The 122,912-nt window shown below is 47.1% G+C and overlaps 2 protein-coding genes, 1 long non-coding RNA gene and 1 pseudogene across 3 annotated transcripts; 1 reads left to right on the forward strand and 3 right to left on the reverse strand.

Moving 5' to 3' along the window:
• Positions 1 to 17,056: 17,056 nt before the first annotated feature.
• On the reverse strand, positions 17,057 to 25,405 carry LOC149348296 (uncharacterized). Its single transcript, XR_016292242.1, has 3 exons — positions 25,326 to 25,405; positions 18,672 to 18,770; positions 17,057 to 17,190 (listed from the first exon to the last, which is right to left on the reverse strand). It is a non-coding gene; the product is annotated as an uncharacterized LOC149348296 (long non-coding RNA).
• Positions 25,406 to 27,912: 2,507 nt separating this feature from the next.
• Positions 27,913 to 46,324, reverse strand: LOC149348297 (uncharacterized). Its single transcript, XM_089585791.1, has 6 exons — positions 46,203 to 46,324; positions 34,398 to 34,491; positions 33,569 to 33,742; positions 30,325 to 30,350; positions 28,861 to 29,010; positions 27,913 to 28,088 (listed from the first exon to the last, which is right to left on the reverse strand). The coding sequence occupies exons 2-6, from the start codon at positions 34,468 to 34,470 to the stop codon at positions 28,053 to 28,055; spliced, it is 459 nt and encodes a 152-aa protein (XP_089441917.1). The 5' UTR covers positions 34,471 to 34,491; positions 46,203 to 46,324; the 3' UTR covers positions 27,913 to 28,052.
• A 19,994-nt stretch (positions 46,325 to 66,318) lies between these two features.
• LOC149348298 (uncharacterized) lies at positions 66,319 to 67,462 on the forward strand (annotated as a pseudogene).
• A 480-nt stretch (positions 67,463 to 67,942) lies between these two features.
• LOC149348299 (uncharacterized) lies at positions 67,943 to 87,310 on the reverse strand. Its single transcript, XM_089541720.1, has 4 exons — positions 87,198 to 87,310; positions 72,363 to 72,439; positions 69,953 to 70,051; positions 67,943 to 68,076 (listed from the first exon to the last, which is right to left on the reverse strand). Exons 1-4 carry the CDS (start codon positions 87,200 to 87,202, stop codon positions 67,943 to 67,945), a joined length of 315 nt encoding a protein of 104 aa, XP_089397846.1. The 5' UTR covers positions 87,203 to 87,310.
• Positions 87,311 to 122,912: the final 35,602 nt, after the last annotated feature.

The following is a 122,912-nucleotide window of genomic DNA, read 5'->3' on the forward strand; positions in this document are numbered from 1 at the left end:
TTCACAGATCATATTGTCACCGAGAGGCGGTAGAGCGCAAGCAGAAAGGGCAGAAGGGCAAACCAGGACTAGCACAGCAGGAACACTCAGCCAACGCACGCTGGAGCAGGGAAAACGAGAAAGACAAGCATCTGCTACTTGAGTGCGTTTGTATTCGCTATGCACACTGGCCAGTCATCCGCCGTGGGTATGTGCCATTAAGCCTGAGGACATCATCATCATCATCGCACCGCACGGTGGTTCCAGTAGATAGCCTACCGTCTGCTCACGTCGCGCGCAATGACGCTCCCCCCTTCGGGTGGTTATGGCGGAAAATGCGAAGCGAGCGTTGGATGATTTGATTGGCTGCTGTAGCACTGTGAAAGAATTTATGACGTTAACTTAGGCGTGCTGCGTTAAGACGAATGATTAGTGCATCGGTAACTGTAATCGTGATTTTAGTCCCGAGATGCACGTTTGATAAGGGTAGTCAGATGAGATAAACCTGACAGACCGGTTGTGGACTCAGTAAATGGTATTAATGCAGTTTGCTGAAAAAAAAAACAGTATACCGCCATCCTTCTGAAAAAAAAAATTAAAAAATCTCTATGGAGAGGAAGGTACCATAAAGGTAATTCGACACCATATGAATGCACTCCACAGAGCAAAGTACATTACAGCTACTGCTAAAACAGGCAGACAAATATGAATACAAAGACACTGTACCACTATTGCACTAAAATTATTTCTCCTCGCTGACTTACCTATCGTGGAAGAAAGAGACCCGGTTTCACAATGCCAACATATGAGGACAAAGCTACATGGCGCGGCCTGCTCTAGGTTTGTAGCAGCCTTATATACCGGCTGTATTCAATTGTCAGACCGTGCAGACATGGCTCATAATAACTACGTAGCATTTTCCTTGATAACTATACGAAATTTATTTAACGCGAAGGCAGACAGACGTCTTTTTCAACGGAACCTGAAAAAAATCCCAACAGTCTCGCCTTTTTGACAGGCATAGATCATATCTCACGAAAACTTTATTCTGTTTCCCATAACCATCAAAAAGCATACACTGCCGCACACAATAGATACTTCAGTCGCCGAGGGACGTAGGGCTGCAAGCGGGGACGACACGTTCGCAGCTGCGGGCCGCAGTAATCTGTTTTCGCTTCGGCGATCGCGGTTTCGTCCGCTTATCTGTTTTTTCAGCAACGTCCGCTCCGGCGGACGCAGTTGTTGCTGCGACGCGCGTCTTTTCTTTCCTTTTTTTCTTTCCTCTCACCTTTTACTGTCCTCTATCTGCACGTGGCAGAGGTGGTGGCTCGGCTGGAGCCAGTCTGCAGGCCCGTGCAATTTCATTTTCATCCTTCTCTCAGTCGCAACAACAACAACAACACACACAGCGGCAGTAACCGGTCCCGGTGTGAGGCTCAAACGAGTGTTCGCAGGTTGACACCTCACTACACTGGCGCCGTTCGATGGAAAGTTGTAGTGCTTAGCCATCCTGGTACGCTCCTCAGATTGCGCACAAAAGCTTGATCCTTCACTTGAAAGTCAGCATGATCGGAGCCCATTCATCCCGCTTCCCGGAACGAGCTTGCGCATAAAAATAAGTTACACGGCTGGCTTCATTTCGTAAAAGAGCGTGCGATACAGGCGGTGAAGACAAGATCATTCAAGAGCCATCGCGTGCGCAGTCTTTTCTATAAGGCATAAAAAATTTAGGGGGAACTTTGTCCAAGGTGCGTAGAGGTGAAAGTGCTTTCTGCACCACTTTGATTGCCTCTGTGGCACTCGTGACGTCACCGCTGTATCACATCACACATATTTAATGACCATTTACTAATTAATGACAAATTGCAAATTACGGCTATTTACTGATTAATAACTAAATACTAATTAACTGCTAATTAATGACTCTTAAGCTCCGCCTTTAGATCTGGAACGCGACAGCGTGTTGTAGCGCTGCCAGGGAGTTCATGGAGCGCAACCACCCGTTGGGCGCAGTGCCTTGCCCTTTGAACGCAACGCTTTTTGAGGAAAATAAATGGCGCAGTAATTCTCTGTCATCTCGGTGGACACCTGAACCGCATCGTACAGGAAGGGAGGAAGTGGGAGTGAAAGAAGAAAATGAAAATTTTATTTGAGGAAAGGAAATTACGTCGGAAATATCTCGACGGACACCCGTCATCCGTTTGCAGAAGAAGGGAGGAAGTGGGAGTGAAAGAAGAAAGAGGGTTTATGGTTTATGGTTTATGGGGTTTAACGTCCCAAAGCGACTAAGGCTATGAGAGACGCCGTAGTGGAGGGCTCCGGAAATTTCGACCACCTGGGGTTCTTTAACGTGCACTGACATCGCACAGTACACGAGCCTCTAGAATTTCTCCTCCAAAGAAATTCCAGCCACCGCGGCCGGGATCGAACCCGCGGTCGTAATCAAGAAAATGAAAATTATATTACCTTGAATTGCAGTGGCTGCAATTGCTCTAATTAGCCTTTGTTGATCTCTTCGATAAACTTTCTGCTAAGAACGTGCGTTTCATAACGGCAATAAAAGTCCACTTATATTACGGCGTTTCTTGCGCATCATAATCGCGACATGATTTCATTTAGATTGCTGCAAATTTGTTCTAATATAATAAAGCATCCCTACTGCTGTTTCCAGCACAATTAGTAACCAACGAGCCGTAATCAGTTGAACGTTAATGTGTACCATTATATTCTTTTCAACTTTTCCTGAACCAAATCTTGCCCGGAAAATAAGCACACAAAGATTTAGTTGCTTTCATTGCATTTGAAGTTTCTCCCGCTTCATCATACCCTTAAGAGTGCATTTTTCTAATTGGCAATCCATTATTGGAATCGGCTGCTTCAAAAAATTGTCGTGTGCCAATCCAAACAGACGTTCCAGGCTAGATTGTCAGATTCACAAACGTTTACAGCTCTCCTCTTAAAGGTGCACTGAAGAGGATTCTGAACTTGTCTTTTTGCCGCGGGAACTCGATCTACACGTTCCTAGCATTCTTAGAAACAGTGACTTATTGCCCTGTGTGGCCAATTTTCCCAATTAAATCGAATTAACATCCGGCTCCCGCCTTTATTTTTGAATTCTGCCTCGTACGGTGGGCGGAGTCGACCAACGCGTGGAGCGCCTTTCACCCAGTCCCATGGAGGCTTTGTTTTCGCTTTATTTTGTTTTTTAGGTTTCCATGAATAAATAGTTTCATTCGCAGATAATATAGCCGCAAAATAAGCCCGAAGAAATAAAAATACGCGCGGACTATTTGATACTGCGGATTACTACGTATTACTTGGCCGATGGCAGAGCGGCAAGCCGCCACGGGACTGGGTGAAAAGCACTCCACGCGTTGGTCGACTCCGCCCACCGTACGAGGCAGAATTCAAAAATAAAGGCGGGAGCCGGACATTAATTCGATTTAACTGGGGAAATCGGCCACACAGGGCAATAAGTCACTGTTTCTAAGAATGCTCGGAACGTGTAGATCGAGTTCCCGCGGCAAAAAGACAAGTTCAGATTCCTCTTCAGTGCACCTTTAAGCGCTCGCTATGTCACGCCCGATAATATTTTCTGTTGTTTTTTTTGTTCTTCTCTTTTGTTATTTTACTGCCCTATTGGTTTGTTTGTGTATCAACCCCGTTACACCCCCAAAAATCGGCAAAAAATTACCGAAGTCACTTTGGAAATTCTAAAGTGTGCTGGGCGAAGGCTTCGTCCGTTCTGCCTCCCTTGCTTTCGCATCTGGTGACGTGTTCAGTCGGCGCATGCGCATTCGCCCCTTGTTTTTCTGGCGTTTGGTGTTGGGGGAATCCGGCGTCCGATGCCACTTCCCCGAACCACTTCCCGAATTTCGTTGAAGGCGAAATTCTGGAGGCCAGTGTACTGTGCGATGTCAGCGCACGTTAAAGAACCCCAGGTGGTTGAAATTTCCGGAGCCCTTCACTACGGCGTCCCTCATAGCTTGAGTCCTTTTGTGACGTCAAATCCCATAAACCAACCAAGCCAAACCATAAGATTTAGCCACAAAAAGTCGGCCGCTCTAGTGGTTTCACTGTGAGGTGGTAGTGCACTATAGAAACTCGTGAGATGCAGCACAATTTTTCATCACTACTCAAGCGCCGCATTTCGAAGTAATGTACTGGCAAACCCAATGGTAGAATGTTTGAGAAAGAATTGAAAGTGATATTTCCCCACCCGTACAATGCTCTCACATCGGTAAATCAGTCTGCCGCCAGGAATTTGCAGCACGCCGTTCTAGTGTACGCATTTTCTCTTTCAATTACCCTGCCCGTGTTTCCTTTGTGTCCGTTTGTATGCTCGTACGTTTTATTTGGGTTACATCGGAACCATTTACCGTGCGCCAAAGCTAAGGCTCTCATATCAGACTCATCGTAAGAGAAGGTGCATTCAGACATTGCGCTGACGTAGACAGCTGCACGCATGTCGGTCAGACACAAATGTTAAGGAGGAAAATGTCTCACGATCTGGTCACGAATGAACAAACGAATGCAGATCTTTTCATCCGCTTCACGTTTTGTAGAGGAGGGCGTTGATTCATGTTTGACATTTTGGTTGTGACGAAGTACTCTATCCCGGAACGATTGTACTCTGCGTCGTCTAGACGTCGCACCTATGCATCGTCTCGTATTGTGGTCTTTACGTGACAGCCTGTGCTAAAGGGCAGTTCCCTTCGAATGAGGCGTTTATTCGTTGATTTTCTTCATACGTCTAAGAGGTCTGCATAAAAAAAAGCACATTATAATCGCTTAGCGGCAAGAAGCCCATAAGATCAACAAAGCCACAACAGAGCCTTATTTTCGCAGGTATTTTAAAACCGCCTTTTAAACTGGCGCCATTTTCACTCTGGAATGGGGACCATTCTTGCATAAACGTGCAACAGTATGAGAGTGCACCGCCTTCAGTTAATCGAAAAATATTTCTTTTCTCTCTCATTACATTACTGTTGTGTGAATGCACTGAAGCTGTTTGACTCCACCTAATAAAAATTACTCTGATATTCGAATCTATTTAGAATGATTTAGAATTTAGAATGATTAGAACGGATTTAGAATGATTTAGAATGAGAGAAATGCCTACTACGACAGCTACGTCTCAATCCACCCATTCTCACCCCAACAATCCTACACCTCACATGATTTCTCTGCGCACGCAGTATAACATATTTGTGAAGCCCCTACCGCGCAATACGAGCGCTAGCCTCCACCAGGGTAGGCGGCAGGCACGAGCGAGCTATTACCCCAAAACATACAGCAACCACTCGGGTATCATTTATGCCGAAACGGCGGGAAATTCTAAAGCAGGATATTAAAGGGCAGTCGCAGCCTATGCAGACGGCACAGTGGGGACCGTCGCCCCTATCCGAACTAATTAGCCTGCAGAGGCGAAAGGAGCCGTCATCGCACTTGCGCTGGCCCACTTCACCATCGACGAAAACATAACCGAAATTTGCACATATTCCCAGGCCGCGTACCGCCACTACCTAAAGGGCGTGGCGACGCCGGCAACACACCGTATTCTTGCCACAGCCACCTCTCTTGACCGAACGGTTACTCTGTCGTGGATCCCTGGGCATGCCTCGATCCCTGGCAATGAGCGCGTTCATGCGCTGGCCCGAGAACTCTCCTCCCGGACCACGGATGATCAGGCACCCAACTCTGCTCAAGAGGCCCCATCGGTCCTCTCTGCATATCATGAAATCACCGCATTCTACGAACTCAGCCGCATGACACTGCCACCACTCCCCAGTACCTTGTCGCCCTTATCCAGCGCCACATGACGACAATTGCAGACAGGCTGTTTTATTTCCCCCCACCGTCTCTGATGCTTTCACCCCACTTTTGCTCCTGATTGTAAAACCTGTGGCATCCCCAGATGCAGACTTTTCCACTACATTTGGGAATGTCCTTCCACAAAGGCAGTACCCCCCGTCCCCAATCCCACTCATTCTTCCTGGAAGGCTGCTTTACGAACCACTCAGCCCGCCGGCCAGAAATGGCTGTTTGATCGAGCTTTACATGATGCAGATGTGCATGGACTCCTGGACCAGTAGGGGACCACACTGGAAGATTTTTTTTGTGTAATAAAGTTGTTTCCATCCATCCATCCATCCATCCATCCATCCATCCATCCATCCATCCATCCATCCATCCATCCATCCATCCATCCATCCATCCATCCATCCATCCATCCATCCATCCATCCATCCATCCATCCATCCATCCATCCATCCATCCATCCATCCATCCATCCATCCATCCATCCATCCATCCATCCATCCATCCATCCATCCATCCATCCATCCATCCATCCATCCATCCATCCATCCATCCATCCATCCATCCATCCATCCATCCATCCATCCATCCATCCATCCATCCATCCATCCATCCATCCATCCATCCATCCATCCATCCATCCATCCATCCATCCATCCATCCATCCATCCATCCATCCATCCATCCATCCATCCATCCATCCATCCATCCATCCATCCATCCATCCATCCATCCATCCATCCATCCATCCATCCATCCATCCATCCATCCATCCATCCATCCATCCATCCATCCATCCATCCATCCATCCATCCATCCATCCATCCATCCATCCATCCATCCATCCATCCATCCATCCATCCATCCATCCATCCATCCATCCATCCATCCATCCATCCATCCATCCATCCATCCATCCATCCATCCATCCATCCATCCATCCATCCATCCATCCATCCATCCATCCATCCATCCATCCATCCATCCATCCATCCATCCATCCATCCATCCATCCATCCATCCATCCATCCATCCATCCATCCATCCATCCATCCATCCATCCATCCATCCATCCATCCATCCATCCATCCATCCATCCATCCATCCATCCATCCATCCATCCATCCATCCATCCATCCATCCATCCATCCATCCATCCATCCATCCATCCATCCATCCATCCATCCATCCATCCATCCATCCATCCATCCATCCATCCATCCATCCATCCATCCATCCATCCATCCATCCATCCATCCATCCATCCATCCATCCATCCATCCATCCATCCATCCATCCATCCATCCATCCATCCATCCATCCATCCATCCATCCATCCATCCATCCATCCATCCATCCATCCATCCATCCATCCATCCATCCATCCATCCATCCATCCATCCATCCATCCATCCATCCATCCATCCATCCATCCATCCATCCATCCATCCATCCATCCATCCATCCATCCATCCATCCATCCATCCATCCATCCATCCATCCATCCATCCATCCATCCATCCATCCATCCATCCATCCATCCATCCATCCATCCATCCATCCATCCATCCATCCATCCATCCATCCATCCATCCATCCATCCATCCATCCATCCATCCATCCATCCATCCATCCATCCATCCATCCATCCATCCATCCATCCATCCATCCATCCATCCATCCATCCATCCATCCATCCATCCATCCATCCATCCATCCATCCATCCATCCATCCATCCATCCATCCATCCATCCATCCATCCATCCATCCATCCATCCATCCATCCATCCATCCATCCATCCATCCATCCATCCATCCATCCATCCATCCATCCATCCATCCATCCATCCATCCATCCATCCATCCATCCATCCATCCATCCATCCATCCATCCATCCATCCATCCATCCATCCATCCATCCATCCATCCATCCATCCATCCATCCATCCATCCATCCATCCATCCATCCATCCATCCATCCATCCATCCATCCATCCATCCATCCATCCATCCATCCATCCATCCATCCATCCATCCATCCATCCATCCATCCATCCATCCATCCATCCATCCATCCATCCATCCATCCATCCATCCATCCATCCATCCATCCATCCATCCATCCATCCATCCATCCATCCATCCATCCATCCATCCATCCATCCATCCATCCATCCATCCATCCATCCATCCATCCATCCATCCATCCATCCATCCATCCATCCATCCATCCATCCATCCATCCATCCATCCATCCATCCATCCATCCATCCATCCATCCATCCATCCATCCATCCATCCATCCATCCATCCATCCCGAAGTCAAACTTTCGCCTCAAAAAATTTTGACGTTTCTTCAAGGCGGACGCTGATGGCGATCGGCGAAGCGGACCTGCGTCGCGATGCAAAGGTGTAGCGCTGAGCCAGCTTGATCTACTCGTCACAATGCGCACAAAAGCAATTTCATCCACTTCAAACAAAGCATGAAGAGTGCATCGCCACTCCATTTGCTCTGACTGGCTTACGCCTAATCGTACGCGATACAGCAATTTTCACTTCGGCCAAGCATGTACGGTAGGTTTCAAAATTAACACGCAGAAAACCAACGTAGGGCCCAGCAGTCCAGCAAGGGGACAGGAGTTCATAATGGGTAGCGAGGTGTGTTTGGTTTGGTTTGGTTTGGTTTACGGGGTTTTACGTCCGACAGTGACTCAGGCTATGAGAGACACCGTAATGAAGGGCTCCGGAAATTTCGACCTCTGGGGTTCTTTAACGTGCACTGATTTCGCACAGTACACGGGCCTCTAGAATTTCGCCTCCGTCGAAATTCAGCCAGCGCGACCGGGATTGAACCCGCGTCTCTTAGGTCAGCAGTCTAGCGCCATAACCACTGAGCCAAAACAACGGCCTGTAGCGAGGTGCGTGAAGTTCTAAAGGACGTCTACTTAGCGCAGGTAGTGACCGCTGATCTCGATCATGAGACGGAAATAACTAGAAGAACAAGAATGGGATAGAGCGCATATGGCAGGCTCTCTCCGATCGTGAATGGCAATTTATAATTATCCCTCAAGAGAAAAGTATACAACAGCTGTATCTTACCGGCACTCACCTACGAGGCAGAAACGTGGAGGCTAACAAAGAGGGTTCAGCTTAAGTTAAGGACAACGCAACGAGGTATGGAAAAAAAATGATAGGTGTAACGTTAAAAGAATATAAGCGAGCACACTTAATGAGGGAACAAGCGGGGAATAATTACATCCTAGTCGAAATCAAGAGGACAAAAAGGGCTTCTGCAGGGCATGTAATGCGAAGGCAAGGTAACTGCTGTTCTTTAAGGGTAACGGCGTGGGTTCCAAGAGAAGGCAAGCGTTGCAGGGGGTGGCAGAAAGTTAGGTGGTCGGATGAGATTAAGAAGTTTGCGGGGATAGAGTGGGCGCAACTGGCAATGGATAGGTTTAATTGGAGAGACATGAGGGAGGCCTTTGCCCTTCACTGGGAGCAGTCAGGCTGATGATGATGTTCTCGGGAAATGTAAATTATTGCTTTGCCTGGCTAGGCAGATGAGTGGTATAGTGCGGATAGAGCACTCACGTCCCCTCATACCGCGTCATTTTTAAGGCGAATGAATGGCGGGACTACGATGAAATATCCTTTTTTGTTTGCAGCGAAAGCTCTACTCGACGGGATACAACTTCCGATTTTGATGTGGATGAGACAATGACCTTCAATATCTCACAAGATTAAACCGAACTTACCTGCGCGGTGGTACGGCCCAAGGTATAGTAGTATGACAATGCGATCATATGACTACGTCTATTGGGTACATGCGGTTTACCTTTCACCTTGACGTTGACCTTAACATTTTATTTGAGACAGTGGAGACCACGCTTAACAGAGCTTTCGCTCGCATAAGCTTCAAGCCACGTCGAACCGCAGCCATTTTTATCTACACTCGCGTCCAATGAAATTTAGATTAAGATAATACGATGCAGACGACGAAGAAAATGATAATACGGTGCTTCGAGTCTCACTGCGGGTGAAGTGCTTCCTAAACAGCAATAAAAAAAAATATTTTTACGTCTCTTCGAGACCATCGGAAAATATGAAGTCCTTCTGAAGTCCTTCACCAAGGTCTTTGCTGTTTTACCAATAAACTTATGTAAAAGCTTCCTGGACGGCATGTTCTTTCATACATTCCTTGAGTTCGGATGATGTGAAAAGGGCCCCGTTATCATAACAGTCTCCAGCAAATCGCATCGAGTGAACAGCTGTCGCAGAATCGCTATAGTTGCTTCTGCCGGCGCCCGCTTCATGACATTCGTATCTAGACTTATTGAATGCTCGTGTGCACCCAGCTGGCCAGCTCTGGGCAACTCTGGCCACGGGTGGTGCTGGTGGTGAAAAACTTTAATCAAAGAGAGCTTGAGGGTTAAAAAAAAATAACCCTGCTGCATGGTCGGTATCCTTAGTCCGGGACACCGCATGACGAGGCCCCGTCTCGCGCCCGCTTGACCAGAGCCCTTTGGGACTCCAGTTTGGAGCAGTTGAGGAGGGCAGTCTCCCATGCCTCTCGGGTGGGGGTGGGGGAGGGGGGAAGGTGAGGATTCTGAGTACATGCCCACACCATGTGAAAGATATGGCAGATCACTCCACAGTGCGGGCAGCGCCCATCTGTGTTCGGATCGAAGTGTTTTGCTATTGCAGGACAGAGAAGGGTTCCTGTCTGCAGGCGCCGCAGAGTTCGCTCCTCCGCCTTACTCAGCCCCTTGGCAGGTGCCGGGTAGAGACGGTGGCTGTCGCAATAATAAATTAGGATTTCGCAGAACCGCAGAAGCGGTTTATGAGCTTCTGAGCCATGAGAGCTAGGATGAGGAGCCCGGTGTGTGAGCGCTCGGGCGGCCGCATCAGCGGCCTCATTGCCTCGTAGACCCTGGTGGCCAGGAGCCCAGATCATTTTTGTGCGAGTTGGATCGGCGAGAGCGCGTCTTATAATTTGCGAGGCCAGAGGAGATATTTCGCCTGCAAGATAATGTTCACAGGGCCGGCGAGAGTCTGTGATAACCGTTTTCGATTTTGGATCGGCGGCAGCAAGAGCTATTGCGACTTCCTCCGCTCGTGTTGAATTTGGGGCCCGAAAAGATAGCCCATCGACATTGATTCCCCGGTGGACTACGGCAGCCGTGAAGAATCCCGCGGGCGACGGCCCTGTGATGTCCACGTAATAGGCGCCCTCTTTATAGCCATATTGCCTCTCAAGCGTGCGAACCCGCGCTTGTCGTCTGCCTTCATGTGAAGCCATGTCCATGTTACGCGGGAGCGGAGCGACCAAGAGCATGTGGCGCCACAGCACCGGGATGTTCTCCGTCCCCTCTGGTATGCATGTGTGTTGGATGTGTAAGCGGTTTAGCAGGCGGCGCCCAGGCACCGTCTGCGATAGCCGCGTATATTGGTTCACGAGGTGGGCCTCCCGCAACTCCTGATAGGAGTTTACCACTCCCAACGCCTTCAGTTTGGCGTTGGAGGTAGCCACCGGGAGGTCCAGTGCTCGCTTTGTTGCCTTCCTGATGATGGCGTCAATGCGCTCGTCTTGTTGTTTGGTGGTGCGTAGGTACGGCACGGCGTAGAGGATCCGGCTGGTCACGAAGGCATAGGCGAGCCGTAGCGCGTCCCTGCCCCGCAGACCACCCCGCTTGTTGGAAACACGGCGGATCATGCGCCCTACCTGTTCACCTATGCTCTTGAGTTTCGCTATAGTAGAGTCCGGGCTAAGTTTGTTATTGATGAACAGACCCAGGATCCGGAGCTCCGCCACTTCTCTGATGGGACCGCCCGACAGACATATGTGTAGAGACGTGTTGTCCTTGTGGTTTGTCCTGACGTGTAGAAGCTCTGATTTGGCGGGAGCACATTGGAGACCACAGTCGGCAGCATATGCTTCGACTATGGAGGCGGCCTGCTGAAGGCGGTCCTCTATCTCCCCAAGGCTCCCCTCGGTGGTCCAGATTGTAATGTCGTCTGCGTAGAGTGCGTGTTTTATGCCATCCACCTGAGCCAGTCGGCCGGGAAGGTGCATCATGGCGATGTTGAAAAGGAGCGGTTGAAAAGGAGCATAGAGTACGGGCCGTATTCCTCGTCCTCGATCCGGAGGAGTGCCTGACGCGCAGAGAGGAAGTCTCTGACATAGGCGAAGACCTTCGCCCCGCAGTTAGTGGTGTTCAAGTTAGAGAGTATGGTGCCATGTTTAACATTGTCAAACGCCCCCTTAAGATCGAGGGCGAGAATGGCCTTCTCGTTTTGTTGCATGGCTGTGGGTCGTATTATGTCCCTGTGTAGTTGGAGTAGGACATCCTGTGCAGACATGTGCGGGCGGAACCCGAACATAGTGTCTGCAAAGAGGCCCTTACCCTCCATGTATGGAGAGAGGCGATCCCGAACCATCGTCTCCATGAGCTTTCTCACACACGAGGTTAATGAGATGGGTCTCAAGTTGTCCGTAGTCACGGCTTTACCTGCTTTGGGGATGAACGTTACAAGCGATGTTTTCCATTCGAGTGGGAGCGGACATCCATCCCAGATCTGATTTATGTATTGTAGCAAATGGAGATATGCACAGTCGGAGAGGTTCGCCAACAGTTTCATTGTTATGCGATCGCGACCCGGTGCCCCACCTCGGCGCATTTTAGCCAGGGCCGCCTTAAGGTCATGCAACTCAAAAGGGGCGTCTAAATCCTGATTTGGCTTGCCGGAGTAAGTGTACTCGGGCCCAACCCGGTCCTTTGTGCGGCAGAGATACCTGTCGCACAAAGTGTCCGCAAGTTGCGCCGTCGTACCTTGGTACCCGTGCAGAGCCCGCCGGAGCTGTTTTTGCGTCTCCCCTTTCGTTTGAGAAGGGTCGATGAGGCTGCGCAAGAGACGCCAAGACCCCTTCGAGCTCATCTGACGCGCTGCCGAGTTCCAGCGTTCTATCCAATTGGTGTCTGTGAGCTGGGCGGCATATGCCGCAGCCTGCTCCGTAAGTTGTGCAATACGAGCTCTAAGCTTGCGATTCGTCTTGTGTTTCTTCCATCGTTTTGTTAAGCTCCGGCGCGCCTCCCACAGATGCAGGAGGTGATTGTCCACTGCGGGGATCTCGTCGCTGGTGTGAAGTGTTTGCGTGTGTTGTTTCTGTATGTTGGTGACCTGTGTTGCCCACTCCGCATAGCCGTCGGAGAATAGTACCGGAGGGACGTCCTGAATTCGAAATTGGTGCCAATTGGCCACGGGGGGTCAGGGGTATGGGTCACGGGTGCATATACGTGCAGCGCAGACCACATTACGTCATTCCGCGCTTTCATTCGTCACATCTACCGGAAACATCACTTTCACTCGTCTCTAGCTTTCTAAGACAATCCACAATCTCATTCATCACATCTCCAGAACTGTTTAGCCTAAACCTCCTGACTTCATGCAGCTCTGGCACATATATCTCCTTCTGTCTTGCGTGTATAGACTGCGAAGGTGGCGAGCACGTTTGAATGCCAGGAGATTTCAGTCGATCAAAAATAGTTTAATAATGATTATGTTCGTGATAAGGAGCATGAGGAGCGTCTCTCGTCCTCCATCTGCTTTTGCAATTGTAGCACTTGCTTTCAATGCTGGCGCCCCGCAAGAGTGTCGGTCGAATGTGTTCGCGTTTCGGAAGGGTCATGGCGTGTGCTGTAATTTTCAATAAATATCATGGCACAGAAATGAGCACGTTGTAGTCCTGGGCGATTGTAGTCCACTCACCGAGAGCACCCGTCTTATCTTCGACCAGCCGCATGTTGATGATTTTTTTTCGGCATTCAAGAGCACGACGCGTTGCCAATATCCCTCAAGTGAAAAGTATACAACACTTGTTGGCTCCCGCATGTACTCCTATATCCGCTCATTCCTCTCTAACCGTGTGGCTCGCTTTCGAGTAGATACCCACTTGTCTAACACACACCACCTCACCCGTGGCACTCCTCAAGGTGCTGTTCTCTCTCCTACCCTTTTCAATATCGCTATGGTCCCTCTCGCCTCCCAGCTAGCTGAAATTCCCGACCTGCATCATATATTTTACGCCGATGACATCACACTCTGGTGTTCATCTGGCTCTCCCGGTAACGTACAGGACACCCTGCAACGTGGCCTAAATCTCATCGACTCCTTTCTCACCACCGCTGGCCTCTCTCCTGCTCCTGAGAAATCCGAGCTTCTCCTTCTCAACCATTCCTCCTACCAGCGCTCGCACAAACACTTCGTCTCTCTCCACCTTTCTGGCTCTCCCATTCCTGTCGTCACACAGTGCAAAGCTCTTGGCTTCCCTTTGCATGCGGCTAAGAATGTGCAAGCCCTCCACCGCGCTGTCACCACCTGCCACTCTGTAACTCACCTCCTGCGCGCGTGGTCACTCGACGCTCAGGTCTCCACGAGGCTCACGCGTTCCGAGTTGCCCACGCGCTGGCCCTCAACAAGGTCTTGTACTTTGCACCCTACGCTTCCTTCACTCAGACTCAACTTAACGCTCTCGAGACTGCCCTTGTGGGCCTCTACAACGCAGCTCTCAACCTCCCTATCACTACCTCTACCACTAAGCTCTTTGCCACAGACCTCTTCCATCCTCTTCGTTCTATTCTCAGTCTCCATCCTGACTCGCAGCTTGCCCGGCTTTCCCTTACCCGTCAGGGTCAGTGGTTATTGACTCAAGCGGGTATCTCGCCCATTCCAATCTCCCCGTTTACCTCTCCTATTCTCACCCCCGCTCCCAATCTTCGTATCCTTCCCCTCCCGACCAACATGTCCCCCGTCCTGCACGCCGGACGTCGTCATGCGGCCGCACAGCACCATTCCCCTCTCTTTGATACCCAGGGTGTAGCTTACACGGATGCCTCTTTCGTGGCTCCTCGAGGTTCCTGCGCTACGCCCTGTACCATCCACACCTCCCTGCTCCTGAAACCCACACCAGCGGGCCGTATCTACACCCTCCAGACGCATTGTCCCTGGAGGTTCTCGCCATTGCGCATGCCCTCCAGTCATTTGCCCTCCTTCCATCTCTCCAAGAGTACACAGTCTATTCAGACTCACAAGCCGCTATACACAACATACAGAAACGCACCCTGACCCCTTCTCTCCAACAGGAGGTCGAACGAGCGGTCTCCGCACTGCAGCCTTCCATCGTTTTCCTCCGCTGGGTCCCTGGGCATTCAGGGATTGACGGCAATGAGCTGGCCCATCAGCTCGCCCGCGACACACTTTTCCGGGCACCGTTGATCCCCTGGCCCAAGCCCTCGGAGGACGGTGGGAGACTCACCCTTCGCCGCACCATAAAAGAGGTCTACCTTGAGCGCCGCCTCGACAAACGCCTTTACCCTCCCCCTCATCCATCACTCACGGTGCCGGAGTCTCGCCTTCTTCGGCACATTCAGATGAATGCAGTTATCACCCCGTCCCGCCTCTTCCTCTATCACTATCGATCGGACCCTTCCTGTCCCAACTACCCCTGTATCTATGCGGACCTGGCCCATTGCCTCTTCTATTGCCCGGCTGCTCAGCAGTCGGGTTCCTTCCCCCCACCCTCTCTATCCATCACCACCTGGCTCGACTGGCTTGGCGCTGAAGGGGAAGAAGAACAGCGGCTTCTGGTCGCCCAGGCGGTCGAAATGCTCGGCCTATAAATTTTGGTCGAATAAAAGTCTTTTACTACTACTACTACTACTACTACTACTACTACTTCTACTACTACACTTGTATCTTACCGGTACTCACCTACGAGGCGGAAACGTCGAGGCTAATGAAAAGGGTTCAGCTTAAGTTAAGGACTAGGCAGTGAGATATGAAAAGAAAAATGATAGGTGTTACTTAAGAACCCAGACAAACGCAGGTTAATTACATCCTATAGTCGAAATGAAGAGAAAGAGATGGGCTTGCGCAGGGCATGTAATGCCAAGGCAAGATAGCCGCTGGTTCTTATGGGTAACGGAGTGAATTCCAAGAGTAGCAGGGAACAGATGAGATTAAGAAGTTTGCGGGAATACGCTGAACAAAGCTTGCAAAGGACAGGGTTAATTGGAGAGACATGGAAGATGCATTTGCCCTGCAGTGGGCGCAGTCAAGCTGATGATGATGACGTTGATGATATTCTGTCATATGCTGTAGAATGCCTTGTTGTGAGCCAGTCATGTGCTATACTTCCCTGAGATACTTCAGTCCAGCCTGTCTCGTGAATTCTCCCTGAGCTACAACCTAGGGACACGGTGTAGGAGTCCAACACGATCAGAATAGCGCACGAGAGCCCCTCCCGAAGAATTAAGTACGCCAGTTTTCCTGCAGTCAACTCTAGCTGCGAGACATTTATCACCGGTTTCTTCATTGCTATGGAATACATGAGGTGGACTGTGACAAAATTTTTGCTCATCATCTGTACGGCTCTTCCTTGATTGCTCCCAGATTGCAGAAGGCTCAAGAAAAGCTCCAACGATAGGAGAGGACACTAAAAATACCTCCATCTGGAAGTAATCCAAGTTCTCGGAGTTTCCTCATTAGTACCTTAAATGGTCGGGAGATTACCGCCGAGAAGTTACCTTCGAAACCTCCCTGTGGGCATGAAAAACTACGTCGACCCTTAGTTCTATTAGGATGTAATAAATATACCGATCGTGCCCTGCAAGAACCTCCCTGATTGGAAATAAAATATTTTCTCCTTTTTCACGGAGTAAAGCCGATTCGCCGCAGGAAATGCACTAGAGTTCAAGTAATTTATTCTCATCTGCCGCCGCGGTGGCTCAGTCGCTATGGTGCTCGGCTGCTGACCCAAAAGACGCGGGTTCGATCCCGGCCGCGGCGGCTAGAATTTCTTTGGAGGAGAAATTCTAGAGGCCCGTGTACTGTGCGATGTCAGTGCACGTTAAAGAACCCCAGGTGGTCGAAATTTCCGGAGCCCTTCACTACGGCGTCTCTCATAGCCTTAGTCGCTTTGGGACGTTAAACCCCACAAAACCAAACCAAACCTATTCTCATCTGGGAACATTTTTTCCCAAGAGTGCACCCGTTTCATGCGCTAGACGCCTCCCACGGAGTGGGTGCTCTGTTCCCCGCTTGTTCAGTAGTTGTTCTTTGCAGGACCGCCACTTCATTGAGGCTCAGAAAACCGTGGGTAGTCTATCTCGCAGTACACTCTCGCTTGAGAAGTTGACGGCAAATATTTCAGCTTTTTCACTGTTTTATTGCCATGCTGCTATACAAATGCCCTTCTTTTAGTTCCAACACTCGTTGCCCTTGCTCACAGTAATATTTGGCGTTTTGCAGAGCAGCTCGAACATGTATTCACACACCCAGTGGAGGGTGTCAATGCGGTTGAATGTAGTCCAGCAGGTACAACTTGACCTCTCTGTAAGGCAGAATGAAGCATAAGGGCGCAGAGTCATTTTCCCTATAGACCCCAACATTCCCAGCAATTGGAACCCTTGCCCTGCGTAAGTAAACCTAATCGCCTCTGCTCAAAACTGTGTTTGTATTGAAAGCATGAGGACAACTGGGGAGTATTCGAGTGGAATAGTTTTTCCCACAGTCTGGGGCACCGGCTGAATCGATTTTGGTGGTGCATTTTTCTGGTTACTCGAACCTCCTGGCCGTTACACGTGTTTGCGAGGACAACATCAGGTGACCATAGAAAACCATAGGTTTTCTCTATATATTTTGTGCTTTTAAAAAATTTTTTCAGTTGTTAGTGAGCACTTCTGTTGTCGTCACTCTGTCTGCGTCCCTATCCTTGAGGTGCCACAGCAGTATGAATCCTTTTGTTTCTACGATTGCTGGGAAGCTATCTCTGAGTGCAATCGCGCAGAGGAAAGGCCCAGTGGCCACTAAAGAAGGATACCAGGAGTGGCTTAGGACGATAGGAGAAATAAATTCCTCTTGTTTGTACGATTGCCGTGAGGCTATCTCTTAGTGCACTCGACAAGAGGAAAAGCGGAGTGCTTCTACGCAATCTGCTCGTTTGTCTGTCCACTCAATCCAACGTTTCTTGCTTCGAGCTCCTCACTGGTGTGGGCGCAGTAAAGTGTTTATGAAAGGTTTCGTCTTGCAAAAGTCCGTCACGGATCACTCGACGCCACAGTAAAAGGGGATTAGGGCTCACAAGCATCCCTGTGGCTGATCAGAAACGAGCCACTAAGCAGGGGAGAAGTTTGGATTCCACACACAGTTAGTTTTTCGCCGGAAAAAAAAGCAATATGTTGTTATTGTTAGCTACCACAACAATGGAACGCTATATTTCTTTTATCGTGTGCCGAAAACAAGATGACGTGAATTGCGCCACATTGCCGAAAAATGACTTTTCTCTGAAGGGGTTGCCTCCGAAGGAAAAATACCTCCATTTTGCCGCTGGCTGGTGCGGCTTCAACGAAAGATCTGGTTATATGCAACCCACAGTTCGCTATGACGCCGATTGTGTGGTGTGGTTCCTTTCCTTTCCGACACGCATCATACCTTTTCTTGCCTTTATTTCGTCCTTTCTGTGTGTTTCTTACCCTAAGCGTGATGAACCAAAAGAGACAAAACTCGCTACCTTTTTGTCTATTTGTTCATCTCGGGCTAGACTTGATGATGTCAAGGTACCATTTTGAATTTTGATCGTTAATTTTTCTACCTTGTGTTGCTTTTTCTTTTCTGCAGCCTTTAAGCTTTCTAGCTGTTCTAAAAAAGAGCGGATATTGCGCTTTAAAACGACAAGATTACACTGGCTGTCCTTACTGTAAGCTTATTGAACTTGGCTTGCAATGTCTTGCTGGACTGTCGACGACGATGATGTGCGTTTAAAATGTCTGAAAAATTTACGTTGAACGAAGCGTTAAGGAAGGATTAACTTACCATTTATCGCCGGGTATTCATCGCCGAGTATTATACAGTTGTGGGTGATGTGCAAGATGGTATACTTGTGTCGAAAATTTGGTGGCCGCTTTTTGCCAGCTGAAAAAAAAATCAGTGCCCAGTTAAATAAAAAAATAAAAAAGAAAAGAGCCGGTTTATTCTCGAAAAGATTGATGTCCGTTGTCGTGGTTCTATAATAGGAAGTGGCCGGAACTTACTGCCGAAAAAGTCGCCCTTCTTCGTTACCGCACTAAGTATGGCACTCATCTTAATTGTAGGCACAGTTCAGCCTTTTAAACATACCTTTTGACGCAAGCCTACGTTTTCATCATTTGCATTTTCCTCAAATGATCATAACCTATAGCGAAAATAAAAAAAAAATTACCGACGATTACGTTACTTCCTAATGCGAAATTTGAGCGCAGCAAATAAGCTGTTTCACCTTTTCGATAGATTGAGGCAAAGAAATCGAGCAACACATGTATGCGCTATCACAGAATTTTTTTTTTATTTTTCACACGTATTCCTTTAACAAAGACTCCACTAACAGTTCTTGACAGTCATGAAGGAAGCTTTGTGGTCGGAGAAATAGACTGATATATGTTCGACTTGGTACACCAATGCTTGATTCTCAAAGACGAGATCTATACAAGTGCCTCGCGAGGTTGTCACAACCGTGGGACGCGTTACGAGCGAGAGGAACGGGATGTTCTCCCGCATAAGTGTTAGGAAATTGCTGTTTGTCTTTATGTCAACATTAAAGTCCCCCACTACTAACATCGGTGTGGATCGATGGACGGTTAATGCGAGTTGCAGGAAGTGCACGACGTCTTTCGTGAGTGCGGTAGGGGCGAAGTAGGCAGCTACTACCAGCAAGCCGTTGGGCAACTTTGCGGCGCACAGTTCGCCAACTTCATGTGACGTGCCAAACATTTCGACTGGTATTGCAGAGAGACCTGTGCGCAAGTAGATAGCGACTCCCGCCGCTCTGTTGTGGTCTCTGCGAGCACCACAGCAGTATAGGAAATCTATGATTTCGAGAGGCTCTTCGGGATCCATCCAGGTTTCAGCAAAGCAAAGTACAGAGGAATGGCGCAGAATGTGATCGTGGTGTACGTCCTTGGCATGTGCGGCAAGGGAGCGTACGTTAAGAATGTGGTTGTGAATGATGAATCAAGTGCTGCCAGCGAATGACGCGTCCATTGGCTGTCTGCGTGTGTTACTGATGTTTGGTTAACATGTTAAGCTTCGCCTGTAAGAGTGGAACGCGACAGCGTCTGGCAACGCTGCCAGGGAGTCCACAGAACGCCATCGCCAATTCGGCTGTACGCCTTGCTTGACGGTAAATTTATTTTTTGAGGAAAGGAAATGTATCTCTCTCTCTCGCATATCTGGGTGACACCTTCACCTCGCCGTAAGGGAAAGGGGGAAGATGGGAGTGAACGAAGACGCCGTATTAGCTAGACGCGCCTTTGTTCATTCCAAACCATTCAGCTGGCATTACGGAGTGGCTAGCGTGCTCGTATCGCACTCCGGAGACCCTGGTTCGATTCCTCAACTCGACCAATTTTGTTCTCGGTTTTATTGATTTATGCGGTCTAACTAGAAAGGTTAATTAGGCTATTTCATATTTATAATATTGTATTTCTACCCATCGTGTTCTGTCATTAACCTGTCAATTGTCGGAACTGTCTAGGATGTTCGACACAACGTATATGAAACGAGCAACGTCTTACCGAGTGGGGAAGTGCGTGGTGGTGGAGGGAACGCGGCTTCGTACTTATGTCGCTGTATTGTTCATTTGCCTGTTCGAGGGACTGTGGTCCCTTTTATGTACTTGTGGGTCCAATAAATTTCTCTTTATCTGTTTTTTTTTCAGCAGCGTCTCCTTCCGCGGACGCTGTTGTCGCTGCGGCGCGCGTCTTTCTTTTCTACTGACCTCTTCATTCTCCTCTATATTAGTTAAGCTAATTGATTAATTAAGCAATTAACTAAACTCAGTCCAACTTAATTGCAGCATCACTATACGATCCCTTTGATTGGTTGCATGGTTCCTAGCCAAAGTACAATTGGCCCCATTTGAAATTCGCGCACTGTGACGTCACGAGCATTTCGACCAATTGAAAAGCGTGACATTGGGGGCGGAGCTGGTTACGAGGCCGACGCCGACGCCGACGCGAAACCCAGGAACGGACGCCAAAGAGCTGCGCTCTAAAACTGCCTTTGGCTTAGCTAAGGTTAAGCCTGATCTGGAAGCGAAAAGCTGCGGCGATGGTTGTGGTTTAGCTTGAGGTTATACTAAAGGTTATACCTAGGGTATAGCTTTCTGGCTTTCCCGAAACATACTGTCGTAGCTATGACAAGTTTGTACGGAGGCCGAGGAGGAGACGCGCGTGTAGTGCCTACAGTGCTGTCTTAGAAGGTTCCTTTAGAGACTTGTACTGTGGTGTTCTTCCTTTCGGGTGTACACCAAGATATGAGAGACAGGCATTTCCTTTCCTTAAACGCAATTTTCATTTCATTTTATTTAATTTAAGTCCCTTACGGAGCAGTTCGGATATCCACCGAGATATGAGAGAGACAGGCGTCGTTTCCTTAAAACCAATTTTCTTTTCATTTTCCTTCTGTTACGGCGCGGTTCGGGTGTCCACCAAGATATGTTTAAGCATGAAATGCTTTTTGGTGACGTCACGCCGAGACCGAGAGCCATCATCCGGGCACTGAATTCCACTCATCCGGGCTCTGAAATGAGTACATCCGGGCACCGTACGAGACTTAACGAGATTCAACGAGACTCTCTAAGCCTTCCTACGGGACCGGCATACAAGCGCCGGTTGCTCTCCAAACGAGTCACAAAAAATAACTGCTGCCAGTGTCTTCTCAATGTTTATCAAGATATCAGTCGAGCTGTGCATTTGATAATGCACGGAATTATAATTTCCGATTTCTAATAACGCGTGGAAAAAGCACATACATGCCACAATACACTTCGTTGTCATACGTGATCTGTTAGGGGCTTTGAGAGAAGGCCGCTTAGAGAAAGAGGGCGAGAAGGGCTTTCGGCGGAAAACTTTCGCTCCCTCGTCGTGTCCGCGTACGCTTCTGCATCGTCCTGGATTTCAATGCCGCCACCGTCACAGCTGCTTAAGCCGAGCAATGGAGCATGTGTTAGGCCCGTAAACATTTCATGCTTACTCTACTCTCGGTTACGGGAGAGGCGCAATTTTTTTTTTCCTGGCGCACTGTTTGTCTTTCACTTATTTTTTATGAGTGATATTTTATTCTTGTCATGTCTTTTATTATTTTTGTCACAAGCGGCGGCGGCGACCACCTGCGCCGTGCGTGACGTCACTCGGTTTCGCGCATGCGCAGAACTGGCAAATCTGGGCTCCGGCTCATGCAAAGCGCGGTGTTGACTAGCCTAGTGAAGGTTTTCGCTTCAAAAGCTTTCGCCTCCATGCACTTTAGACAGTCAGAGCGCTACCTGAATTTTAAGGCGAAAGCCGTCAATGTATGATACTGTCGTGACCAAGACGTGTTGGCAAATTTGTCCGCGTTTCAGATTGGGCGAAATGGTCGTGACGTCACTGCGCGCATTTTGACGGGTGTCCACCGAAACATGTGAGACATTTACTGCGGAATTTCCTTTCCTCAAATTCAACTTTCGACTGGTGTCCACCGAGATATGTGAGACAGTTACTGCGTAATTTCCTTTCCTCAATTACAATTTTCACTTTCTTCATTACAGCCCCTCTTACTTCTTTCACTCCTACTTCCTCCCTTCCTGTACGGTGCGGTTCAGGTGTCCACCGAGATGACAGAGAATTACAGCGCCATTTCCTTTCCTCAAAAAGCGTTGCGTTCAAAGTGCAACGCATCGCGCCGAACGGGTGGTGACGTTCCGTGGACACCCTGGCAGCGCTACCACACGTTGTCGCGTTCCACTCCTAAAGGCAAAGATTAAGCAGCATTAATTGGCAGTTAATTAATGCACCAACAGAATGTGAAGGGAACAATCGCGTAGCAGAATGCAGCACTCAGGCTTTCGCCTTTCACCACTTTAGCCGCTAAAGTTCCTCGCAATTCTTTTATTGCGAAAGCTATACTAGTTGCACTTTCAGCCCGTCGCTACAGTACACTGTACCGTCGCGTAGCGAGGCCGGTAGCTACCATATTAGCATATTGGATTGGATTGGATTGAATTGAATTGAATTGTATAACCGAAGCACCACCACCAGCTACACTACCAGCTGAACCACGGCGTAGCTACGGACATTGCTTTCGCAATTACCGGGTTTAACCAAGCTAAACCACGGCCATTCTTTTTAAACAGTCCCCACCTTGGTGCAAACATCAATCAACATGGTCATTGTTCGCGTGTTGGAACCGAAAGCACGCAGCACCGGTGCCTCAATCCCATATTGCAAAACACGCGTATAAGCACTTATTACACCTGCAACCCATGTCCTCTCAATTATTCCGTATTTTACTGACGCCCACATAAGCAATCTTCGCAATTCGTTCTTGATTGTGCCCAATGATATTATTCTTAATAGGATGGTGAAGTATAGAAAAAAAATTCAGGGGGGCGCTTTGTTGACCTAAAGTACGGTGAAGCGAAAGCCTTAAGCGCAGTGTTGCTGCTTGTGTCACTGATGTGTGGTTAAGACGTTGAGCTTCGCCTCTGAGTGTGGAACGCGACAGCGTCTCACAACGCTGCCAGGCAGTCCACAGAACGCCATCACCCGTTCGGCTCTATGCCTTGCTCGTCGGTAAATTGGTTTTTGACGAAAGGAAATGTACCTGTCTCGCATATCTCGGTGGACACCTGGACCTCGCCCTAAGGGAAGGGAGGAAGATGGGAGTGAACGAAGACGACGTATTCACTAGACGAGCCTTTGTTCATTCCAAACCATCCAGCTGGCATGGCGGCTTTATTTATTTATCTAGTCTGAATGGAAAGGTTAATTAGGCTAATTGGTTAATTAAGCAAGCAACTAAGCTCAGTCCCAGTTACTTGGAGCATCACTGTACGATCCATTTAATTGGTTGCATTATTACTAGCCAAAGTATAATTGGCCTCGTTTGAAATTCGTGCACTGTGGCGTACCGGCCATTTCGACCAATTGAAAAGCGTGACATTTCTGTCGACAACTCCTGCTTACAGTGATGAGGCATTAAAGGCATTAAATGTGAGTAATACGGATCAGTAAATAAATAAAGCGCAAGCACATGTCCAGCATGAAAGACCACATCAAAGCGATTTTTTTCAATTTTTTTCGGCAAACACGAAAATAGGCCAGGCCATAAGGACAAATATACACAATCCATTACATGTACAGATGAGACTATTTCAGGTACGAATTCCGAAAGTTTCTTAGTACTGGCCAGCGGAACCTTCCTTACCTATGAGTGTCTCACCTCAGCTACGTTCACAGTAGCCCCAGAAAATGTGCTTTCTTATGCGCACAAAAATTCACCCACTGGCGCGCACCATGCAGTTACTGCCTGCACTGTCTAAAGGCATCGGCAAATCGCTCAGCTGCTGAAGATTTTAAGGCGGAAGCCTTTAATGCCTCATCGCTGTAAGCAGGAATTGTCGACAGAAATGTCACGCTTTTCAATTGGTCGAAATGGTCGTTGACGTCACAGTGCGCGAATTTCAAACGGGGCCAATTGTACTTTGGCTAGTAACCATGCAGCCAATTAAAGGGATGGTACAGTGATGCTTCAAGTAAGTGCGACTGACATTAGTTAATTGCTTACTTAACCAATTAGCCTAATTAACTTTTCTAGTCAGGCCAGATAAATAAATAAATCCGAGTAGGAAATTGGTCGAGTTTGGGAATCGAACCAGGGTCTCTAGAGTGCGAGACGAGCACACTAACCCCTCCGCCATGCCAGCCGGCTGGTTTGGAATGAACAAAGGCGCGTCTAGTGAATAGGGTGTCTTCCTTCACTCCCATCTTCCTCCCTTCCCGTTACGACAAGGCTTAGGTGTCCACCGAGATATGAGAGAGAGAGAGAGAGAAAACTTTATTTACAAAGGAATTCGGGGCACGCCCCAGGGTCCCCGCACGACCCCACTGCACTCAAGTGTTTATGTTCCTGAGGTCCATAACACTGGCAGCACGGCCGGTGGCGATGGTCTGCACGGCCGGGTCCTCCGAATGCAGCAGGGTCTCCCAGTCCTCCCAGGTCTTCAGGTTCTCTAGGTCCCGCGGGGGAGGGTCCGCCGGGCAGAGGGAAAGGATGTGGAGGGAAGAAGCGAAGGGTTCTGGGCATAGGGCGCAAGCAGGAGTGGGGAAGGAGGGATGATAGTGGGTTAGGGTAAGTGGCGACGGGAGAGTATGTGTTTGTAATCTGCGCCAGAGTGTTGCGTGTCTGTTATCTAGGGATATGAGAGACAGATACATTTCCTTTCCTCAAAAACCAATTTACCCACAAGCACGGCGTAGAGTTGAACGGGCGATGGCGTTTTGTGGACTCCCTGGAAGCGTTGCAAGGCGCTCTCGCGTTCCACTCTTAGATGCGAAGCTTAACATCTTAGCCATACATTTTCAACCATTTCAAGCCATACATTTTTAGGCCAACTAAGTGCCGCTCTCAATTTTTCTTCGTTGCTTAACAGAAATAAAACAGCAAAGTACTTACATTCGCTCTTTACTGTAATGTATGCATCTTTTCTCGGCCCTTTCGAGTATTCCAAATTCAATTCTAGATTGTATTTTCTGCAAGGTAAATTTAGACGTACTGTTAGCCTCTCTGGCATATTCTTGGCAGTAAAATGCGTTACTTCATTGTCATTTTTTTCACGTCATCCCTTAGAAGCTGCATCGAAAATAGCAGCGACCAATGCGGCAGGATCAAATCAAAAGAAAAAGAAGTGAGTCGTAAATAAACACCCCTTGCCTTAATCCTTGTACTTATCCGTGCATTTTGCGGTAATTCCAGTTCGTACTCGCATTTCGAACCAGTTTTAAACTAGAAGCTCCAAACCACATTAGCACGTTAAAGCACCAAAATTAAGCAGATGTACGTCCGATATTCAAAGACAGTAATGACTCCGAGTAGTTCTAATAATAGTAATAGCGTAAACTGATAATAACAGCCATATTAATTATTGATTACTAGTAAATAACAACCGGAGTAAACGAGGTTGTCACCAAATTGGCAGAGGTCAGCCGACGTTTGGTGGAAAAGTAACGCAATACTGCGTCGACTCCTTTCGAAAAAAACGAGCAACCGTAGTTAGTAAGGCGTTGGTGGGAAGCAGAACGATACACAATGAAGAAAACAAGCGGCATCAGTAGCACTACTGATGAGGAATGTCCGAGTGACTGCGTAGCGGTTAGCACACATCGTGGGAGCTGCAACCCAAATATTTCCGGAGCTGTACTCAGGAAACGAACCGAGAAGGTCCAGCCTGACGCATTATCCGTAGGACGTCAGTAGACTGGAAATGGCTGGCTGGGCGATTGGTACAGCGTATCAGCGTGTAGCACAGCTCGCAAGCACTCACATAGCGACGTACAAGGAAAATGATACGTGCAACGCAAAGAGACCGTATCAGAGCAGAGCGGGTCAGGGAACGCTTAACGACATTCTGCCCGAAATCAAAAAGAGGGTATGGGCTTCGGGCAGGCATGTGATGCCACTGCGAAATAACCGATGTTCGTTATGGGTAACGAAACGGATTCTAAGAGAAGACAATGGCTGCAAGGAGCTGCAGGACTTTAGTTAAGCGGATGAGGTAAGTTTGCGGCTGTAAGGTGGGTGCTGTTGACACAGGGCAGGGTTGTTTGAAGAGATGGGAGGGTCTTTTGTCCTGCAGTGGACGTAGCAGACTGGTGACGATGATGATGATGATGTTGATGATGATGAGCGATCAAAGACCTTGCCAGCCCGTGAGGTCTTTCAGAGAGCACTACCCACGGAGCGCATAGTGATCGGTGGGAGCCGTTAAAGGACTGTAGACACCAAATTTTTGCTTGCATGTTTTCTTCTTTCAAACGATGCGTTAGACATTAGTATACGTTGAGCACACCGTTGTATTCGTCTGCGATCGAGAACTAATTTATAATTGCGCTACTTCTGGACTCTGTTTCGGTTTTGGTTTCAACTGCCGAACGATGGCTGGGACGTGTAGTGGATGTTTAGGTCACGCGAGGATTAAACAAACTGCTGTATAAATGCTGATAGGTCATTCTTTGTCATTCCAGGTCAAAAAGGCTGGCTTAAGTGTTGTAGTGAATTAAAACTACGTACCAGCGATTATATTAGCGTTTCAATAGTGCATCACATGATCTAAACAACTACACGTCACGGCCATCGCCGGGTTGACGAAACCGAAGACGAAACAGCACGAGGGAAGAAATTCAATTACAAATTATTATTTCGGCCGTAGGCGAATACAATGCGGTAATCCATGTATTGTAATGCCTAACGCATCATTTGAAAGAAAGGAATACGCAGTAGAGATAGGTGTCTATAGTCCTTTAAATGTCGGCCGCATATATAACACCGAAATAACGAAACGACCCGTACTAGAGCTAAGTACTCTCGTTTGTGATAGGGTAATTGCGCTCTGATCTAGAGAAGAAGTGAGAAAGAAAGGACATCGCCTATTTCATGAGCTCCCTAGTGTGATTAAATGATTGAAATTGCACTGAACGGCAATCTGAACTCGTCTTTCTGCCGTAGGGACTCGGTCTACACGTACCGAACATTCTTTGAAAACCTCGAACTATTGCCCTATGGGGCCAATTTTCCTAATTTAATCGGATTAACATCCGGCTCCAGCTTTTTTTTTTTAATTCCCCGCAGATGGTGGGAGGAGTCGGCCAACGCATGGAATGCCTTTCAGGCAGTCGTATTTTGGCTTTGCTTTCCCTTTTATATTGTTTTTTAGGTTTCCGTGAATAAATAGATCTAGTCAGAGACTACACAGCTGCAAATTAGGGTCACGGATATAAATATACTCATGGACTCTTTGCTTTTGCCGATCACTACGTATCACTCCGCCGATGGGAGAGCGGCAAGCCGCCACGGGACTGGCTGAAAGGTTGGTTGACTCCTTCCACCGCCAGCGGGGAATAAAAAGCAAAAAAAAAAGGCGGGAGCCGGACGGTTAACCGAATTTAATTTTTGGAAATCATCCGCACAGGGCAATAATTCGAAACGTCTAAGAACGCTCGAAGCGTGTAGATCGAGTTCCAGCGGTAGAAATACGAGTTCAGGTTCCCCTTCAGTGCACCTTTAAGGACTTCAATGGGATCGGCAACATTGGAGTGTGCCAAGACTGGCAAGGTAGTAAGTTTCGAGGTCATTGCGGCAAAGGCTCTTTGTTGACTGGGTCCAAAGAAAGAATATATGTCCACCTTATAAGGTTGCTCCGTACCTGGTTATCCAGTGGTTCTGAAAGGGAAATAAAATAAATCTTTTTATTTAGAAGCATATAACTTTCAAGCGTTAAGGCATAGTCGTTGGTTCAGGCAATATTTCAGGCAGTTTTAAGTGACTAATATGCATCTTTTTTTTGCTCACATCTGTGTCAAATAAGGGCGGACAAAAAACTGATAAAATATAAGCAGCCTAAAAATATTGCTGGCTTGCGTATAAAGTCTTGCATGGAACGTGAAGAAAAGGTGGCTGGTCTAAAGGAGTCATTCTTGAGCTTTTCTTTGAATTACTACGCATTCTCAGGCAATGAAGGACGAAACTGTGACCGTGAAAATAGGTCAGTGATATAAAAAAGGCACCATATGTGGTTCGCTACCGGTGCCATGCATCGAGGATGTTCTTTACTGATGTTGCAAAGAACACTGCAACCATGCTGCAGCACAAGTAGTCTCTGAGGTCCGACGCTGCTTGCGCTGGCAGTGAAATTAGAACTAAAACGGTGCAAAATGCTCTCAGTCAAATCGTTTCAAATGTTTGATTTGAAGCAGCGCAAGGCCAAAAGCCTTGCGCTGCTTCAAATCCTTGGCCTTGGCAAATCCTTGGCTTCAAAGCCTTGGCCTTGCGCTGCTTCAAATAAAACAATGAATTACCAACTCGCCCATCAGCTTGTGCTATCAAGTTTCAAATGTGTACTAAGTTCTCCAATTTCATGACAGTAGTCAAGCTTTTCGCATTTTTTATATATAGTACTCTACACACTGCGAGAAAAACCTGAGATGGTACCCACCTTATGTGACATTAAGAACTCCACATTGCGGTAGAAGGTATTAGTACCCTTTGCTCTTGTAAATTTAGATTTGAAGCATTTGTATGGGTACCACTTCTGCTGATAGCCCGACATATATTTTATGTAAAGGTCATCTGTGTTCTTCAACCACTGCAACGAAAGTGTCATTGATTTTATTTTTTCAGAAACCAAACACTGATTTTACGATACGAAGCATAAATTGATTTTGAAACGCAGCCCCTATTGCACTTCCCTGTTAATATGTAAGGTGCTTCGAGTACTTCATTACCGCCATTCATTCCCCTCTTTCCTTATTGAGAGCCTGGTTTGACCCAGCAATATCTGACATGGGAATAGCACACTGACTGTAAAGATATCAGTACGTTTCTTTGATATCCGCTGAAGAATGTTCAAACATCGCAGTATTAAGCAAAACTGACTTCCTGACATATTTATTTAGAAACAATGACAAGTGTGCGGTCTGGAAATTGGAGACTGTCTGCTTTAAGGTCTGTCAATAAGCAAAACCGAATCCCGCAACCACGCTGGAAAAGCAAACCTAATATTCCAAAAAGGTTTGCAGCGGCATTGATGGGTTATGGAGAGTTTTTCAAATTTTATCACTTCATTATGGTTCAGGCCTGAGCACATGTATGATGGGTTACTTTTTAAGACGCAAAGGAATTAGCTAAAATTGGGCTAGTTATATAATTTACGTAATAAGCTCCCTCGCGCAAAAAATCTTCATCTTGTTTACAGGGCTTGAGGTGGCAGTAGTGACGTAAGATTGGAAGTTGAGAACAGATATCCCACAATTTTATTGACTGGGTTTGCAGTGTTAACGAGATAATAATTTGCATAGTACCAAACTCCGGCGCTCTGATATAGATCACGCCCTGCAGCTCCTTTCAAAAATGAACTGCCATGAGTCCTCATGAAGCAAGCAATCCTGAAGAAGTAACGCATTCAAGGAAATTTTTCAAACCGCTTACTACTGTAATAACTGATGAAATTGAAGTAAGGTAAAGTGCATGAGACATTTCTGACAAAAAAAAAATGTAGCTGTTCTTACACAATCTTTTCGCATGTTCCCAGAACAAGCCAAATGATACTCGCCAGTATTTCACGACAAAACTGAGTGTTTGCGCAAAGCACATCAGGTAATTTCAAATCTAGCAACCACTCAGATAAGATTTGGAAAAATTTTCCCGCTGAGCTAACGAAAGATTACGAAGTATAAAGGGAAGCCTCAGTAATCGGATGATTACATGAACCCACACAAGCATTAGTGAATTTATGCATGCGCATCATAGAAACGTGAGTTTAAACAAATCTGAACATCTGAACCAGAAATTTTAAATAGAGAAAAAAGCTCCACAAACTTTCAAGGCATGAAATGAAAAAAAAAGTGAGATATTCGTCAGAGAACAACTTGAGCAGAAATGCACAGAATGAAATGCTCACGTGTTCAGGGCTCGCCGTGTTCGGATCTTTGATTTATATTTGGTGCCACCATAAGTTCGATTGCAAAAAAAAAAGAACGAAAAATGAATCAGCTCTCTGTGCACAGCGTTTTAATCGATTTAATGAGAAATTAATTATGTTTGCACGCAGTGTCATATCATGATATTGCCTTGCCAATAAAGGTATCTTCTTTTCACACGTGAAGGCCACAGACAAAAACATTACGAAATTTGCGTACTCCTCTGAAAACACCTTGGGGTATTTCAGCACACTGCTCCGCCTAGCAGGCTATCCGTTGGGCTACCGATCCCAAAGTGGCTGGTTTGAATACTGGTCACAGCGTCCGCATTTCGATAGAGGCGAAATTGTAATAACTCCTGCCCCACCGCGGTGGCTTAGTGGTTACGGCGCTCGGTTGCTGACCCAAAAGACGCGGGTTCGATCCCGGCCGCGGCGGCCTAATTTTGATGAAGGCGCATTTCTAGAGGCCCGCGTACTGTGCGGAGCGTTTCACTCCGGAGCCTTTCCGGAGCCTTTCACTACGGCGTCCCTCATACCCTGCGTTCCTTAGGGATATTAAACCCCAATAAACTAAACTAAACTGAAAAACTCCTCCTGTGGTGAGCAATCTTAATGCCCGGTAGATAATCTCAGGTGGTCGAATTTAATCTGTGTCCCTTCATTACTGCTTGCTTCATAGCCAAAGTATCGCTTCGCGATGTTAGCCTCATATACTATATCGTACCTACCATACCGTACCATAGCCCTCCATACCATTACCATGCCATTCCATAGAATGCCATGCCATGAGTGCTATACCGCACCATACAATACCATAATGTTCCATTTCAACGCACATTTATTCCATCTCACCCCAAGCCCTAAGTGCGATTTCTTTCCTTTGCTGCCACGTCTCCCATAGAAGCATATGGCCGCGACTGATTTCGAAAGATCGGAATATTGAGCGGTTACTTAAAGCATAGGATAAAATTTAGCTCGCATATATATTATCTATGCTGTCGATCAGGACATCCACGTTTTCAATTCTAACATGCCACGGTTGCTCAATAGCCATAGCTCTGGGATGCCCAAGACCAGGGCCGTACAATCAATTCTCTTCTACTGCACCCATATTTTGGTGGAGACGCTTTGCGCAGGGCCTTGAGTCACAATGCGATATTAGTGCGCTTTTACGTAAAAGCCCCAGCTTCTTGAAACCAACTAGGAGCCCTGCATTACAGTGTGGCTCGTAACCCAAGGGTAGCTTCGGCCCGTGAACTACACGTATAATAGCACTGCCCCATAAACACAAATGTTTTGTGTACCCGACCCCCTTACAACCTGCGCAGGCAGTTCTGTCGGTGTGACCGATGTCCCGGATTGCGTTAGTTAGTTAATTTATTTTTTAATACCTCAAATACCCCCCTTGGTTTATTACACGAGGGGTGGGTCTTTGCGGCATGTCGATGATTTTTTAAATGAACGCCTTAAGTGAGCTGTATCAGTGTGGTGAACTGCGTCGGCATGAATGCGGCAAGCTCAGCCAGGCCACAAACACATAGTAAGATAGGGGCGTGGCTATTTGATGCCAAGCTTTTTCTTGTGGCATGCTGAAGAATTGTTTCACGTTAAAGGTTCGCAGAGCAGCGTTTATGCAGCGCAGATGCGCTACATAGCAGCTGCACAGGACAGATACCGACATATGCAGAGGGTTCAACTTGAGAAAGATTGCAATAGAGACAGACATCTTAGAGCAAAAATGCAACAATGCAACAGGGAGGCAAGCAGAGGCACAAATTATTGACCGGGGAGTGTGAGAGTCGGTGAACCGGATGACGTGGAGGTGGCCGTATCGAAGTCTGGCGTGATATCTCCCGCTCCTTCTCTTAATGTAAGGCTGCGGTGGCGACGTGGGAGTTTCGCAATATCGTATATGCACTCTGCTACCCTCTCGCCAGGGCAAGCGCGCTTAATTATCAGTTCGTAAATGTTGGTAAATGGAAGTTCGTAAATGTTCGAGTCGATTCTGCTCCGACTGGGCGCCAGCCCTACAGAGCTAAGTGGACCGGGCGTCGCACAGCACGCGCAAAGTTACGCACTCTGCAAACGTAATCGGAGTCGTTTCGTTGAAGGCGAAAATCTAGACACCCTTGTACTCTGCGGCGTTAGTTCGAGGCGAAAATTATCCGGAGCCTTCCACTACGACGCCTCTGACTCTCCCCTTTCTTTGACTCCTTACTTTGTCTCTGCCCTTGATGCAGATGTGCCCAACGAGAATTAAGAAAGTTCCAGCACTATTATATTCCTCAAAAGCAATTCTCACTTTCGCCGGAGGGTGCGGACGCGCGTGTGGTCGCGTCCTGAAGGCTTTATTAATGTGCGCAAGACATTTCCCACAACCACAGAATGTGACTCCTTCACAACGCCCTGATCCTTTGAAGGTTCGCAGAATCATTTCCATTCCAAAGGTCACGGCATGGACCGATTACTCGATGCATATGACAAACGGCGACGATCACAGTCGTACAAACAATATTTCAGCCATGAGGGCCATTTCCTTCCCAACCAGCGCTTTCTTTCTGCGAGCGCACGCGCCGAGACCGGCCGTGATCGGGCTCACACTAGCCGTGACAACGTCATCACGGAATTGACAAATCATGGAGTTTTGTTGCAGAGAAGCAGTAAAATGCATTACAACAGCCTAAATGCTGTAGCAATAAAACAATGAAAATGTTTTTTGGAGAACAGAATGTGCAATAGCCGTCTCAATTTCTGCGGTCACATATTCACACCTAGCGGGAGCGGATCAGAAAGGACTGAAAGGAGCCATGATAAAGGAAACTGGAGCCATGGGGCAAGGCTTCGGAGTCTTAAACGTGCACGGATATCACTTATCCAATCGGACTTCCGTCGTTTGGTGCCAGATGACTCCTTGATAAATAAGCGGTAACATGATTATTACTGCAAGACATGATGCATGCATTAGTCATGTCATCCAGCGGCCATGTGAATTGCCATAGCGAACGCCGTTTTATGCGTACGACTGTCTCGAGGCCTCTGTCTATACCAGCTGACTGTGGCGAAAGGGTGTAGTACATGACATTTTCTAATCGGTGATATTCTTATCTAGCCCAGTTTTGAACTTTTGAGCTCCTCAGAGCACCTTATAACTTTTACACAGGTGCAAAATTAATGAAACGCTTGTGATGTCTAACGACTATGGCACAGGTGATTCCGTACTCACAGCATTCTCTCTGTGACTTAACGCACTGGTAGTCCGAACGCCGGAAGTACCCAGGCAGGCAGTGGCACTTGCAATGTCCGGGCTTACACCGTATAAAGGGCACTCCTTCACAAGTGTCTTCGTACAGCTGCCAGCCCATGCACTTTGCCTTTTCTTGATTAGGATTCCAGCACTCTGTACCGCGACGAAAAACAAGCACGAGCGGATGTCATCGTTACGAACGCGAAAGGCAAATTCATGAGGCAAATTCAATTCCCCAGGACATAAACGGACCAACCAGTGCAAGAGACATGGGGAGTTTAAGAGAAATGATTTGTTACGAAGGGAGTCCAATTACATGACAATTTCACAATAAGTTCGAAGCAAACGAGATGGCTCATTTCCACAAGACTTAGTGTTCAACACATTGACAAGAGATTTCAAACAAATGGCAAGCGATATATAAGGTATCAGGCTTTTGGCAAAGCCATCAATCGGAGGGATAGTAGTGCCATCTGTTTATCATATGCCGTTTGCCCATTCAGGGTGTTTCGGCACCGCCCGACAAGACCGAGTCTTACCTGAATTTCCACCATATTTTCGTCCACACTGTAGTACTCTCCTGGTAACTTGCACGCATACGCGGAAGTGTACAAGCGCGCAAATATTAGCTATATAGTTAAAGCTCAAGGTTGGTTATGGCTTAAGTGCCTGCTTAATTGCAACTAATGTAGCTCTCCCAATAACGCTTTTCTCTTGATCAGGTGATCTCTTTGTGGTCTGTAGAGCTGACTCGCCCGAGAAAAAAAAAGTGGATAGGCATCTGTGGAAGGTTTAATGGGAGACTGACCTTCACAGAAAAGTTTAGGTGCTCCAACCAAGGTCCCCAAGGTTGTGACAAGAGTGACCTGGAGAACGTTCATTTTTCTGGTTTCTTGACTGCCCTGCAGTATAAAAAGATTCGTCAAAGATGTTGCGTTCGCTAGAAGTGCTGAAGGATGTCATTTTAGGTAGAAATTGCGTGGTAACTGAGTTTATTACTGATTTCAAATTTGAATTCAGATTGTTTATTTGAAAAACAACGGAGGGGGCTGTAACAAAAAGTGGAGCAAGTTCATCCGATTGTTCAAGGCCCCTTTTCATGTGATACTGTGAAGACAGAATTCTACTCTAACAATGTGTGCGTTCACATTTTATAGAACAAAAAGAAAATATAGCTTATACGGAAAGAACGAATTAAAATAGGTCTTATAATGGCGTTTTCCGGATAGGAAATTGTAGGTACAATATGCAAGTAAAATATATTGTACCACAGACCAGATCAGGCAAAAACAAATAGTAGTGTTTGATATTGATGATAAATGTTATGACCTGTTCCTTGCGCACCGAGGAATAACTGGAGCTCGGAGATGTTAGCGCTTTTAATATTGCCACACTGATGAGTAGAGTGACTCTAGTGCTGCAACTCTGCCGGCGCCACCTTGTGACTGAACCTTATAGCTTCGAGCTTTTCAGAGCGCCTTCTTCGTCTCGAATGAGCGCGGGTGTTCGGCGATCCTAGTCCCAGTAAACGGCAGGGTTCTGCTCATTCTTGCTACATTTGCCATTTGGTGGAGGTGCCGGGTTCCATCCCATGTACGCTTACCAGGACGATATTCCCGACGTCCGTTCACAAACACAGCCGACGCCTGCGATGCCTGCAATTCGAGTTTGAGCCATTCGCATCGCCGATGCGGCCCGAGCACTCATTCACCGGGCGCTCTCATTGACTCCTGAGCACCTGAAACCTGAAGGTGGCTCTTTACACTCGTTCAAAGATATAACATCTTATTATAAGGATAGGCACCGCGTGTACCCAGCCCCTGCAAAGGGACTCGGGAAAGCAAACGAACGCGTTCTACTTAGACTATTCACTAATACAATGCTGTGCCCGGCAGTAATAAAACAATTCGATCCCGCGTTCACTGGCAGGTGCAAACACTGTGGCGAGGTGGCTGGCACCTACCACATGGTTTGGGCTTGCCAGCGCAACTCAGCTCTCTCCCCCCACCCCAACCCTACCAGAGAGGAATGGGAGGCGGCCCTGCTTGGCTCCTCGGACCTTCAGGCCCAAAAGACTTTGGTCAAAAGGGCTAAGCTGGCGGCTTCGACCAATGGTGTCGCGGAATAGGGACTGCACCCATTGCGGGGCTCTTTAAGTGAGCCTCACCTCTTTTATTAAATAAAGGCTTTTCATCATCATCATCATGCGGGCCATGACGTACACCAAGGGCAGCCAGAAATGTCAGTACTCCAGCACTGCCCGCCGTTCGTCCTTCTCGCGCCTTGGTCGCCGCCATCTTTCCACGGCTACAGGTTCGAGGATGTAGAACATCGGTTGGCCAGTTGTAACCATGTTGCCGCGTTCAATCAATTGAACGACAAGGGGATGCTGTTGAGCGTGTTTTTCGCGCTGCAAGATTCGGCGAAGACGTGGTTTGAGAACTTAAAGGCGTCCTTCTCCAACTGGGGAGCTTTCCGCCGTGAGTTCCTCGCCACATTCAGCCCGAGCGAGCGAAAGGAGAACTCTGAAATTGCCCTTCGCTCCAGGTCGCACACAATCCAATGGTGGTGGTGGTGAAAATATTTTAATGAATTTGTTAGGAGGTTGTAGCGCCGCTTGGAGCTCTCACTCCGGAACTCCAATGGCGTCGTGTGGTGTCCGGGCTCTTTGGATGAGTTTTTTTTTACTAATTTCGTCTGAGCTTATCAGAGCTGCCTCCAACCCCTCCTACATTCGCTGGTTATTGATAGTGACTGCGTGATTTCGTTGGCAGGTCCATACCTTACGGTACAGGTCAGCCTTCTCCCCACAGAATTTGCATTGTGAGTCACATGACTCCGGGTCTATTGCGTGTGGTCAACGCGGATTGTCGCAAGTGTTGGTCTGTAGCTTTCGGAGGTGTAGTTCCTACATCTTCGAAAAACGTAGCGCGAAAAACAAGACACAGGTAAGGTGAAGACAGGACACGAGCGCTTTCTCACGACTGAATTTTTTATTAGGAAGGATATCAGAATATATACCATAGATATGGAAGCGAAGAAGACAGAAGGAAAAAACAAAATAACAACTCAAAAAAAGGAACAAGACGAGGAGATAAAAGGCCGGCGATGGAAGAGTGTACATAGCATAGCAACATAAAAACACGTGCACTGTTACTTGACAACCGATTGGAGGTACACAATCTCACTTTTTGTTAAGGCGATGGATGCGTCACTAATACATTTTTCCCCCCCTTTCGCGATATAGAACGCTTCAATAATCTCCCTTGTACGTTGATGATATGCTCTGTCAAGTACTGCAGTCTTATCGAAAAGGGGGCGACATTTACAATCCCTGCAATGCTTCGGTAAATTTTCAAGACCTGCTGGCGTTAAAGAATTTCTGTGTTCGAACAGCCGGACAATTAGACAGCGCCCGGTTTGCCCTAAATAGTATTTTTCACACGAAAGAGGAATCTTGTAAATCACCTCTTTTTTACATGGCACAAACCTAGATTTGTGATTAACATGGCAACGATGATCACTTTTTAACCACTCTGTTTTCGCTCTGACCACCGCACACAATCCAGATAACTTCACGGGAGCTGAGATTACTGTGCCCACCTCGTATCGATTGGCAACATTTCGTAACCCATGTGAAAAACGATGTACATAGGGCAAAACGACAGGTTTCCTTTTCGCGTCGAATAACATAGCCCTCTTGGCACCCTTTCCCTTTAGCCACAACAGGAGTTTTTCACAAGTAGTGCTAATCAACGAAAGCGGATAACCGGACTTCGTCAGTCCGGTTACACACACGATTACACAGGCTGCATGGTGCTAGAGAGAAAGGTATTCCCGTGAGCAAATAATTGTCCACCCCACGTGACTATCACTACTGAAAAGCTTGGCGGACTTCTCAGCCTGCGAAAGCCGGACGTAGAAAAGGACGCTGTACACGAAGGTGGTGCTTGTGAACATCAAAATCTGGATTACAGGCAACATAATCCGGCTTAAAAGTAACTGACACAGTCAAGCCCACGACACAGTTTTCAGATGAATGATTGCTCCGAGCAGGAGAGTGTGTGTCTAGATTGACCAGAGACAAAAGCGGCACTCCTCCTTCCTGATGTGCTAAGCCTGGCCTGCATTCTAGTGCTTCTGTAGCCTATGTGCGCCCAGTTTTTAAACGGACTGACACTGCTTCCTACAGGCAGTTGTCATGGTTTTGTTGTTAAAATTTACGAATCTCTTTTGTCATCACGTGCCTTATTTTGAAGAAAATGTTGTACGGCTAAATTCCTGGACATTGCAAATGCTTCATCTACGTTTGAAATTATTCTACTGTTATAAACACTATGTTCATGAAACAAAAAATGCTCTGGAGATCACTTTGTAGAGAACCCTACCTGATATGGGGAGGTCTAGGAAAGCCTAAGATCCGAGGAAATGCCAAGCACTTGCTTCTTGCAGAGGAGTGAAAAAAGCATTGGCGGGTGAAGCACACCGCGCAACTCTTTTCTGAAAGGTGACAAGCTAAACTCACTAAGGAGTCGAACTTGGGTGCCCTCAAGGGAGGCATTTTTTTGTCTGACCATGCAGACAGCGACTGCAAGAAAGCTGGCATTTCAGCGGAGGCTCGGAATGTCATACAAAGGGCACTCAGTGCCTCAAACATGAAGGTGTGCCCTTTGGTTTTTCGAGGATGCGCAAATAAGAAAGCGCCAGAAGATTCGAAAATAAGAGAAGAAACCTCTGCGTTTGTTTCGCTTCTTGCTTGGAGGTGAAATAGATGTGACAGACGGTTGGCGCGTGATGAAAACAGTAGGCAGCCGTAGTCTGTATCGCCTTTAGTCGTGGCACCGGCATTTTTGTTAGCGTTGAAATTCTTATCCTGCTTCTTGACATGTATGTGCTTGTTTTGTAAACATAAGCCGTAATACAGTGCGGACATGGTAGCAAAACCTGCATCGGAGCCTTCCTGTGTAATGTGAGTTCTTTTACAATACAGATTGCCGCTGCGCTCAGAGAAAGTCGACGGAGAATTCCTTGAACTGTCGACGTCTGGCTTGCTCGCACTCAAATTTCGCAGAGAGGTGGTTTCTGGCTGAATTGTCTTTCAGTATACTTCGGTATATTTCAGTTATTCAGAAATACCCATAGTGTAGAGTGATGAAGAATCAAAAAAGAACTTTTTGCAGGCAGATAGACAGACCCTCTGCAGTAGAGGTGGCCCTACCCCTGGAGGACTCCGCATTCGGTTTTCCTGGCGAGGGGACATGCCTCTGAATGGACTAGAGGATGAGGGCCGATTGGGCGAAGAAAAGCGCCTCGGAAATGGTGATCGGGATTAGCGTCGATGCGAAGTAGGGGGCCCCACGTGAGCTGTTGGGTACTCCTCTATGTCCTGCGGTCTTTCACCATAGCGAGGTCAAGGGGAGTCATGTGGGAATCCTCGCAAACCAATCCTCCGTTACGGGAAATTCCGAAGAATATGGGCGCGGCACAGATAACACAGCGGCCGGTTGTTGTTCAAGCGCCACACGTGCGTCTTGCTTATAGCATGTCGCAGGTAATGGTGGGGTTGTCCGGCAACAGGGCAGAACGCTTGTGGAGCGGGGGCAGGTCGGTTTACGCAGAAGACAAGACGTAAGGCTCCGGTAGCGGTGCTGGCGGGGGCGTCTCCTGCAGACTCAACCCTTACCGACAAAGCATGCAAGCGGAGGGTTCGCAGATCTTCGTTGACAATGCTCCGCACAAGCTCAGGCAGCGCCTTGTCTCCGGGTGCTGGCACGGACACGCCGTAGTCAGTGGCCGCTAGATTTGTCGGACGGCAGTACTGTGAACTCCGTTCCTGCAGTGAGCGTTCCATGCTTGTGGCTTCCATGGCGAAGGCGGTGACGGGTCTTGGAGGTTTGGGATTCAGACCAGCAAAAAGCTGCTCTTTAACCCCATGCATGAACTGCCACACCTTCGTTGCCTCAGGGATGGAAGGGTCGGCCCGATTGAAGAGGCGTGCCATGTCCTTTATAAACAATGTCAGGCTCTCATTGGATTGCTGGAGGGCGCCTCAGCAGTTGAGAAGAGCGGACGTGTCTCACGTCGGCTCCGCAGAATTTATTATTCTCTCCCGAAGCATTTGCGGAGGCGCAGCAACACCATCTGGCTACACTTCCAATACAAAGAGATGGCCACCAACCCTTGTTCAGGTGGGACCGTTTTCCTAAATCCTACGAGAATTTGAAGTCTAAGCGGATCGAGCTCAGTTTCTAAGCCTAACAGTTAGGCCACGACTCAGCTGCCCGCTGCGGCTGCACGGGCAAACTCTGCCGCAAACCATGACGACCCTTATGGGATACGACCAGGAGGGGTTGCAGATCGTTACCATGCCACAGGCGAGAACGCCAGTTTTCGATAAGGTTACGGAGGTGATTATCCATCGCAAGATTGCAGAGTGGAAACGCGCATCAGCCCGTGACAACCGCCCGACACGGCAGAAAGGTCAAACGCCAGATGGCGCGTTACCGCGGCATGGGATAAGCCGCTGCAGCAGACGCCCCGCACGCAAATCAAGCGTTGAAAGCCTCCTCCGCAGCCCCATCTGGACAAGCAAGATGCAGTGATCATAATCAAACCTAAAGGAACGCTGGATCTCAACAAATTCAGTGGAGGCAACGCGGTCTGAAACGCCTTGCACATGGCAGCTGGCGTGGAACATGGCTCAACCGATCTTAGCGTTTGGCCCATATGGGAACAGATCATCGTCGTCTTCGGGGTGCGAAACGCCCAAATAATCAGGAAGATCCTGGCAATTCAAGAAATTCAGCTTGGGGACAAGGCACACGCAGTGTACTCTTACCTCCGGACCTCCGACGACACGTGCAAAGGTGTAATACAAGTGGACCCGAGGGACTCCGACGAAGACGTTACGAAAGCGCTTCGCTCCCCGGACGCACCAGTGGTGAGCGTTAGGAAATTAGGTTCCTCCAACGCAGCGGCCATCACGTTTGAAGGAATGCAAGCCCCGTTCCACGTTTTCTACTATGGTGAAGCGGTTCCCGTGCGCCTATACAAGAAAACGACGCCAGCCTGCGCACTGTGCGGAAAACTTGGACACCGGGCGGATGTTTGCCCTTGCCCTTCGAAGTCAAGATGTCCGCAGTGCGGCCAGCAAGATAATCCAGAATCCCACGACTGCCAACACAAATGCACCGTCTGCGAAGGTCCCCATCCTATGGGGTCGAATGAGCGCAAGTGCAAATACCGAACATCACAACCAACCAAGCCCAAGACAGGACGAGTCAACCACTAGTCCAAGTCCAGGCTTCGCAACCGGGCGAGCAACAGAGGCTCATCGAGCAGCGGGGACCGACTGACCCACCAGGCCCAGTCCTCCAGCAACCATTCAGCACCAGCCGGCTCACGCTCTTCAAGCAAAGGAACCGGGACTACCGATAAGGTGTCCCGTCGTACCACAACGGCAGCCGTCCAGCCGAGAAGACAACAGGACCCCATGACAGGAAGCAAGCAGGGCAGCGGCAGCAAGGTGAGCTGGGAAGAGATAGCTGCCCCCTCCCCCGCAGTTGTTTTACAAACAACTAAAATCAGAAAATAGCGCATTTAAATAGCAAGTAGGCATCGCAGTTAATCCAAACAATACATTACCTTCATCGACGCAACAGGTATGTCCGATGGAAGAAGATAACGCAGATCTACCCCCTGCGTTTTCACGCCAATTAGACTCTAGTACCCCCGAGAGGAAAGCAACTCCACCACACGCACCACATAAGGCACCAAGTCCGCAAACACCACCACCGCAGGCACCAAAGCCGCAATATGCAGAATGCCCCCAAACCCAGGAACGCATCTCTCGCTTGGAAAACACAATTCAAGACCTTATTACAAATTATGAATTAGACCTCATTACAGTACATAAATTACAAATTATGATCGAGACGACAGTCAAAAACATATTCGAATCAGTTATTAAACCCACGATTGAAAACATCGAGCCACTTGTAATCAGGATGCAAGCGCAGGAGATTAGAATTGACCGCAGACTTCAGGAATTATCAGATAAATTTCAAAACAAGCGCACATAGCTAAAGGGTAAAATGGGAACTCGTCGCAGCCTACTAAGCACTGAGCGATCAACAACCTGAGGGCGCACCACATGAAGAGACCCACGTTTCTAATTCTCAGCATGGCGCCACAACCTATACATAAATTTACCATCCTATGATGGAACTACAGGGGACTAGAACGGAAGAGGGAAACATTACAACAATACATAGACTCTGATGGCCAAACGCCGCACATAATAGCCCTGCAAGCAGTGAATATGGAGGCTAAGATCAGAGGATACTCAACACATAAAAAAAATGCTTCGACATGCATCTTGATCCATAAATCACGCACGGCAACCACTATAGACCTTAATCTAGACAACGATATTGAATATACCTTCATAAAGGTACTGCCACAGCACAGAAACAGCAAGGGCACCTATATACTCAGTATATATTGTCGCCCCAAACAGCACCGCGTAGCCTTCGATCTGATCTTTCTTAAAGCACTGAGAGAAGTCCAAAAAGCTCCGTTCGCTGTAGTTCGTTACTTAAATGCTTCTAGCCCCCTATGGGGATACCCGAGGGAAGACGCGAAAGGCATAAAACTAGCATCCGCCATCGCTGATATGGCCCTGACCCTACTCACGGACCCGCAGCACCCGACGCGAGTCGGCACCAGCATAACGCGGGATATTTCCCCCGACCTTACGCTTGCCCGCAATGCCCGTAACAATGAGTGGCTCAATACGGGAGAGACCCTAGGCAGCGATCACTGCGTCCTGCATGCCATCTTCGAAAGCAACAAGCACAGCAAACCATAAGGGCAAGCCGGAATTACAGACTGGGAGACATTCATGAAATAGACCAAACTAGCTACATCGGAACAAATAACCAGCTACGAAGATTGGGCGGCCTCCGTTCTCAACCTTAAAGAAAAGCTCACAAAATCACTCGCCACCGCAGAGGACAACCCAGCCGTTGACCACTATTTCCTACACCTTCCGGAAGCCAGACGTAGTCTGATAAAGCAGTGGAAAAAATAGACACAACCGGAAACTCATCAATCGAATAGTCAAGCTTACTATTCAAGCGTACCAATACGCATGGTACCTCTCTCACACCAACTGGCTAACTAAGTGCGAATCTCTCAAAGGCCGCCTAGAAACCAAGGCTACGTGGAACGTTCTGCGATGCCTAATTGACCCTCCGAAAGCGAAGAGTGAACAACACAGAAATTTGCATCGAGCCCTACACAGCTTTCAAGGCACGGATCACGAACTCGTGGATGAACTCACGCGTCGCGATATCTGCATCGCGAAAGACCCACCACCCTGCAATAAGAAGTACCGTAGGGGAACCGAACGAAGACCCAGATAATGAAGATAGCCCCGGGACTAGACAAAATTACGGAAGGACCTCTCGCCAACCTCGGAACGGAGGCTCTGCAGCAACTCGCGGATTGCATAAACGAATGCTGGCGCACCGGCACCATTCCACAAGCAGGGAAAACAGCCAATGTACACTTTATCCCGAAGCCCGGCAAGAGAATTAGCATAGAAAACCTGCGCTCCATATGTCACTCACGTCTTGCGTAGGGAAACTCATGTAAAAGGCAGTCCCCGCGCGCCTCTCCCGTTAACTTGAAGACCATGAGCTACTGACACACACGATGTTTGGATTCAGGGCCTATTTGTCCACCCATGATGTGCTTCTACAATTCAAACGCGAAGTCACTGATGCCGCACGTAGAAACAGTAACCGAGCGCTTTTAACCCTCGACGGTAAGGAAGCGGTTGACAACGTCAAGCACTCCGTGATCCTCAACAACCTACACAGCACGAACTGTGGCCAGCGAGTTTACTCCTACAGCTGCGATTTCTTTACGGACAGAACCGTCAACATCAGCACCGGCACAAAACAAACAACGCAAGTGAAGATGGGCACGATAGGCACTCCGCAAGGAGCAGTACTATCCTCACTTCTCTTCAACATTGCACTCCGAAATCTTTCACCCCTTCACAATGAGGCACAGGGCATACGCCACGCCCTGTACGCTGATGTTGGTTACAACATCAGCGTACAGGGCGTGGCGTATGCCCTGAATGGAATGATTGAAGAACAACTAAAAACAGCGGCAACAACAGTTCAAAATTATGCACGGGCGTGTGGACTCACCTACTCTCCCGAAAAATCTGAACTCATAGCCTTCCGTCAACGCAATAATCAGGACACCAACAACATCCGTGTTGACAACTCACTCTCCAAGAAAGTTCAGACCCTCAAGATACTGGGTCTGCACATGAATAAAAACAGCAGCAACCTCTTCACCCTCCAGAGGCTCCGGCTCGAGAGAGCAAGTCGACAGGATGATCGCCAGGATTACGACGGGGAAAAACGGGATGCGAGAAGAAGATACTCATTTACTGGTGCAGGCTTTCGTCGTAAGCCGCGTTGTCTACACAGCACCCTACATCCGCCTCAAGAAGCTTGACATCAAGACCTAGACGTCATAACCATAACAGCCTACAAGAAGGCCCTGGGCCTCCCTCTTGCGGCATCGACGGACCAGCTCTTACGACTGGGAGTGCATTACACGATAGACGAGCTGATAGAGGCACACCTCACGGCGCATGTGGTGTGGCTCTCCACTACTCGGACTGGCCCACAAGTACTCACTGATTTAAGCATCAATTGCCCCCGACAGCTAGACGCCAAAAACGACATTCCTGCCTCATGGATAGGGCAATTCAAGGCAGCTCCACTACCCAGGAATATGTACCCTGATTTTCACCAGTCAAGACGAGAAGCGCGAGTCGAAGCTATGAAAAGGCAATACGGCGGGCGCGAAGGCATGTTCTATTTCAATGCTGCGGATCCCGAGCAGGCAATGACGGGCGTCGTGGTAGTGCACCAAAATAGAACAATGGACGGACAAGGACTGGCTAGCCAGAACATAATGGAAGCGGAAGAAGTGGCGATTGCTTTAGCTGCAACACACACTAGATCGGAATACATTCTTAGATTCAAAGAGAGCGTATCGCAATTACCTCAGGCGCAGGATCGCGCCGCTAGCAGCTAAAATCCTGCAAGATAGCTACACTCGTGGCTACTAACCCAATCACAAACCTTTATTATTGCTACCAGGTCACGAGGGAATCTCAGGGAATGAGAGCGCACATGTCTGAGCTCAAGCATTTCTTTCCAGGGAACCCAGTACGGAGGCCGTAGAACCTCCTACCCCACTACTAACATACAACGACATATTTCAGCACTTGAGATTATCTCATCGGGTCTATCCTCCGCCGGCTAAGACACCTGGCAAAGTGTAGGAACTACACAAGTAAGCTAAACTGGGCTAGTCGGAGCAATTGTATCTTCGAAAAACGTAGCGCGAAAAACAAGACACAGGTAAGGTGAAGACAGGACACGAGCGCTTTCTCACGACTGAATTTTTTATTAGGAAGCATATCAGAATATATACCATAGATATGGAAGCGAAGAAGAAAGAAGGAAAAAACAAGATAACAACTCAAAAAAAGGAACAAGACGAGGAGATAAAAGGCCGGCGATGGAAGAGTGTACATAGCATAGCAACATAAAAACACGTGCACTGTTACTTGACAACCGATTGGAGGTACACAATCGCACTTTTTGTTAAGGCGATGGATGCGTCACTAATACATTTCCCTCCCCCCCTTTCGCGATATAGAACGCTTCAATAATCTCCCTTGTACGTTGATGATATGCTCTGTCAAGTACTACAGTCTTATCGAAAAGGGGGCGACATTTACAATCCCTGCAATGCTTCGGTAAATTTTCAAGACCTGCTGGCGTTAAAGAATTTCTGTGTTCGAACAGCCGGACATTTATACAGCTCCCGGTTTGCCCTACATAGTATTTTTCACACGAAAGAGGAATCTTGTAAATCACCTCTTTTTTACAAGGCACCAACCTAGATTTGTGATTAACATGGCAACGATGATCACTTTTTAACCCCTCTGCTTTCGCTCTGACCACCGCACACAATCCAGATAACTTCACGGGAGCTGAGATTACTGTGCCCACCTCGTATCGATCGGCAACATTTCGTAACCCATGTGAAAAACGATGTACATAGGGCAAAACGACAGGTTTCTTTTTCGCGTCGAATAACATAGCCCTCTTGGCATCCTTTCCCTTGAGCCACGACAGGAGTTTTTCACAAGTAGTGCTAATCAGAATGCAACGGTAATAATGGCGATGGATACCATCTGACAAGCTCTTGGCTAGGGGAAATTGATGAAAGAACGCTGCATTTGTGAGCACGTTAAAGCGGGGCCAGCGGCGCTGCTTAGTCCAGGAATACGTAAACAGCTATCACAGGGCTAAATAGATGAGCTCTGCTAACAAGCACACTTCGCTACTATTGCTAAAACAGAAAATGGAAAAATTCCGTCCAGCATATTCTAAACCTCACAAAAACACTCAAGAGATAATATAGGCATCGCCAAAAGAGATAAATTATTCTATATGCACAAGTGCTATACAGCAATCGAAGTGAAAAAAAATTCTCTGCACTGGTTTACCTTTCGGGGTAGAAAACCGGCCAGAACGACGCCTACCGCTACGAACAAAGGTTTTTGGCGCGGCTGCTGTAAGTACAGATCGTGCTCCGGCGGACCTTGTGTATTAGGCTGTACTAAGCCGCGAAACGAAGTTGACGCAGCTTGACACAAAATATCCTCAAACGTGCTGCTAGAGGAGTGTCCTCTTAACAGCAGCTGGAGCAAAGCCCGACAGCCTCACCTGTCTGACAGTTCAATAGTTGTTCTGCAACCAAAAGTTCATTGTTTGTTTCTTGCTGCCATTCTTAAAGCACACATCAGCCTACACAATACAGAATTGAACAGCTGACTTTCGCAAGGCCCCCCGCATTGAGGATCGCCTGCGCAGCTGCAAAGGGCACGCTGTATGCTGACGACCTATCCATCTGGGCCATACATGAATCGGTTCGAGACATTGAAGCCAACCTGTAAAAGCGCCGGAGATCGTGGACGCCTACGCCCGCCGCTGTGGCCTTCAATGCTCCCCGTCCAAGTCCGAATTTGTGCACATTCGCCCGTAGCCTAAGTGCACCACCAAAATTGAACTATCTCTGGCCAGTGGCCCGATATCCGAATACGATGAGATCAGAGCACTTGGTCTCTTTATCCACAAACATCGACGGGTTGATAAAACACTAGCCAAACTGCGCAAGGTGGGGGACCAGCCTGGCCGGATGGTCCGCCGGGTTTCCAACAAACGCGGGGGGGTTACGGTGCAAAGACGCCTTGCGGCTGGCGCATGCTTTCGTGACGAGTCGAGTACTCTACTCGACTCCTTACCTTTACCTGCGCAAGTTTGACGAGAACGCCCTCGAGGTGATTGTCAGAAAGGTGTACAAGCGTGCCCTCGATCTCCTAGGGAACACGTCCATCCAGCGCCTCATGTGCCTGGGGATGGTAAACACTTTCGCGGAGCTCCGGGTGGCATACTTGGCCTATCAATACACAAGACTTTCAAAGACGCCGCCGGGACGCCGCCTATTAGCCCGACTACGCATCCACCACCCAACACCTCCGGCAGAGCGCCATCGCGTCCCCGAAGTCTGGAGATACGCACGTGACGCCCTGCAAGTGCCTCCTCTTCCGACCAACATGACATGTGACGAAAACAGTGACAGGCGCCTTGCGCGGGCGGAGACACTGACCCGCCACTATGGAAACAAACGCGGAATCTTCTACGTCGACGCCTCCGGCCCTCACCATGGGGGGTGTTACACGGCCGCATTCGTCCACCAAAAAGTCGTGGTGAACGGCCTAACGTTCCGAGCTCAAGACATAACACATTTGGAGACGGTCGCCATTGCACTAGCCGCCGCAGACCGGGACTCGCGAGTCATCGTTACCGATTCGAGAGGGGCCTCCAGATTATTCAGCACTGATACATTCCTTTCTTTGCGTATCGCATCCTTCAAAATAGCGACTACCTCGGGGCCCCCGCGTCTCGAACTATCGTATGGGCTCCTGCCTACCTGGGCCTCAAAGGCAAGTGAAACAACAGGTGACGCCACCCGTGCGCTCACCTACGGGCAACGCCTTCAGACCCTTGCGAAACGGATCCTGAACCCAATCCGGCCCTCACTTTTCGATAAATTACTCAATTATTCCAATACGGCCTTGCAATTGATCCTAAGCCATGTAAATGGCCTTGATGATGGCCATGATATGGAATGATGGCCTTCCTCCGTCGTTACTCGAAAACACTGCTGTGCCCGGCAGTTTTAAACCACTTTGATACTGCATGTACATGAAAGTTTCCGTACTGTGCGGAGAAGTGCTCGGGCATCTTCCACATGGTATGGGCATATGAGTCAACCGTGTCCGGGAGAACTGGGAAGCAGCCCTGCTCGGCTGCTCCAACCTGGTGAGCCAGAACGCCCTGGTCGAGCGCGCCCGAGCCGCGGCTGTCGCCAAGGGAGCGGTGTTATCACCGATCCTATTCAACATAGCTATGATGCGCCTCTCAAGCCAACTGGCCCGGGTGGAAGGCATTCAACACGCGTTATATGCAGATGACATTTACAATCTGGACCACCGAGGGGAGCCTTGGGGAAATTAAAGACTGACTTCAGCAGGCCGCTTCCATAGTCGAAGCGTATGCTACTGACTATGGGCTCCAATGTGCTAATTAATTTATCGCAAAACTAAGAAGGGCCAAGAATACTATTTTGTGCAACGCATTTTATGTTCTGGCAATATTACGAAACAGAAATGGGATCTCGTTCATTTTAGATTGTGAGTCGAGCAGGCTACTCATCGGCCACCGATGAACGTTCTTTCCACTTGATTATATGGAGGCGCTGTGTGTCTTGGGATAAATAATGAAAAATAAAAAATCTAAACATCAAAGCAACATACCCCAAACAGAATAGAAAGTATAATAAAGAACAATGTCCGTGTCTGCCAAGTGACCATAAAAACAGGATCCCAGGCCGCTGAAGAGAGTCATTAACGCCATTCCGTGAAACCCTTCAGGCGGAGCTTAAGTGTCGCCTGAATACTAAGTAGAAAGCGTTAAAGGCCCCGTTGCACAAAAACGTCGGCGTCGGCGTTGTCGGCTTTGTTGGCGTTGCGAGCGAAAAATCACGAGCATGACTCTAGCAGGTGGTGCCAAGAGAGCAACCTAGGAGGCAGGGGAGAAAACAAGGTCACGTCACCTTGTGGCGTCACCACACCCTGCCTGCCGGATAGAGAGCAAACTGCTCACAGGGGCAGCTCGCAGTTAAGTTAATGATTGGTCGCTTGGGAAGAGCAGTCTGGGCCACCCAAGCCCCACTGGTGGCAGCGCCTTCCATCACAGGGCAGTGGCGCATTGCATAACCGCTGCACCACTGCGCCACTGCGGCACAAAGTCCACAAGGAGCCCCAGGTATCTATGACTGCAAAGTAGAGAATGGCTGTCTGCTTATATGGCAATTAACCCATTACGGTATGGCGTCATACCCTTAAGACGGAGCTGATGTGTCCCTTCCAATTTTTTTTTATTGCGATACGTCACAATTGAAAAACAAGCATCAACTGCCAGTAAGGGTCATAACCATGTCCTGGAAGTGCGTGCAATTGGTCTGAGGGTACCCTCTTTCCTAACGTGTAGTAACACGCTTATGGCGTGCGCACAGGCATCGCATGACTGCTGGGTCGTAGAGCGCCACTACTTCATCTGTGGCCTGTACTGCTTCGACAGATTAAAATGCGCCACAGCATCTTCTGCTGGTGGATCAACAGACATTCGTGTATGAAAGCATGTGGGAAGGTATGGCAAAATCGCCAGTCGGAAGTTACGGCAGTATTTAGTAAGGCCATAAAATGACCATAACTGAACAGCATCCGTAGGAGCTGGGAACTAAGGCAGCATGTGCTTCACTTTTGAGATGAATGCCCCACACGTCTTGTACCAAGTGAACCGTCACCAACTTCCCAAGCTTCCATTCTCGCATCTTTTATTGGTCGCAGCTTGTCGGTGACGTAGTCCTTGGCAGACACCACCAATCAGAGAGGAAGAAAATATAGGAGAACCAGGCAGAACTAAACGCTCTGTTTAGGCTCATTACTTTTTGACAGCTGCTGCTTCATACTCCCACGAGACTGTTAGAAGTGTTCATGGTGCGGAATAAAGCAGAAATGGCCTATTAGCTGTGTTGAAACCCTGCTGTGTTCTTACCGCTATTTTAGGCAGCCACTCAGTCAAAATAACAATAGCACAACACAACGGCTTGCGACAGATGAACACGCTTCAGAAAAGCACACAAAAAGTGGCACAATCACAAAAGAAATCCCATTTTATTGCAACACAAGAAAAAACCTCAAGTCTACATCTTCGTCGAGAGCAGACGATACAATGAAAAGTTTTACAGAAAAGGCCGGTATAGGCTTGCCCCATTGTAGGACGGCTCATTCAGTGCGGTAGTCGCGCCGTTTTAGGTTGCATCCCCGAGTCTTGATTAATTCATGTAAAGGTATTCTATGCAGGAAGGAACAACGATCGCCAAGGGGGGAAAATTTCTTCACCTTCGGTCGCATCATTCGTCAACGTGGACAGCGCACATCGCCTTCCTAGCCGTTTGCAGCTTTGATTTCTTACCTTGACATACAGCCTTTGTCAAAAGATTAGAGGCCATGTGAGTTTGCCTTAAAGTCGTTTACTTAGGCTATTGTAAAGCCTTGGAAACCCCAGATTTCCGAGGGATGAGGATGAGACCGCCTCTCAGTTTTAAGAGGTGCGGAATGTTGGCAGTGCTTAACGAACAGCTTGGCTTTGAAGTAGACCCCTTTGGATTCTTTTAGGGGTGGGCGAATATTCTAAATTTTCGAATATAATTTGAATATTATATTTTTAGTATTTGTATCCGATTCGAAATCCAAGTATTCGTGTTGTTTCGAATATTCGACACGCCGCGAATATTCTTATCTAGCCGAATATTTTATTGCGAGCACCGGCGTTCATTTCAGTCCGCAAGTCCTATCGACAGAGACATAACAACATGGCGGCGCCCAGAGCAATGCGTAACGTTGGGCCATGCAGTAGCTGACTACGCTGGTGAGCTTCTTTGTGGCCATACCTGCGAAGCTGGTATAGTCAGAGCTGTGCACAAAATACCTCGGAATAGGTGCCAGTTCAGTGCCAATTGAGAGGGCATTTTCTGTGGCTGGAGAAGTCATTTCAGCTAGAAGGGAACTACTTCTGCCTGACCATGTGGAGCAGCCGGTTTTCCTTCACGACAACCTTTTATGTTCATCCCAGCAACGCGCTTTTGTGCTTATGGCAAGCTTGCCTTGATCAGTGCTCTGTACTAGCCATCTTCTCAGTTTTACACTCTTCTAAAAACAATGTTCGAGACTTTGATGCTTTTTGTGCAGTCACACACACCTTTTGTGCTCATTTCATCACTGATAGTTGAACTGTGATGTTCTTGGGTGCTCAGATAAATGTTTTGTAGTGGTTAAATGCGTCTGTCCTTGATTATTCGATATTCGATTCGATATTCGGAACCAAGTATTCGTATTCGATTCGTATTCGAAAAAGTTGATATTCGCACACCCCTAGATTCTTTGAAAAAATCTGTGCACACCATACACCTCCTCCCCCCCCCCCCCCCCTGGTGGAGACGATTTAAGTGTCGGACATACGTTACCGACAGGTAGTCATACGACCACTTCTGTCCGAGGCACTGTGCTATGTCGAGTGAAGAGGATAGGCGGAGATCTTGCGCTGCTCGAACGCCCGGAAATGTCATATAGTTGATGGTCGTGAAAAACAAAATCCTTGGAGCTTGAACAAGGACAAACTAATAATAATAATAATAATAATAATAATAATAATAATAATAATAATAATAATAATAATAATAATAATAATAATAATAATAATAATAATAATAATGTTTATTTGATCACCACGTTGTACATGATGATGCAGGGGACCGAAGTAAAAGCTATCTTTCAACAGCTTGACCGAGCTGAACCTGAACTTTCCATCCGATACAGCTTTTCAGTCACTGACAAGGTACCTAGGCATGATATGAACGGCGGTCAAATACGGCTCTTACCATTGAAACAAAAAAGCAGAAAAACCTATTCAACGAGAAGTGCTCCATCAATTCAAGCCGCTTGTCATAAGGAAAATTTCGTGAAGGTGATGGATAGAGCAGAGCAGAAAGAGGCCTATGGATGCAATCTCGAAGCAAGGCTATGGTCTGGTGCAAAGTTCATCGGGGTCTGTTCGTTACAAGACGGCGTGGCAAATTCTCAGAAATGGGAACGAAAAATTTTCCTTTCTTTAATCACGAAGGCGTTTTTTTTTCTAAACTAACCATACAACTTGGTACCTCGCTTGAAAAATGCTGCGAGATGAAAACAGCTGAAACTGTGGCGAGCCAGGAAGAGAGCTTTTCTTCAACAACGTGTCGCCTCATTAATCTTACTGTTCGCTGATTTTTGGCAGCTGTCCGGCTCGTAGTCTCCGGCAGCCCAATGCGACAAACACATCGTCATTTTTTTCTGCTCCTGCAAGGTTGTTTTTGAAGACGAAAATTGCGCCATCTAGATACCAAGACGTTGTGCCTGTTCCTTTGTCTCATCTGCAATAGTTTTGAAAAAAAAAATAAAGATTGAGCCAAAGTAATATTCTTACAGGAGGTTGCGATATCCGCTTTTAGCTTCTTGGTGTTGCAGAAGACCGTGACATATTTGAAAGGCAACGCATTTTCAGCGGTCGAAAAATATAAATAAAACGAAGGTCAAGGAGCAGTTCAGCGACGCGCAAATACCAGTGAACTTCATGTTTGCCCTCAAAACCGCTAGAAAATCGAGTAGAAGTCTGCTAAGGCGACCACCTTGAATTGCAGTGGCTGAAATTGCTCGAAGTCGCCTTTTTTTATCTCTTCGGTATACCTTCTGCTAAGACCCTGCTTTTCATAAGGGCAATGAAAATCCACTTATATTTCGGCGTTTCTTGCGCATCATAATCGCGACAAGATTTCATTTCGATTGCTGCAAATTTGTTCTATTATATTAAAGCATCCCTGCTGCTGTTTCCAGCACAATTAGTAACCAACGAGCTGTAATCAGTTGAACATTTATGTGTACCATTCTATTCTTTTCAACTTTTTCTGAACCATATCTTGCCCCGGAAAATAAACAGACAAATATTTAATTGCTTTCACTGCATTTGAAGTTTCTCAAGCTTGATCACGAATAAAAAATCGGGCAAATTAAATGCAGATCTAAAACTTAATAGAGTGCATTTTTCTCAATTGTAATCCATTGTTGGAATCCGCTGCTTCAAAAAATTGGTGAGTGCCAACCCGAACAGACGTTCCAGGCTAGATTATCAGATTCACAAATGTGTACAGCTCTCCTTTTAAGTGCTTGCTATGTGACGCCGGATAATATTTTCAGTTGTTTTTCTTTTGTTATTTTGTTTCGTTATTTTGCTGCAATATTGCTTTCTTTGTGTATCAACCCCTTTCCACCCCCAAAAATTGGCAAAAAATTACCGAAGACACTTTGGAAATTTTAAAGCGTGCTTGACGAAAGATTCGTCCGTTCTGCCGCATTTGCTTTCGCATCTCGTGACATGTTCAGTCGGCCCATTCGCATTCGCTCCGTGTTCTTCTGGCGTTTGGTGTTGGGGGAATGCGGCGTCCGATGCCGCTTCCCCGAAGCACTTGGCGCGGAATTACTGGGCCGCTTCGGCGCCATGCGTCTCACTGACTCGACTGAAACGAGACGTCTGGCAAAGGAGCGGCGGTGCAGCTGCCACCGCCGACGCGCGCCCTCGTTTTACCGCTACTTTGTGACGTCACGGTTGCTATGCACAACTGCGCCCCCCACCGGCGCGCCGGTTGCAAGGAGGGGAGGAGCAAGCGCGCTGCGCGGAGGAAGCGTACAGTTGGCCCGATTCCAGCGCACGGACGGTCCCCGCGAGTATGAGCCATAAGGGGCTTTCGCTTTAAAATGTTGAGAGAAAGTGTAGCGCGTGCTACTGCTAGTGGTAGCTTGACAAGAATTACAAGCGCAGAGCTCTAAGCACTCGAAGCAGTCACCGTGGCAATAAACATTTAAAGTATCGCACACTTTTTCGAACCACACGCTGCGTCATCCCAATTAGGCTTCATTGAACAATAAGGAAAAAAGTGAGACTCAAACTTTTGTCGTAGACGCCTTCATGGTTTGGTCACATCTCCTTTAGAATTCAGTATGGATTTCGAATGCTTTACGTATGATTCAATGTTACCGTAAAAAAATTAAACGGACAATAAAAACAACATATAAATATTGGGGTACATTAAACGACCTATGACGACAGTGAAGCAATAAATAGAGTGGGTGAAAATAATGCAGAACAGATGTGGAAATGATTGGTCATTCTATGTTTTCCTTATCATACACGTTTAACACAAGAAGAGACGTCTACCCACTCCCTAGGATCGATGACGCTCTCGACTGTCTTCACGGATCTCAATACTTTTCTTCCATTGACCTTCGTTCCGGTTATTGGCAAATTGCCGTTGACGAGCAAGACCGCGAAAAGACAGCTTTCGTTACACCTGACGGTTTATACCAGTTCAAAGTGATGCCGTTCGGACTTTGTAATGCACCAGCTACTTTCGAACGGATGATGGACTCACTCCTTCGCGGATTTAAGTGGACTACGTGTCTGTGCTACCTTGACGATGTTGTTGTCTTCTCGCCCACATTTGCCTCGCACCTTGAACGTCTCAGGAGTATCCTGACTGTCTTTCGTACGGCTGGGCTCCAGCTCAACTCGTCCAAATGCCAATTCGGCCGCCGGCAACTCACCATTCTGGGACATCTCGTCGATGCCTCCGGTGTACGTCCTGATCCAGCTAAAATTGCAGCGGTGCAACAGTTCCCTCGCCCAAATTCTCAGAAAGACGTGCGCAGTTTTCTTGGGCTGTGCTCCTACTTTCGCCGTTTTATTCAAGATTTTGCCCTTATCGCTCGTCCCCTCACTGCCCTCCTGAAGACGGACACAGACTTTACCTGGGGCTCTGATCAACAATATGCGTTTTCCACGCTTGTCCGCCTGCTGACATCATCCCCGATTCTGGCACATTTTGATCCCGCGGCCCCTACTGAACTCCGCACGGACGCCTGTGGCTACGGGATCGGAGCCGTGCTGGCTCAACGCTCGCGGGGCCCACACCACGTGGTTGCGTATGCTAGCCGCCTGCTTTCACCTGCCGAGCGAAATTACTCCATTACGGAACGTGAGTGCCTCGCTCTGGTTTGGGCTGTAGCTAAATTCCGGCCATACTTGTTCGGGTGTGTTTTTTCTGTTGTCACGGACCACCACGCCCTATGCTGGCTGTCCTCGCTGAAAGACCCTTCTGGGCGTCTTAGCCGCTAGGCGCTACGCCTTCAGGAATATTCGTACACTGTCGTGTACAAGTCTGGACGTCTCCATCAAGACGCTGATTGCCTGTCTCGGTACCCTGCCGAGCCACCTGCTCTCAGTGACACTGACGATGTCCCTTCCACTTCCTCTTCGTTGTAGCAATATTTCAATCATTTCGTGTCCATGGCTGAAGTATAAATGCTTCAGGAGAATTAGCACAGTTTTGTACAGCGATAGAATACATCCAGAATCAAATAGCTATCTGAACCATGGGCAGCTTTCTCATAAAATTTGCTATATCACCTCAGATTTTTTTATAAAATTCGCCCCTGTGGGGCTCAGTGGTTATGGTGCACGGCTTCTGACCCGCAAGACGCGGGTTTGATCCTGGCCGCGGCAGCCGAATTTCGATGAAGGCTCAATTCTGGAGGTCCGTGCACTGTGTGATGTCAGTGCACGTTAAAGAATCTCAGGTGGTTGAAATTTCCGGAGCCCTTCAGTACGGCGTCTCTCATAGACTGAGTCCCTTTAGGACGTCAAACCCCAAACCAACCAAGCCAAACCATAAGGTTCAGCCACAGAAAGTCGGCCGCTCCAGTGGTTTCACTGTGAGATGGTGGTTCTCTGTAGAAACACGTGAGATGGTGCTAATTTTTTCATCACTACTTAAGCGCCGCATTTCGAAGAATTGTACTGACCATCCCAAAAGTAGAACGATTGAGAAAGAATTAAAAGTAATATTTCCCCACCCGTACATTGCCCACAAAATCGGTAAATCAGGCTGCCGCTAGGAATTTGCAGCACGCCGTTATAGGGTCCGCATTTTCTCTTTGTATTACCCTGCCCGTGTTTCCTTTGTATCCGTTTGTATGCTGGTGCGTTTTATTTGTATTCATCGGAACCATTTGCCGCAGCCAAAGCGAAAGCTCACATATCAGACTCACCGTAAGCGCAGGTGCATTCAGACATTGTGCTGACCTAGACAGCCGCAAGCAAGTTGGTCAGACACAAATGTTAAAGAGGAAAATGTCTCATGATCTGGCACGAATGAACAAACGAATGCAGATCTTTTCATCCACTTGACGTTTTGTAGAGGGGGGCGTTGATTCATGTTTGACATTTTGCTTGTGACGAAGAACTCTATCCTAGAACGATTGTATTCTGCGTCGTCTAGACGCCGCACTTATGCATCGCCTAGCATTGTAGTCTTTAAGCGAAAGCCTGCGCTAAAGAGCAATTCTCTCCCAATGAGGCGTTTATTTGTTGATTTTCTTCATACGTCTAAGAGGTCTCCACAAAAAAAGCGCATCATACTCGGTCGGCGGAAAGAACTCCATGAGATCTACAAAGAGAAAACACAGCCTTATTTTCGCCGGTATTTTAAAACGGCCTTTTAAGCTGGCGCCATTTTCACTCTGGAATGGGGGCCATTCTTGCATAAACGTGCAACAGGATGAGAGTGCACCGCCTTCAGTTCATCGAAAAATGTTTCTTTTCTTTCTCATTACATTACTGTTGTGTGAATGTACTGAAGCTGTTTGACTGCACCTAATAAAAATTACTCTGATATTCCGATCGATAAGGCTTACAGACCGCGACGGATTTATAGTGATTTTCTTAGGCTTCAATGCACAAGTTTGCCTGTCGGATTATGGAAATTTTCAAGCCAACAGGGTGCGAACGTGTCCAACAGTCTTGAAAAAAAACTTTGAAACTGGAAAATATTGAGATACTCTTATGGAAATAGAGAAGGTAATGGTCCATTCTTGTGACATGTAGCAAAATCATTCTTTTAAAGTGTTTGCTTTGATCGCATCGAGCCGCGAAGGATGTCATAGAAAACCAATGAGCAACGCTTTTAAGGATAGTGAAATGTTAATAGAAATAAAATGCAAGACTGCCTTTGTGTGATCTGCGGATATATTGATTTTATTAGTTAAACCTTGCGTTATAACAAAAAACTTGTCTTCATTAGCGGCTCCGCGATCAAAAATGCTTTTGTCCAGAATTGTTGGCTATGAGTATCGCTATTTATGGTGAAAAGTTCGGACCTTCTCAGTTGTATAATATACAGGCTGCCTCACTAACAGCGCGATGTTAGACTCAGTCATTAGAATTTCAGTCATTCTTTTGAATAAGCGTGGCACGGCGGCCCACATTGTTGCTTCCGAAGAAATCGTTATTCTGGTTCTTGGCAATGTGCAAGAACTGGTGGTGACCCCGCGATTGTAATGATTATAGATACTTCTATTAGAAATTACACAAATAGGACTGTTGACTTTTACAACCCTTAATAAGCTTTTAGCCAACAAAAGGCCACGAAGCCCGGAATAAAAAAATGGTGGCCAAATGAAATTCCTGGAAGAAATAACAAGGAAATCACTTTAAAAGCGAAGAGTGTAAACATTGAGCAAAAGGTTAAACTAGTACTGCTGGCGCACATTCGTCCAATCAATCATGCGATCACCTGGCTGTATTGTTTTTTTGTATTTTCTCTGCGTTTCTTTTACGCATAGGGGGCAATTATTCGCAGTTCAGTTTGTGGCTGCTGGCTAACCTGTTTATTTCGTTTTTCTCTTTGTGTCTGTATTATAACAACAATGAACAAACAAACTCACTCCTTCATGGAATAAGATTTTTATTCAAATCGTCAATAGCCCCAGAGGCTGAGCAGTCCACAATCGAATGTCATGTAACATGAGCCGCCGTCAGGCTGCCAATTCTGTAAAATAGTTGAACCTTGTGCTATATAAGTTGCGAATGCCGAGGTTATCGTGGAGCCGTGAGAAGGTTCTGTACTTGTTCACAGCGTCGATGGTATTAGAAAAATTCTCGTCGTCCAGACTGTGCTCAGCGATGACGAAACATAATCAGAAGCGTTGAGCCTACACAGCAGCACATAGCTGCTGGGACACAGATGCGAGGAAATAAAAATGGCTGAGGCTTAACTTGGTTAAGCCTGGAGAATGCGAAGCATCATCGTGTCGCGTAATTTGGAGGCGCACAACCACAGCGACGGCGCGAGGTGGACCCCCGTTTCTCCACTGCCGTGACGTCATCGTGTCACGTGGTGTGGCATCATCGTGTCACGTGACTTGGAGGCCCACAACCACAGCGACGGCGCGAGGTGGGCCCCGTTTCTCCACTGTCGTGACGTCATCGTGTCACGTGGTGTGACGTCATGTATCACGTGATTTGGAGGCGCACAACCACAGCGACGGCGCGAGGTGGGCCCCCGTTTCTCCACTGTCGTGACGTCATCGTGTCACGTGGTGTGACGTCATGTATCACGTGATTTGGAGGCGCATAACCACAGCGACGGCGCGAGGTGGGCCCCCGTTTCTCTACTGTCGTGACGTCATCGTGTCACGTGGTGTGACGTCATGTATCACGTGATTTGTAGGCGCATAACCACGGTGAAGGTCTGAAGTGGTAGCTAAAGTAGTATGCTTCGCATAAAAAAATTGCAACGATTACGTTACTTCCTAATCGAAATCTGAGCGATGCACATCAGCTATTTCAGCTTTTGGATGAGACAGGCTGGAGAGACAGGATGGACTGAAGTATCTCGGGGAAGTTTAGCACATGACTGGCTGATAGATTGAGGCAAAGATTTCGAGCAAGACATGTGTGTACAATTAAAGACAACTAGTTATCTTTTACACATGCCTTCCTCAAGAAACACTCCACTAACAATTCTTGATTCTCATGAAGGAAGCTCTGTGGTCGGAGGTATAGACAAACATATGCCCGACTTGCTGCACCAATGCCTGGTTCTGAAAGAAGAGGTCTATGCAAGTATTTCGTTATGTTGTCACAGCCGTGGGAGGCTTGAGGAGCGAGAGGAACGGGATGTTCGCCAACATATCTTCATATCTACTTTAAAGTGGCCACCCACCCTGCCACACTTGCAGGGGTCAGTTAATTGTTGATTGCGAGAGTTCGCTCATCATTCTGAGCGCGAACGCATACAACCCACATTTATCTCTCATCACCCCACGTACGTACCTGTAAGCGCGATCCAGTCGCCCACTGACCCAGGGAGCAAGTTATGCGCACTTGCTTTGCTTAAAATGATCGGAGTGTAAAACGTTCTCGACGCCAACGCTATAACACAACGAACGCCGATTGCCTATGCCTTCAGCGCCGCATTTCTGGCACAACCTTGTCAGGGAGGCTGGCTGGACGTGGCGTGGATCGGACGCTCGTGCGAACGCTCCTCGCTTCACCCATGCCCACCGCTGAATTCAGCGACGGTCAACACCGCTCTCGCCTGTATTTCGTGTTTGAAGCTCGGATAACGCCGTCGAACGCATCGGCAAGTCCCTTTTTGCCTGTTTGTGCGGACTTTTTTGCGATTCGCCTCTCGCCGGTACGCACGGCCCGCTCTGACGGGGCTGTGCCGCATTTTCTGAGTGGGATCTTCGCCCAACATTGGATATGGAAGTCACCGTGGAGGGGACTGATATAGCTCCCGAAGAAGTTTCGCACCAATATGGTTGGTTCACCGTCGGCGAATCTCAACGATCCGGTCACGAACGCCGAAGGACTGACCCCGCGGCACACAATGGAACCGATTGCGCCCAGGGACAGGGCAGCATGCGGCAATCTGCCGACTCCTCTGCGAAAAAGATTGGCCGACGACTTGCTCGATAATCGGTGGCGTCGAACCTACCTCGCCTACCCAAGGGTGTAACCAAAGTGATACTCCGGCCATCGGGCGGCCTCCGTATACTCGAGAGCTGTGGCCAACACGGAATCTTCCAACTCATTCGTGACGCCGCGGGTGTAACCTTGGCGGAATCTTCTGAAGACTGCATGCTCCTCAACTTCAAGCAACACACCATACTGGTGGCCACCCATTCCGCGGCACGAGTGGAACGCTACTTAAGCATCCATGAGCTCACCTACGGCGAGAACAAGATCGCCATCACCTCGTATGTCGCCACGCCGGACGGCAGTGGTAAAGGAGTGATCCAAGGCGTTCCCAAACATCTATCGGACGCTGTCATCCTAGCGAACCTTCAGCATCCCAGAAATCCTCCAATATGTGGTGTCCGGCGCATGGGTGCGCAGTCGCAGACGGTCCTCATTCTCTTCAACGGTGAGAGAGTTCCCCGTTGGATCAGCTTCGGCGGTGGCATGATTCGTTGCTGCCTCTACAAAAAAAAATACGAAGTGTGTTCTTTGTGCGGACAACTCGGACATCGCAGAGACGTTTGCCCGGACCCGAAAAACGCTCGCTGCCGCGGATGCGGCATGGCCAACCCTCCTGAAACGCATACCTGTGAGCCTAAGTGTGCCTTGTGCGGTAAGGGCCATGAGCTGGGCAGCAACAAATGCCGCGAGATCTACCGCACTCCATACATTGTGACCAACCGCCGCTGGGAACAGGAACGCCAACATCAGACCCAGAATAGCCAAGAGACGCCGCAGTCTAAAGAGCGACGCAGCCGCTCCAAAAGCAGGGGGCGGACAGACTATAGACATCGATCCAGCTCTTTTCCATGACTGCAACAGAGAGGCCGGTCCGCCTCCAAATCCAGGACTCCTTCACACCAGCCACGGAACCCCGGTTTGAACCAGGACGCCGTCGGCACGCAAAAGGTAGGCTGGGCAGATAAAGCCTCCCAGAAATCTAACTCCAACCCCTCTGAGCTAGCAGACCTGAAAGTGCTAGTAGGGAAATTACTTCGCGAGGTGGAGGAACTAAAGAAAGAAAATGCCGCTCTAAAACAACAACAAATGCAGACTGGGTCACCGCCTATGACCGGTGGCGCCAATAACCCTACTCCCTCTACCTCCGCCGGAGCGGACATGCATGTTGAATCACCGCGGGCACCCCCGCCTAAGCGAAAAGCGGGCGGTTCCCTCTCCGAAGACCAAAAACTAGCCGACAGCATTCACAAAATTGAAGAAGCGCAAACGCAGACTACTAACACCCTCATTCAAATGCAGCTTGCAATGACTTCCATCATGGAAGAATTATGCACACAACGGCAGGAATTACTTAACTTAGGCACCTGGCAGCAGGAAGCAGAGAGTAGGCTTTTTCCCGTCAAAATTCGCAAATCCGCTTCTTCTGAAGCGGTATCAGACTAGCACAATATGGCGCCACAACCAAACTACACCATCTGGCAGTGGAACTGCCGAGGATTTAGCCGCAAACGAGCTGTACTCCAACAATTCCTCTACAATAGGGACGGAGCGGACTTAATCGCACTACAAGAGACACAAACCAATAGCAAGCTAGCTGGATATCAATCCTTTTCATCGGGGGGTGAAACGCTTGGAGTCACGACTCTTGTGAAACGAAATATTACGGTTGTCCAGCACGATACCCCAGTCACAAATGTCACACACGTGCTAGTCGAGTTAATTCCGCCTAGGAAACCTGACCACAGTCTGTTTGTGCTGAATGTCTATAGCAGCCCAAAGTTACGGAAAGCAAGCTTTGGTCCGCTCTTTCAGGCGACCCTGAAAATTGCAGGCAATCACCCCGTCATTTTCACGGGAGACTTTAATGCCCAACACCCGGCTTGGGGGTACCCACAGGAGGACATTAAAGGTAGAAAATTGTGGCTCACCGCACAACAGTGTGGGTTGACTCTTCTTACAGACCCAGTAGTCCCCACCCGCTGCGGCAACAGTGTTTCCAGGGATACGACTCCCGATCTGACTTTTGCTAAAAATTCGGGCACTCCAACATGGATAAACACTCAACAAAATTTCGGCAGCGATCACTACATATTGGAAATAGTGGCTTCAACTGGCCCCAAGCGTCGTAGCGCTCGAGCTCCCACCCTTGTCGATTGGGACATGTTCCGCGCTAAAAGGGCCGCCCGAGAAGCTGATACCCCCGATATACTAGACATAGGTGTCTGGGCACAGGATCTTTGTCAAGATACCAAGGCAGCCACCCGTACGTTAGAGCAGGCTGACCACCTGGAGATTGCGGACAGCCGGCTTCTTCACCTATGGGAGGCAAAGAGAGGACTCGAGAACCGACTCAAACGACAGCGGTGGAACCGCAATCTGCGCAGAAGAATAGCTAGGCTAAACAAGGAGATCGAGGATCATGCGGTCAAACTTACTCAGCAAAACTGGGAGGACATATGTAACCGCATGGATCGCAATATGGGAGTCTCTAAGACTTGGAACTTGCTCCGTCATCTACTTGACCCTGCAGGTAGCAAAACCACCCAGAGGCAGAACCTGCAAAAGCTTGTGCATGCATACGCAGGCACACCAGAGGACCTTTTCCTTGAACTTAAAGACAGATATATTGGCAATGCTCCTATCCAAGCCTTCCCAGACTATGCTGGTCCGGAAAACACGCAGCTCGACTCCCCGATTACTGTGGATGAGGTTAGGGCAGAGATTGCCAGGCTAAACTGTAAATCCGCCTCTGGCCCAGATGCAGTATCCAACAAGATCCTCCGCAACCTAGATGAACAGTCGCTACAATCACTAACTGAGTATATGCAGAAATGCTGGTCGGAGGGCTCAATCGCACAAATATGGAAAACGGCAGAGATCATTCTCATTCCAAAACCCGGGAAGGCACTCAGCCTTGAGAACCTCAGGCCAATTTCGCTCACGTCTTGTGTGGGTAAGCTCATGGAGCACGTAGTTCATACCCGCCTCAACCGGTTTATAGAGGAGAACGAGCTTTACCCCCAAACCATGATTGGCTTTCGACCAAAACTTTCTACGCAGGATGTAATGCTTCAGCTCAAACATCAGATTATTGAGGCAAAAACGCGGGACACCAGAATATTTCTTGGACTCGACCTGGAAAAGGCCTTTGACAATGTCAGACATGATGCGATCTTGGAGAATCTTCATGAACTCGGGGTGGGAGCCCGCACCTTCAACTATATCCGCGACTTTCTCTCAGGTAGAAAGGCGCATTTTCAAGTAGGAGGTCTCCACTCGCGTGACTTCCCCCTCGGCAACAAGGGCACCCCGCAGGGATCGGTCCTGTCACCCTTTCTCGTCAACGTTGCAATGTTGAAACTTCCACACCAATCAGCGCAGATCCCGCAACTCCACCACAGCCTCTATGCTGACGATATCACCTTGTGGACCGCCGAGGGCAGTGATGCCGAAATCGAAGAGAGACTCCAGCGTGTCATCGATATCGTGGGGAGCTATGTAGACCCCAGGGGGCTGCGGTGCTCTCCAGCCAAATCTGAATTTCTCATATACCGCAAAATCAGATCCCTTGCGCAACCCCCACCGGCCATCGAACTCAGTATTCGTGGAGTCCCCATTCCTCGAGTACCCAAAATTAAAATCTTGTGCCTAATTCTACAAGACCACGGCTTCAATGGTGACGTAATTCAGAAGCTTCAGGGAACCTCGCAGCAAATTATGCGACTCATTCGCCGCATTAGTAACCGCCACTCGGGCTTGAAGGAAAGCAATACTCTCCGTTTAGTACAAGCCTTTGTGATCAGCCGCATCGCTTACGTATGCCCTTACCTACATCTCAAGTCAGCTGAAAAAGAGAAAGTGGAAGCCATAATCAGAAAATGCGTCAAACAGGCAGTTGGGCTACCCATGCACACAGCGACTGAGAAAGTCTTAGGTCTCGGTCTTCATAACACCCTAAGTGAGATTATTGAAGCGGTAACCGTCTCGCAGTACGAACGACTAACGGCCACCCCAACTGGCAGACACATTCTGTCCACACTCGACATAACATACGAACGACAAGGCGGACCAACAACTGACCTTCCCAAACATATACGCCAGCTTCTGGTCATTCCTCCACTACCTCGGAACATGCACCCCGATTTCCACGCTGAACGTCGTGCAGAGAGAGCCAAATCATTAGGCAAACGCTTCCTTAATGATACCTCTGTGGCATATGTTGATGCAGCAGATTCTTCGGCTGACAAGATGGTAGCTGTGGTCACCACGGAATGTGGTACACTCATAACGGGAGGCACTATACGCACTCAGCACACACATGTTGGAGAAGAAACAGCCATTGCTCTAGCCATTGCGGGATCCTCGGCAGAAACCATTGTCAGCGACTCAAAATTGGCAATACGTAACTACACGTTTGGAAGAATCTCTCCACAAGCAGCACGGATTCTGCTAAATTATCAGCCCACGCGGCGCATTCGCCTAATCTAGACGCCTGCTCATGCCTCCCTTGCTGGTAATGAGGTGGCTCATAACCTAGCTCGAGAACTATCCCCGCCGAGCTGGGTCGTGCAGTACACCCGCCCTATACTCCGGCAAGGACAGGTTGTTTTCTTACAGAGAAATCCTGCAGCACTACAGGCTTGCAAGACTCAGATTTCCCCCAGCAGATAAAACGCTTTCCAAGCAACAGGCGAAAGCCTGGCGTAAACTTCTAACTAAAACCTATCCAAATCCCCAATTGTGTAGCTTCTATTCGGATGGACTGTACTCAGACAAATGCAAAAATTGTGATGCCAAAGCCGATCTAAATCATATGATCTGGAACTGCCCGCAGTCCCTACCCGCGAGTCGCTTCATTACCGACTCTGATCATTGGGAGGATCTATTGCTCAGCCCTGACCCGGGGACACAGATCAAGCTCCTACAGCTGGCTGAAGACGCCGCCGCTGCCCAAGGGATAGCGGCCGCCGTTTAAGCGGGGGGCGACTTCGGGTCGCTCCTCTATATCCGCTGGAAATAAAGTTCTACCACCACCACCACAACCTTGTCAGTGTCAACGCATGCAGCGCACATCTGTCACTACCGCCACGTAGCTTAAAGCACGATTGAAGTGTCCACTGTTCCAAGAGGGCAGTTATGTGCGTTCTCTCCGGTTCAGGTGTCCACCGAGATGTATGAGACTGGTACTGCGCTATTTCCTTTCCTCAAAAGCCAAGTTACCAATTTTACCCTCTGCTTTCCGGGGTCCCGCTCCATTGATTCCGCAGCTTAAAGCGCGACTAAGATATCCGCTGCTGGTTACAACGGACAACGGCGACGACGACGCTGCGAAACGCAGAAACGGGCGCCAAAGAGCGGCGCTCTAAAATGGTGCTGTTCAACTACTGCTGAAGCTGGATACAGAGTGAAAGCCTTTTGCGTATCGGGCAACTATAACGGCTTGGCGTCTGTAACGCTGAAAGTGCGCCGGACACGGATAGGCAGCGAACCCACAATGCCACCCTGGCGGGTGGCAGTTAATGGTTGATCGCGAAAGTTTGCTCACCCAATGAACGCTGCGGCCTATTGCAGCAGCGCCGCTTGTCTGCCAGAACGTTGTCAGCGCTAACGCATGCAGCCCACATCTCTCTCTCATCACCCCATGTACCTGTTAGCGCGATTCAGGCGTCCACTGACCCAGGGAGCTAGTTATGCATGCTTCCTTTCCAGTTCTTGCCAGTTATGTGCGCTACTTCCCTGAGATACTACAGTCCAGCCTGTCTCTGCAGCCTGTCTCGCCGATTTTCCCAGAGGAACAACCTAGGGACACGGTGTAGGAGACCAACAGCATAAGAATAGCGCTCGAGAGCCTCCTCGGAAGAATTAAGTACGCCACTGTTCCTGCAGTCAGCTCTAGCTGCGACACATTTATCACCGGTTTCTTCATTGCAATGGAATGAATCAGGTGGTTTGGTTTGGCTTATGGGGTTTAACGTCCCAAAGCGACTAAGGCTATGAGAGACGGCGTAGTGGGGGGCTCCGGAAATTTCCACCACCTGGGGTTCTTTAACATGCACTGCCATCGCACAGTACACGGGCCTCTAGAATTTCTCCTCCAAAGAAATTGACTGTAACAAAATTTGTGTTCATCATCTCTTCGGCTGTTCTTTGATTGCTCCCAGATTGCAGAAGGCTCAAGAAAAGGTCCTACGATAGGAGAGGACCCTAAAAATACTTACGTCAGAAAGTAACCCAAGTTCTCGCAGTTTCTTCATCAGTACCTTATATTGTCGTGGGGTTACTGCCGAAAAATTACCTTTTAAACCTCCCTGTGGGAGGAAAAACTACGTCACCACCGAATTTCTATGGTCGGAGGAAACCCCGTGCCGATGGTGGATAGGATTAGAATATTAGGACTGCATATTCAGAGCGACGGATACAACGGGGAAACCCTGAAGAAGCTCGAGGGATATGCGGCGCAAGCCATAGGGATATTTAGAAGAATAGCACTCAAAGGACGAGGGCTAAGAGAGAAAAGCTTGATCAAGTTGGTGCAAGCATACGTTATCAGCCGGATAAGCTACGCTACACCCTACTTGAAGATCCGCGCCTCAGAACGGGATAAACTAGACACGATCATAAGGGGATGCTACAAACGGGCTCTAGGCCTGCCCATAAGCAACTCCACTGAAAGACTCCTAGACATGGGTATTCACAATACATGGAGAGAGATTGCTGAAGCCACGAGAACGGCGCAGCGAGACAGATTAAGCCAGTCAAACACAGGAAGGGCGATTCTAAGCATGGTAGGACTCCAGACGGAAAGGGGTATTCTAGTAAAGCGGGACATCCCAAGGGACATCAGAGAAAAGGTCAGGGTAGATCCTTTACCCAGAAACATGCACCCTACATTTCACAAAGAAAGGAGGGGAAAGAGAGCTGAGGCGCTCACCAAACGCTTCGGCGAAATGAGTGAGAAAGCAGTGGCCTCCACGGATGCGGCTAGCGGGAAACTGGGAGCAGCGGTGGCAACGGTCGTTAGTGGCCGGGGTACAGCTGTCTCTTCCGCAACCATACGCAGTCGAAATCCAGAGTCGGCTGAAGAAGTGGCAATAGCGCTCGCTTGCGTGGGAACGGAGGCACAATACATAATTAGCGATAGCAAGACTGCTATCCAAAATTATGCCCGAGGCAGAATAACACAGGAAGCACTGCGAATCCTAGAGGGACGCAGAATAAATAGAAATATTAGTCTCGTTTGGACACCAGCTCATGAGGCAGTTCCATTAAACGAGGCGGCAAACGCCCTGGGTCGAGATCTCTACTTCCGAGCCGCGGAAGGACCGCCCGATAACAAGGAACTGGACGAGAGACTGATAAATTACACAGAAATAGTGGAAAATTACAAACTAAACAGGAGACTATTTCCTCCCCCGGAAAAAGAGCTCGCTAACACAGAGGCTACGGCTTGGAGGAGACTACAGGCTAAAAATTTCATGCACCCAGTGTAGGCATCGCATGTCTTAAAAGATGAGGATATTGATGATAAGTGTAGGAAGTGCGGGGAGAGGGGACCCTCGACCATGTGATTTGAGAATGTGCGGATTCTCCAGGGTTCCGAGAGAAAATAGACAGTAGAGAGGCCTGGGAAACCCTTGTGCAAAGCACGGACCCCGTTGTGCAGAAGAAAGCGGTCCATCTGGCGATAGCTGCCGCGAGGAGCCAGAAGCTCCTTGCCTGTCTCTAGTCGCGGAGGTCCCGGCCCCTGCCCCTCGGCCTGCGTGCCGGAGGTAGGGAGTAGGGGGCCTCCATTCTTATGGAAAATAAAGGTTTATCAACAACAACAATCAACTATTAGGATGTCATAAAAATACCATTCGCGCCCTGCAAAAACCTGCCGGATCGGAAATAAAATATTTCTTCCTTTTTGACGGAGTAAAGCCTATTCCCAGCAGGAAATGCTCCAGAGTTCTGGTAATTTATTCTCATCTGGGAACATTTTTTCCCAAGAGTGCACCCGTTTCATGCGCTGGACGCCTCCCACGGAGTGGGTGCTCTGTTCCCCCGCTTGTTCAGTAGTTGTTCTTTGCAGGACCGCCACTTCCTTGAGGCACAGAAAACCGTGGGTAATCTATCTTGCCGTGCACTCTCGCTTGAGAAGTTGACGGCAAATATTTCAGCTTTTGTCACTGTTTTATTGCCATGCTGCTTTGCAAACGGCCTTCTTTTATGTCCAACACTCGTTGCCCCTGCTCACAGTAATATTTGGCGTTTTGCAGAGCAGCTCGAACATGTATTCACACACCCAGTGGAGGTTGTCAATGCGGTTGAACGTAGTCCAGCAAGTACAACTTGACCGGTCTGTAAGGCAGAATGTAGCATAAGGGCGCCGAGTCAGTTTCCCTCTCAAACCCCAACATTCGCAGAAATTGGAACCCTTGCCCTGCGTAGGTAAACTTAATTGTCTCTACTGAAAACTGTGTTGGTATTGAAAGTATGAGGCCAACTGGCGAGTATTCGAGTGGAATAATTTTCCCCAAAGTCTGGGGCACCGGCTGAACCGATTTTGCTGGTGCACTTTTCTCGTTACTGGAACCTCCTTTCCGTTAAGCTACATCTGTGAAGCCGTTACGCTATGTTTGCGAAGACTACATCAGGTGACTGCCGAGAACGCCTTGCGCCCTTGTGTTCAGGCAAGTATTCTTGGTGTATGTACATATCTGGTTAGTTCGAAACTCAGAGGCATCATGGGCAAAATCGAAATGTACGCCATACTTGACTTAAATGTGCCTCGTGGAAGAACGAGACTGGTTGGTGCTAGCAGTCGACATCACCGGCACGTACATTTTCTATGGCGCGCTTGCTTAGGGTATGTAAATCCCCCTCCCGTTCTGCTCTTCTTATCCAACTCCTTCTGCCGAGACCCACTCTATTCCCGCTGTGGCCGGAAGCTACCTAAGGGAGCCGAGTGGTGGCGACGCTCACTTCTTCCCCGCCTTGACTTTTGACGCGGCACTCGTGTCGGTACCCCACTAAGGAAGGATACCACGAGTGCCTGAGGACGATGGGAGAAATAAATTCCTTTTGTTTCTACAGGCGCGCACAAAAGTAAAGGGAGAACGCAACTGTCTTCGAATATCTTTCACGCCTCACCTAATTGAAATTTGCAGTAGTGGTACGCGCATGCTGGTAGCGGAGGTTGTTGGGCTTTCTTGTAGACAAACAATGTTTCTTCATTTACAATCGAGAAGGCGTGATTGCACTTTGAATGGAATAGCGTGCTCCGTTTACTTATGTCCGCGCCTGTACGATTGCCGTGGGGCTATCTCATAGTGCCCTCGGGCAGAGGAAAGGCCCAGTGCTTCTACGCAATCTGCTCAATTCAACTTTTCTTGCTTCGAGCTCCTCATTGGTGTGGCCGCAGTAAAGTTTTTATCAAAGGTTTCATCTTGTGGAAGTCCGCCATGGATCACTCGACGCCACAGTAAACGGTGATTTTGGCTCACAAGCATCCCTGTGGTTGACCAGAAACGTGCCACTAAGCAGGGGAGAAGTTTGGATTCCACACACAGTTAGTTTTTCGCCGGAAAAATGCCGTATGTTGTTGTTGTTAGCTACCATAACAATGGAACGCCATTTTTATTTTATCGTGTACCGAAAACAAGATGGCCTCAATTGCGCCAAATGCCGAAAAATGACTTCTTTCTGAGGGGGTTGCCTTCAAAGGAAAAATACCTCCGTTTTGCCGGTGGCTCGTGCGGCTTCAACAAAAAGTTGTGGCTATGTGCAATCCACAGTACACTACGACGCCTATTGTGTGGTGCGGTTCCTTTCCTTTCCGACATGCATCATATCTTTCCTTTTTTTTATTTCGTCCTTTCCGTGTGTTCCTTACTCTAAGCGTGATGAACCAAAAGAGACAAAACTCACTACTTTTTTGTCTATTTATTCATCTCCGGCTAGAGACTTGCTGAAGTCAAGTTAACGTTTTGATTTTTGTTGGTTAATTTTTCTGCCTTCGGTTGCTTTTTTTTTCTGCAGCCTTTACGCTTTCTAGCTGTTATAAATAAGGAGTGGACCTCGCGCTTTAAAGCGACAAGATTACACTGGCAGTCCTTACTGTAGGCAAACTGAAGTTGGCTTGCAATGTCTTGCTGGACTATCGACGACGATGATGTGCATTCAAAATGTTTGAAAAATTTACGTTGAACGACGCGTTAAGGACAGATTAACTTACTATTTATTGCCGGGTATTCATCGCCGAGTATTATACAGTTGTAGCTGATGTGCAAGATGGTATACTTGTATCCAACATTTGGTGGCCGCTTTCCGCCAGCTGAAAAAAAAAATCAGTGCCCAGTTTATCGCTTCCACAATTAAGAGTAACGGAAAATCGTCCTGCCAAGTGTATGCCTAATAATCGAACATGGTTCTGCTGCTTATATACTTCACGAAATATTGTGTCTGATATTACACCAATTGCTTCAATAGGTCTGTTCAAAAGGCATAAAGCATCAGGGGCGTAGCCAGGGAGGGAGGGCGTTTCAATGCTAGAACACCCTTTCCCCCCCCCCCCCCCCCCCCGAAAATGTCTGAGTGGCGCGTCCCCTACCACATTCCTTTCTGCATTTTTGTTGGCCCATGCCATTCACACACCGCATGGATAAATCAAAATGTAAAAATTAAATAAGAAGAGTGTCAATTTATTCTCGAAAAGATTGATGTCTGCTGTTGTGGCTCTATAATAGGAAGCGGCCGGAGCTTGCTGCTGAAAAGAGTCGCACTTCTTCATTACCGCACGAAGTATGGCGCGCCTCTTAATTGTAGGCACAGTTCACCCAACTAAAATTATCTTTTGACGCCAGCCTACTTTTTCATCATTTGGATTGTCCTCAGATAATCATAACCAATCGCGAACATAAAAAAAAATGCTTTGAAATGAAGCTTTGACAAATGCCATTCGTTTGCAGTTGGTGATAGAGGCAGTGACGAAAGCGGTATCCAGGCATACTGAACAGCAAAACGTAATACGCGAAATTAAAGACCGCGTAATTTAATGAAGGTTACCGCGAATATGTATGATAAGTAGAGGCGTTTGCTTCTACTGCGATATCATAAGAGCGTTAAAACTCCGAAAGTGCAACGAAGGAAGAAAAACAGCAACAATAACTGTCGTATTGCAAAACTAGCAAACCGTGCAGGAAATTCTAATTTATAGACCGACAAAAAAATTACAGGAAATTACACGCGAAGTAATGCGGATTCTGAGTACTAGCTATGAAGACACAACCAGGTTCCAATCCTAACTATTCCTCGTAGATGTCACTTATTCATTTTTTGTGGTGATAATCTTTATCTGATGATGCGAGAATAGCCTCTGCCCCAATCTTCGCGACAGCTCCAGACTGCCGCTTTGTTTTCCGTTCTCGGCGCATTCCAGATCTGCTGTAGCCAACGAGGGGAACTGAAGACAGCGCTGAAACAGATACGGACTCGTATGCTCTTGACGGGTTGCCAACGCGGTATTTGTATGCCCGCCACCCCCGCTTCAGTTATCCATATTTACACACTCCATAATCTATAATTAAAGCGATAATTAAACGCTCAATTTGAGGAAATAAGGAGAGGTGGCACACCACTCATTGATTTTGGGTTTTGTGTTTAAAGCTTACTTTTTTTTAATGTCGCCAACGTTAGGGCTCGTGTGCATAGCTTCTTTTTTTTTTGCAGGGGGGGGGGGGGGTGCATTGCTGCGACTATCCCTGACAGCCAGCACTCATATTAGCAATATTCCAACTGTGCATTCTATACTGGAAAATAAACGTCAGGGTCCGTATCCTGCCCGTCACTGCTCGCAAAAAGCGGTTTCACTCTCAAATAATTTGTCGCATTCATAGTATTATCAGAAATAATGCATATCGGCCTAGATCTGATCGAGTTTTTTTCCATTGGTATACTGTTGGTGGATCCATTATTTCTTTCTCTCTTTTTCTTTCTTTCTTTCCTGCTGCTTTTGTTCCTCCTTTCTTACTTTCTTTCCTTCTTTCTTTCTCTATTTCTTTCTTTCTCTCTTTCTTACTTTCTTTATATGTTCCTAACACATTTGCGCCCTTTATCGGGACATGAAATCAAGCTCAATGTAGGCCCAGGTATATGCGGTGGCCATAGAACAATACATGAAGACACAATTTGAAAAGGCGAAAGCACTTACCAAGAAATTACAACATATATTTAAGGTTAGTAATACAGATCAGTAAATAAATCAAGCGCAAACACGTATTCAGCGTATAAGACTACATCAAAGCGACGTTTTAAAATTTTTTCAGCTAACCCGAAACTAGGCCGGGCCATATGGACAAATATGCACAATCCGTTATATGTACAGATGAGACTACTTCAGGTACGAATTCCGAAAGTCTCGTAGCAGTGGCCAGAGGAACCTTCCTCACCTATGTGTGTTGCACAGCGTCTCATCTTCACTACATTTGCAGTAGCCCCAGAAATGTGCATTCTTATGCGCACGAAATTTCACCCAGTGTCGCGCACCGTTCAGTTACTGTCTGCACTTTCTTAAGGCGCCGGCAAGTCTCTCAGCTGCTGGAGATGTTCTTCGTTGCTTACCAGAAATAAAACAGCAAAGTACTTACATTCGCCCCTCACGGTAATGTATGCATCTTTTCTCGGCCCCTCCGAATACTCCAATTTCAATTCTAGATTGAATTCTCTGCAAGGTAATTTTTCACGTGCTGTTAGCCTCTCTGGCATATTCTCGCCAGTAAAACACGTTACTTCACTGTTTTTTTTTTCACGTCATCCCTTAGAGGCTGCATTGAAAACAGCAGCGACCAATGCGACAGGATCAAATCAAATGAAAAAGAAGTGAGTCGTAAATAAACACAACATGCCTTAATCCTTGTATTTAACCGTACATTGCGCGGTGCTTCCAGTTCGTACTCGCTTTCTGAACCTGTTTTAAACTAGAAGCTCCAAATCACACTAGCACGCTAAAGAAGCACCAAAATTAAACAGAACTACGTCCCACACTCAGAGACAGTAATGACTCCTAGTAGTCCTAATAATAGTAATAGCGTAAACTGATAATAATAGCCATCTAAATTATTGATTACCACTAAATAGCAACCGGAGTAACCGTAGTTTGTCACCCAATAGGCAGAGGTCAGCTGACGTTTGGTGGAAAAGTAACGCAATACGTCGTCGACTACTTTCGAAAAAAAGGAGTGGCCGTAGTTAGTAAGGAGTTGGTGAGAAGCCGAACGATGCAGAATGAAGAAAATGGCCTGGCTTAGCTTATGGTTAAGCCTAGGATGCGAAGCATAGCCGTACTTCTCGTTCTTCTCCCGTTTCCGTGGCTCTTTGTAACTTGCGCATTGCGGTCTGGCGAGCCGCCCTCTCCCTGGCCGACATCTCGCTGTTCAACTGACTGGTCGGTCGGTCGGTCGGTCGGTCGGTCGGTCGGTCGGTCGGTCGGCCGGTCGGTCGGTCGGCCGGTCGGTCGGTCGGTCGGTCGGTCGGTCGGTCGGTCGGTCGGTCGGTCGGTCGGTCGGTCGGTCGGTCGGTCGGTCGGTCGGTCGGTCGGTCGGTCGGTCGGTCGGTCGGTCGGTCGGTCGGTCGGTCGGTCGGTCGGTCGGTCGGTCGGTCGGTTTTTTTTAATTCCCCGCAGAGGGTGGAAAGAGTCGACTAACGCATGAAGTGCCTTTCAGGCAGTCGCGTGGTGGCTTTGCTTTCGCTTTTATCTTGTTTTTTAGTTTTCCGTGAATAAATAGACCTAGTCAGAGACTACATAGCTGCAAATCAGGCCCACGGAGATAGATACACGCGTGCACTCTTTGCTTTCGCCGATCACTACGTATCACTCAACCGATCGCAGAGCGGCAAGCCGCCACGAGACTGGCTTAAAGGTTGGTTCACTCCTCCCACCGTCTGCGGGGAATTGAAAAAAAAAGCCGGGAGCTGGACTGTTAATCGAATTTAGTTTTAGGAAATCGGCCGCATAAGGCAATAATTCAAATATTCTAAGAACGCTTGCAACGTGTATATCGAGTTCCAGCGGTAAAAATACGAGTCCAGGTTCCCCTTCAGTGCGCCTTTCGGGATTTCAATGGGAGCGGCAGCATTGAATTGTGCCAAGACTGGCGATATAGTAAGTTTCGAGGTCATTGCGGCAAAGGCTTTTTCTTGACTGTGTCCAAAGGAAGATTTTATGTCCTCCTTATAAGGTCGCTCCGTACCTGGTTATCCATTTGTTATGAAAGGGAAATAAAATACGTCTTTTTATTTAGAAGCGTATAACTTTCAGGCGTTCAGGCAATGTTAAGTAACGAATATACATCCTTTCTCTGTTCACATCTGTGTCAAATAAGCGCGGGCTTAAAAACGATAAAATGTAACCGGCATAAATGTATTTCTGGCTTGTGTAAAAGGCCTTACATGGACCGTGAAGGAAAGGTGGCTGGTCCAAAGGAGTAATTCTTCAGCTTTTCCTTGAATTACTACGCATTCCCAGGCAATGAAGGACGAAAACGTGACCGTGAAAATAGGTCAGTGATATCAAAAACGCGCCAAATATTTGGATACCGGTGCCATGCATTGAGGATGTTCTCTACAGATGATGTAAAGAAGACTGCAACGATGCTGCAGCAGAAGCAGTCTCTGAGGTGCGACGCTGCTTGCGCGGGCAGTGAAATTAGAGCTTAAACGCTGCAAAATGCTCTCAGTCAAATCCTTTCAAATGTGTACTAGGTTCTCGAATTTAATTACAGTAGTGAAGCTTTTCGCATTTTTTTATAGTACTCTACACACTGCGATAAAAACCTCAGATGGTACCCACCTCATGTGACATTAAGAACTCCACATTTCGGTAGAAGGTATTGCCATTTGCGCTTCTATATTTAGATTTGAAGCATTTGTATGGGTACCACTTGTTCTGATATCCAGACATATATTTTATGTAAAGGTCATCTGTATTTTTCAACCACTGCAAGGAAAGTGCCATTCATTTTTTTTTTGCCACAAACCAAACACTGTTCTGGCAATACAAAGCAAAAATTAATTTTCAAACGCGGCCCCTATTGCACTTCTTTGTTAATATATAAGGTACTACGAGCTCTTATTACCGACATTCATTCCCTTCTTTCTTTAATCAGAGCCTGGATTCATCCAGTAACAAATGACGTGTAAATAGCACACTGACTGTAAAGATATCAGTACGTTTCATTGATATCCGCTGAAGAACATTCAATCACCGCAGTATTAAGCAAAACTCGCTTCCTGAGATATTTATTTAAAAACAATGCCAAGTGTACGGTCTGGAAATTGGAGATTGCCTGCTGTATGGTCTTCAAATCAGCAAAACAAAATCCCCCACCCATGCTGGAAAAGCAAACATAATATTCCACAAAGGCTGGCAGCTGTATTGATGGCTTATGAAGAGTTTTTCAAATTTTATCGCTTCATTATGGTTTAGGCCTTAGCATATGTGTGATGGTTTACTTTTTATGACGCCAAGGGTTCAGCTAAAATTGGGCTAGTTATATAACTTACGTAAACAGCTCCCACGCGCAATATGTCTTTTTTTTTACATAGCTGGACTGTAGGTGGCAGTAGTGACGTAAGATTGGAAGTTGAGAACATATATCCCACGATTGTATTGACTGGGTTTGCATTGTTAACGAGATAATAATTTGCATAGTACCAAACTCCGGCGCTCTGATACAGATCACGCCCTGCAGCTCCTTTCAAAAATGAACTGCCACCAGGCCTCAATGAAGCAAGCAATCCTGAAGAAGTAACGCATTCAAGGAAATTTTTCAAACCGCTTTCTACTGTAATAACTGATGAAATTGAAGTAAGGTGAGTGCATGAGACATTCCTGATAAAAAAAAATACGGCTGTTCTTGCACAATCCATTAGCATGTTCCCGGAACAAGCCGAATAATATTCGCCAGCATTTGACCAAAAAACGGACATTTTGCGCAAAGAACATTTAGAATTTTTAAGACTAGCAACCAATCAGATAAGATTTGGACAAATTTTCGCGCTGAGCTAACGAAAGATTATAAAGTAGGAAAGCAAGCCTCAATAATCCGAAGATTACACGAACCCACACAAACCTTAGTGAATTTAGTGAATTTATGCATGCGCATCATAGAAACGAGAGTTTCAACAAATATGAACATCTGAACAAAAAATTTTAAATACAGAAGCAATTTCCACAAAATTTTAAGGCATAAAGTTAAAAAAAAAGTGAGATATTCGTCAGAGAACAACTTTAGCAGAAATGCACAGAATGAAATGCTCACGTGTTCAGGGCTCCCCGTGTTTAGATCTTTGATTGATATTTGGTACCGCCATCAGTTTGATTGCAAAAAAAAACGAAAAAATGAATCAACTCTCTCTGCACATCGTTTTCATCGATTTAATCAGAAATTATTTCTGTTTGCACGCAGTGTCATATCATGATATTCCCTGGCCACTAAAGGCATCTTCTTTTCACACGTAAAGGCTAAAGACAAAAACATTAAGAAATGTGCATGCTCCACTGAAAACTCCTTGGGGTATTTTAGCGCATTGCCCCACCTAGCAGGCTATCCTTTGGGCTACTGATCCCAAAGTGGCAGGTTTGAATACCGGTCACAGCGTCCGCATTTCGATAGAGGCGAAATTGTAATAACTCCTGCCCCACCGCGGTGGCTTAGTGGTTACGGCGCTCGATTGCTGACCCAAAGGACGCGGGTTCGATCCCGGCCGCGGCGGCCTAATTTTGATGAAGGCGCATTTCTAGAGACCCGTGTACAGTGCGATGTCAGTGCACGTTAAAGAACCCCAGGTGGTCGACATTTCCGGAGCCTTTCCCTACGGCGTCCCTCATAGCTTGAGTTTCTTTGGGACGTTAAACCCCAATAAACTAAACTAAACTGTAGAACTCCTCCTGTGGTGTGCAATCTTAATGTCCGGTAGAGAATCTCAGACGGCCGAATTGAATCTGTGTCCCTTCATTACTGCGTGCTTCACAGGCAAAGTGTCGCTTCGCGATGTTAGACTCGTATACTATATCGTACGTACCATACCGTACCATACCCCTCCATACCATTACCATACCATTCCATAGAATGCCATTCCACGAGCGCCGTACCACACCATACATTACCACAATGTTCCATTTCAACGCACGTTTATTCCTTCGCCGCCACCTCTCCCTTCGGAGCATACGGCAGCGACTGATTTCGAAAGATCGGAATATTGAGCGGTTACTTAAAGCATAGGATAAAATTAAGCTCGCATGTTGACTATGCTCTCGATCAGGACATCTCCGTTTTCAATCATAACATGCTACGGTTGCTCAATGGCCATAGCCCTAGGTTGCCCAAGACCAGGGCCGTACAATCAATTCCCTGCTACTGCACAAGTATTTTGGTGGAGATGCTTTGCGAAGTGCCTTGAGTCACAATGCGATATTAGTGCGCTTTTACGTAAAAGGCCCAGCTTCTTGAAACCAACCTGGAGCCCTGCATTACAGCGTGGCTTGTGACCCAAGGGTAGCTTCGGCCCGTTAACCGCACATATAGTACCGCTGCCCCATACGCACAAATGTTTTGTGTACCCGACCCCCTTACAACATGCGCAGGCAGTTCTCTCAGTCTGACCGATGTCCCGGATTGCGTTAGTTAAGTTATTTACTGATACCTAAAATACCTCTCTTAGTTTATTACATGAGGGGTGGGTCTTTGGGGCATGCCGACGATTTTTTCAATGAAAGCCTTAAGTGAGCTGCATCAGTGTGGTGAACGGCGTCGGCATGAAGGCGGCAAGCTCAGCCAGAACACAAACACTTAGTGAGATAGGGGCGTGGCTATTTGATGCCAAGCTTTTGCTTGTGGCATGCCCGAAAATTGTTTCACGTCAAAGGTTCACAGAGCAACGCTTATGCAGCGTTGAATCTCGCAACGGTGGGCAGTTTGCTCACAGTCCTGTAGGCACGTTGCGTTGTGTTGTGTTGTGTTCGGTTTAATGGCACATAGTCAACTAAGACCATCATGCGCCAAGCACAAGGAATATGAAATAATTTCTGCGCGATTTAATAAAATTTCTAAAAATGATTAGTGGTGTAAAGGGCCTAAAAGTTTACCTAGCTACTAATAACAGAGAAAAAGAAACTTAGGAATGGCTAAATGTAGAAACTTTAAAAAGGTCAGGTAGCCTCAGCGTCCATCCTTGGCTGGGCAAGGATATCGAGGATCCCAACCAATCAGATAAAAGCCTCAGCCTTTTTTCTCAAGAATGAGAAAGCTGCTGAGCGACATCACGTGAATCACTGGGTCATGATTTAAAGCTTGCTGAGACAACCTGCTTCTGTTAAAAATCTAAAAACACAGGACATGTGAACGATTGCATTATCACTTATGAGTAACGCGGGATGAAAAGTAATGGATTGATTATAAAACAGCGAAAAGCACTTTTTGCAGAGCTTTTCGAGTCTAGAGCATTGAAATAAAATATGATTTACCGTAAGTTCATCTCCACATGTACAAACTGGTTTCTCTTGTTTAGTCAGAAGAAAGTTGTGTGTGAGGTGCGTATGGCCTATACGGAGACGACATGTAACGACTTGCTTAAAACGGTCCTGGTGCACACATGACTTCCATTCTCCTAAGACTGGCTTTACCGAGTGTAGTTTATTTTTATTTCGTTCTTCCAAACGGACTGCCATTTTTTTCGCGCTTTAAGACGTATTAAGTTTACGCAATCTCTATACGACATATTTACATTTTTAATTGGCTTGCCACGACCTTGGGAAGCGCAGAAATCTGCTCTTTCGTTCCCTTTTATGCCGACATGACTTGGTACCCAGCATAGCCTTATGTTTTGTCCTTGAGCGACGGCTCTTGTTATGTTGTGTATGATGTCGCCAAGCAGCGGAGTGGTTGCATTACTATAGTTAAGGGCGGTAAGGACACTTAGTGAGTCAGTGTAAATAATACTGTTCGCGAGGTTCTTGTTTACTATTTTTTATATGGCAACACAGATCGCGTAACATTCGGCAGTGAAGACGGATACACACTGTGGAAGCCTTACTATTTTATTCTAATTACCCTGCACTAGTGCGCTTCCGACGTAAGCATCAGTTTTTGAACCATCTATATAAAAAGCAGTGAAAGTACTGTACATTTGCTGGAGTGTAAGAAATTCTTGTATTATATGTTGTTGTGGAATTTGTTTTTTATGGAACTGTGTAAGACTCAGATCCCAGACTGCAGGGAAGTTGTACCATGGCGGTAGTGGATCTCGCCTTCTAGCAATGCTTGGCAGTCTGTTTAGTGCACCGAAAATTTTGCACATCTCTTCAAATCGCAAAAGTAGTGGCGGGTAGCTTGCGGTTCGTTATTAAACATTGTTCTAGATGGACACTTTGTGGCCACTGGATAACATATATGCTTCTGCAGTGAACGGATCTTTAGAATGTACGAGCATGTGAGCATGGCTCTTCTGTCTGTAAGTGATGGTTCGTTAGCTTCTACATAGAGACAGATTGCATGCGATGTTCTGTATGCACCTGTGGAGAGACGCAAACCTAAATTATGCACAGAATCCAGACGTTTAAGGTACGATGGTCTGGCTGACCCATAAATTATACGTCCATAATCTAAGGTAGAGCGTACTACAGCGCTGTAAATTTGTAAGAGACATGGCCTATCGGAACCCCAGTGTTTTCGTGAGAGTATATTTAGTATATTCAGGGATCAGGAAGTTTTCTTTCTAAGGGAGTTTATTGTGCGGCAGGAATGTGAGTTTTTTCTCAAATGTTATTCCTAAAAGTTTGTGCTCGTCTTTTACTGGCAATGTGACCTCGTTCAGGAAAAGGCTGGGATCAGTGTGTAGTCCGCTTCTAAGCGAGAAGAGAACAGCTACAGACTTTTTTGTGGAAAACTTGAAACCATTTTTATCTGCCCATGTTCTTAGTTTGTTTACTGTCAGTTGTATTTGTGTTTCGCATGTTATTACGTTTGAGGATGTGCACGCTATTGGAGATCATGAACGTAGACTGAATACATGATGGACTTGGGGATTATTTTAGTTATGGAATTCATTTTTACAATAAATAAGTTCGTGCTTAATATACAACCTTGAGGTACCCCATTCTCCTGAATGAAGTTTCTTGACAGGGTGGAGCCTAGTCGTACATGGAAAGAACGGTTGGAGAGGAAGTCATTAAGGCAGTTTAACATCCTGCCGCGGATGCTTACGTCCCCTAGGTCGCGGAGGATCCCGAACCTCCACGTTGTATCATACGCTTTCTTCATATCGAAGAAGACTGCTGGACAGTGCTGTTTGAGTATAAAAGCTTCTCTGATTGTGGTTTCAAGGCGAACTAGATGTTCAGTTGTTGAGCATGTCTTTTTAAAGCCTCATTGATGGATGTCAAGAGGTTCACGGGATTCAAGGACAAAAGTTCGTCTGATATTGAGGACACTTTGAAAAGATTTAGCGAGACAGCTTGTAAGGGCTATTGGCCTATAGCTACTGGGGGAAGTTGGTGATTTTTCTGGTTTCAGGAATGGCGCTATGACGGCTCTTTTCCACTCTTTAGGTGTTCTTCCTTCTATGAATACTTTGTTAAAGAAGTTCAAGAGTGCTTCTATGGCAGGTTTGGAAAGTTGTTCAAGCATTTCGTAGTGTATCTGGTCATGTCTTGGTGCAGTTCTTTTTCCGGCAGACAGTATTGTATTTATTTCTTGGAGGGTAATTATATTGTTGTATTGTTGGTTTCCACCCCCACTTAACGGAAGTCTTTGCTTTTCGGCTATATTTTTGTGCTTTAGAAATGACTGCGTATACTGTGATGAACTGAAAACTGCAGCGAAGTGTTTCCCCAAAATGCTTGCTTGTTCTCTTATGCTTGTTTGTGTGCCAGATGTTGTCAAAAGAGAACTGTGAACGGTGAGAAGTTGCCATTTAATTTCCGAAGCTGCTCCCACAGTTTTTTAGACGTAATTTGACTGTTTATAGCAGAGATGTAACGCTGCCATGATGCTTTCTCGGCACTCCGACGGACGTACCGGGCTTTGGCTCTTGCCTTTTTAAAATTCACGAAGTTCTCCTGTGTTGGGTACGAGCGAAATTTACCCGAAGCTCAATTTTGTTGTTGTTTTGCTTCTTTGCAGTCTTTTGTCCACCACATTTTGTGGTTCTGCCGCACCAGGCCTCACGACTGAGCAATAGCTGTGAGTGCGGCACTTATTATACAATCCGTGAACTTTTCATTTATCTCATCGATGGTGAGGTTTTCTAAAACTATATCTTCTAAAGTTGCTTTAGCTCTAAAAAGTGACCAGTCAGCGTGGTGAAGCTTCCAACGTCGCGGTTTTCTAGGATGATTTGTGGTGCAGATGTTAAACTAATTCGTACTGGAAGATGATCACTGCCATACGGGTTGTCAATGACATCCTATCTAAAATCGTCAAAAACGGATGACGATGAGAAAGCCAAATCGAGGGAGCTCACTCACCCCAGAACGGTGAGTGAGCGTTAAAATCGCCAACTACCAGGAATGGCTTTGGTAGTGCTAGTGCATTTATCACGCCTTCTAAATCTTGGATAGTTAATGTTATGTGCGCGGAAAATATACAGAACATGTAGTTATGGTTTTGTAGCTGACGACGCTAACCGCAACCGCTTGCAGTTTTGTATTAAGATTGATTTTTTGAGCAGGAACATCGCTCTGAGTGACAATTGCGACGCCTCCTGTGAGTCTGCTAGCATGCTTGCGATCGCATCGGAATTTTTGATAATGTCTCAGGATATTCGTATGTTGTAGACCGAGGTTGGTGTCCTGAAAACAGAAAGCTACAGGAAATATTGACCCAAGAAAATGTTTTATATCATTGCAATTTTTCATCTTCAAAATCAAGCGCTTCGAATTTTATCTTTCAGCCCATACACAGCCTCTGCTTCACCTCTTTACTCTGACCTAAGCATTCTGCCGTTGAAATGCCTCCTTAAAGGGCAACTCCGGCGATTTTTCGATGTGCATCGATTGAAATGAAATTTTAAGTCTGTATTCTTTATGATAGTCTGATGCCTCATGTAAAATTTCGCACCTGAAACCGGCGTAGTTTTTCCGCAAGCGGATTTTGAAGACCAGCGCTCCTCGACGCGAGCGGCACCCACTGATCGAGCAACTTCTACAGGCCACCCTGTTCTGTGACGTCACTGGCGGGGCGGCGTGTCAAGCTGGTTGGGCGCGCGCTGGCGCTGGCAGTGCAGGGGAAAACTGAAAATTGGTTTTGAGGAAAGTAAATGACGCAGTAATGGACACCCGAACCGCGACTTAAGGGAGGAGTGAAAGAAGAAAGGAAGAAAGAGGTCCGTAGTGGAGCTCTCCGAAATTATTTCGACCACCGGTGCCATTTCGCGCCAGCTCAACGTGCCTGATGTGATGTGTACGCCAGAGTGATGGGTCACGGCAAATTCTTGTGTGCTGTGGGGTGCACAAATTCTTGATCTGTGACAACGGGCGTGATCTAGCGTAGGTTTCTTAGCGATAAGGACCTTCACGACAAGTTGGTGAGAGCTGTCCGCCGTGTAAACTGATCTCCGAGGAAGCATTCCCGCTTGTGCTCGGAACATTTCGCGCCAGATTGCTATGAAGACAGCATGTACTTCAAAGAGAGCTTTGGACTCGCTAAGGCTTCGTTCAACTGGCGCTTGAAGGCATATTCTGTGCCAACGTTATTCTAGTACAACCGTCTATCGCAGCGGGCAGCTGAACGAAGCGCGGCCGTCAAGAAGAAGCGGTATGTTGGATTGTTGAACTGTAGCTGGCGTGAACTCACTTCCAAAAGCTCGCCACCGAGATAAAGCTTCGCAGAGAGGACTGTTGGTGATGCATGCCCCTGTAAGGACGTTGTGCACCGCGGCAACGTTCCGGCAGCAGATTCTTTCATCAGGCTCGGTCGGCCGGCACTGGCCACACGAACAGCTGTCGGCGGGAGCATCTCATTAACTTTTGTTCTGACGACTCTGTCACAAATGCATGCACGAGAAATGACTCAAGTAATCATTTCTCCGAGTTCAGACCGTCTTCGTGCTGCAGGAGACGCGGCCTGCGGTGTGACTCGGCTGGCTCGCGCGGCGGTGGATCATACCTAAAAGGCGACTCGTCCAGTCCAAAATCGTCGAATGAGTCGTCTTCTAAAGACTCACTGGTCTCGGAAAAGCTGTCCTCCGTGCTTTCAGTCATGTCGACTGCGCGGCTCACGGTAGTTGTGATGTCTTCGGGGACTTCAAAGCGCGGCGAACCCGCTCGTGACGTCACAGTCAATACCGCACGCAGGCACCTCCCCGGTTTCGGTTTTGCGGTTTCGGTTTCGAGTTTTGCGTTTTTTGCTGTTTAAAAATTATTTTACGGTTGCTTTTGAAAACCTTGTATCGTACACATTACAGGTGGTTCTTAGGAACACAAAACAGCCATTAACTTAAAATGGCTGAAAAATCGCCGGAGTTGCCCTTTAATCTTAGGTTAGGTCTTCTAATCTACCGCGCTCGCAATGATAACAATCAACTTCTCGGTTTTTCCGCATCTTTCCTTGCTAATAGCAGTAACACTAGATTCTCTGAACAAAACAATAAGCTTCTACCAAAAGTTAACACAAATTATGGAAAACGAACTGCTTTTTTGTCCGCCATCAAAACCTGGAATTCATTACCACTAGCAATCAAATCCGCACGTTCCCAGCCCGCTTTCTACACTTTACTAAACAAACATCTCTTATTAACCCATTCAGCTTGATGCCATGATTAAGGTTGCCTTAATCTTATTTTCTCTTCCCCACTGACCGCAAACGGTCATATTGTTACTCATCTGTAACCTTTATTTTTTTTTCTCCGCCTCTGTTTTATATCTCCGTTTATTCAAAGCCGATTGTTATCTGGTGTCTTTTTGTGTTCATTCTCTTGCTCTTATGCTTTGCTATTGTATGCCTTTTTTGTTAAATTATGCCCGCTAACTATTGTATAACTTATTCATTGCCGCAAATTACACTAATCGGTTTTAACTTCATTCTATATTTATGTTCCAGCTCCCCTGCCAAACTTGTCCGCTTTTCTTATGAATTCCGGATGGGAGGTCCCCCAGACAGTTTTCACTTTGAGACCTCCTACTGTACTAACTTTTTTCTGAAACAACTCATTTGTATTTCGTTTTAATATACCGTCAAATTTTCAAAGTGAAAAAAAAAAGCAATCCTCTACAGTTCCATTGAAGTAGGAAAGTCATGTTTATGTCTTTGGTGAGGATTGGAGGGATTTACTTGTTTTCTGGGGCCGTTATCGGGGTCCTGTTTTTTCTTCGCTCAAGAGAGCGGTTCCGCCACTGCAAAGCGGGCGGATCGGGAGTTACCTCCATCCCCTCACTAGGGGTGCTGGACGACCGCGGAGAAGCCGCGGATGTGTCGGTGTCAGGCCTCCCCCGGCGGGGGAAGTCCTGCGGGGTGCCGACCCGTGAGCCGGCGCTCCCTGCTTTGAAGATGGCAGAGCAGCGTTCGCTGTCCCTGCCTGGGGCGCGGATGGCCCTGCCATAGACTCGGTGGAAGTGGCCTGGGCAGATGCCGGAGTGCTGTGTGGTGCGCCGCCCCTGCGCACTACATCAGCAAAGTTTGTTTTTGTGGAAAAGTTGAAGCTGTTCTTTGCGTAAAAAGTCTTCGCGCTTCCTTAAATGTGATATTTTGTTTTGTTTTCATTGTAACGATTTCTTTCTCATTTTTCCACGAGGGACATGGCCTTGAATAGGCGGGGTGATCGCCTTCGCAGTTTGCGCAACGAGGTGCTGCTCCTTCACAGTTTTCGGAAGTGTGTTCTTTCCAGGCACATTTAGCGCAAGTTTCGCGGCCACGGCAGCTTTCAGAACCATGACCGTATGTATACCTTTGACATTTGAAGCACCGGCGTGGATTCGGAATGTAATGTCTGACATTTATTTTGAGGTAGCCTGCTTCTATGGATTCGGGGAGTGTGCTAGAGTTGAAAGACAGTACTAGGTGCTTTGTAGGTATCTCTTTGTTGTCATTCCTTATTTTTATTCGATATACATTTATGACATTCTGTTCTCTGAGGCCATCAAGCATCTCTTCCTCGGTCAGGTGAATGAAATCTGATTCAGATTTCACACCACGAACGGTGTTTACAGATCGGTGTGCTGTAACTGATACAGCGATTTCCCCGATGGACACTAGCCTGGAAAGTTTTCAGTATTGGGCAGTGTCTCTGAGTTCAAGGAGCAGATCACCACTAGGCATTTTAGAGAGTTTGTACCAGAGACCCAAGGCACCAGTTACACTTTTTGACACTAAGATAGGGGACATGGTTCTCGCGGTTTTTTCTGTTTCTTCACTATGAAGAGCATAGAACTTTGGAAATGAGTTTGGTTTATGGAAAAACTCTGCAGTTGCCTCTTTCCGCCCTCTTTTGTGAGCGCGATCTGGTTTGGAAAAGGGGGGAGCCATGAAAAATATGTGTTGTTCGGCCGTGGGGCCAGCCACCCACCATGGAGCCCAACGAGGAGACGGGACAGGAACTTGCAAGCAAGCCCTGCCCACGCCAGCTGTACACCACAACTATAACCAAATATGAAGCAACTCAGGGTAGTTGGCCACAGAAGGCTAACCCTAGCCGCCAGGAAAAAGGGAAGGTCTAAGAAGTGAACAGGAGACAGGAGGGTAGCAAGAAAGAGATAGGAAAGTGAAAGATGGAGGGGAGGACAGGAAAAGGCGACTGATGATTTCCCCCGGTCGGGTCAGGCCAGAGGTGCCGTCTACGTGAAGCTGGGGCCAAAGTGGTGTGTTGCCTCCGCGAAGGGGCCTTAAAGGCCCTAACGCTCGGCATCGGCTCAACCACCAGGATCCCCTTTTCCCCGGACACGGCGACGCCACGCACGGCTAAGCGCGGGTGCTCGGGTCCGTGGTGGCGCACTGCTCACCATCATCCCCCTGTGGGGATGTCCCTGCGGATGCTCAGGTACCCGTGCTGTCGCAACTCACCAACGTCTGTATGAATCAGACGCCCCTGCGGGGTAGGCAGGTTGCCACTTACCTCGGTGAACACGTTGTGATGACTTCAGAAGGTAACGGAGCCTCGCGTGACCAATCGGGGAATTTCGTAGGGAATTTCAAATTTCGGCGTGCTCACTGATTGGTCAATCGGGCTCACTGTAGCCGTGACAGCATCATCACGGAAATGACAAATTATCGAATTTCGTTACGGAGACGCAATAAAACGCATTACAACTGCCTAAATGCTGTAGCATTAAAAAAAGGCCGCCACCGTCTGGAAGACTTTAAGTAACGAGCGTTTAGCTGTTTGTATATACTCACATAGTTCAAACTCTATCCACCGTAATGGATCGTGAAGTTATCATAGGCACGCGGCAAGTGGTTGTTTCTACAGTTCTAATGGTAGATGGCGCTACAAGTCTCAACACGCGATGTGTTGTTTTTTAGTGGCTGCCACAGATGGCGCTGTGATGTCATTGTGGTAGCAGACCTCATGAAAATCTGAACATAATAAGAGCTAATGCTCTTAAAAATGAAAATTAAAATGTTTTTTGGGGGGAACAGAACAGCGCAGTGCCCGTCTCAATTTCTGCGAACACGTACTCACACCTGGGGGAACGGTCGAGGAAGGACTGAAAGGAGTCAGGCGAAACTGGAGCCATGGTGCAAGGCTTTGGGGACTTGACTCATCCAATGGGACTTAGATCGTTTGAATTCAATTGAAAGCAACTACTGCCAATGGCATAATTTGATCTGGCCCTGGGCATCCTAGAGACATGACCACTGAGCAGCCGTGGCGGCTCGAAGTCTAAACCTCTCAAACCATACTGTACTGCACTTGCTTCCATACAAAAGTAATAGGAAAATAGCGCACGAAATATTGCTACCAGGGCCGCCAGCACAGTGTCGTAGTCAGGCGTGATAATTAGTCCGTTTGGTTACTACGAGATAAGCCGACTACTGTTTCCCATAACAGCTGAAAAAAAAAGAAGCACTGACGCAAGCCGCAGGGTCAGTTGTCAAGGAGGTTTCTGCGTACCGAGGTCAAGTAGTCCATGCACGTGTAGACTGGGGCAATGGGAACATATAAAAGTTTCTTTTTGTACCAGATGACTCCTTGGTAAATAATCGGTATCATGAGTATTACTGCAAGACATAATGCATGCATCAGTCATGAGATCCAGCGGTCATGTGAATTCCCACATGGAACGTCGTTTTATGCATACGACTGTCTCAAGGCCTCTGTCTATAACACCTGACTGTGCAGAAAGGGTGGAGTACATGACGTTCTAATAGGCACTATTTTTATGTAGCGAAGTTTTGAACTTCTCAAAGCACATGGTAGCTTTTACACAGGTGCAAAATTAATAAAACGCTTAAGATGTCTAGCAACTATGGCACAGGTGATTCCGTACTCACAGCATTCTCTCTGAGACTTCACGCACTGGTAGTCCCAACGCCGGAAGTACCCGTGCAGGCAGTGGCACTTGCAATATCCGGGCTTACACGCTATAAAGGGCACTCCTTCGCAAGTGTCTTCGTACTGCGACCAGTCAACGCACTTTGCCTTTTCTTGATTAGGGTTCCAGCACTCTGCAGCGTGTCGAAAAACAAGCACGAGCGGACGTCATCGTTATGAACGCGAAGGAAAGGACACACGTAAAACACTGCAAAGGAATTAATGAAACAAATTCAATTCACCAGCACAGCAACGGACCAACCAGTGCAAGGGTCATGGGCGAGTTTAAGACGAGTGTATTCAAGGGCTTTCCCTCCAAACTTTCGCAAAGTTCTTGCTATTCTCTGTATTAATGCGTACGCCTTTCTTGACTCATCAGTGGCTAGGACAGAAGTTGTAGACAGAAGTTTGGGGACGAATATTGTCCGCACGAACAGTTAATCATAAGTTGCATGGTAAATATAATAAAGTATAAAGGTTTATAAGCGGCATTTGACAAGCAAGTTATATACAAAGAAATGAACAACAAAACTGAAGGAAATAAACATAAAATAAACAAAAATAAACAGTAAATAAAGATGTTTTTACATTAAAAATACAAAAGTTAAAGTAAAACAAAAATCAAGAAAGCACAAATTAGTGCAAACTAAAAAGTAATAAAAAGATACAATAAAGAAAGAATGAAAAATTGAGCGTGAAAAAGAGGACAGGGAAAGGTTTTTCGCATTTCCGCTCCTGAGCAGACTGAAGTGCAACCCTGTAACTTTTTGTTCTCACATGGATGCAGATACAGTTCGCCCGCGACAGGTCTCTTTGGTTTGCGCTCGCGAACCCATTACGCGAGGTCAAATGGTAGGAGCCCATTCCTATGGAGTTAATTAAGTGATAAAGCGTGCAGGCTCTGCAATCGACGATTACGGATTGGATAAACCGCAGTGACGACAGCTGTAGGAAAGATATTACCCATTCATAAAGTGCGATTCAGCATCTTTTCGACACTTGCCTTTTAAACTAGAAATTACATGTCAGCCTCCATCTTGCAATTTTTGAATCTGCAAAAAAGCTCCCCGATATATCAGAGCCACTACAGATGCAGATGATCTTGGTTCTGATTTGTTACGAACGGAGTCCAATTACATGACAATTTCACAATAAATTGGAAGGAAACGAAATGGCTCATTTCCGCAAGAGTTAGTGTTCAACAGATTGAGAAGGGATTTCAAACAAATGCCAAGCGATATATAAGGTATCAGGCTTTTGGCAAAGCCATCAGTCCGAGAGATAGTAGTGCCATCTTTTTATCATAAGACGTTCGCCCATTCAGGGTGTTTCGGCGCCGCCTGACAAGACCGCATGTATTTATGCACCGATTCTTACCTGAATTTCCGCTGTATTTTCGTCCGCAATGTAGTCCTCCCCTGACAACATGCACGCATGTGCGGAAGTGTGCATACGCGCAAATATTAGCTATATAGATAAAGCTGAAAGTTGGTCATGGCTTAAGTACCTCCTTAACTATATTTAATGTAGGTCTCCCAATCACGCTTTTCTCTTGAGCAGCTGATCTCTTTGACGTCTGTAGACCTGACTAGGCCAGCAAAAAAAAATTGTATATAGGCATCTGTGGAAGATGGGATGGGAGACTGACCTTCAGAGAAGAGTTTACGTGCCCCAACCAAGGTCACCAAGGTTGTGACAAGAGTGACTGGGAGGACGTTCATTGTTCTGATTTCTTGACTGCCCTGCAGTATAAAAAAATTGGTCAAAGATGTTGCGTTCGCTAAAAGTGCTGAGGGCTGTCATTTAGGTACAAATTGCGAGTTAACTGAGTTTATTACTAATTTCAAATTCAAATTCAGATTATTTCTGTCAAAAACAACGCAGGGGGCTCTAACAAAAAGTGGAGCAAGTTCATTTGACTGCGTTCAAGCCCGCCTTTTCATGTGATACTATGACGACAGAATTCTGGTTGGTTTAGTTGGTTTATGGGGTTTAACGTCCCAAAGCGACTCAGGTTATGAGAGACGCCGTAATAGAGGGCCCCGGAAATTTCGACCACCTGGGGTTCTTTAACGTTCACTGGCATCGCACAGTACACGGGCCTCTAGAATTTCTCCTCAGACAGAATTTTACTCTAACAATGTGTACGCTTACATTTTACGGAAAAAATAGAATATATAGCTTATGCCGAAAGAACCAAGTAAAATAGGTCACATAATGGCGTTTTCCAGATATGCAATTGTAGGTACAATATGCAAGTGAACAATACTGTACCCCAGATCACATCAGGCAGAAACAAATAGTAGTGTTTGATAGTGATGATAAATTCCGTGACCTGTTCCTTGCGCACCGAGAAATACCTGAAGCTCGGAGATGTTAGCGCGGTTAATATTGCCGCACAGACGAGTAGAGTGACTCTACTGATTAAACGCTGCCGGCGCCACCTTGTGACTGAACCTTATAGCTTGGCGTTTGGCAAAGCGTTTTCTTCGTCTCGATTGAGCGCGGTTGTTCGGCGATCCTCGTTCTATTAAACGGCAGGGTTCTGCTCATTCTTGCTACATTTGCCATTTGGTGGAGGTGCCAGGTTCCATCCCATGTACGCTCACCAGGACGATATTCTTGACGCCCGTTCACAAACACGCCTGCCGACGCCTGCGAGGCCTGCAATTCGAGTATGAGCCATTAGCAACGCCGATGCGGGCCATGACGTACACCGAGGGCAGCCAGAAAGGTCAGTACTCGAGCACTGCCCGTCGTTCCTCCTTCTCGCGCTTTGGTAGCCGCCATCTTTCCACGGCTACAGGTTCGAGGATGTATCACATCCGTTGGCCAGTTGTGACCATGTCGCCGCGCTCAACCAATGGAACGACGAGTGGATGCTGTTGAGCGTGTTTTTCGCGCTGCAAGATTCGACGAAGACGTGGTTTGAAAACCATGAGGCGTCCTTCTCCAACTGGGCAAATATGCCAAATATGCCTTTCTATGTTATAAGTGGGGTAAGAGGTTCTACGGCGTCCGTACTGTGTTCCCTGGAGAGAAATGCTTGGGCTCAGACATGTGCGCTCTCATTCCCTGGGATGCCCTCGTGACCAGGTAGCCATAATAAGTGTTTGTGTGTGGGTTAGTAGCCACGAGTGTTGCTATCTTGCAGGATTTTAGCTGCTAGCGGTGCGAGCCTGCGCCTGAGGTAATTGCGATACGCTCTCTATGAATCTGTAAGAATGTATTCCGATCTAGTGTGTGTTGCAGCTAAAGCAATCGCCACTTCTTCCGCTTCCATTATGTTCTGGCTAGCCAGTCCTTGTCCGTCCATTGTTTAATTTTGGTGCACGACCACGACGCCCGTCATTACCTGCTCGGGATCCGCAGCATCGACATAGAACATGCCTTCGCGGCCCCCTTAGTGCCTTTTCATAGCTTCGACTCGCGCTTCTCGTCTTGACAGGAGAAAACCGGGGTGCATATTCCGGGGTAGTGGAGCTGCCTTGAATTGCCCTATCCATGAGGCTGGAATGTCGTTTTTGGCGCAGCTGTCGGGGACAATTGATGCTTAAATCAGTGAGTACTTGTCGGTCATTCCAAGTAGTGAAGAGCCACACCACATGCGCCGTGAGGTGTGCCTCTATCTGCTCGTCTATCGTGTAATGCACTCCCAGTCGTAAGAGCCGGTCCGTCGATGTCGCAAGAGGGAGGCCCAGGGCCTTCTTGCCGGCTGTTATGGTTATGACGTCAAGGTTCTTGATGTCACGCTTCTTGAGGCGGAGGTAGGGTGCTGCGTAGACAACGCGGCTTACGACGAAAGCCTGCACCAGTAGAAGAGTATCTTCTTCTCGCATCCAGTTTTTCCCCGTCGTAATCCTGGCGATCATCCTGTTGACTTGTTCTCTCAAGCCGGAGTTTTTGGAGGGTGAAGAGGTTGCTGCCGTTTTTATTCATGTACAGACCCAGTATCTTGAGGGTCTGCACTTTCTTGGAGAGTGAGTTGTCAACGCGGATGTTGTTGGTGTCCTGATTATTGCGTTGCCGGAACACTATGAGTTCAGATTTTTCGGGAGAGCAGGTGATTCCACACGCCCGTGCATAATTTTGAACTGTTGTTGCCGCTGTTTGTAGTTGTTCTTCAATCATTCCCGTACTTCCCGTGGTTATCCAGGTGGTTACAACATCAGCGTACAGGGCGTGGCGTATGCCCTGTGCCTCATTGAGAAGGGATGAGAGATTTAGGAGTGCAATGTCGAAGAGAAGTGGGGATAGCACTGCCCCTTGCAGAGTGCCTCTCGTGCTCATCATCACTTGCGTTGTTTGTTTTTTGCTGGTGCTGATGTTGACGGTTCTGTCCGTAAAAGAATCGCAGCTGTAGGAGTAAACTCGCTGGCCACAGTTCGTGCTATGTAGGTTGTTGAGGATCACGGAGTGCTTGACGTTGTCAAACGCTTCCTTAAGGTCGAGGGTTAAAAGCGCTCGGTTACTGTTTCTACGTACGGGATCAGTGACTTCGCGTTTTGAATTGTAGAAGCACATCATGGGTGGACAAGTGGGCCCTGAATCCAAACATCGTGTGGGGCAGTAGCTCATTGTCCTCAAGATAATTAGAGAGACGCGTGTGGACTGCCTTTTCCATGAGTTTGCCTGCGCACGACGTGAGGGATATGGGGCGCAGGTTTTCGAAGCTGATTTTCTTGCCGGGTTTGGGAATAAAGTGTACATTGGCTGTTTTCCATGCTTGTGGAATGGTGCCGGTACACCAACATTCGTTTATGTAATCCGTGAGTTGCTGCAGAGCCTCCGTGCCGAGGTTGGCCAGAAGTCCCACAGTAATATTGTCTTGTCCCGGGGCTGTGCCTCGGCGCATATCTGCTAGTGCTGCAATGATTTCCTCTGAAGTGAAATCTTGGTCTAGGTCTTCGTTCGGTTCCCCACGGTACTCATTATTGTAGGGTTGTGGGTCTCGCGCGGTGCAGATATAGCGACGCGTCAGTTCATCCACGAGTTCATGATCCGTGCCTTGAAAGATGTGTAGGGCTCGATGAAAATTTATGTTTTGTTCACTCTTCGCTTTCGGAGGGTCAATTAGGCATCGCAGAAGGTTCCTGTAGCCTTGGTGTCTAGGCGCCCTTTGAGGGATTCGCACTTCGTTAGCCAATTGGTGCGAGCGAGGTCCCATGCGTATTGGTGTGCTTGAATAGTAAGCTTGGCTATTCGAAGTCTTAGTTTCCGATTGTGTCTTTGTTTTTTCCACCGTTTTATAAGACTACATCTTGCTTCCCAAAGGTGTAGGAGGTGTTTGTCAACAGCTGGGTGGTCCTCCGTGGTGGCGAGCGACTTTGTGAGCTTTTCTTTAAGGTTGAGAACGGAGGCCTCTCAGTCTTCGTAGCTGGTTATTTGTTCCGATGTATCTAGTTTGGTGTATTTCATGAATGTCTCCCAGTCTGTAATTCCGGCTAGCCCTTATGGTTTCCTGTGCTTGTTGCTTTCGAAGATGGTCTGAAGGACGTAGTGATCGCTGCCTAGGGTCTCTCCCGTATTGAGCCACTCATAGTTACGGGCATTACGCGCAAGCGTGAGGTCGGGGGAAGTATCCCGCGTTATGCTGGTGTCGACTCGCGTCGGGTGCTGCGGGTCCGTGAGTAGGATCAGGGCCATATCAGCGATGGCGGATGCTAGTTTTAGGCCTATCGCGTCTTCCCTCGGGGATCCCCATAGGGGGCTAGAAGCATTAAAGTCACGAACAACAGCAAACGGTGCTTTTTGGGCTTCTCTAAGTGCTTTAAGAAAGGTCAGATCGAAGGCTACGTGGTGTTGTTTGGGTCGACTATATATATTGAGTATAATGGTGCCCTTGCTGTTTCTGTGCTGTGGCAGTACCTTTATGAAGATATATTCAAAATCGTTGTCAAGATTAAGGTCTATATAGGTTGCCGTGCATGATTTATGGACCAAGATGCATGTGGAAGGATTTTTTTTTATGTGTTCAGTATCCTCTGATCTTAGCCTCCATATTCACTTCTTGCAGGGCTATTATTTGCGGCGTATCCGGATGAGAGTCTATGTATTGTTGTAATGTTTCCCTCTTCCGTTTCAGTCCCCTGCAGTCCATCATAGGATGGTAAGTTTATGTATAGGTTGTGGCCCCATGCTGAGGATTAGAAACGTGGGTCTCTTCATGTGGTGCGCCCTCAGGTTGTTGATCGCTCAGTGCTTAGTAGGCGACTTGTACCCATTTTACCCTTTAGCTGTGTACGCTTGTTTTGAAATTTATCAGATAATTCCTGAAGTTTGCGGTCAATTCTATTCTCCTGCGCTTGCATCCTGATTACAACTGGCTCGAAGTTTTCCATCGTGGGTTTAGTAACTGATTCGAATACGTTTTTGACTGTCCTCTCGATCATAATTTGTAATTTATGTAATGTAATGAGGTCTAATTCATAATTTGTAATAAGGTCTTGAATTGTGTTTTCCAAGCGAGAGATGCGTTCCTGGGTTTGGGGGCATTCTGCATATTGCGGCTTTGGTGCCTGCGGTGGTGGTGCTTGCGGAGTTGGTCCGTCTGGTGGAGTTGCTTGCCTCTCGGGGGTACTAGTGTCTAATTGGTGTGGAAAAGGAGAGGGTAGATCTGCGTTACCTTCTTCCATCGGACATACCTGTTGCCTCGATGGAGGTAATGTACTGTTTGGATTGACTGCGATGCCTACTTGCTATTTCAATGCGCTATTTTCTGATTTTAGTCGTTTGTAAACCAATGGTTGCTGGAGGACTGGGCCTGGTGGGTCAGTCGGTCCCCGCGGCTCGATGAGCCTCTGTTGCTCGACCGGTTGCGAAGCCTCGACCTGGACTAGTGGTTGACTCGTCCTGTCTAGGGCTTGGTTGGTTGTGATGTCCGGTACTTGCACTTGCTCTCATTCGACCCCATGGGATTGGCACCTTCGCAGACCGTGCATTTGTGTTGGCAGTCGTGGGATTCTGCAACATCTTTCTCGCCGCACTGCTTTACATTTTGACTTCGAAGTGCAAGGGCAAACATCCGCCCGGTGTCCAAGTTTCCCGCACAGTGCGCAGGCTGGCGTCGTTTTCTTGTATAGGCGCACGGGAACCGCTTCACCATAGTAGAAGACGTGAAACGGGGCCTGTCTTCCTTCAAACGTGATGGCCGCCGCGTTGGAGGAACCTAGTTTCCTAACGCTGACCACTGGTGCGTCCGAGGAGCGAAGCGCTTTCGTAATGTTTTCGTCGGATACCCTCGGCTCCACTTGTATTACTCCTTTGCACGGGTCATCTGAGGGCCGGAGACAAGAGTACACTGCGTGCGCCTTCTGCCCGAGCTGAATTTCTTGAATTGGCAGGATCTGTCTGATTATTTGGGCGTCTCGCACCCCGAAGACGATGATGTTCTGTTCCCATATGGGCCAAACCCTAAGATCGGTTGAGCCATGGTCCACGCCAGCTGCCATGTGCAAGGCGTTTCAGACCGCGTTGCCTCCCCTGAATTTCCTGAGATGCAGTCTTCCTTTAGGCTTTATTATGATCACTGCATCTTGCTTGTCCAGGTGCGGCTGCGGAGGAGGCTTTCAGCGCTTGACTTGCGTGCGGGGCGTCTGCTGCAGCGGCGTATATCCCATGCCGCGGTGACGCGGCCATCTGGCATTTGACCTTTCTGCCGTGTCGGGTGGTTGTCACGGGCTGATGCGCGTTTCCACTCTGCAAACTTGCGATGGATAATCACCTCCGTAACCTTATCGAAAACTGGCGTTCTCGCCTGTGGCATGGCGACCATCTGCAACCCCTCCGGGTCGTATCCCATCAGGGTCGTCATGGTTTGCGGCAGAGTTTGCCCGTGCACCCGCGGCGGGCAGCTGAGTCGTGGCCTAACTATTAGGCTTAGGAACTGAGCTCGATCCCCTTAAACTTCCAATTCTCGTAGGATTTAGGAAAACGGTCCCACCTGAACAAGGGTTGGTGGCCATCTCTTTGTATTGGAAGTGTAGAAAGATGGTGTTGCTGCGCTTCCGCAAATGCTTCGGGAAAGAATCATAAATTCGGCGGAGCCGACGTGAGGCACGTCCGCTCTTCCCAACTGCTGAGGCGCCCTCCAGCAATCCAATGAGAGCGTGACAGTGTTTATAGAGGACATGGCACGCCTCTTCAATCGGGCCGGCACTTCCATGCCTGAGGCAACGAAGGTGTGGCAGTTCATGCATGGGGTTAAAGAGCAGCTTTTTGCTGTCCTGAATCCCAAACACCCAAGACCCGTCACCGCATTCGCCATGGAAGCCACAAGCATGGAATGCTCACTGCAGGAACGGAGTTAAGAGTACTGCCGTCCGAAAAATCTAGCGGCCACTGACTACGGCGTGTCCGTGCAAGCACCCGGAGACAAAGCGCTGCCTGAGCTTGTGCGGAGCATTGTCAAAGAAGATCTGCGAACCCTCCGCTTGAATGCTCCGTCGGTAAAGGTTCCGTCTGCAGGAGACGCCCCCGCCAGCACCGCTACCGGAACCTTACGTCATGTCTTCTGCCTAAGCCGACCTGCCCCCGCTCCGCAAGCGTTCTGCCCTGTTGCCGGACCACCCCACCATTACCTGCGACCTGCTATAAGCAAGGCGCACGTGTGGCGCATGAACAACAACCGGCCGCTGTGTTACCTGTGCGGCGAGGCGGCCATATTCTTCGGAATTTCCCGTGCCGGAAGATTGGTTTTGCGAGGATTCCCACCTGACTCCCCTTGACATCGCTATGTTGAAAGACCGCAGGACACTGAGCAGTACCTAACAGCTCACGGGGGGCCCCCTATTTCGCATCGACGCTAATTCCGATCACCATTTCCGAGGCACTTTTCTTCGCCCAATCGGCTCTCATCCTCTGGTCAATTAAGAGACATGTCCCCTCCCCAGGAGTCCTCCAGGGGTAGGGCAGCCTCTACTGCAGAGGGTCTGTCTATCTGCCCGCAAAAAGTTCTTTTTTGATTGTTCATCACTCTACACTATGGGTATTACTGAATAACTGAAATATACTAAGGTATACTGAAAGACAATTCGGCCAGAAACCAGCTCAGAGCGAAATTTGAGCGCGAGCAAGCCAGACGTCGAGAGCTCAAGGAATTCTCCGTCGGCTTTTTCTGAGCACCGCGGCAATCTGTATTGTAAAAGAACTCACATTGCACATTAAGGCTCCGATGCAGGTTTTGCTGCCATGTCCGCACTGTAGTACGGCTTATGTTTAAAAGGCAGGCACATACATGTCAACAAGCCGGATAAGAACTTCAACGCTAACAAAAATGCCGGCGCCACGGATAAAGGCGATAACAGACTACGGCTGCCTACTGTTTTCATCACACGCCAACCTTCTGTCACATCCAATTCACCTCCAAGCAAGAAGTGAAACAAACGCACAGGTTTCTGCTCTTCTTTTCGAAACTTCTGACGCTTTCTTATTTGCGCATCCTCGAAAAACCAAAGGGCACACCTTCATGCTTGAGGCACTGAGGGCCCTTCGTATGACATTCCGAGCCTCCGCTGAAATGCCAGCTTTCTTGCAGTCGCTGTCTGCATGCTCAGACAAAAAAAGGCATCCCTTGAGGGCACCCAAGTTGGACTCCTTAGTGAGTTTAGCTTGCCACCTTTCAGAAAAGAGTTGAGCGGTGTGCTTCACGCGCCAATGCTGTTTTCACTCCCCTGAAAGTAGCACGTGCTCGGCATTTCCTCGGATATTAGGATTTCCTAGACCTCCGCATATCGGGTAGGGTTCTCAACAAAGTGATCTCCGGAGCATTTTTTTTCGTGAACATAGTGTTTATATCAGTAGAATAATTTCAAATGTAGATGAAGCATTTGCAATGTCCAGGAATTTATCCGTACAAAATTGTCTTCAAGATAAGGCACGTGATGCGAATAGAGATTCATAAATTTTAACAACAAAACCATGAAAACTGTCTGTAGGAAGCAGTATTAGTCTGTTTCAAAACAGGGCGCACACAGGCTACAGAAGCACTAGAATGCAGGCCAGGCTTAGCACATTAGGAAGGAGAAGTGCCACTTTTGTCTCTGGTCAATCTAGACACACACTCTCCTGCTCGGAGCAATCATTCCTCTGAAAACTGCGTCGTGGGCTTGACTGTGTAAGTTACTTTAAAGCCGGATTATGCTGCCTGTAATCCAGATTTTCATGTTCACAAGCCCCACCTTCGTGTACAGCGTCCTTTTCTACGTCCGGCTTTCGCAGGCTGAGAAGTCCGCCAAGCTTTTCAGTACTGATAGTCACGTGGGTGGACATTTATTTGCTCACAGGAATACCTTTCACTCTAGGACCATGCAGCCTGTGTAATCAGAATGCAACGGTAATAATGGCGATGGATACCATCTGAGAAGCTCTTGGCTAGTGGAAATTGATGAAAGAACGCTGCATTTGTGAGCACGTTAAAGCGCGGCCGGCGGTGCTGCTTAGTCCAGGAATACGTAAACAGCTATCACAGGGCTAAATAAATGAGCTCTGCTAACAAACACACTTCGCTACTATCGCTAAAACAGAAAATGGAAAAATTCCGTCCAGCATATACTAAACCTCACAAAAACACTCAAGAAGAATTATAGGCATCGCCAAAAGAGATCAATTATTTTATATGCACAAGTGCTATACAGCAATCGAAGTGAAAAACAAATTCTTTGCACTGGTTTACCTTTCGAAGAAGAAAACTGGCCAGGACGGCGCCTACTGCCACGAACAAATCTTTTTGGCGCGGCTGCTTTAAGTACAGACTGTGCTCCGGCGGACCTTGTCTATAGGCTGTACTAAGCCGCGAAACGAAGTTGACGCAGCTTAACACAAAGGATCCTCAAACGTGCAGCTAGAGGAGTGTCCTTTTAACAGCAGCTGGAGCAAAGCCCGACAGCCTCACCTTTCTGACAGTTCAATAGTTGTTCTTTAACCAAATGTTCATTGTTTCTTGCTGCGATTCTTATAGCACACATCAGCCTACACAGTACAGAATTGAACCGCTGACTTTCGCAAGGCCCCCCGCATTGAGGATCGTCTGCGCAGCTGCAAAGGGCACGCTGTATGCTGACGACATATGCATCTGGGCCATACATGAATCGGTCGGAGACATTGAAGCCACCCTGCAAAAGCGGCGGAGATCGTGGACGCCTACGCCCGCCGCTGTGGCCTTCAATGCTCCCCGTCCAAGTCTGAATTTGTGCACATTCGCCCGTCGCCTAAGTGCACCACCAATATTAAACTCTCTGGCCAGCGGCCCTATACCCCAATACGATGAGATCAGAGCACTTGGTCTCTTTATCCACAAACATCGACGGGTTGATCCAACATAATAAAGGATGTTTAGCGCAACGACACAACATAAGAAAGACGACAACACGGGCGATACAACACTAGCCAAACTGCGCAAGGTGGGGGACCAGCCTGGCCGGATGGTCCGCCGGGTTTCCAACAAACGCGGGGGGTTACGGTGCAGAGACGCCTTGCGGCTGGCGCATGCTTTCGTGACGAGTCGAGTACTCTACTCGACTCCTTACCTTCACCTGCGCAAGTTTGACGAGAACGCCCTCGAGGTGATTGTCAGAAAAGTGTACAAGCGTGCCGTCGATCTCCTAGGGAACACGTCCATCCAGCGCCACATGTGCCTGGGGATGGTAAACACTTTCGCGGAGCTCCGGGTGGCATACTTGGCCTATCAATACACAAGACTTTCAAAGACGCCGTCGGGACGCCGCCTATTAGCCCGACTACACATCCATCACTCAACACTGACGGAAGAGCGCCTTCGCGTCCCCGAAATCTGGAGATACGCACGTGACGCCCTGCAACTGCGTCCTCTTCCGACCAACATGACATGTGACGAAAATAGTGGCAGGCGCCTCGCGCAGGCGGAGACACTGACTGAAACAAACGCGGAATCTTCTACGTCGACGCCTCCGGCCCTCACCATGGGGGGTGTTGCACGGCCGCAGTCGTCCACCAAAAAGTCGTGGTGAACGGCCTAACGTTCCGAGCTCAAGACATAACACATTTGGAGAAGGTCGCCATTGCACTAGCCGCCGCAGACCAGGACACGCGAGTGATCGTTACCGATTCGAGAGGGGCCTCCGGATAATTCAGCAGGGATACATTCCTTTCTTTGCGTATCGCATCCTTGAAAATAGCGACTACCTCGGGGCCCCCGCGTCTCGAACTGTCGTATGGGCTCCTGCTTACATGGGCCTCAAAGGCAAATGAAACAACAGGTGACGCCTCCCGTGCGCGCACCTACGGGCAACGCCTTCAGACCCTTGCGAAACGGATCCTGAACCCAATCCGGCCCTCACTTTTCGATAAATTACTCAATTATTACAATCCGGCCTTACAACTGATCCTAAGCCCTGTAAATGGCCTTGATCATGGCCATCATGATGGAATGATGGCCTTCCTCCTTCTTTACTCGAAAACACTGCTGTGCCCGGCAGTTTTAAAGCACTTTGATCCTGCATGTCCAGGAAAGTTTCCGTACTGTGCGGAGAATTGCTCGGACATCTTCCACATGGTATGGGCATATGAGTCAACCCTGCCCGGGAGAACTGGGAACCAGCCCTGCTCGGATGCTCCAACCTGGTGAGCCAGAAGGCCCTGGTCGAGCGCGCCCGTGCCACGGCTGTCGCCAAGGGAGCGGTGTTATCACCGATCCTATTCAATATAGCTATGATGCGCCCCCCAAGCCAACTGGCCCGGGTCGAAGGCATTCAACACGCGTTATATGCAGATGACATTACAATCTGGACCACCGAGAGGAGCCTTGGGAACATGGATCACCGCCTTCAGCAGGCCGCTTCCATAGTCGAAGCGTATGCTAATGACTATGGGCTCCAATGTGCTAATTAATTTATCGCAAAACTAAGGAGGGCCAAGAATACTATTTTGTGCAACACATTTTATGTTCTGGCATTATTGCGAAACCAAAATGGGATCTTGTTCATTTTAGATTGTGAGCCGATGAACGTTCTTTCCAATTGAATATATGGAGGCGCTGTGTGTCTTGGGATAAATATTGAAAAATAAAAATCTAAACATCAAAGCAACAAAGCCCAAGCAGAAAAGAAAATATAATAAAGAACAATGTCCGTGTCTGCGAAGTGACCATAAAGAAAGGATCCCAGGCCGCTGAAGAGAGTCATTAACGCCATTCCATGAAACCCTTCAGGCGGAGCTTAAGTGTTGCCTGAATACTAAGTAGAAAGCGTTAAAGGCCCCGTTGCACAAAAAAGTCGGAGTCGGCGTCGTCGGCTTTGTTGCCGTTGCGAGCGAAGAATAACGAGCATGACTCCAGCAGGTGGTGCCAAGAGAGCAACCTAGGAGGCAGGGGAGAAAACAAGGTCACGTGACCTTGTGACGTCATCACAACCTGCCTACCGGATAGAGAGCAAACTGCTCACCGGGGCAGGTGGCAGTTAAGTTAATGATTGATCGCTTGGGAAGACCAATCTGGGCCACTCAAGCCCCATCCGGTGGAAGCACCTCCCATCGCAAGGCAGTGGCGCATTGCATAAGCGCTCACCACTGCGCCACGAAGTCCATGAGGAGCCCCAGGTATCTATGAATGTAAAGTAGAGAATGGCTGTCTGCTTATATGACAATTAACCCATTACGGTATGGCGTCCTACCCTTAAGACGGAGCTGATGTGTCTGTTCCAATTTTTTTTATTGTGATACGTCACAATTGAAAAACAAGCATCAACTGCAAGTAAGGGTCATAACCATGTCCTGGAAGTGCATGCAATTGCTCTGAGCGTACCCTCTTTCCTAACGTGAAGTAACACGCTTATGGTGTGCGCACAGGCATCGCATGACTGCTGGGTCGTAGAGCGCCACTACTTCATCTGTGGCCTGTACTGCTTCGACAGGTTAAAATGCGCCGCAGCATCTTCTGCTGGTGGACCGACAGACATTCGTCTATGAAAACATGTGGGAAGGTATGGCAAAATCACCAGTCGGAAGTTACGGCAGCATTTAGTAAGGCCATAAAATGACCATAACTGAACAGCATCCGCAGGAGCTGGGAGCTAAGGCAGCATGTGCTTCAATTTTGAGATGAATGCCCCATACGTCTTGTGCCAAGTGAACCGTCACCAAGTCACCAAAGCTTCCATTCTCGCATCTTTCATTGGTCGCAGCTTGTCGGTGACGTAGTCCTTGGCAGACACCACCAATCACACATGAAGGACAGATAGGAGAACCAGGCAGAACCAAACGCTCCGTTTTTGACAGCTGCTGCTTCATACTCCCACGAGACTGTTAGAAGCGTTCCTGGTGCGGAAGAAAGCAGAAATGGCTTATTAGCTGTGTTAAAACCCTGCTGTGTTCTTACCGCTATTTTAGGCAGGCACTCAGTCAAAATAACGATAGCACAATACAACGGCTTGCGACATATGAACACGCTTCAAAAAAGCACACAAAAAGTGGAACAATCACAAAAGTGCTCCCATTTTATTGCAACACAAGAAAAAATCTCAAGTCTACCTCTTCGTCGAGAGCAGACGATACAATGAAAAGTTTTACAGAAAAGACCGGTATAGGCTTGCAACATTGTAGGACGGCTCATTCAGTGCGGTTGTCGCTCCGTTTTAGGCTGCATCCCCGAGTCTTCTTGACTAATTCATGAAAAGGTATTCTATGCAGGAAGCAACGACGATCGCCAAGGGGGCAACATTTCTTCACCTTCCGTCGCATCATTCGTCAAGGTGGACAGCGCTCATGGCTTTCCTAGCTGCCTTTGCAGCTTTGCTTTCTTACCTTGACATACAGCCTTTGTGAAAAGTTTAGAGGCCATGTGAGTTTGCCTTAAAGTCGTTTACTTAGGCTACTGTAGAACTTTGGAAACCCCAGCTTTCCGAGGGATGAGGATGAGACCGCCTCTCAGTTTTGGAGTTGCGGAATGTTGGCAGTGCTTAACGAACACCTTGGCTTTGAAGTAGACCCCTTTGGATTCTTTGAAACCCCCCCCCCCCCCCGGGTGGAGACGATTGAAGTGTCGGACATACCTTACCGACAAGTATTCATACGACCACTTCTGTCCGAGGCACTGTGATATGTCGAGTGAACAGGATAGGCGGAGATCTTGCGCTGCTCGAACGCCCGGAAATGTCATTTAGTTGATGGTCGTGAAAAAAAAAAATCCTTGGAGCTTGAACAAGGACAAAGTAATAATAATAATAATATTAATAATAATAATAATAATAACAATAATCTTTATTTGATCACCACGTTGTACATGATGATGCAGGGGACCGAAGTAAAATCTGTCTTTCAACAGCTTGACAGAGCTGAACCTGAACTTTCCATGCGATACAGCTTTTCAGTCACTGACAAGGTACCTAGGCATGATATGAACGGTGGTCAAATACGGTTGTTACCATTGAAATAAAAAATCAGAAAAAACTATCTCTCGAGAAGTGCTCCATCAATTCAAGCCCCTTGTCATAAGGCAAATTTCGTGAAGGTCATGGATAGAGCAGAGCAGAAACAGGCCTATGGATGCAATCTCGAAGGAAGACTATGGTCTGGTGCAAAGTTCAACGGGGTCTGTTCGTTACAAGACGGCATGGCAAATTCTCAGAAATGGGAACGAAATATTTTCCTTTTTTTAATCACGAAGGCGTTTTTTTTTTCTAAACTAGCCATACAACTTGGTACCTGGCATGAAAAATGCGGCGAGATGAAAACAGCTGAAACTGTTGCGAGCCAGGAAGAGAGCTTTTCTTCAACAACGTCTCGCCTCATCAATCTTATCGTTCGCGGATTTTCGGCAGCTGTCCGGCTCGTAGTCTCCGGCAGCCCAATGCGACAAACACTTGGTCATTTTTTTCTCCTACTGGAAGGTTGTTTTGGAAGACGAAAATTGCGCCAGCTAGATAGAAAGACGTTGCGCCTGTTCGTCTACCTCATCTGCAATATTTTTGAAAAAAAAATAAAGATAGAGCCAAAGTAATATTCTTACATGAGGTTGCGATATCCGCTTTTAGCTTCTTGGTGTTGCAGAAGACCGTGACATATTTGAAATGCAACGCATTTTCAGCAGTCGAAAAATATAAATAAAACGAATGTCAAGAAGCAGTTCACCGACGCGCAAATACCAGTGAACTTCACGTTTGCCCTCATAAGCGCAAGAAAATCGAGTAGAAGTCTCCTAAGGCGACCACCTTGAATTGCAGTGGCTGCAATTGCTCTAAGTAACCTTTGTTGATCTCTTCGGTATACTTTCTGCTAAAACCCTGCGTTTCATAACGGCAATAAAAGTCCACTTATATTACGGCGTTTATTGCGCATCACAATCGCGACATTATTTCATTTAGATTGCTGCAAATTTGTTCTAATATAGTAAGGCATCCCTACTGCTGTTTCCAGCACAATTAGTAACCAACGAGCTGTAATCAGTTGAATGTTAATGTGTACCATTCCATTCTTTTCAACTTTTTCTGAACCAAATCTTGCACCGGAAAATAAACGGACAAATATTTAATTGCTTTCACTGCATTTGAAGTTTCTCAAGCTTGATCATGAATAAAAAATCGGGCAAATTAAATGCAGACCTAAAACTAAATAGAGTGCAGTTTTCTCAATTGTAATCCATTGTTGGAATCCGCTGCTTCAAAAAATTGGTGAGTGCCAACCCGAACAGACGTTTCAGGCTAGATTATCAAATTCACAAATGTGTACAGCTCTCCTTTTAAGTGCTTGCTATGTCAGGCCGGATAATATTTTCTGTTGTTTTTCTTTTGTTCTTCTGTTTCGTTATTTTGCTGCCCTATTGCTTTTTTTATGTATCAACCCCTTTCCACCCCCAAAAATTGGCAAAAAATTGCCGAAGACACTTTGGAAATTTGAAAGTGTGCTTTACGAAAGCCTCGTCTGTTCTGCCTCCCTTGCTTTTGCATCTTGAGGCATGTTCAGTCAGCGCATGCGCATTCGCTCCTAGTTCTTCTGGCGTTTGGTGTTGGAGGAATCTGGCGTCCGATGCCGCTTCCACGAACCACTTGGCGCGGAATCAATGGGCCACTTCGGAGCCATGCGTCTCGCTAACTCGACTCTAACGAGACGTCTGGCGAAGGCGCAGCGGTGCAGCTGCCACCGCCGACGCGCGCGCGCTCGTTCTACCACTACTGTGTGACGTCACGGTTGCTATGCACAGCTGCGCCCCCCACCGGCGCGCCGGTTGCCAAGGAGGGGAAGGGGTAGCGCGCTCCGTGGAGGAAAGGCTACAGTTGGCACGATTCCAGCGCACGGACGGACACCGCGAGTATGTAGTAGTGGTATATAGGGGTTTAACGTGCCAAAGCGGCTCAGGCTATGAGGGACACCGTAATGAAGGGCTCCAGAAATTTCGACCACCTGGAGTTCTATTAACCCGCACTGACATCGCACAGAACACCGGCCTATGGAATTTCGCCTCCATCGAAATTCAGCCGCCGCTGCCGTGATCGAACCCGCGTATTTCGAGCCAGCAGCCGAGCGCTGTAACCACTAAGAAACCGTGGCGGGGTGGACACCGCGAGTATGAGCCATAAAAGGCGTTCGCCTTAAAATGTTGAGATAAAGTGCAGGGCGTGCTACTCCTAGTGGTAGCTTGATAAACATTACAAGTGGAGAGCTCTAAGCACTCGAAGCAGTCGCCGTGCAATAAACATTTATTTATTTATTTATTTATTTATCAAATACTGCCAACTGCCTCTTGGCAGTCAAAGCAGGAGTGGATACATTGTTCTTGAACAATTGCTAAAGTGAGTTTAACAGCGGCAAAGAAAGAAAACATGCTATTGACAATCAGCCATGAAGGAATGTGTACAATCAAAAAGCACACAAAAAAAGAAAGAAGGAATACACTTTGAAAGGCGGACGGCAAAGCAAGAAGCGTTGTAAAGAAATACTTGCAGCATCACAGATAAGATGACACGGCTGTAACAAAAGATTCAACTGAGGGCATGTCAGCTACTTCATAGGGTAAGGCGTTCCACTCAGCTGTGGTTCGAGGAAAGAATGATGAACGGTAGGCGTTAGTTTTAACCTGCGGCATTACAATTGTTTTGCTGTGCTTGCTTCTCGTTTTCCTGGATTCGTTGAAGTGCATGTAATTATGAAAATTTATTTTGACATGGTGGTTGACAATACTGTACATCATTTGTAGGCGGTGTAGTTTGCGGCGCATTTCTAGCGACGGGAGCCCAGCTCGTGTTCTCAGGTCTGAAACAGAGATACTTCTATGGTAAGCGTTAAAAATGAATCGAAGTGCTTTCTTTTGTACCCCTTCAATGTGATTGATGTTTTTCTTAGTATGAGGGTCCCAAACAGTGTCAGCGTAATCAAGAATTGGCCTAACGAGTGTCGTGAATGCTGCAAGTTTTGTTGCACTAGTGCAGTGCCTCATGCGGTGCTTTAATAACCACAGCTTTTTTAGTGACGCCGACACAACATATTCAACATGTGCGTTCCACGTTAATTTGGAGTCAATTATAAGACCAAGATATTTGAAATTGTCAACCCGCTTGACATCAGCATTGTTAATTTTGTAAGTATATATTAACGGTTTTTTCTTTCTTGTGACCATCATGTGGGCACATTTAGAGACATTTAGGTTCATACGCCAGGATTGACACCAACTGGTAATTGCAGAGAGGTAATCACGTAGCACAATTTGATCTTGCACAGATTCGATGACCTGGTACACGATGCAGTCATCGGCAAAGAACCGGCATTGTACAGAGGAATCCAAAGACAGGTCATTTAAATAGATCAGAAAAAGAAGAGGTCCAAGGACAGAACCTTGTGGTACACCGGATAATACAGGGGCAGATGAAGAAAGTGAGTTTTCAATGCAGACATACTGTTGTCGATTGGATAAGTAACAATCAAGCCAATTCAAAATTTGTTCATTTTGCAATACACTTTTTAGCTTAAGTAATAACCTTTTGTGACAGACTCGGTCAAACGCCTTTTCGAAGTCGAGGAACAGTATATCAATTTGCCCACCCCGATCCAAAGCTACCATGAGATCATTAGTAGTGTGTAGTAGTTGCGTAACCGTGGATAGGCCACGTCGAAAACCGTGCTGTCCCTCAGAAAAGAAATTATTATTTTCCAGAAAACTGCTTATATGCTTAAAAATAAAGTGCTCCATTACCTTGCTAGCGGTGCACAGGAGCGAAACAGGCCTGTAATTGTTGACACTAGCCTTATCTCCAGATTTGTGAATAGGGATGACCTTAGCCATTTTCCAATCATCGGGAATGGTAGCTTGATTCAAACTCTCGTTGAATATTATGAGCAGGTATTTCGAGCACCATTCTGCGTACCTAAATAGAAAGTTGTTGGATATTTCGTCTGGTCCGGCAGATTTTTTTGTGTCTAAGTTTAACAGTGACGAAAAAATGCCTTGTTCCGTAATAAAGAGGTTCGGCAGCTCATATTTTGGGCATACATATTCAGGACTAAGATTGTCAGCTTGTAAAAATACGGAAGCAAAATACGCGTTGAAAGCCTCGGCAATACACTGAGTATCAGTGGTCTCGGTACCGTTCAGTCTGACTTTGGTCACCGGAGCTTTTTTGTTTGTTAAATGCATCCAAAACTTTCTTGGCGCGTTTGTAAGAAAATGGTGCATCTTAACGTTAAAAAAGTGGTATTTAGATAATTTAATTTTATTTTTAAGTTCAGTGCGCAATGACTGTAGCCTTGAGCGAGTGGTGCAAGAATTGAGGCGTGAACAGCGTTTTAGTCGACGCTTTAGGTGCAGTATGTCCCGAGTAATCCATGGACTGTGGCGAGGTGCTTTCTTACACTTCATGGGAACGAAATTCTTAGTGCATTCATGTACTGAATGTTTAAAATGCTTCCATAAATCGTTGACGCTAAAGTTTCCCAGCTTGTGTTTTTCAAGAAAGGAGTCAAAATCCTGTTCTAAGTAGTCAATCACGCTTTCGTCGGCAGCATTTCTAAAATCCAAGAATTTCTTGGGGATGCTTCGTGTCACCTTTCTTGATAAATTGCTTTTAAAAATAACAGATTCGTGATCGGATATGCCTGGCAAGACTTCAACAGTAAATACTAAATCACTTACTTCTGCAGAAATAAAAACAAGATCGAGAATTGATTTCGAAGTCGTAGTGACACGTGTTGGTATTTCCACTATCTGTTTAAGATTAAAAGAAAAAGCAATATCAAGCAGCAGTTCACAGTGCAGACATGAAGGCCTTGCGCATAGTTCGTCCCAGTTTATCATGGGTAGATTGAAGTCGCCGCATAAGATAACATAAGGGTAACGTTTTCTGTGCTCATGAAGAAAGTTGTACAACGATTCTAAAATCGAAATGTCAGCATTTGGAGGCCTGTACACTACACCTATAAGAAGGCTGCCCTGGTGCAGTTGAACGTGAATCCAAACCATCTCGACAGATGTGTTGTGAGGAATTAATGTGTAGTTAATGCCCTTCCTAATTATGGCCGCGACGCCACCTCCCCTTGAGCCACGATCTTGTCGAATTATATCATGCGAGATAGGTATAACGTCAGTATATAAAAATATCGTACACTTTTTTCGAGCCGCACGCTGCGTCATCCCAATAAGGCTTCATTGAACAATGAGAAAAAAAGTTACGCTTTTAAACTTTTTCGTTGACGCCTTCATGGTTTGGCCACATCTCGTGTTGAATTCAGTTTCGAGTTTGTGTACTTTGCGTATGATTCAACGTTTTCATACAAAAATTTATATGGGCTATAAAAACAACATATAAAGATTGGGATACATGTAAACGATATATGATGACAGTCAAGCAATAAATAGAGTAAGTGAAAATAGTACAGAACAGATGCGGAAATCATAGGTCACTCAATGTTTTTTATATCATACACGCTTAATATTTCGATCATTTCGTGTCCATGGCTGATGTATAAATGCTTCAGCAGAATTAGCACAGGTTTGTACAGCGAGAATACATCCAGAATCAAACACCTATCTGAACCATGGGCAGTTTTGTCATGAAGTTTGCTGTAACTGCTCGGATTTTTTTCTTAAGATTTCGCCGCCGTGGTGGCTCACTGATTATAGTGCTCGGCTGCTGACCCGCAAGACGCGGGTTTGATCCCGGCTGCGGCGGCCGAATTTCGATGAATGCGAAATTCTGGAGGTCCGTGTACTGTGCGATGTCAGTGCACGTTAAAGAATCCCAGGTGCTTGAAATCTCCGGAGCCCTTCACTACGGGGTCTCTCATAGCCTGAGTCCCGTTGGGACGTCAAACCCCATAAACCCACCAAACCAAACCATAAAATTTAGCCACAGAAAGTTGGCCGCTCTAGCAGTTTCACTGTGAGGTGGTGGTGCACTAAAGACACTCGTGAGCTGGTGCACAATTTTTCATCACTACTCAAGCGCCGCATTTCCAAGCGTTGTACTGATGAACGCAATGGTGAAACAATTAAGAAATAATTAAAAATAATATTTCCCCACACGTACATTGCTGACAACATCGGTCAAAAGTGTTTGATTTGATCGCACCGAACAGTGAAGGATGGCCTAGAAAACCAATGGGCAACGCTTTTTACGACAGTAAAATGTTAACAGAAATAAAATGCACGACTAAAGTTGTGTTATCTGTGGATATATTGATTGTAATAGTTAAACCTTACGTAATAACAAAAAATTTGTCTTTATTACCGGCTTCACGATCAAAAATGCTTTTGTCCAGAATTGTTGGCTATGAGTATCGCTGTTTATGTTGAGGAGCTTCGGACCTTCTCAGTAGTATAATGCACAGGCTCCCTGACAACTAGCGTCATGTTAGACTAGGTGATTAGCTTTTTAGTCATTCTTTTGAATAAGCGTGACATGGAGGCCTACATCGTTGCTTCCGAAGAAATCATTACTTTGGTTCTTGGCAATGTGCAAGAACTGGTGGTGACCCCGCAATTGTGATGATTATAAAGACTTCGATTTGAAATTACGCAAATGGGACTGTTGACTTTTCCAACCCTTTATAAGCTTTTAGCCAACAAGAGGCCACGAATCCGCGGTATAAAAAAACGCTGTACAAATCGAATTCTTGGAGGAAATGGCAAGGAAATCACTTTTAAAGTGAAAAGCGTGAACATTGAGTGAAAGGTTAAACTAGTACTGCTGACGCACATTCGTCCATCAAATCGTACGATCGCCCGGCAGTATTTTTTTTTGTATTTTCTCTGCGTTTCTTTTGCGCATAGGCGGGCAGTCATTCCCGGTTCAGTTTGTAGCTACTGGCTGTCCTGTTTATTTAGTTTTTCTCTTTGTGTCTGTATTATAACGACAATGAACAAACAAGCTCACTCCTTCATGGAATAAGATTTTTATTCAAATCGTCAATAGCCCCAGAGTCTGAGCAGTCCGCAAGCGAATGTCATGTAACATGAGCCGCCGGCAGGCTCACAAGTCTGTAAAAGAGTTGAACCTCGTGCTATATAAGTTCCGAATGCCGAGGTTAGTGTGGAGCCGTGAGAAGGTTCTGTACTTGTTCACAGTGTCGATGGTATTAGGAACTTTCTCGTGGTCTAGGTTGTGCTCAGCGATGACGAAACATAATCAGAAGCGTTGAGCCTACACAGCAGCACATAACTGCTGGGACACAGATGTGAGGAAATAAAAAAAATTGCAACGATTACGTTACTTCCTAATCGAAATCTGAGCGCTGCACATCAGCTGTTTCTGCTTTTCGATGAGACAGGCTGGAGAGACAGGCTGGACTGAAGTATCTCGGAGAAGTTTAGCACATGACTGGCTCATTGATTGAGGCACAGATTTCGAGCAAGACATGTGTGTACATATAAAGACAACTTGTCATTTTTTACACATATGCCTTCCTCAAGAAACACTCCGCTAACAGTTCTTTATTCTCATGAAGGAAGCTCTGTGGCCGGAGATATAGACAAACATATGCCCGACTTGCTGCACCAATGTCTGGTTCTGAAAGAAGAGGTCTATGCAAGTATTTCGTTATGTTGTCACAGCCGTGGGAGGCTTGAGGAGCGAGAGGAACGGGATGTTCGCCAACATATCTTCATATCTACTTTAAAGTGGCCACCCACCCTGCCACACTTGCAGGGGTCAGTTAATTGTTGATTGCGAGAGTTCGCTCATCATTCTGAGCGCGAACGCATACAACCCACATTTATCTCTCATCACCCCACGTACGTACCTGTAAGCGCGATCCAGTCGCCCACTGACCCAGGGAGCAAGTTATGCGCACTTGCTTTGCTTAAAATGATCGGAGTGTAAAACGTTCTCGACGCCAACGCTATAACACAACGAACGCCGATTGCCTATGCCTTCAGCGCCGCATTTCTGGCACAACCTTGTCAGTGTCGACGCATGCAGCGCACATCTGTCACTACCGCCACGTAGCTTAAAGCACGATTGAAGTGTCCACTGTTCCAAGAGGGCAGTTATGTGCGTTCTCTCCGGTTCTGGTGTCCACCGAGACGTATGAGACTGGTACTGCGCTATTTCCTTTCCTCAAAAGCCAAGTTACCAATTTTACCCTCTGCTTTCCAGGGTCCCGCTCCATTGATTCCGCAGCTTAAAGCGCGACCCTATTGAAAATATTGAGCGTGAATTCTGCGTGCCTATCTTTGCGTGTTTATTGCCACGTAAAATGCGACGATTGAACGAGGTCGCAGAACGCGAGACATATTTCACATAATTTGCGCAAGCCGAGCAAGCTCGCAAACGCGAGACATCTCTCACATAAGTGCGCAAGCCGCGTAAGGCTCGTACAGCGGGAGACATCCTCGCGTAATATGCGCAAGCCGGGTGAGGCTTCCAGAATGTCCGAGAGCCAAGGGTGAGTCCCAGAATGTTCAAGAGCCGAGTCTGGCTCACAGAGCACTAGACAGTGTCTAATGGAGTTACCATCATGATACCGATAATACCTTGCATGGCTGCAAGGCTCCTACATCACTGCTCAACACGGTACGCTAATGTACTGCATTAAGGCCTCCTCATCTGTCTGTCACTGCCTCATTCAGCATGCATGTTGTGAGATAACAAGCTTTGCAGAAACGGTGCTTCGTGGGATGGCTCTCATGTGTGTAGCATGCTTGCAAAAGGACATAGATAAGGTCACCTTAACTGGCTTTATTTATGCCACATCCCTCATTATGGGTGCCACACAGTGGCTAAACAATTTCTTCAGTTTCTCCAAGTCCAGCAGGTTGGCGTCTTGATACAGGTTCTCACTATGCAGCACCTGCAAAAAGGTAGGAGTATATGCAAAAAAAATCAGTTAATCTGTTTTCTGGAAATTCCAGAAAAGGGCACAAGTACTTCTTCCATTAATGAACCAATGATGATTTCGAAAAGTTTCAGGTTTGAAATACAGACACTGGAAAACCCGACTCAAGCACGCAGACTGCTCAGCATCAAACCTGCACAAAATCTAATAACCGTGTCACACAGGCATTTTGAAGGCTTTCAAATGGCTATTAACTACACGGCACTTGAATACAGCTAAATGGGCATTTCCAATAGCCACTGAGTCCCTAGAACAGTGTGGACATCTATTAAGATTTTGAAGGCTTTTCAGTGGTAGAAATTTGCACTCAGACATGGAGCACTCGCCGCTATACACTAAGGAATAAAATCAAAGCAATTTAATCGCTGAAAGAATACTCAACATGAAATGTACAACTTATTTCACTAAAAAAAAAAGAAGGCTAGCCACAAAACACTGCAGCAAGCATATTAGCACTGTTGCCAATAGCACAAATACAATGAATACCACCTTTTCAAAACTGTGTGAGCGCTACAACAGCTTCCCAGCAAAATTATCAACTGTGACAGTGGCGCCACAGCAGCTTGGTGCGAGATGATGAAATATCTCTACGGCGATCAAATATTCTGTGCAGCAGTGGCATAACTCCCAAGTTGAAGTGCAAATCTCAAAGCTCAATCTCCCACCTTAACTGTTATCTTTAAATACATATTTAAATTCATTGGAGCGTGCTGCAGAAGTAGGTGGTCAGATCATTCGAGAGGACACCTGCAAGGTATCTCAGGAGACGAAAGGTCTGATGAAGAAACTCCAAAGCATGAGGACGTCTAACTTCAGAGATGGAATAGAACTAGGAGAGCTATCGAAGTTATTTATAAGTGCAAGGTAGCCAACATAAGAAAGTTTAACATGGAGAAAACCTAGCATGCTCTAAAGCATGGAGGTAGCCTAAAATCAGTGAAGAGAAAACTAATCACAGGTAAAAACCAGATTTATGCGCTAAAAGACAAAGAGGGCAATGTCATAAGCAATATGGATAAGATAGTTAAAGTAGCCGAAGAGTTCTGCACAAATCGCTACAGTAGTGAATGTAATCAGAACGTTACGGAGAGAGGCAGTAGAGCATAGCAATGGGACATCCCGCCAGTAACGAGGGAGGAAGTAAAGAAAGCCTCAGGAGCAATGCAAAGGGGTAAAGCAGCTGGTGAGGATCAGGTAACAGCAGATTTGTTGAAGGACGGAGGAGAGATTGTGCTAGAGAAACTAGCCACCCTGTACACGCTTGCCTCGTGACCACGAGCGTATCAGGAGCTTGGAAGAATGCGAACATTATTTTAACTCATAAGAAAGAAGATGTCAAGGACTTGAAGATTTACAGACCGATCAGCTTACTATCCATTGTCTACAAGGTATTTACTAAGGTAATCACTAATAGAGTCAGGACAACCTTCGAATTCAATCAACCAAATGATCAGGCAGGCTTTCGTAAAGGATACTCAACAAGAGACCACATTCATGCAATCAATCAGGTGATAGAGAAATGGGCAGAATATAACCAACCCCAATATATAGCCTTCATTGACTACCAGACAGCAATTGACTCGGTGGAACCACAGCTGTCATGCAGGCATTGTGGAATCAGGGTGTAGAAGAGTGTTATGTGAAAATATTGGAAGATATTTATAACGACTGCACAGCTACCATAGTTCTCCATAAGGTCAGCAATAAAATTCCTCTATATTCCGAGTTTTCTAACACCACCATTTCTTGGCACCGTGACCATATCATACAAGAATGTGAGACCTACTGCATACCTAAAGAAAATATGTGTGTAAGCCAAGCATCAGCCGTTCTATGCAATAAGAAGTCTAAGTGAAAAAGATTCGATGTAAATTAGAGAAAGCCTTGCCATTTTTGTACTTCTGCTTCTATGACTGCTTGCTGGATTTTTTTCTTTAGTTGGAAGCATTCTTCCATCCCTTATCTCTATACACTATTCCTCTGCCAAATGACTGAGTAACCCAAATAGCAATTCCTAAGTAGGGAGGGGGCCTTCCACAGTGACCACACAGGGGCCTTCAAGTTCTTGCAGCAATCAAAACATCCCTTTGTAACACTGGCCTTGAATGCACCACTATACTTTTGTGGCAGGGCAAATACTTATACAATTTATGTTTTAAAACCACACAGAAATCCACAACTGCCATTATGAAAACAACCTAGTAATGTAACCATAAGCGTACCTGGCCAGCATGATCAGCATGGAAAGGCGCACAGCTTGTGTGCAGCTCCTAAAATGAAAGCAAATTCACATGATTAATTGCAATTTCCACAAAGACATTCTTGAAAAATCATGTTTTTGCACCACTCAGCCTCAAGCCTGCCTTATTGCTCCTGCAGCAATGAGGCAAATCTGAGCACAGCTTGGGGTGAGCTGGTGGTATCACATTACGCACCTGACACTACGTGCATCAATCCATTTGTATGAATGAATTTCAGAATGGCGAAGAAGACACACACAAAGGAAAAAATGGTGGGTGGATGACATTAAGAAGTTTGTGGGGATACAGTGGCCGCAAGTGGCAAAGGACAGACAAAATTGGAGAGACATGGGAGAGGCTTTGCCCTGCAGTGGGTGTAGTCAGGCTGCTGCTGCTGCTGCTGATGATGATGACAGCCTGAGCACACCTACAAAGTAAAACTGTGATCTCGACCCAGCAGCACTTTACTGTGTTGAAAGAGAACAGGTACAATTGAATTACTGCATTACCTTGTTATTATCATTAAAAAGTACAGGGCTCTAAGGACTTCCTAATTTACATCGAAACGAATGGGTTACAGTGAACTTTCACGGATTACACTAACAGGCACTGAAAATCCAACACAGCTGCCCAAGAGAATATTAGGCAGCCGCGCTAGCCTTCTTTTGCGCTATGCTACCTGATACCAGATTAAAATTCCAGAGCAATTTACTCATACTCTAGCACTGGGATACGTTATGCCCCAGACTGACGCAGCTGTCTTACTAAAGGCAGAGAAGCTTTCAGTGTGGGTCATGTGTGCTGTGGCGTGAACACATGCACAGCATCGCCTGCTACTATTCAAGTCCTCTGTGTACACAAATGCAGGTGCAGTAGAAAACCCACATCACAAATTTGGCTAGTCTGGTCGGCCAAGCATGGGCCAGCTGATAGCACGAAGCAGCAGGTGCGACACATACCATCATCATCAGCCTGACAAGGCCCACTGCAGGGCAAAGGACTCACCCATGTCTCCACATTAACCCTGTCCTTTGCTAGGTGTGGCCACCATATCCCCGCGAACTTCTTCATCTCATCCGCCCATCTAACTTTCTGCCGCCCCTGCTATGCTTGCATTCTTTTGGAATCCACTCCATTACCCTTAAGGACCAGCGGTTATGTTGTCTTCCCATTACAAGCCCCGCCCAGGCCCATTTCTTCCTCTTAATTTCAAGTAGCATGTCATTAACCCGCATTTGTTCCCTCACCCACTCCGCCCCCTTTTGGTCTCTTAATGTTAGACTTGTCATTTTTCTTTCCATAGCTCACTTTGCTGTCCTTATCGTTTGGCACGTGTTTTTTTCTTTGTAATAAGGCATAAAGTATTATACACGGATTACCACATGGCATCCTCCTATGACCGCTAAATAATTTATAATCAAATTTCTTTCTCCTGCTGTATTTGTTTCGGTTTCGACAGCTGAATGATGGCTGTGACTTCAAAGCAAGGTTATTGGTCACGTGAGGCATGAAAAACTGCAATACAATTGGTACTTCTGGCTATTAAGGAATGCTGGCGTCAGCGCTGTAGCGAATTAAAACGATGAAGCAGCGATTATAAGTGCAGTTTTTCCACGCCTCACGTGACCTATAAGCTCTCTTTGATGTCATAGCCATAGTCAAATTGTTCACCGAAACAGGATGGCAGAAAAAGTTGATTATAAATTATTTAGCGGTCTCACACGAATACCAGATGGTGATTCATGCATAGTAGTGTCTTCCGCATCATTATAGAGAAGAAAACATGCCACCAAGATTAGGTGTCTATACTCTTTTAAGCTGAACTCTCTTCATTAGCCTCCACGTTTCTGTCCCAAAAGTGAGAAACATGCAGGCTAAAGAAAAGATTTCAGCTTAAGTACCAAAGTGGCTCTAATCACACGATGAAGCGGAAAAACTCTCGACACTTGAACAGAGAACAAATAGGAATTCCAACAAAATTTTAGATTCTTGTAAGGCTATCAAGCATTTCTGAATATTGTAAACTGCACTTTCACACATACAGTACGCATGTATGCCAAGCTCACATTCAGTAGCCCTGTTTACCGGCTGTAATTATCACGGTCTGAGCTCAGTTACAGATTTAAAACCAGCCAAAAGATGCAACACAGGAAAAGAGAAGAAAACAGGTTGGACTATCAATTGAATTTTTTGTAAAGGAAAAGAAGGCTCGCATGAAGATGCGCCACACATGACTCACACCAGCGAAAGGCAGGACAACAAATAACTGTCACTGATATACAAGCACGTCATCTAAAAGAGAAAATTCTTTCCGTTGAAGATTGACTAATGGCTTCGCTACTCATACAGCCGTTGCCTTGGAGATATGCATCAAATACCTTACAGATTTGTTTACCACTTCTATACACCACTGAAGTGTCACAGAAATCAGGCGTACATACTGATGGGTCATCTTATGATTTACACTCACGACATTGGCACTGTAGTGCCAGATTAGAAGCTGCCTTCCACCTAACGAGTTAGTGCTCACTCAGGAACACATTAAAGACACCTGCACATACCCCTGAAGTAGTTTCTTGCACAAGCTAGCGGAATGTGATAAACCACTTCCTGCAAGTCCTGAACCTAGTTTTATGGGATACCATACTGCTATCCCGGTCTTTAACAGCAGTGCCAAGGCCATCAACACAATGATTGGCGCAAAAATTACATTTAAAAATTTTCCCGCCACTCGATTTGAACTCATGAAGTCTACACAAAGGACTCCATGATAACCGTTCTGAGGTGAATGGCAGTTCAGCCTAGCCTCTGGAATCTGTGCCAAAAAAAAAACGGAGTCAGCGCATCGCAATTTACTTCCGAAATCAGCCGGTGCTGATGAAAATTGTATGTTTTGCTTTCTCTGGCTTATAAAGCTCCACTTTCAGAAAAAGTGTCGTCTTTGTGGTTAGGATGCGGAACTTCATCATCACAGGTGAACTTCAGCTTGCCATCAGTGTCCCTTTAATGCCTCAAAGTTGAACAATAGCTCCATTCATAGAGGAGGGCTGTGCATAAATTTCGACCACCAAAGATTCTTTAACATGCACTGACATTGCATAACACACGAGCAAATATGCATTTCGCCTTGTCGAAACGAAGCCACCACAATTCAATGCCGCGTCTTTGGGCTCAGTAGCCGAACACCAATGCAGTAGGCCACAGCAGCAGGTGAAAAACAAAAGAGAGCCCTTAATAGGCAACCTAACTTGCCAAAATCAACATAACGAGGGGTCACACAAGTAGCAGTGGACTAGGAAAATAAAAGCTACTTGTGTCGGAAGATGTCTTCAGTGCTTACTTCAAAAGCCTGCTTGCTTGCTGGGCATCCTAGCACCAAGTGAAAGGCTGGCACAGCCATACTGGAGAGCTTGGAAGAGGCATTGCTGGTAAAGCTATGTAGAGATTGCTGCAAGGTAAAAAGACACATTTAACAGCAGCACAGTGCAAAAAATGGACTAGAATCAAGCATGTAAGGCAAAGTGCAAGGCACAAAAAGGAGCCGGTCGCAGAATGGAACACAACTGTTTAACCACATTTCGAAGTGGGCCAGGCAACAAGAAATTCATAACCACGGCAGTCATTCACAACCTAGCCTCAGACGAGACATCACTTGCATATCGATATCCAGCATCGTTTCTACAATACATGCCACCATTCAAAAGAACAGACCACAGCAGAACGATATTTTCAGTAGAAGGCTGGTTTGCTTCAAATTCTGCATGCGTCCCTCAATTTGAAATCTGGCATGATTAGCACTGATTTCACATTCTCACAGGTATGATGAATTAATAGTGCCAATTGCAGAAAAACCACACTTTTTCCTTTAACATCAAATAAGGTATTGGAGAGGTACCTCAGCATATTTAAGTCAAAGTCAGATTTATTTGCGCCATTGGTTATAATCATGAAACAATCAAGTTTATTCTTCGTACATATTAAAGGCTCAATTACCCTTAAATTTCACTGCAACTTCGGGATTTAGGGCAAATGGAGCTAGGGCACCTGTGTGCATTTTGCAGTTGTTTGTACCATTTCAGCTCCGAGCCAAAGTATGAAAAAGCGAATGCCAAAATAGAGGCGAAAAACTTCAGAGCAATTTGTTTTTATCTCACCGTTCTGCTATTCAAGGCTCGACTACACTGGCTCGGCTATAAGTACGAACGCAGCTGGATCATATGGAGCTTCGTACCTTAAATACACAATTTATAAAAGTACAAGTGAAATACAAGTGAAAGAGGAGGAAGCTCAATCCAAACGCATACAGCTGAATCGCAGTCTACGTAGTTAAACTGCTCGAGCGCTGTTACTTCAATTACAGCGTAACATGCGGCGAGAATGTAAAGCCCGGGCCGAAGATCTATTGGTGGGCACATATTCCATTCTCGGCGAGAGATGAATGGCAGTACGGCGGCAGTACGGCGCCGATATCGTGCACCCCGCGATCGGATCAGCTGTGCATATTTGCATGGCATACTGACCATGACCGTGTGACCACTGACATTACACGCGCATTCATGCCCGTGTGCCGCCAGCAAACAACCTTTCAGCGCTGCGTGCTGCCGCGATAGGCACTGCGTCTTCGCGTCTCTGTACTAGCTGTGTTGACGTGGCCAGTTGTGCGCAAAGGCTTTGAAATAATGAACAGGTTCGAAGAAAATTAACTTACCCCCAAGATGCGAGATGTCACCCGGGTAGTGGTCTCCCACCAGCTGCTCCGCCATGGAGGAAATGAGCCCCACCGTCATCATAGCGTTTCCAGTGAAGGCGCGCAAAGGACGACGCGCTATCCGTCGAGCCCGCTGACGCACGCTATAAACACAGGTTTACTCAGCACCTTACCACGTTTTCGTACATCGCACCAGCGAATTTCACTGCTGTCGGCACATCACATATCGGAAGAGTGACAAATGCTCATGCCAGCGATCGTTCACGCCCTCGGCACCACAAAGGACCACGACAAACGTAGTAACGCTGACCGCCATGCTGTCCCTCCCCAGACGCTGCGTTCGTTGGCTAGCGCTTCGGCCAGTTCCGGCTTCCTTCGGCCCGTTTAGAAAGGCATCGCCTCCAGGCATTCCTCCAGGTCGTCTCTTTCGGGCTCTATGCTTTTGGGCAGTGCGATAGCAAAGAACTAAAACCAAATGAAACTTTCGTTACAAAAATAATTAAGTTCTTGTGCACATATTAGCATTAAAAACTTGAGAAATTTGTGACGCATGGACGCATTAATATGCGTGTCGGTACATTCGTGCGTGCGTGCGTGCGTGCGTGAGTGGGCATGGTCTAGCTCGTCAAATCCAAAGCCTATCCGACATGCTGCATGGTTTCTGAGATCACCGCCGTGAGCATGGACATGGCCGTGAGCTTCGCTTGTTTTCTCGTGCTGCTGCTGGGCTTTCTTGCGCGCCGCTGTTACTGTGCTGGAATCGCAAAAGAAGAAGGATTACCGGTGTGTGCTGCCGGTGGGCGCGCTCTCATCCAAGAGTAGTAGCAGCTCCCAATTAAGCGATCCGTCGGGGCATATGTGCTATGGATGTCTGGTCGACAACGATAATGAGGTCAGCAGTGCGGTGCCGTCGTTTGATGAGTCGAACCTTTCGGCCTGTTGCACTGCTAACTTCGTTGCAAAAATGCCTGGCTCATAAGCAGCGACAGTGGCCATTGTTTCTGTGGTGTGTTTCGATTACAAGACGGCGCCCTTCTACAGTGTGGCTTCCTTGGAAACTTAGTCGGCGGTGTGCCTGCAACACCTGTCGCTGTCAGCTCAAACTGACCGCCTGCGAGCGCTGCCTTCTTTTGCGATGTGAACGGTGACGGGACACTTACTGCCTGTGGCCGGAGCTTATAGCAAAAGCGAAGAGTGTTTTGTGTGAAGGTTTGACGAAGTGCGTGTGTCAGTCTGGACCCTTAGCAAGTCATACGAGATGCGACATGCAAAAGTGGTCCACCAGTCGCTTCAGCAGAAAGGAGTGCGGATGTTTTTTACGTTACTTCAATCGAGAACTGCCCATGCAAATATTTCAACTCGTCCCTTGCCTAAACAGCATAGTAAAGAAGCTAAAGCAACAAAACTGCTGTTTCCATGCTGTATATTGATTCCGCACTCGTGCTAGAGGTGGGAAATATGTAGCAGTTATTGGCGGAGTTACAGCCTATGAAGCACGTGCAGCTTCATGTAATTGCAGGTTAGGATATGTGCCTTACTTGGTATTGACTTTGTAACCAGACATAGCCATCTGTCAACTAAAAGAAATTTTCTTGCTATAGGATTCTGCAGCATTATGTATGCTTCTGGACACTGAATACCGGGTGCGTCACCTCTCTTGAAAGCACTCAGATTTGTGTACTTATCAGTACGTTTGAGATCAGAAAATTTTATCAGCTTCTTTTCTTTATTTTATAATTAGCTACACAGCATGTCGCAAAAAAAAAATGTTTTAAGGAAAAGTATTTCAGTTTAGAGTAGAACAGTTCAACAAAGTTGTTTTGGGCATTCTGGTAACTTCAAGATGGTATCTGATGGTTGCATACAGACGCGCAAGTCAAACCTCAAAGGGCATCAAACTTAACAGTACCGCTGAGCTTATCCTTTCGTGCTTTTTATGTGTGTGTAGATCACCTGGGGAAGTTCAGTATTGGATTTTGGATTTCATAGTTCTGCTACAACTTTTATCTTCCTTTCTACACATGAAACATGACTGAACTCGATTACATTCCCCAAGCAAATACCTGACGCCTTACAAGCGTTCCTTACTGTGCACAGTTGTCCCAGTGCATTATATCCACTCATGTGCAGCACACTGTTGTGTTGCTCTTGGTCTCCGAATGTGACTCTCAGCAATATGACGGAATAATAGCGCATCCAGATGGTCTTTGTGGTAGTGCAAATTTCAAAACAGATTGAAGAAGAATGAAGAGTGTGATACTTCGTCATGCATCATGCAATGCTGGTGCTAATCAGGCAACATGTGTGGTATATATACTTCGCACATTTGAGATTCATTGGATTTGTTCTGGAGCCATACTGGGAATTAATTAATCGATCTGTGATTTGTCACTGAATTTGAGAGAGGGCACTAATTTCTGAACTTTTGACACCAACTGTGAATTCAAAACTGTCTTTTCGTGTAGGCTTACATGGCCTTTTTACGTGTATGTAAATTTATGCTAATGACTTTGGAAATTGCTTTGGAAATGGTTTTGGAAATTGCCTCGTAACATTCCTGTTACAGCTCACAATTCGCTTTCTGCACGTCATGTTTGATTGAACCTGATTATATCCCCAAGCTTGTTTGTTGCACCTAACAAACACTGTTGCCCTTTCAGAGTTATTCCATTGATTGACTCCTTTCGAGTGCAAGCAACAAATGGTTGTGTTGCTTCTGATTTCGAAATATGGCTGTCTGCATGACGGGCAACAACATAAGTGCTCTGGATGGCTTTCATCATGCATCTATAAGATATCTGTAACTTTCAGAATTGGTTAAAGGAAGAACTGAAGGATGCTGTAAGAGTCATTAGCAGCTTGTTTTTTACATTATTTTACTATGAACTTGCAATGTTGACAAGTTCTTGCTCAGTGTGCATGTTGTTATGTACAGGTCCCTGCAGTATCGAAGGAAACCATTTTGCACTAAAAGATAATTTTTTGGTTATTTGTTTGCTGAAGTTGAAAATGATTAATGGGTACTTACGCCAAGACGAAAATATAAAACAGCAAAACGTGAGCTTATTGCTCATTATTGAGAAGTAATCATTAACTGAATGCTCGAACTTTGTTTGCTTTCACCCTAAATGGGCCTTTACAGTCTCGACAAGTTGCTACTAAGCAAGCAAACGCACACATGGCCACACGCAGCCTCACTGAGCTTGCTCAGTATGCACATAAGCACGCACAGCTTCGGCAAGCCCCCTCTCAGCACGCAGATGTCCACGTACAGAGAGTTCTCCACGAGAGTCCACGATTTTTTACACGCAAAGAGTGTGCGTGAACGTCTATCAGCTCACAGTACGCGCATATGTACACACAGGATGCACAGAATGCGTACAGGTAACGCACAATTTCATCGCATTTGTGTGCAAAATGAACGTTATCGTACAAAAATCACTGTTCTCGTGCAAACTCACGCAGAGTTTTTTCAATAGGGGACTAAGATATCCGCTGCTGGTTACAACGGACAACGGCGACGACGACGCTGCGAAACGCAGAAACAGGCGCCAAAGAGCGGCGCTCTAAAATGGTGCTGTTCAACTACTGCTGAAGCTGGATACAGAGTGAAAGCATTTTGCGTATCGGGCAACTATAACGGCTTGGCGTCTGTAACGTTGAAAGTGCGCCGGACACGGATAGGCAGCGAACCCACAATGCCACCCTGGCGGGTGGCAGTTATTGGTTGATCGCGAAAGTTTGCTCACCCAATGAACGCTGCGGCCTATTGCAGCAGCGCCGCTTGTCTGCCAGAACGTTGTCAGCGCTAACGCATGCAGCCCACATCTCTCTCTCATCACCCCACGTACCTGTTAGCGCGATTCAGGCGTCCACTGACCCAGGGAGCTAGTTATGCGCGCTTCCTTTCCAGTTATTGCCAGTTATGTGCGCTACTTCCCTGAGATACTACAGTCCAGCCTGTCTCTGCAGCCTGTCTCGCCGATTTTCCCAGAGGAACAACCTAGGGACACGGTGTAGGAGACCAAGAGCATCAGAATAGCGCTCGAGAGCCTCCTCGGAAGAATTAAGTACGCCACTTTTCCTGCAGTGAGCTCTAGCTGCGACACGTTTATCACCGGTTTCTTCATTGCAATGGAATGCATCAGGTGGTTTGGTTTGGCTTATGGGGTTTAACGTCCCAAAGCGACTAAGGCTATGAGAGACGGCGTAGTGGGGGGCTCCGGAAATTTCGACCACCTGGGGTTCTTTAACGTGCACTGCCATCGCACAGTACACGGGCCTCTAGAAATTTCTCCTCCAAAGAAATTGACTGTAACAAAATTTGTGTTCATCATCTCTTCGGCTGTTCTTTGATTACTCCCAGATTGCAGAAGGCTCAAGAAAAGGTCCTACGATAGGAGAGGACCCTAAAAATACCTCCGTCAGAAAGTAACCCA

The sequence above is a fragment of the Amblyomma mixtum genome, chromosome 4, assembly GCF_055824585.1.
Source record: "Amblyomma mixtum isolate Tamu chromosome 4, ASM5582458v1, whole genome shotgun sequence".
NCBI classification, from domain to species: Eukaryota; Metazoa; Arthropoda; class Arachnida; order Ixodida; family Ixodidae; genus Amblyomma; species Amblyomma mixtum.

Excerpts from the sequence above, each read along its gene's own strand:
- LOC149348297 (XM_089585791.1), bottom strand. The coding sequence starts at position 34,470 with ATGAACGTTCTCCAGGTCACTCTTGTCACAACCTTGGGGACCTTGGTT. Across the intron at positions 33,743-34,397 it reads ACCTAAACTTTTCTGTGAAG|AGTGCTGGAATCCTAATCAA; the intron begins GTCAGTCTCCCA and ends GTCGCGGTACAG. Across the intron at positions 30,351-33,568 it reads TAAGTCACAGAGAGAATGCT|ATCCGAACACGGCGAGCCCT; the intron begins GTGAGTACGGAA and ends TATAAATCAAAG.
- LOC149348299 (XM_089541720.1), bottom strand. Across the intron at positions 70,052-72,362 it reads CATTACCGTGAGGGGCGAAT|CTGGCGGAAAGCGGCCACCA; the intron begins GTAAGTACTTTG and ends TTTTTTTTTCAG. Across the intron at positions 68,077-69,952 it reads TGAATACCCGGCAATAAATA|ACCGGTCAAGTTGTACTTGC; the intron begins GTAAGTTAATCT and ends TCTGCCTTACAG.